Below are 126009 nucleotides of genomic sequence, written 5' to 3'. Positions count from 1 at the left end.
TTTTTTTTGCAAGGCAATGGGGTTAAGTGGCTTGCCCAAGGCCACACAGCTAGGTAATTATTAAGTGTCTGAGGTCAGATTTGAACTCAGGTACTCCTGACTCCAGGGCCAGTGCTCTATCCACTGCGCCACCTAGCTGCCTCCAGGCCATTTTTAAAGGGAGAAATTCAAGCTATTACCAACCATATAAAAATATTAAAAATTACTTATAATTAGAGAAGTCCCAATTGATGTTATGGATGCCTTTGTATTTCACACCCTGGGAATAGCACCAGTCACCTTTTTTAAGTGATGGTTAACCTTCTTAATTCTCAATGCCTTCATCTATAAATGAGGGGATTGAGTTACCTTCCATCTCTAAATCTATGATCCTAAGATCCATATTCACAAGATTGGGTGAGAATAATAACTGCAAATCTCTGGGATAAATAACAGCTCAAGTCTACACTCTGACACTTCTTCCTTGGCCCCTGAAATGCCTTCCTTTCAGCAGCAGCAGCAGCAGCAGCAGAGAAGTATGCCCTAAGGAAGAGCTCCTCTGGCTTTTCATTAGCTAAACATGTAAACAAGATTTCCGCTCCCCTCAGTCTGCTATTTGCATGAATAAATTGCCTCCTTCTAAGCATATTTAAAAGAATTGCTCCCCTCTCATTTCTGAATGAACCAAACTGTGATGAAAAGTACTTTTTCCTGCTGGAGTTCAGAATTTCTCTTGGGGGGGGAAAATGAAAGAACGCCTCTGCACATTAGAGTAGTCCATTTCAACTCAAAAACAACTTTTTAAGCACTTAATATATGCTAAGCACTATTCTACATGCTGAGAGTAGACACCAAAAATCCACTGACCTCAGAACTCACTTCCCTCTAAGATAAGACCTAAGGACCACTAAGGAAGGGTTGACTTTCAAAACCAAGCAGGGTCTTCTATGGTGAGAGTGACAAGGTTTTTTAACTTATGGTCCATGAATATCTTCAAATATATTTTGATAACTGTATTTTTATATGATTGATTTCTATTGCAATCTCATTTATTTTAGTTTATGCATTTAAAAAATATTCTGAGACAAAGTCTTTAGACTTCACCAAATTACCAAAGATTGACCCACAAATAAAGGTTAAGGACCTATGGATTAGACTAGAAATGCTTAACAATTTAATAACTACTTTGTAAAAGAACAGGGTATATGGAAGGATAACTGAAATCCATGAAAGCAGTTCAACTGTGCCATTTTGGCCACTAGCCTTAGCTTCATTCTTTTAATGCGCTATTAACTCATAGAAGTACAAAGCATTCAGCACTATGGATATATGTATATATATATATATATATATATATATACACATATACATATACATATATACATACATATATATTTTATAAATAAATTAAAGCATCAAGAAAAAATACATTTCATAACAATGAGTAGAAGAGTGTGAAGAAATAAAGTATACAGAAGAGCACATAAGATTCAATGATAATTTTGATAAAATTTTAAATAACTTTACACAAATAATTCTGGTATGCCAGAATTGACCATATATGAAATACTGAAGTATGCAAAGTCTACCTCCCTGGTCTATGATATAATTAAGTAATCACATATTCCCAGGAACCCAGGAGTCCTGTAACCCACAAAGGAATAAATTAAGGAAGACTGTTGTTTCAAGAAGATTGCCTACTCCTGTGTGAAACGGCATTAGGACTGACTTATTTGCAATTCACCCCTTCATTTTCCTTTCTCTCCTGCTTTGAAAAACACAAAACAAAAGTCATCAAAAGCTGCCCAGATGGGCAGCTAGGTGATGTATTAATCAGCAATCAGTCCTGAGAAATCCAATCTTGGGGGGGGGGGATTGGGAAGGGCAAGAGACATGACAGAATCATGGAAAGTTAAAACTTGGAAGGGTCTTAAAGATCAATTATTCCAGTTCCTACATTTTATAGATATGGAAACAGAGGGTCAGACCATTTCTCATAAGATCATAGACTTAACAGAACAACTCTAGGGAAAAATCTAGCCCAAACCAAACCTCTTATTATAACAGGTAAAGAAACAAACTAAGCCCAAGATCTCACAAATAGAAAGTAAGCATTAGAGGTAGAATTTGAACTCAGGTGCTCTAACTCCTGAGACAGCTTTATCCAAGGTACACAGCTCTGGTATGATAAAAAGATTAGAACATTTAAAGTCAGGGGCCCTTAGTTCTACTCTTGTTTTGACTATGGTCCATATATGCAATTTCAGGCACAGTTTCCACATATGAAAAATAAAGAGATTAGAATAATCTCTAAATCCTGATTTTCCCTAATTTTTAAGGCCTAATATTCCATGACCTCTAAAAGTAATATGCATCTGTTTGGCCAATATTTGACCGAATCATTGATGAATGTATCAAAGACTCCCATATGATCCTGTTTACAAGCAGATTTTGACAATATTCTGAAATGTTTATTAAGACTGAATTATCCATTCATTTCAGACTGATGGGAGAAAAGCCCCACTGTGACCTGGCTTTTGTCCAATACCACCAGCACAGAGGAATGGTTCAAAAGGAAATTTCCATTTTTGCTTAGTAGCTCCCCTCTGAAGTTTGAAAAATGAATTCTAATATCTGAAGGCATGCTTTGTTGGTTTTTCAATATTGTGTGTCTTATAAACTGTGATCTTGAGAAGCATATGAAAAAATTTCTATAGTAGATTCTCCATATAATTACTTTAAGATCCATATGCTTGCTCTGGCCCACCAGTTTTATGAATTTTTCTCCCTGTGATCCCAGATGAAGAGGATCAGAGCTATCAAATATTATTTCAATGCCATTAAGATCATGTGCTCTTGATGCTGTTTGTGGTTTATGCAGGTTTGTTTCCCTTCTAAGATGTATAAATAGCCCATATATCAGAAACATTCATGATAAGAAGAATCTGAGAACATGGTGCGGGGGGAGATGTTTCTCATCCTTTTAACTCCTGGCCCCCATCCAGCAAATGAGGGACAGTGTTTGCCTAGTAATATTCCCCTCTCTCTAAGCATGCCAAGACAAACTCCCCGTCAACAGCATGAAGTTCAGAATTTCTGTTTTTGTACAAGATTGGTGATTTTTAATTAGTGTAGAGAATTGCCAATGAGGAAAAAAATCCTGAGTAAATTGGCACTTGCTCTAAAGCTTACATTCTTAAAGAGAATTGCTTTGGGAAACTGAGAAATTAACTGACTTAACCAGAATCATATGGTTCCAGTAAACTGGGAAGACGATAATTAAACTCAGTTCTTCCATGCTGTGTGACTTGCTCTCCTTCCATTATACAATGTTTTCTTGACAAAAAAAAAAATCAAATCAATCAATATTTGTGATGCACCATATACATTGCGCTAAGTGCTGGGATACAAAGACAAAAGTGGGACAAAAGTGCCTTCAAAGAATCTATAATCTAGCAAGGAAAATCAACATATAAGTATGTGCAGTTACTGTATTTTCCCAAAACTAAGACCAGATTTTATATTCAATTTTGTTCCAAAAGAGGAATCAGGGTTTATTTTCAGGGATATCTAGAGACAGGCAGTCATTCCTGAGGGAATTATTATTTGAGCTATTTTCTCTCTTTGTGTCTTTAGCACAGTGAGTGCCAGCTGAATCCCAGACTAGTGACCTCTATGGTCACCTCACAAAACAAGTGGTAGCTTTAAAAAGACCCTCTTTCTTATAACAGCCTGTGCACATTAGACTTTTTAGGTTTCAAGAACATAAATACCTGAAACACATGTCTTTCTTGCTCTTGGGATAATTAGAGGTGAAGCTTTCTTTCCATTCAGAAGTTAACAAATGCCTACATGTTTCCTGCATTGTGTCTATACTTTGGTTATTTGGCAATGTTTCAAATTCATCTATTTATATGGGCATTTGCCTCTCATCCAAATGCCCATGTGGGTATGTACAAGTACTTGTTATTAATTTGCTACCATCTATTTTAAATATTAATGTAATAATATGATTTATTTATATTTGATTATATATTAATAATATTATTTATAATTCACTATGTTCATAGTATGTTGCAACAGAGGTGCTAAATGCATCCATCTGACTGAAGATCTTAACCAGGGTTTTTTATGGGGGTAGGGCTTAGATTAGGGGTATACTGAAAAAAATCATGCTAGGTCTTTTTTGGGGGGCAAACACAATAGGTAGTACAGTGAATAGAATGCTGGGCACCAAAGTCAGGAAGATTCATTTTTGTGATTTCAAATCTGGCCCCAGACATTTACTAGGTATGTGACATGGGCAAGTCACTTAACTCTGCCTCAGTTTCCTCATCTGTACAACTAGAAGAATATGGTAAACTCCAGTATCTATGCTAAGAAAACAGCAAATGGGATCTTGAAGAGTTAAATAGGACTGAAACAAATGCATTAATATACAAAATAGATGGGTGAAGTATCTTATTAAAAGAGAAATGAATATGCATGTAAAACTCAAAGAATTCACCATCCATACCAAAGTTTCCATATTTATAACTAAGAAAGTAGGTGAAAACACAAATCTCCAACTAAAGAGGTGAGGAATGGAAGGGGAAAGAAATAACAGTAGCAAAAGGACAAAACCCCATCCAAAGGGGAGGAGTAAGGCAAAGGCAAAAGTCACATTCTTTTGCCTTGAAAACTGCCAGATCATGAAGCTTTGATGGTCTCCTAATCTACAAGAGTCCAGCTACACAATTACACATTCTACAGATTGTTTGGCACCTGTCTTAACTCCCAAGGACATAAAGGGAGATCAGTTTGGGATAAAAACAATCGATTATTTCAGTTGTAAAGGGGAGGGGAGCAATATCCTTGATATATCCTTGAATGCTCTGGGTACAGTGTTTCTGGAAAATATGGCAGCTCAAAAAGACAAGTTCAGAGGAACTCTAAATAGTCCTTGACATACCCCCACCCTGTTGGTCAAAGGTGACCCTGGGTATGCTGATAATCTCAGAAAACATACTGGGTGACACAGTACCATGGATACTACCTGTGACAGCCCCAATTATGAAGTGGGATCAGAACCATTAACTAAGCACAATATAAGCCATATCCTTAATATTGCAAGTCCTATTGATGGGGGGGCACCTATGGGATGGTGGGGCAAAGCATATCAATTTTTTAAATCATGTAGAAAATAGTGCTTGAAGTGAGGTTTTAAGAAAGTTTAGGCATGGGGAGATAGGGGGAGTATACATTTACCTTTATACAGGTTGGTGCCCTATAGTTGCCAGGTTTTCCTATCAGGTGTTGCCATACAAAGCTCTCCATGAAGACCCTCCATTTTCTGGCAACTCTCAGCAGGGATCATTAGACTTATAATAATTTTCCTAGGAAATGCCAATCCTCTAACTGGCAAGAGGCCATGTAAAATCCTAGCTTAGGTAGCAGAGTCCTTGCCATTCCATCTTCAGAACTCATCCCTTTAGTCCAAGTTTACATGAGATGACTAAAAACATTGTTAATGTTTTTCTTCCTTATTTCAGAAAGGGTGCCATTTATCCAAGGCAACACTCCCCACTTGTTGAGAAGCTGACCATGTGTCCCTCAATGAGCAATCTCAGCTAATTATGCCATCTCTCACTCCCAAGGAGGAGAAAAAAAAAGGGGGAAATTTAAGGGAAGCTATGGCTCTTAAAGTCTTCAGGCAAAATTTCCTCAGGGAAAGCCATTCACTAGAGAGAGTGGGGAGGTACTAACACCCACAATATTTGCAATTCATATGTGTCAGTTGACCTGTTTCCTAAAATGACAGACAAAGAGTACAGAATAAATGCATTTTAACTCTACACCTTGGAGTTGTTCCAAGTCCTGCTCTCCAGGGAACCTATTCTCATGGGTCCATTTGTAAATTTGAGGCCTCAGAAATAAGCATTTTTCCATGTACTTAAATGCATTATTAATAATAATCATTTTCATTTACATATAGATTTTAAGGTTTACATTGACAACAAAAGGCAACATTTACAAATGAAAAAAGCCTAGTGGCATCCAGCATGTTCTGTGCCCAAAGAAACAAACCCCTGACCTAATAATTCACAATTTAGGGTCAGTCTTATTTATCTTAGTGCCTGAGCTGTCAATTACATTGACTCCTCTTGGATCCTCCATTGCCCTCGATTTTAGGAACAAGGCCAGAAACTTGAGAATTTATTGTGAATTAACTTTAGGTTTCAGGTAGGAAAGAACCCAAGGTCCCTTTCATACCCAGAGGATATTCATCCTCCTTGATCACTATCAGAGAAGGAAAAGCGATGAGTTGTTCTCTATAGGCTTTTATATTTATTCCAGAAAAATAATTTTGCCACCATCAGAAACAAAATACCCATGCACACTCCAAAGCCCAAGTGGGTATTGCCTTAAGCTTAGTATACTGATATTTATTCAACATTTTAAAGTTTGTTCTATACAGAGGGATAGATAGACCAGTGATTTCATTGGTCTAGGAAATTTCCAGTGAAGAAAACTCATTCTTTATGGAGCAGCTAGGTGGTGCTGTGGATAGAACACCAGCCCTGGAGTCAGGAGTACTTGAATTCAAAATCCAGCCTCAGACACTTAATAATTACCTAGCTGTGTGGCCTTGGGCAAGCCACTTAACCCCATTTGCCTTGCAAAATCCTAAAAAAAAAAAAAAAAAAAAACCTCATTCTACCACTAGAGGTCTATACCCTCACTGAAGCATAAGGTCCTTTTATAGTCATTTCTATTGTCTTAGTTACCTAGATGGACAAAAAAGTCAAGTGACTTGTCCAGGACCAGTCAGTATGTGATAGAAGTAGTATTTTAAACTTTGACACCAAAGCCAGCTCACTATCCACTATGGCAGCTGCCTCTCCTTCGCATATATTATTCAAACCTTACAATAATGCTTTAAAAGAGATAGTGTGGTACTATTCCCATTTTACAGACAATAATAATAATAATAATAATAATAATAATAATAATAATAAAGCATTTGATTTTTTAACTTTAAAATTTTTTTCCAATTACTAATATAGTTTTCAACATTCAATTTTTGCAAGATTTTGAGTTCCACATTTTTCTCCCTCTTTTCCTTCCATACCCCCTCCCCTTGACAGTAAGTAATATGATAATAGTTTTTACATGCACAACTGTGTTGATCATATTTCCATATTAGTCATGTTGTAAAAGAAGAATCAGAACAAAAGGGGAAAACCTATGAGAGGGAAAAAACATAAAACAAATTTTAAAAATTGAAATTAGTATGTTTTGATCTACATTCAGACTATAGTTCTTCCTCTGGATGTGATTGGTATTTTCCATCACAAATCTTTTAGAATTGTCTTTGATCATTGTATTGCTGAGAAGAGCTAAGTCAATCTATCATAGGTAATCATCACACAAAGTTGCTGTTAATGTGTACAATCTTCTGGTTCTGCTCACTTCACTCAGTATCAGCTCATGCATGTCTTTCCATATTTTTCTGAAGTCCACCAGCTCATGATTTCTTCCAGAACAATAGTACTCCATCACATTCAGATAGCACAATTTATTCAGTCATTCCCCAATTGATGGGCATTCCTTCAATTCCTAATACTTTGCCACTACAAAAAGTTGCTATAAATACTTTTGCACATGTGAGTCTTTTTCCCATAATAAACATTTATATATCACTTTAAGATTTACAAAGTTCTTTACACACATTATTTCATCTGATTATCACAACACTGAGAGGTAGTTTTGTTACTATTCCCATTTTACCAAATGGAAACTGAAACTAAAAAAGGTTCTCTGATTTGCCCAAAATGACACAGTATATGAAGAATTTGAACTCAGGTGTTTCTGATTCCAAGTCCAGGTTTCTACTCATTATGCTGTTCATGATCTCTGAGCAAACTTCTATGAAGGTTGTTCAAGGGAGAAACTCCAGTACAGAAGTCAATGAATCAATGAATGGTCCTGGGTTGGCAAAAGAACTGCTATTTGAAAAACTAAGGAAGCTCTAGAGTATTTATTCCACTCCTTTGCGAAAGGAGAAAGAACACAAAAAAGAATCCCTGGAGGAATTGTCATCAAGAACTCAGCACAGATGTTCCAAAAGACAGGTAAGGTGAACATACTTTCTTCAAATACTTGAATGATTATGTTGAATGAAGATATCAGAAGGGGTTACCTGACTTTGAGCTCAACTGACTCATGATTGGAGCAGCTTCAAACCAGTTTCCACATTACTATACCTAGAATCTGAACTTGTTGTTGTAACCAGATGTCACCCCTAGCCTCCTCCAGGATCCCCAAGTCTTCTCTATGGACTTTTGGTTGCTATGCAAAACACCTTATGTCAGAGCATCTTGAGGCCGTGCCTCCCATGAGACTCCCTCCTTCTCGAAAGGTATTGAACCCTGCTTCCTTCTGCTCCCCTTAGGCACTCAAGGACCTTGGTACTACTTGGTAACTCAAACTGCAATTCATTTGTTTCTGTTAAAGATTCTAGTCTTTGCTACTTTGGTATGTCTTCTGTTTTTCAGGTTGATAAGCTGTCATAAGTAAGAAAAAATAAGACTTGTTGTGAATGATCCCAAGATGCACAGCAATGAATAGAAGTTTCAGAGAGGTGGATTTTAAGTTTGAAATAAGAAATTGCTTCTTATTGATAATATTCATATGGTGATTTCAGATTCACAAATAACATTACATTTATTATCTCATTTGGTCCTGATTAGTCCTGAGAGATAGGTGCTATTTTCATCTTCATTTTACAGATGAGACTGAGAAAAGTTAAATGACTTGCCCAGAATCATACAACTAGTAAATATCTTAGGCAAGATTCAAACTCAGTGTCCCTGTCTCATAATGCAGTGTTCTAAATCCATTGTGCCATGAAAATGCCTTAATTTCCATCTAAAAATAAAATGGGTTGTCCTAGGGAAAATGTTTTTCACTACTGGAGACCTTCAAAGTAGAAGTTGAGACCAATATGGTGCTGTGAAAAAAGCACTGACTCTGGAATTGAGACTTGAGTTCAAATCCTACTTCTGGTGCTAAGTGTCTGACTGATTGCTCCCATTGTTTAACCCTAATTTTCTTAGGTAGAAATGAAATAACAAAGTTAGTTTTATGAATGAAATTTTATTCTCTAGGATCTCACGAAAAATCCATGGGTGGGTGGGATCTTTATGAATGCCAACCCTGATACAAACTTCCTTGGGCATTTCATATGAAAGGACAAAGAATAATAAAAACTGAGTTAAGTAACCAAAGAGATTTCACATAGATGACATGGTTTTTCCATATGATCCTCTCATATCTTATAATATTTGCTTCAATTTTCTATTGACAAAAATTCCACTTAGATTGGAAAGTAAATGTTTACAAATAACAATAGGATTGCTTTCTCCTCATCCAAGACGTCTCTTCTCTTGAGGTTTGTTGTTCAGGTGATGTAATTTATTGGTGCTATCATTGAGTTTTCAAGGCAGTATTGACACTGACCGAGTCAACATTTGGGATATGAGAAACAGGCCTCACAAACTGAAGTGTTTTTTTTAACAAACTGAAATTTTTATAACTATTAATTAAAGGTTAAGAAACTAGATTTTTGATCAGAAATATTCATTCCAAATTGAAGAATATCAGATTAGACACCATAAAATAAGAGATGAACTAGATAACTTTTGCAGTCCCTTTCAGTGCTAACTCGATGCTTTCATAACAATTCCTGGACAGGAGTTCTGTAAAAATAAATTTTTGTTCAAATATGAATTTGACTAGAAAACTCCTAATATCCCTTCCAATCTTCCAACATTATCATACTTGAAGGTTTGCTCACCTATTATCATAGTGATAATTTAAGCAAATAGTCTATTCAAAAGCTCTCCAAGATACAGAGAAAGCTCACCTGAACCAAGCACAACTCCAATAGCTTTGTCTAATTGCATCCAGAAGCCTCAGGTAATGCAAAAGTAGAAAAATGTGAGCATCTACCCATAAGGGAGCTGTGAGTACCTGCTTGGGCTTCTCTTAGCTAGCTTAAGGACCCAAGAATAAACTGTATATGCTAGAAATCTAGCACCAGGGACAGGACTGGAAGCAGTGGTCCTTTCAAATCAGGACCTGGATACTCTCAAGCAATTCCTAGTAGAAGTAATCCTATAGACAGAAGGGTGTCAGGGTCCCTTTTATTCTTTCTCCTTATTCCTGCCCTTTCTTTTATTTTCATAAGGGTAACAGCAAAAAAGTAGTCAGATAAACAAATAGGAAATAAATGACCTTTTCAGCAGAATAAGCTCCTGGTAAGAAGAGCAAATAGGCTTCCTCAGGGATTTCACCAACAACATGCTCACTGCTTCACCTGTCTGGCTCCCAGCAGTCTTCAGCCAGTCCAATTCACCTTCCCTTACTAGCAACTGATCATCACCTTGGCTTATCACTCCTCTCTCTTTGCCTGAAGTCCTCTGCTAATAACTCTCTACTATATAATGGCAACCTGCCATCACTCCACTTCCTAGTTGAACAGACAAGATAGTCAAGAGTTCACTGGCTTTGCCAGCTTTTCTTTTGAAGTTGATAGGAAATAGAAAAGACCTGTAGATACCAGAGTGACCTAAGCTTACTTCCCTTTAATCCTCCCAACTCTCTCTGACACATCTTTAAGAGAAAAGAAGGCTCAAGAAAACAGAACTAACTAATTTTAAAATTCTATTAGTATATCCATATGCCAGGAAGAGGAAAACAGATGGTTTACTCATGTGGTTTGGGAAAATGTTCTTTGTTGAAAAGAGAAAGCAGAATGTTGATAGTTCAGACATGATACCATCCTATACCAATGTTCCTTCAGCTCCTCTGATCACTCCTCTTTTGCCTTTGCTTCCTCCCTCCTTTTGTTCCCTAACGTGGGCATTCCTGTTCTAGTGCTCTTCTCTTCCCTCTATCAACTTCCTCCATGATCTCTTTCATTCCTGTTAAATTGCCTATCACTTCTAGGTAGAACACTCCCAAATATATTTCTCTATTGCCAACCATTCAGGAATGCTAGGTCTGCATTTCTGCTTGTATAACTGACAACTTAAATTCAACATATCTAAAACTGAACTTATCACTCATACTTTTCTCCCAATATAGTTCCTCCTCATGACTTCCTTGTTTTTATTAATTGCATGTCTATTTTTTCAATAGATTATTATTTTTTTCTAAAGCTGAAATTTCATTTCTGTAGGGAAGCTCCCACAGAAGCAGATCAGCAAACCATCTTCATTTTATAATCTTAAGAAAGTTGTCTGATAGTATTGAGAGGTTAAGTTTTACCTGTAGTCACAGAGCTCATAAACACCTGTGTCAGGAATTTTCATTTGAAATCCAATGTATAGGAGTCATCTCCTCAGAGCCCAATTCAAAATTCCTTATATTGCACTACTGTGCCCATAAAGTGCCCAGAAAGGGATTAAACTCTGCATATATATACATTATATGTGTGTGTGTTTACATATATATTGCCTTGAAACCTATTTTCTCACTTCCTAAAGTCTGTCAATGATGCTCTCTTCCTGTTGATCTTTCCCCCTTCTCTCTCCTTGTATACATTATATCTTAGGTCCTTTGCCAACTACCCCTTCCTTCCCATTCCCATTGCCACTATTCTATCTCTCACATTATTTCTTGTCTGGATCACTGCAATAACCTGGAGGTAAGCTAATGGATAGTGACATCTTAAAGTTATTTAGTATGAATGCTACTTCAGACATTATTTTTTTCATACTTAATCATTTATTAGAAACACTTCTTTATTGGAGAGATCATCTTAAGAGATCTACTGTCAGTATTTCCAAAGAAACTATGGTATAGAGGATGCTTGCCCTTGTTCCCTGCTCTACTGTTTTCCAAATTCCTCTTCCAATGTGGGCTAAGAGGGATAGGAGCTGCTATTTCTCATTGCTGAAATTCATACTATACTCTCATCTCTTATGCTTGCTTGTGCAGTTCTCTGTATCTTCCCATCTCCCCATCTCTGTCTTTTAATATCCTCCTTTTCCTCTTCTTCTTCTTCTTCTTCTATGCAACTCACAAGTCACCTTCTATGAAACCTTCTCTAGTTCTTCCTGATATCAAAACATTCTCTCCTTCTCTTGAATACATTATATTTTTATTATACCAATTTGCCTCTGACATACCAAATCATAAACATAAGGGCAGAGACATCATCTCATTTATCTTTGTAGCTCCCTTAGAACAATACATTTGATAATCAATTGATAAATATTTGATGAATAAATATAATCAGCTTGGAGAAGCATTAAAGGAGAGTCAGATTTCACTTACCCACAGCCTTTAATTGTTTGGCTGCATCTAACTTCTTTCAAGTCCCAGTCCATATGCCTAAACCTTTATAGTCTGAAATCTCTTCCCCAGCTGTGTGACATTCCCTTCATGGTTCATGAGCAGTCATATCACTTCCTCAAACACCCAGCTGGATTCTCAGAACCCTATAATCACTGGAAATAAGAAAATTAAAACAGCTCTGGGGGAAGAGGTAAATGGCAGAATAAAATAAGCAGAGTTGCTCAGTTCCTGTGTTCCTGGAATAGCTGTCCTGTTCTTCCCGAGGGGAACAAATTGTCTGAGGGAAGCACTATTCTCTTTTTGCAGGTGTGAGGAAAGAAATTTTCAATTTAAAAAAATAGGTCAAATTATAAATCCCACAGAACACAGTTAGAGTAAAAAGAAATATGCTAACTACAAGGGGCAACATGGTATAGTAAATGAAGAGCTGATCTCATAGTCAGAGGATGTAGGGTCAAAACTCACCTCTAACATAAGCTGGCTGTGTGATCCTGGCAACTCACTTACTTATCCTCTCAGTAATAGGCACTGACCTGTAATGGTTGATGAAATTTTCTTTACTGGAAATTCTTAATACCAATGAAATCATAGATCTGAAAAAAAAGTCAAGTATATATTGTGAGAAGAGGTGAGAAGGAAGAGTCAGTGAAGGGTAGAGGGGGAAAAGGAACTGAAGTTCTATCATGCAGTAATGACATAGTGAAGGAAATTGTTGTCACTATATAGAAGTGGCACCATGGCACAGTGGGGAGAAAAACACTGGCTCTGGAAACAGAAGACCTGGGTTCAAATCCCTCTTTCTGACCTTAGGTGCTCAGTAATCTTGGTAGTCATCAACTTCTCTAGGTACAAATTACTCTCATCTATAAAAGGAAGAAATTGGACTGTATATGGTCTCAGAGATCCCTTCCAGATCTGAATTTGAAATCAAAGCCTACCTTAATTCTCTGGGGATATTTGAAAATAGTTCTGATGTAGATTTCCAATTAATTTAACCATAATGAATGACACTCTACTTTGGGTGATTATGATGCATAATGCAAAAGTTAGAGGTTGACCACTGAGTGTCTTTAACTGCTCAATAGCCTAATCCATCAGAAAATTCTTTCTGAAGTAGAAATTCAGAAATAAAATAGATAATCAGAGTCATGCATCCCTGGGAATAATTGGATCTCAACATGGACAGAGAATTTAAGACTTCCATTCATGTCCAGATGAAAATTCATTTCTCAGAAAAGGTCAGAGAAGAAAAACAAATATTGCTTGAATTTAATTACCAAACTAGCTGTCAGTCACTGGAAGGAACAGTGCCAAGAAGATAATTCAAGGCTGAAACCAGCATGTCGCAAACCTTGTACTTTTGAATCCTGACTTCTTTCAGAAACATTTGAAGTTATCACTTGAAGGATGAGGCCAAGCCAACTTCCTTTGTATTTCATTGCTGATGTATCTCATTCTTTGAAATGGCAAAGCTAGCAAACAAGACCTCATTTCACTAAGATGATGGATTTCTACCTCACTAAGAAAATGGTTAGAGTAGCTTTAATTACTTACAGTCCAAATGAAAAATCTGGGACAAAAATGAAAACTAGATATTAAGTCCTACTAATCACTGCCCACCACATAATCTCAGCTCATTTTATTCTACCTCTAGATTATGCTGTGACAGTTTCCCCATAAGGTAGGGCTTGGAAGCCCAAGTTTCAGGTAGAATCAATAGTCAGTTAACAATTTAATAAGCACCTCTGCTTTAAGGTGCTATGCTAAGCAATGACGATAACAGATAACAACAAAAAAGGCAAAAACAGTTCTTGCCCTCAAAGAATTCACATTCAAGTGGGGGGAGACAATATGTAACAAACTGAGTAAATAAAGACAGGTGGAAGGTATGCTGAAATACATGGGGGGAAAAAGAGAGAGGGAGGGAGGAAAGGGAATATCCAGGACAGTGTAAGATTTGACTTCAGTCTTAAAGGAAGCAAAAGAAGTAAAGAAATTGAAGCGAGGAGAAGGAGCATTCTAGGCATGATGGACAGTCAAAGGAAAGGCCTGGAATTGAGAAAATAGAATGTTGTGTGTGAAAAATAGCAAGTAAACCAGTGTGACTAGATTGTAGGGTATGTGGAGGGGAATAAAGTATGAAAATGGAAATGTAGGAAGGGATTTGGTTCAAAAGAATTTTAAATGTCAAGGAAAGGACTTTATATTTGACACTGAATGTAAAAGGGTCCCAATGCAATTTATTGAGTCAAAGTCTGGGGAAGGGATGAAAGGAAGGAAAGGATTTATATGGTTAGAGCTACACTTTAGAAAAATCACTCTGGCATTTCAAAGGAGAATGTACTGGGGGAGAGATCAGTATGAAGACCATTACAATAGTCCAGGTGACAAGTGCTAGGGGTCGGAACTAGGGTGATAGTTTGATGAGGACAGAGAAATGGAAATACGTAAAAGACTTGCCAATGGATCAGATATATGGGGAATAAAGGTCAATCAATCCATAAGTAAATATTCATTCAGCACACTCTGTCAGGTATTTTGATAAGTACTGAGGTTACAAAGAAAGATAAAAGATAGTCCCTCCTCTGTAGTTCTCAATGTATTAGGGGAAACAGCAAATAAATGAAGACAAATTGGAAATAATCTTAGGAGAGCACTAACATTAAGGGAGATCTGGAAAAGCTTTTTTGTAGAAAAATGGTCCAGCCCTGAAGTCAGGAGGACTTCAGTTCAAATCCATTGGGTAAGTCACTTCACCCTGATTGCCTCACATCCAGGGTCACCTCCAGTCTTCTTGATCCATACCTGACCACTGGACCCAGATGACTTTGGAGGAGAAAGTGGGGCTGGAGACTTGGCACAACACCCCCTCACTCAAATTCAATTCATATGCTTATCAAAGCATCACTTCCCTGATGTCATGGTCTTCTTCAAGAATGAAGGACAAATATCATCATCATCATGAAGAAAGTTGAATCATAAGGAGGGAGAGAATTCTAGACATGAGGGGAAAACCAGTGAAAATAGCACCAGGGAACAAGGAAATGGGATGTCCTGTGAGGACACTGCTGAGATGGGGAACCTGAATGACTGGAAACATGGGGAGTACCTTTGATTTTAATAGAGAACTTGGGAAGAAAGGGGAGTTTGTAGGGAATGATAACAAGGATTGCATGGGATATGCTGAGTGAGATGCCTTCAGATGTCTTGAAGGCATTTGTTGGTGAGGGTCTTGAGAAATAAAAGGAATTGTAGAGGTTATTTAGTCTAATAATCTTAAGCAAGGGTTCACAAGCTCTGGCAGGACTTTTAAAAGTACTGTAAGGGTAAGGATCAATCTTGATGATTACTTCACCCCCAATGAAAATAACTGCTAAGAAACTAAGCTTAACAAGGTTAAGAAACAGGAGAGTGGAAAGGATTAAATATACTAGATACAGAGGGAAACATGCTCAGCAGCTTATGTTTTCTAAAGATTTCAGGAATTGTGGCAAGAACTTACTATTCAACAAAAATTGTTTGGAAAACTGGAAAGCAGCCTGGCAGAAATGAGAAACATACCCTATGCATACAGATAAGATCTAAAGAGTCAAATGACTAAAATCATAAACAAATAAGAGGAACAATAGAAAAATTACTTGTCAGATCCATGAATAGAAGAATTTGTGATCAAATAAGAGTTAAAAAGGTTAACAGAAAGCTAGTTTTGATTACATAAAATTCAAAATTAATGAAGCCATTCTCATTTTTTAACATTTGATTAACCATCTTCCAGGTGACCATCTTCCAGGTGAAGGATCAATCTATTGAGAAGGATGCTGATGAGGATCTTACCAGCAATGACTAAGAGAGAAACACCCCATGATTGTTACCTTTATAGAGATGGACAATGGAGACATCCTTAAATTCTGAGGGGATAACTTCTTCATGCCACATAATCTGGAAAATTTCAGTCAACTTTTGACACCCATCAGATTGGCCAATATGACTAAAAAGGAAAATGATCAATATTGGAGAGGATGTGGGGAAACTGGGACATTAATATACTGTAAGTGGAGTTGAAAACCTAACCAGCCATTTTGGAGAGTAAACTGGAGCTATGCCCAAAGAGCAAAAAAAACTGATCATATCCTTTGATCCAGCAATGCTTGGTCTTAAGATAGAATAAAAAATATATATAGCAGTTCTTTTTGTAGAGACAAAGAAATGGAAATTGGCGGAATGCTTATTAATTGGGGAATAGCTAAGCAAGTTATAGAATATAGATGTTATGGAATACTATTGTTCTGGAAGAAATCATGACTGATTGGCCTTTAGAGAAGTATGGAAAGGTTTGCATGAACTGTTGCTGAGTGAAGACAGCAGAACCAAAAGATCATTGTACATATTAACCACAACAATTAACAACAATAATAAAAGTGAGATGATAACTATGATGGATACAGCTCCTCTCAGAAGTTCAGAGATCCAGGACAACTCTGAAAGACCTGCTATGGACAAGATCATTCAAATCCAGAGGAAAAAACTAAGATTCTGAATGCAGAGCAAAGAATACGATGTTCACTTTTTTAATTTTTCATTTATGTTTTTCCTTTCTTTCTCATGATTTCTTTCTCTTCCTTTAGTTCTAATTCCTCTTTCATACCATGACTAATATGTTACACGTGAATATATAAGTACAACTCTTATCAGACTGTTCTTCATCATGGGGAGGGGGGAAGGAAGAGAGGTTGGTTAAAAATGTAGAACTCATAAATTTGCAAATGAATGAATGTTGAAAAACTAGCATTGCAGGTAATTGGAAAAACAAAATAAAATTTCAATGAAAATCAAAAGTTCCTTGGAGCAGCTTGTTGTAGAATCTCCCAAAGACCCTTTGGTAGATGAGAGTTATTCACCATTTTAGATCTCAAAGATAAAAGATGGGGAGAGATACACAATCTAGTTCACATGATCTCCTTCTATTGCTAGATGACCCTCAACTCCAACTTATCTTGCTATTACCACAAAGACTGCAGCCCAATCCTAGTGGCTAGCAGGAAAATACAATGATTTCCAACCTAGGAAGCTGGCCTCAGGCAATCCAGGTTATCAATTCCATTCATCCCTATCTATATATCTCTTCTTGATAGAAAACAAGTGAGCCCTGGGAGTTGAAGATTGCCACTAAAGTAGTTTTGAGAGGAAAAAAAACAAAAGCAAAAGTTTTCACTTGAAAAATCATAATTTTCAGGCTCAAATATATGTGTGTGTATATATGTCTTTTTGCGTATGTTTGTCTGTATATGTTTTGCTTTATATTCAGTATCTCCAAAAAAGTCCTTGCAAGGTTTTGTTTGTTTTTAATGTTGATGAATAATAATTTTGTCACTGCTCTTTTCTGTTCATTAGAGGCCATGGTTTTCATATGACAGCTCTTCTTAATTTTCCACAGGATCTGAAATATGAATCAACAGTACAATTTCATAATGTAATTATACTCAACTCCAATTAATTTTTCTTCCCTGATATTATTTTTGTGACCATGAATTTAACTTTTCTTTATGAGTTCAAATCAGACTTTTATTAGCTATGTCACACTGGGCAAGTAACCTAAGTCTATTTGCCTCAGTTTAGCTGGAGAAACAATTGACAAATCACTCCAATATCTTTATCAAGAAGGCCCCAACTGAAGGCAGAAAGAGTTGTAAATGACTAAAACAACTGAACAACAACAAAAATGCTTTGCCAATTTTAAAGTGTTAGGCAGTGCTGTGGATAGAGTGGTGGGTCTAGAGTCAGGACAACTTGAGTCCAAACCTAGATACATACATACTAGCTGTGGTGACCCTGGGCTAGTCACCTAATTTCTGTTTATTTGAACTTAGTTTCTATGCCTATTTTGTTGTTTTATAAAAGTCCTGATGCTCACTAATTTCTTTAAAATGCCATTCTTAGAAAGGAAACTGACACCTTTGATTCAGTAGGACCTAAAATGCCTCCAGTCTCCCAAGATTTACATCCCAATGAACCTAAGTCCATTGAATTAGAGGAGAGTCACCTGAAACAAAAGGAGCCATCCATCTTCTGGTCAGAATTCACATTCTGGAACCGAAGACTACCTTCCATATTAACAGAGTCAAAGACAAAACACGTAGTCTTTTTAATTTATTATACAATTCTTTAATAATTTTGCTAGAATTTTTCCTTATTTATTAAAATATACCCCAAATGTTAAAAATTCTTGGATATATGTATAAAATTGTGTTTGAGGATCCATAGTCATCCATCTCACATATATATATATATATATATATATATATATATATATATATATATATACACATACATACATATATATATATATATATATATATATATATATATATATATATTTTAAATTGGGAAGAGGCAGCGTAGTTGGATTTGGCATCAGGAAGAACAGGATTTTAATCCTGCTTTTCACACTTGGGTAAATCATTTGATCTTTGGAGTCTTAGACAACAGGACAGAACTTATCTATGAAATCTTAAATAAATTGCATTCAGTGGAAAAAAATACCCCATGCTGATGAAACCCTGGATCCTTCCTGAACCCATTTGGTTGCCACTTAACTGTAAATTCCAAAGATAAATTTGTCTTTTTTTTAAGCTGTGGATAAGGAACAGAAGGCTCTATTTTTTTCTTACAAAAGTGACAACTATAAGAACAAGTTTTTTTTTCTAATGAAAGCAGTAACTGTCACATAAGTGTAAAAACAACAGGAAAAGAGAGATCTTAAAAACCAATTAATTGCTTCCCCAATTTTATGAAAAAATTGAGGCATACCTCAGCCACATCAAAAAACTGTGACCAGCAGTGCCTTCCCAGCATCAAGACATCTCAGAGTGGGAAGGGACCTCTGAGTCCACATAATCTAACTTCTCCAAAAATAAAAATAAATTCCCACCTACGATGTCCCTGACTCATGGTCATGTAGGTTCTACTGGAAGCAGTCCAGTCAGTGGGACCCTTTTCACTGATGAGTAGCCCTTTTAGAGAGTTTCCTTATTTCAAACCTGATTACCTTTCTGCAATTTCTGCCCACTGATCCTGATTTTGAATGCTTCCATAAAGGAGGGTAAATCTAATTCTTCATTTCCATAAGAGATTGTCAGATTTTTGAAGGCAGCTATAATGTCCTTCCTAATTTTCTTTTCTCCTGTGCTAGTCATTCCCAGTTCCTTCCTCCTAGGGCCTTAGCTCCTTTAGTGCTCTCCTCTGGACTTTCTCCAATTTATCAATGTCTTTCCTAAAATATCAGTCCAAGCAGACACAAAACTATAAACAGATAGATGGATGAATGGACAGATAGAAGGATAGATGGATATGGACGAACAGATAGGTAGCTAGAACATTTATTTATTAAGTGGTTTAAGATACTGCTTTAAAAAAACAAGAGTATAGTCTCTACTATCAAGGAGTTTCCTTTGTAGTAATACCTATGCTGACAGAGGAAGATAAAATATTAAGGTACTATGAGATGGGAAGGGGTGGGAAGAGGATATTCACTTTAGAGCAGGCTGCCTGGTGTAGGAGGAGAAAGTGAAAGAGTAAGTTAGAAGTGGTGATGATTTCAAACTAATCACGGAGTTACCTCAACATGGAGTAATATATGGGTAAGGGGAAGATGGACCCTAGGGGATGATTGACAAAAACAAAGCACAGAAGAACTATCCTCCCAGGGTGGCTAAGTGGCACAGTGGATAGAGCAACAACCCTGGAGTCAGGAGAACCTGAGTTCAAATCCAGCCTCAGACACCTAATAATTACCTAGCTGTGTGGCTTTAGGCAAGCCACTTAACTCCATTTGCCTTGCAAAAACTTAAAAAAAAAAAAAAAAAAGAACTATCCTCTCCCTATTTTTTGAAACTATTTCTAAGTCTAAGATCACAATCACTTTCTTGGCTGCCACATATCACATCTTAAAATGAGTCTCCAGTCCCCTAAAATCTCTAGATCTTTTTTCAAATGAATTATCCCATACTATATATGCGAAGTTGACTATTTTTACCCCTTATGTAATACTTTACATTTATCTATATAAAATTTCATTTTATTTAATTTGAAACAACTAATCTATTAAGAGCATTTAAAATTCTGATTGCCACCCAGAATATTTATCTCAACTTTTTCATCTTAAATTTGATAAGATGCCATCAATGCTTGTATGCAAGTTATTGATACAGATATTAAACAGTACAAGACCAATCATATATCCCTAGGGTATTCTACTGAAAAGTTCTTATCAAAGGACCATTCCTGGAATCCAGTCATTAACCAGTTCTGAATCCATCTAACTGTACTATGATCCTGACATTCTATTCTGAGTTTGTCTCTGAGACCTTGTCAAATATTTTGATGATCTAGAAAAATAAACTTTAGCAATAGCATTTTCTTGATCTATCAGTTTAATCACAGTCAAAAAAGAAAATAAGGTTAGTTTCTTATTATTGCTACTGATGAAGTTGTACTGATTTCTTTGTTATCACTGTTACCTTTCCAAATATTCCTTATACATCCCTTTAATGTTATTTTCTAGAATTTTTTTCAGGAATGACTGGAAGAGAGAGGCTGACTGAGCAATTCTGCCTCACTTAAATCCAATTTGTGTGCAGGTCAACACATCACCCTGTAATGACATTGGTTCTCCTCAAGAATGAAGAATCAACATCATTCTTCATCCTTATTAGTTCTCTTCTTTTCCTCAATATAATTTTTTAGTCCCTTAGTGGTCCTTAGTTTTCCTCATCAGCCTCACTTCATTCTGTCTTTTGTTCAGGAAAACTAGTTACTAATATATCTTTATGAAATAACAACATTACAGAGTTTAATCATAAGCAACTGAATAACTTTAATAAATGAAGCAGCGAGCTTTACTGAATTATGAGAAATTATGCTGCCAGTGATATTAATGGTACTGTAGTGGTTTCAAAGTTGTAAGAGAGTGCTGTTGGTTAGGTTTTAACAGATCATTATTAGAACTGCATATCACAAAGGTGATATGAGTGACTGAGGAGACTCAAATGACACAAACATACATGCAGACATGTAAAAGCAAAATAAGAGTAAGGGAATAAAATGATCCTGGTGAATAAAAATTAGTGAAATTCCTCAAGCCCATCTTGAAGGCACCCATGCTTAAACCAGTTTAAATTGGATGAGGGTCAAGAGAAGGTTGTTTACCTTTCACGAGCATGCAGGCTTAATAAACTTCATGTATATTAACTTACACACCCTCTGTGACAATTGAGGTTCATTAACATAATGTGCATTGTATATCGAGGGAGGGGGAACATATCAAGAAGTGGGCATATCAGGTAGACTATAATTCTGATGGGCTTGGGCCGATCGGGGTCCTGATGGGAGAAGTAGGGATTTTCTAGTCATATAAATAAGATTGGATCTTGTTTCTGTTCAGTGTACTCCTCACCAGAAGGTACACCCATTTCTTCCAAGAAAGATAATAAATGATACTTCTTTCACTACAGGCTTAGTTTCATCCTTAGGAGCCAGACACTCCTTACAGCATTACAGCTGGGAAAAGTGGTGGATAGTATCAGTTTGTCTGGACCAATTTCCCAGTTCTGCTGAAAAGGTGTTTTAGGGAATCATTTCTAACAAAAGTCAAATCCCTTACAATTATGAAATCAATTTTTAATATTTAAAATAATACTGAGCAAATATTGAGGTTCTCAATATTATTCTACTTTAGATAGAAGTCTAGATCTTTATTTCCTATATTTACTAAATACTAGGATACCTATAATTACCAAAAGTTGAATAGTTACTGATGACTTCTCTCAGATGGCATTGATAATTCTCTTCCTTTTAATTTAATTAAATTAATTAATCATTTATCAATTATAAAGCATCCACTATATGTGGAGCACAAAGATACAAAGTAAATAAAATAAAACACCCTGCCCTCAAGCCAGTTCCATTCTCCTGGAAATATGTGTACTATGAAGAAATAAAATCTCTCCCTTTTTCTTGTCCCTTCTCTCAATTTTGGGGTCTAAAATTCAGCTAAATTAGTATTTTGCATCTTTTCATTTCCCCCTATCTTTTATCTAATTTGGAAAGTGGAAAATGATATGGGTTAGAAAATTACGTAACTCTGAATTCAAGGGCTGTCTTATAATTAATTCCTGGAAAAAATAATCATTTTATTGATTAGTGATTCTTTGATCTATCCTGCCCTATCCTCTCTCCTGACTTCCATTATCACATTTAAAAACAACATTTAGACATCTCAAAACTAAAGGTCTCATACACATCTTTTTTTTAAGGTTTTTGCAAGGCAAATGGGGTTAAGTGGCTTGCCCAAGGCCACACAGGTAATTATTAAGTGTCTGAAACTGGATTTGAACGCAGGTACTCCTGACTCCAGGGCCAGTGCTTTATCCACTGTGCCACCTAGCCACCCCTCTCATACACATCTTAATCTCAACATGTCCAGAACCAAAATCATTACCTTTCCACCCAAGCCTTTCCATTTTCCTAATTTTGCTTTTACTAAAACAAAGTATGATCCTGAACGTAACTCCTTGCTCCTTTTCAACCTCCTTCATGTCCAATTTGTTACCAAGTGCAAGCTATTCTGCCTTCATCATATCTCCTGCATATAGCTCCTTTTCTCCTCTGACACTGCCATCACTCTGGGGCAGGTGCTTATCACCATTTCTAAAAAAATCTGTGGCAGAAAAAAGTATGTGTTTAAAGCAAGCAGTACTTTTTTTTTTCTTTTAAGGAAGAAATAACCAAGGATTTCAAGCTGAGCCAGAACTGGAGGCAGTGGAACAGCATCAGGGAGAGACTGTAAGTTCTTCTCTGTGACCCTGTTGCACTTGTTCTCTTTGTATAGCCATTGACCACATTAATTCCATGCACATTTGCATCATGGTGAAATATATTCCCTGAGTGCTGACCCTACATATATATGCCCTTATATATATATATATGTTCATTCTTCCCCCAAGGCTGGGTGATTTGCCAGATGAACCCCCAGGTTTATGGGGAAGAAAAGGTTTTACTGTTACTTTTCTTAGTAATCAATTTCATTTTATTTTGAACTGTGTCTTCTTTCTATTGAGGACTTTTAAATTGTAGTTTTAGGGGATATGGATGGTCAGAGTACCTTAAACCTGGGGTAGCTGCTTTCTGAATTGAAGGGACACAGACTTTGAATTGGGGAGGCAGGGAATAAAACTTTATTCTACATATGGAATACAAAAAGACCTCAACTTCAGGGAGCTGATGTCATAACAGGCATATTAATTGATTTGAGTGAGGGGATGCTGTGCAAAGTCACCAGTCTCACTTTCTCCTCCAGAGTCATCTGGGTCCAGTGGCAATATATGGATCAGGACAACTGGAGATGGCCCTGAATGTAATGGGACACTTTGGTCTTTTAACAGTTCTCAGTTTGACAGAGGCAAGGGCCATTCAGGGATTAAGGCTAGGGAAGAAAGAGATGAGTAAATTGGGTGGGTGGGGGAGTATTAAAGGAAAGTTTGAGTTAAGAATGAGCTAGGACATGGATATTATAGGAAAAGCAAGTGAAACAATCTGTCTGGAATGAAGGGTGAAGAAAATAAAGTGGAATCAGGAGACTGAGTAGGGTTTTACACAAAGTTCTAGTGACTAGGGTCTAAGCAATGACAAGCATGGACAAGAAGATGACTGTGACTGTGGAGCTCCAAAGAACTGGACCTCACATAATCAACTCTTCAGCCCCTATCATGACCAGCAAAATGGGCTGGAAAGGTCACATCCTCTTCAAAATGCTTCATCTTTCTTTAAGCATTAAGATGCTTAGTAATCATAAAAATAATAAATAATAATGATACAATAATGACCAAAAGAGCTAAAGATTATAACATTCCTGGCACATAAAAGGATGGTGCATGATGATGATGATGATGATGATGATGATGATGATGATGATGATGATGATGATGATAATGATGATGCTTTAAATATTATCTCATTTTATCCTCACAATAATCCTGGAGTGCTATTATACAAATAAAGAAACTGAGACATGCAGAAGTTGTGACTTGCCCAGGATCACACAATAAATGTCTGTGATTAGATATGAATTCAGTTTTTCCTGTCTTCAGGGCCAGCACTCTATCATTACTCCAGAGTATGCTTGATACTTTAATCTGATTTCAACTACACCAAAAAGGTAATGGGAAAGCAGGAGCACACAATATAATTGACCCCAAATCTCTACACCCCCCGGGGGGGGGGTCCCAACCTCGAAAGGGGATGGGAGTCCCTCTGCCTCAATCTTCTTATTCCTTTGTTACAAAAAATGATGGAAAAGACACGGTAAATGGAAGGGTAGTCTTTAAAAGAAGACAATTTTCTTAAACTATAACCCAAATCTGCCTTAGTCAGGTCAGCTAGGTCATTTTTCACTTTCTCTCTCTCCTCTTTTCTGTTACTTCTCCAGGAAGTCATTCCCTGAAACCTCACTTGCCATTACTGACTGCGTGCTGGGTTCTGAGGAGCTACTTATCGCAGAGTTACCATGAGCAGACAGTAGCACTTACAGCTTAATGAAGATAAATTCTGAGAAAATTGTTACTTGGAAAAAATACTAGAGCAAGTGTTTATAATAATACAGAGAATCAAAAAAAAACTTGAAATATCCATTTTACAATGATAAAAATTGGGTTTTTTACATTTCCACTTTTCCCTCTTGAAAAACTGACTTGGGGAAGAGAGGAGTGGGAACTACAGGAAAAGAATTATCCTAATAATTAATGAAGACAGAATCTAAATTGAAAAACTGTTCATTTATTTAATGAAAAGAACACTGCAGTGATGATTACATAGTCTAATCACAATTTATGATTTAGCAATAAAAGCAGTGATAATAGGCATTTTTTGGAGGAAATCATCCAGAGATATATCCATGTGTGCAGAGCTATCATTTGAACCTGATTTGTAGGAAAGCTAGATGAAAAAAGGAAAAAGCACTGGAACAAACATTCTATTGTACAAAATTTCATTATCAGAAGGAAGAAGAACAAAGGAGGCCAGGCCCTAAACTACTCTGGAGAAGCCTATAACAGAGGCAGTACTGTTTTCTCCTGTACCCAAACGGCCTGTTCTTTTTGTCTTCAACAACCACCAGCATCTCTTGAGCCTCCATCATCAGCCCAACTTCTTCACTTGTTGCCACCTTCATTTTACCACTTCCACCACAGTCACAGAACCAGCACTGAGAAGATCACATCAACAATTGCAATAAACATTTATTTAAACATTTACTATGAGTAAAGCATTGTCAGCTGCTGAGGATACAAATGACAAAAAAGAGTCTCAAACCTCAAAGGGCTTATAGTGTACTGGGGGTAGAAGATGGGGTGTGGAGATGCAACAGAGAAATGCAATTCATGGGGCTGACCCAAATAATGCAATAATAGGCCACATGTAAACATTACCAAACACTTTGTAGACATTTCATTTGCTCTTCACCACCACCCTTCAAGTACATACATAGTAATGCCATTTTACTGATGAGAGTTGTGTAAGTGACTTGCCCGGGATATCTTCCTAACTCCAGATCTATCTTAAGAAAAAGAATTATTAAATTTACTATGTAAAACAGTAATTAAACTCATGGATAGCTAGAAATTTGGTCTAATGTCTGCAAATGTGTAATAAGTGAAATAATTTATCCAGGTCATGACTTCACTTTCATTTTTCTTGTAATCATTTGTTGATTTGAACAGCTAATTAGATATTTCTCACTCACTTGGAAAGAAGCCCTGGACTATATAAAGATGCAGAAACATTTTCATTTAAAACTCGAATTTCATGGCAGAAATCCATTCTTATGTCACTATTTTAACAAAGTCGTTTTCCAGCAAGACACAGTGTCACAAAGGACAGATGGATAAATCAGATTTTGATGAATTAATCTGGCACGGCCATTTCCTTTTCACAGACATTAGCCTGTTACTTCCATGACCTTTTAATATATTACCTAGATCACATTCTTCATACCTCTATGATATTCCTTCATATTAATTGAAATCAAGGACAAATCAGTATGAGTTTCCTGATCTATCCTCTTGTACATTCAAACTATTTTTTGACCCATTTCCCCCACTTCAAAGCAAGAGTTGTCTTTCCTGTTTCAAGGAAAATTCTTACTCTTCTTCTTGATTTATAAATCTTCTCATATCCACACTGGGACTATACTCCATCAATTAGTCCTCTTTGGAATATCTTCAATCTCTTCCTCTTCACAGGCTCCCTCTCCTGACTTCAAAGAAGCTCAGGTTTTCTTTCTGTCTTTCTATCAGGGTTCTCCAAAAAGTAAGTTAAAATACTGCATTTGGGGAGGTATGGAAGACTAGGAAACTAATTGGACATAGAATAGGAAAGATGAATCAAGGATCACTGGGATGATGGTGGTGCCCTCAACAAAAACAAGCAAGCTATAGGATGCTATGTGATGGTCTCTATTGTGTTCTTTGACTGCTCTTATTAAAAGAATTATGCATGGGAGACAACTTTTTGGAGGAAAGTCTTTAAAATAGTATTTTGTATTATTTTTATACAACTTGTATTCTCTACACCTCCCACTAAATAACATGGTTTTGTAGATGTAGTCTATTTTGTAGGAAAAATGTCTTTGCAATTTTCATATTTTTAATGTTTTCAGCAATAATTCATCAATACATGTATGAAATACTTATAAAAGATTTTATAAACCTGAAAAGACAAGGCATTTGGCTCTCTTTAAAGTAACATGAAAACTTCTCCCTGAATGCTTTCAAAAACTGTTGCTTCCAATGCTTGTTTATATTTGCTCAAGTGCATCTACACTTTTACCTTCCACATTCTCTGACATAGCAATTTGATGACAGGTGTTTCTTCATCTATAAAATGAGGGGTTTGAACTATCTGACTCCTTGAGTCCTTTAACAATCCTATATCTATCAGTCTTAGATCATCAATTCTCATTCTTTCTTGAATAACTTTCAAGATTAACTTGGTTATGGACAAGTATCTCACATTCAGAGCATGGAAAATTAATGATTTTACTAGATCTAAAACTTTGTTCATGGTACCCTTTGCTTCCTCTTCTTTACTCAGTGCATTTACTTGTGCATTTTGGTTTCTTGGTTTGTCATAATCAAAAAGTCATTACCCAGCAATGGTATGTCTATCTTCCACCTTTGTTTATATTGCTCTCCTTCTCCCAATACCGCTCTGTCTCCAAAGCCCTTCTTCACCTACCACATATATCACTTTCCCTCTGTGAAGTTTTAATTTCTCTCTGATTCCATTTAGAATTTTTTTAAGAACAAAACACCCTTCACATGCCACCACTTTTCTTTGGTAGGGGATGAGCAGACAAAGTAATAAATTGATAGATTAACAAGCATCACACAGGCTGGGTAAGAATGGATGAATCACAATCTGCACTGTAGTTTTGTTTTTTAGGGTTTTTTGCAAGGAAATGGGGGGCATTAAGTGACTTGCCCAAGGCCACATAGCAAGGCAATTATTAAGTGTTTGAGGCCAGATTGGAACTCAGGTCCTCCTGACTCCAGGGCCAGTGTTCTATTCAATGCACCACGTAGCTGCCCCACAATCTGCATTGAAGGGAATATTCATATCAATAAAATCATCCATTTGAATATTGAGAAAAGTTTTCCTACAACTTTCACCTTACTTCCTAATATCCTCCCCCTTCCCCCAATTTTATCACTTTCTAATTACTTCATAGATATCTCCATATCAAGGCTAACAGCTCCATCTGAATTCTTAGTTCTATCCCTTCTTGGACCTCTCTCCAACAATTATCCCCCATCTATATGGTATCATCAATCCAGTTTCTTAGAGGTTGTAAAGAGCCACTTAATTTGTAATCAGAAAGTTTAAATAATGGATTTGTTACTATAAAGTCACTTAACTACTTTGGGTCTCAGTTTTCCTATCAACAAAATTAAAGAGTTAAATGATTTCTTAGATTCCTTCCAGCTCAAATACCCTATAATCTTTCTCTCTAATGGTTCCTACCCTTTTGCCTATGAACCTATTCAAATCATTCTTATCCCAAAGCTTTATTCCTTGCCCTGTTACTATGCCTACTCTAGTTTCTTCATTGGAACAGCTTCCATAAAGTGGTGCCAACATTAGATCTCCTATGATCTGACCCTACTCCGGTGGTGCCATAAGGCACAACCCAACTTCATGGACCCTGGTCATACAGCTGCCATGAGAATTCCCTACCGTGGAATGGCTTCCTCAGCTGGTGAGAACAGCAATAGTACAGATGGGTTATCTTCACTGAGGGTTGTCCTTTCTCTATATCTGTAACCTCCATTTGTGGAGCTTATCTAGTGTACTAGCACAGTCTGGACTATACTTGGAAGAGCACTGATCGGTAACTCTAGGAGACAAAAGACATCACACCTTTAGATGCAGGTGAGCCACCACACTCCCTCCACTTATTGTGTGAGATTCATGTATCTTGCCCAAGGTTTGAAATCTTTGGGTCATTTGTTAGGAAGAACACTGGCTCTTCTGTCTTCTTTGGACAGTTATAACATGAAATACAGGATAAGAAGTAGGTCAATACAAAAATATGTTGAAACATGAACTTTTAATTCTTAAGTAGGTCATACTAGTGAGATCACAGGAAAGTGAAAAGAGGCACTGGGGCTACTAAAGGCATAAATAAGAGGACTGGATTTGGTCACCAAAGCTCTGAGCTCCTGCTGGCTCATATCCCCAGTAAGTCACACTCTAGGATTCTCAGAGACCAAGGAGTTACCTCTCTGCATCTGTGGGGACCAGCTCACATTTTTTTTTGTTATAAATAACAGGTGTGGGCCAAAAAGCCTATCAAAAATAAGAATAGTCAAGTTCTTATGCCTAGGGAAAGTCAGCTCATTTCTCATAAACATAAGTTTTAAATATTACACATTTACCTGGAGAGAATTTTTTAAAATATTAGTCCAATGCCTGACTATGGAATTTTAGCAAAAAGCTTTTTAAAAATGAATTATTATGAGTATAATAGTATTATGGCTTAGCTTTACAAAGATATCTGTTGGCTTAGAGAGACATGATTTTCATGCTGCACCCCCTGTCTCTCTGACATATACAAACTTGATTGTAACAGAGATATAAATAAAAGGAGACACTTTCCTTCTTATGTGTATCCTATTTCCCTAAAAGCTATTTTTGATACAATCATCATAGTTTTTAAAAGTAAATTTTTATTTAATTTGATGGGTGTCCCCATTATGTCAGTGAGATTTAACTATTTCACCAGTTTAAAAGGTATCAACCCATAAGTTGCAATTTTCATCTATAACCAATTAGAATACAAGTAATTGTCCCAATTATTTCTATATTCATACTGAAAAGAAAGCTTCTTCAGAGTAAATTATTTTTTGCTTTGTAAATGTCAGTTTTATTATATATATTCACAGATGAGGAAATTTAGACATATACAGGTCATACCTGTAGTAAGCAGAATCATCAGAAGAATTAGGATTCAAACCTGGATCTTCCTGATGCAAAGTCTGGCTCTCTGACTATCACATCTGCTGTCTTTTTTTTTAACTTTCACTTTATTTTAATTTTTTTACAATTTTTCCCCTAATCTTGCTTCCCTCCCCCTACCCCCACAAAAGGCAGTCTGTTAGTCTTTACATTGTTTCCATGGGATACATTGATCTAAGTTGAAAGTGATGAGAGAAAAATCATATCCCTAAGGAAGAAAAATAAAGTAATTGTGCCTGATTGCTGCACTAATGGAATGAGCATGTCCATCAAGGTTGGTCATCACCCCCCATGTTGCTGCTAGAGTGTACAATGTTCCTCTGGTTCTGTTCATCTCACTCAGCAACAGTCCATGCAAATCTTTCCAGGATTCCCTGAATTCCCATCCCTCCTGGCTTCTAATAGAACAATAGTGTTCCATCACATACATATACTACATTTTGTTAAGCCATTCCCCAATTGAAGGACATTTACTTAATTTCCAATTCTTTGCCACCACAAACAGAGCTGCCATTAATATTTTTGTACAAGTGATGTCTTTTTTATACATTACTAAAATATTGTTTAAGAGTAAACATAGGGTGGCTAGGTGGCATAGTGGATAAAGCACTGGCCCTGGAATCAGGAGTACCTGGGTTCAAATCCGGTCTCAGACCCTAAAAAAAAATATATCTATATATATATATATATATATATATATATATATATATATATTTGGGGGTGGCTAGGTGGCGCAGTGAATAGAGTACCAGCCTTGGAGTCAGGAGTACCTGGGTTCAAATCCGACCTCAGACACTTAATAATTACCTAGCCATGTGGCCTTGGGCAAGCCACTTAACCCCATTGCCTTGAAAAATCTAAAACAAAAACAAAAAAACAAAACCAAAAAAAAAAAAGAGTAAACATAATACCCCCTCCCCCACAAAAAGTTAAAACCTCATGAGAAATAAAGTAAAGAGGAATAAAACGTGTTTCAGTCTGTGTTCTGATACCATCCACTCTGTCTTGGGTGGATCACATTCTTTTTAAGTCCATCATAAAAGTTACTTCCATATTTTTCCACTGTTGCTGTTGCCAACTGTAATTCCCTCCATCCATTCCTCCCCACTACTATATATTTTCTCTCTCCTTTCACTCTGTCCCTCTTCTAAAATGTTCTGTAGGGTAGCTGAGTGGCACAGCAGACTGATCACCAACCCTGGAGCCAAGAGGCCCCAAGCCCACATACCAGCCTTGAGACCCAGCAACTACCTGGCCCCATGGTCCCAAACAGGTCACTTGCAAGAAGTAAAAAAGAAAATGTAGGGGTAGCTAGGTGGGGCAGCTAGGTGGTGCAGTGGATAGAGCCCCAGCCCTGGAGTCAGGAGTACCTGAGTTCAAATCCAGCCTCAGACACTTAATAATTACCCAGCTGTGTGGCCTTGGGCAAGCCACTTAATCTAATTGCCTTGCAAAAATCCTAAAAAAAAAGATGTGTTATATCTAACTATTCTTTCCTATGATCTACCCTCTCCTATCACCCACATCCCCCTCCCCTTCCCCTTCTCTCCTTTTTACTCTAAATGTCTATATCCTATTGAGTGTGTATGCTGTTTCCTCTCTGAACCATTTCTGATGAGAGTGAAGGTTCCCTCATACCCCTCACCTTCCCCCCTTCCATATCATTGCAAAAGCTCATTATAAATATATATATATATATATATATGTATGTATGTATTATATGAAATATCTTAGCCTATTCCACTTCTCCATTCTCTTAGTCCCAGTGCATTTCCCTTTTGGCTATTGACTTCATTTTTACAATATATTTTATCTTCAAATTCAGCTCTCTCCTGTGCTTCATCTATAAAAGCTCCTACCTGCTCTATTAAATGAGAAGTTTCACATGTATATTATCAGTATCATTTTTCTATGCAGGAATACATGCAGTTCATCATCATTAAGTCGCTCATAATTTACCCTTTTCCTCTGCTCTCTATGCTTCACCTGAGCCTTGTATTTAAAGGTCAAACTTTCTGTTCAGCTCCAGTCGTTTCAACAGGAACATTTGAAATTCCCCTGTTCATAGGAAGTCCATCTTTTCCCCTAGAAGAGGATGTTCAGTTTTGCTGGGTAGTTGATTCTCAGTTGCATTCCAAGCTCTTTTGCCTCTCAGAATATTGGATTCCAACCCCCACAGGTCCTTAACATAGTTGCTGCTAAATCCTGTGTGATCCTGACTGCAGCTCCACAATATTTGAATTGTGTCCTTCTGGCTGCTTGTAATATTTTCTCTTTGACTTGGGACTTCTAGAATTTGGCTATAACATTCCTGGGGGTTGGGTATTTTTGGATCTCTTTTGGGGGAAATTGGTGAATTCTCTCAATTTCAATTTTGCCCTCTGCTTCTAGGATATCAGGGCAATTTTCCTGTAGGATTTCTTTAAAAATGAGGTCAAGGCTCTTTTCCTGATCATGATTTTCAAGTAACCCAATAATTTTTAAATTATCTTTCCTGAATGTTTTCCAGATCAGTTGTTTTTTTTCAATGAGATGTTTCACATTTTCTTCTAATTTTTCATTCTTTTGGTGTTGAAGTATTGTCCTGACTTCTCATAAAGTCATCAGCTTCCTTTAGCTCCATTCTACATCTGAAGGATTTGTTTTCCTCAGAGTTTTCTTATCTTTTATTATTATTTTATTATTATTATTTATTATCTCTCTTATTTCTTATTTTCTTATCTTTTCCATCTGGTCAGTTCTGCTTTTTAAAGCATTCTTCCCCTCAATAACTTTTTGAACTGTTTTATCCATTTGATCTATGCTGGTTTTTAACATGTTATTTTCTTCAGCATTTTTTTGGATCTCCTTGACTAAACTACTGACTTCTTTTTCATGTGTTTCCTGCATCCCTCTCATTTCTTTTCCCAATTTTTGTTCTATCTCCCTTACTTGATTTTCAAAATCTTTTTTTGAACTCTATCATAGCCTGAGTCTAACTTCCGTTTTTCTTGGAGTCTTTAGCTGCAGGAGTTTGTACTTCCTCATCTTCAGATTGAGTATTTTTTTTGCAAGGCAATGGGGTTAAGTGGCTTGCCCAAGGCCACACAGCTAGGTAATTACAAAGTGTCTGAGGCCAAATTTGAACTCAGGCATTCCTGACTCCAGGACCAATGCTCTATCCACTGCATCACCTAGCCACTCCAGATTGAGTATTTTGATCCTTCTTGGGATCATAGACAAAGAATTTCTCAATGGTGTTCCTCTTTTTTCCTCTTACTCATTTCTCCAGTCTGTGCCTGGTTTGGGGGTACTGTGGAACACTCACTTTGGGATTTTTTTGGGGACACCCTACTGGAATCTTTATTCCTCCAAAGTATTGTGTTCCCTTGCCTGTGTTTTGATACATAGATGACCACAGGCACTCCCCTCTACCCCGGAGCTGTGAGGAGAGTGCCTGCCATCTTAATATGGAAGGCCAAACTGCAACCTGGATCTGAGTGTGGGAAAACAGCAGATTCCTGACCCAGGGAGAGCAGAGAGATTTCTGCAGTCTCCACCGACCCCCTTACAGTCTGTGGTTGTGCTCTGGAGGTGCAGGCTGGTTCCTCCAGATTCCTGCTGTAGGTTCTCGCTGGAGGGCTGTTCTGAGGCCAGTGCCCCTCACTCCACACTCATTCTGGTGCAGCAGAGTTCTCTCACCTCCCTTCAAGCTGTTCCTAATGATCCCTGGGCTGGGCTGAACTGGGCTGTGTTGTGGCCAGGGCTTTTTTCCCAACCCCCAGTCCCATGGAACTTCTAAGTTATCTTGGACTAGGACTTGGTTAGAGTCATAATTTGATGGCTTTTGGAGTTCTGGTGGGGAAGGAGTTCCTGGAAAATGCTGACTTCATGCTGCCATCCTGGCTCTGCCCCCCAAAAATTATTTCCTGAGACTACAATTTCTCATCAAATTTTTCCCACACTCAAACTAATAAAAGCCCAAAATTACAGTGACATGGTAGGAGACATAAGACAACATCCCCTGCAGAGTCAACACTGATGCTCATCATTATCAGAATCCATTTCGACCAATTTTTTCTCCAAAATTCCTAAGAAAAAAAGTCATCTAAAATTAGTGGTCACTCTGAATTATGAAAAAGCTATCATTTTTAAAAATCTGGTTCAGTTTAGAAGAACTAAGTTAACCAAGAAAAAGTTCAACTTCCTTACTAATGAAAGAATTTTTTTAAATGTACTTGTGTAGCATATTTTTTTCTCTTTTAAAAACAAACCTGGTGGTCAATGAAAAACCAGTCTATACAAAAAAGCAGATTCTCTAAATCTATTATTTTTCACTTTTTATTACCAGAGGAAAAGTACATGAGAAAAAAAATTAGAAACAAAATTTAAAAAACAAGACAAATTAAATTTATTTTTATAATAAAAAACATGATCACTCAGTAATTACTCCATGATCCTGAAAGCTTAAACTTTTATATATTCAAAAGGATAAGACTAAAAATTAAAAGTATTAAAGGTATGAAAACAATTATTACTACCCAATAACTCAATAGTTGATGCCTTTTTTAAGAGAAAATCAACTTAATATGTAATATTGCAAATTAATTAAAGAGTCATTTTTTTCTTTTCATGAACTTTTTTGCTTCTTTCAAAAGTTCATCAACATCTTCACCTTCTTGATCTTCATTTGTTGGCACCCAGTCAGAATCCTCATCTGTTGGTTCATACTCTTCTTCCTCATCATCTAAAAAGCTGTCATTCAAATCATATTCATTCGGTTGGCCATCATTATCACTATCTTCATCCAAAACACTTGCACCTACATAAACAGAAGATTTGAATACTCAATAGTTTCTAAATCATTATATTATCTTAGAAATAGTTCAAAATTGTTACTATGTCTTTGTTGAAAGCTAATTTCAGAAGCTTTCATCACAAGAGAGAGAAAGAAGAACCAAAAGTAAGATGATCAACATTCACAAAGTTCTGAGTACACTAAATGATCATTTGAATATTATTTTTCCACATGAAGGGACAGCATTTCATAATGAAAAAGCACTAGTTTTGGAGTCAGGAAGCCCGAGTTTGAATACTGACTCTGATATTAATGTTGTAAATTCACTTATCTTCAATTAATCTCCAAATCTCAGTTTTTCTCATCTGCCCTATGGAGGAAAGACTTGTATTATTTACCTCCAAGAGTTATTGAAAGAAAGCACTTTGTATACCTAAACAGTCCTATACAAGTGGAAGCTATTGTTATAACATTTTAAACAACAGCCATTAAGACACAAACTAGTAGATATGAAATTAATAATAATCAGTAATAATACTATCTTCTATAATGTGCTATTGAGAGAATTAAGTCAGATAATATATGTAAAGGGTTTTGAAAAGTTTTTTTTAAGTAAAAGAAAACAAAGAGCTTTATTCTTAGCTTCTGCAAGTTCAAATCAAATATTTTCTTGACATCTGAGCATTCTCAATGACCACAGGGTTACAGCAGGAGGGGAACTCTGAGATCCCTGATTCAAAGACTTGATTTTACAGATAAAGTAACTGAAGTTCAGTGAAGGTAAAAGACTTCCCAACAATCACAGGGAAGAGCTGGGATTCAAACTCAGCTCCCATGACTCAAAATCGGATGAGCCCTCCATCACGCAGGCTGCCTCTCAGAGAGCCAGACCACCTAAAAAAGAACTTCCAGGGAGCTGGGGAAAAAATTAGCTTTCTCCCAATTGCTTTATACAATAATGTACCCAAGAGGCAGTGGGTCATTTTTAGCTGACATTATGCTAGAAATGACCTGAGATGCTCTGTGAACTAAGCACTTATCAGACCTTACATACATCAACTACCATCTAGTTGGGAGCTTGCTTTTCATAGCTTGCTAGCAGTCTAGATGTGGTAGTGGAATGTCAACTCTCTTCTTCAATAAAACCTTGCCAAATAGTATTCAGTAAAGGTTAATGGATGATATCTGCTTGGTAAACTGCTTTGAAAAGGTGGCACTTGTTGATCCTAACTATGACAAGTTTTCTTATACTTTGGCAACAAGTTCAGAAATCAGGACTCTATTTCTAAAATAAATATTGTTAACCTCATTTAAGTTGCTTGAAAAATAAGTTTTGCTGTGTACATCTAAGGAATAAAGTGACTATATCTTCATAAAATAAATAATTTACTTTTATGTAAAAATTAAATACTGGGAACACTTAAATGAAGAAGAAAAAGCATAAATTTTCTCTGATTTGGAAGATGTAGCATAGGAGATCTAACTCAAAAGAGATAAAATCTGTAAAGCTCAATGGGATTATTTAGTTATTGCAGAGACAATCCAGAAGAAATGAACACCATCCAAGAGAATTTAGATCCTAGGGTTCCAAAGAAACTGTTAAAAAGCAGTTTTATCTCTAAGGTAACTGGCCACAAGGCAACAGTCCCTAGAAGAACCTTATCCTGAAATTTCTGCTTACTTTCATATAAACAGATCAGAAAAGAGCCAAGTCAGTTTAAATCTAAAGAGACATTATTTTTCAGTTCTTCTCTCCCAATAACAATAATTTCATAGAACCAAATCTAAGTTGGCTTTATTTTGTTTATATAAATACAAAAGCATTTTAAAACATTTACCCATGGGTTAAGAGCAGCAAGAGAGCACAGAGATGTGAGCATCAGGCCTGGAATCAGGAAAACCCCAGTTCATATCTGACCTCATAACTTTCTAGATCTGTGACTTTTTGTGGTCTATTAGTATTCATCAGAGGTAGTATTTGAACACTTCCTGATTCCAAGGCCACCTTTTGATTCACTATCCCATTCTGACTTTCACCACCATCTTTGCCTCAATATCCTCATCTCTCTCCTGATTTACAAATTCAGACCTTTGGCAACTATTACAAAAGTCTCCTTATTAATTTTCACTCTGATGTCTCCTTCCAACCTTTATCTTCACACTGCTATCAGAGAATCCTAGAAGCTTAGAATTGGAATTGACCTTAAAGAGCATCTAGTCTCACCTGTACTAAAACAAGAATCTCCACTAGAACACACAGACAATAAGCAGTTAGTTGCCAGTTCTCTACTTAGAAATCTCTATGGAAGCCCCTCCCATAACTTCTCAAGGCACCTTGCTGATCTTTGGGATGCTTCTCATTGTGAGAATTAAACCTGCTATTCTGCACTTTCACTCCTTGGTCCTAGCTCAGTCCTTCCAATAACATTCCTGAAAATAGTTATGGAAATGTAAGACTTCTCTTCTATATGATAAAAATCCTCAATTCACCCATCTGATTCTCATATGACATTATTTTGATATTCTTCATCATAATGGTCATCCTACTCTGGATTTTTATCAATAGTGTTCTTAAAATAAGACACCTGAGCTAAGGCAAAGTATGTCAGAATTATCCCTTCACTGATCCCTGAGATCATACCATCTGACACCATCCCACATTCTCCATTCACGCCATGGTCTAGACAACTGGTTTTGCCATTCCTCACAAAGTCAATTTGCCATTTCAGGATCTTTGCTCTCTTCATCTCTTCCTCTTGGAATCTGACTCAGCTCAAATACCCTCTGAGATGCTATAATCAGGACCCTTTTGGGAAGGCAGTGATTCTGTGGTTTCTGAGCCTACATCTCTCCATTCTGACAATAAATAGATGCTATCAAGTACTTTAGAAAAACTAAATCTTGAACTAACTTTAAAAAATAGTTAATTGGGCTTAGTCTATTCTTAATGAAGTCATGGTGGCTTTTTGCAATCAATGTCTCCTTTTCTAGAAAATCACTAGCCATCATTGTAATACTATATTCTAGAATTTTATCACTCCTCTTTTAAAAAATAAAATCAGAACCTCTATCTTCTTTTCTCTAAGCACCTCTTTTGTTCTCCACAATCTATCAAATATCATCAGCCCAGCAATCTAACAGTTCTTTCCATAACCTGTACACACAGTTTGGCAGAACCTAGTGATCAAAACATATCAAAGGCAGCAAGGCAATCAAACATATATTAAATGTCTCCTATGTGCAAGGAGCAATACTAAAAAAATAATCTTCTACCTTGAGCAGCTTACAATCTAGCAAGGAGAGACACATACATATATGGATATATAAAAAAGATGATGGGAGGGAAGGAAGGAAGGACATAGAAGCTAAGGGAATCAGGAAAGACTTCATGTGGAAAATAGCACTTCAGGAACAAAACCAAAGCAATTACTTTTTTTCCCCATCTCCTAACATACCCCTCTGAACCACTTTTAAAAAACACATCAGGGGCGGCTAGGTGGCACAGTGGATAGAGCACCAGCCCTGGAGTCAGGAGTCCCTGAGTTCAAATCCAGCCTCAGACACTTAATAATTACCTAGCTGTGTGGTCTTGGGCAAGCCACTTAACCCCATTTGCCTTGCAAAAATCTAAAAAAAAATAACTTCACAAAAACACATCAAAACCAAGATAACCGATAAAAAGCCAGTGAGCCCTTTTTCTAACCCAAGGCACCTAAGGAAGGAAGAGATGTTTGCAGACTCTGGCATGGGAGCTGGCCAGGAGATGTAGGAGTGGCACTAGCTGGAGGTAGATGCAGGGGCAGTGGCAGCACCCAAGGACACTAGAAGGGACCTCCATGCTAGCAGGGACTCTACCTAGAAAAGGACCAAAGCACAGACCAGGAATGCAGAGACCAGATCTCTCCCCACACAACCCCCTTACCCAGTACTGAAAATTTACAGGTCCCCAAACCTGACTGAGAAAGCATCGGGACATAAAAATCAAAAGATTATTCCACCACCCCAGAGTGAACAAAATTTAACTCTAATATGAAGCCCAAAATCAAACAAAAGTTATCAAAATGTAAACTCGCAGAAAAAACAACTGATCTAGAAAATAGATCAAGGATAGGCAGCTAGGTGGCACAGGGGATAGTGCACCAGCCTTGGAGGTGGCACAGGGGATAGTGCACCAGCCTTGGAGTCAGGAGCACCTGAGTTCAAATATGGCCTCAGACACTTAATGATTACCTAGCTGCATGGCCTTGGGCAAGTCACTTAACCCCATTGCCTTGCAAAAACTTTTAAAAAAAGATAAAAAAAATAGATGAAGGAGAAATAATTTAAGTATTAGTATTCCTAAAAACTATGATCAAAAAAAAGAGCCTAGACATCATATTTCATGAAATTATAAAGGGAAACTTCCCAGACTATCAGAACCAGAAAGCAAAAGAATCCACGAACCAACTCCCTAAAAGACATCCCAACAGGAAAATTCCCAGAAATATTACTGCTAAATTCCAGAGTTTTCAGGTCAAGGAGCCAGAAAGTAAGAATTCAAATACTGCTAAGTCACAGTCTGGTTCATTTAAGAGTTAGCAGCTACCTTTAAAAAAAGTCTTAGAATAATATTCTAAAAGGCAAAATAGCTGGGATTATATCCAACAATCTACAAAATGAGGAACTTATACTAAGTGCTCTCTAAGGTTTCCTTATGCTTCTAAGTTCTATGAATTTGAAAAAAAATTCAACAACTTCATTTACTAAAAAAAAAATATGGTGGCATGAAATGTTAACAAGTTGTCAATGAGGAAACTCTATAAGCAGTGAAGCAGAATTAAAGTTGTTAAATACATTTTAAAAATTATAGATTACAACAAGCAAATAAAAACACCATAGATGAAATAGTCATTCCCTTACCCTCACCCATACCTCACTCCTACCACCCAAAACCCCCTGGAAAAAAAATCTGCTTTTAGAACAAAGAAAAAAGACAGGCTTTTAAAATATTTTTAAGTAGCAGTACTGCACATAATATAGTGCCAACAAAAACCATTTCCCTCTTTTTTGTTTATATATTCTCAAAGTTCTAAATGAAGATAGTTTAGATTTTGAATCTACATTTTCTTTACAACTCTACTGTAACTGTCCACGTTTATCAGATATTATATTTTCATAATCACTTAAGAAATGTTTGTCAGATATATTTAAATCAGATCAGCATTTTACAAATTAATTATATGGGCAGAGACTTTCTGAAACTATTAAATTTCCATACATTTTTTCTGTATTGGGATTTAAAATAGCAGTTTTTTCAATAAACATCAACAGCTGATAGCTTATACTTTAATATTTTCTCCTCTTTTAAGCAAGCAACTTCATCAAAAAAAAACCTCTTTTTAGGGGCAAAACCTTTCATATTATAGTTTCTTTTTTTCTTTTAAAAGAATAAAAGATGTATTGGATATGATAAAAAATGCATTATAGCAGAGGAGTAGTGTTTTCAATTTCACTGAAAAAAGAATATATATATATATATATATGACATTAAAGAATTTCTTTTAAAAATATTCAATTTTACTTTAGAAATGCCATTTCCTCTCATGTTCCAATGTTCCAAATTTAATATTCAAATGCAATGAAAACTTCCATTTTGGCCCTTCTCATCGTTTGTATACATGTTAATTATGTGAAAAAATGCCCATCTTTATTTTTGCCTGTTGAATCCTATCCCTCTTTTTAAAGTCCAGTCAAAAGCCAAGTCTTTCATGAAATTTCCTCTTATTTTTTTAAATTCTCCTCCCCCATCAGATTCCCCTCAAATCAGAAAGTATTTTTTTCTGGACCTCACTAACAATTTATCATCAATTATTCTGACTTAGAGCTATTTTGTGCTGCTTACTGATACTTCCCAATTCCCATCCCCCCCAAAAAAAGAGAAACAAAAAAATCCAATTCAAACAAAAAACTTCCATTTAAGACAAAAATTATTCAAGTGATGCTGCATACTATGAATCCTCTAATACCACACTTTATGAAGAATTAAAGTTATGGGTGATCTAAAGGGAAATAAAGAGATGCACAGTGTGCATAATAAACGTGTAGTCTATTACTAACAATGATGTGCACAAGTAGAGTAAGAGGTATTATTGAGGAAACAATCAGAAATGGAGGTAGGCTATTACATCTATAGTATCTTTATTTTCTTGTGTTTTTGATAAGAAATAGGGAAGAATAGAAAGACAATCTGAAGAGTGCACTAATAATCCAAGAAATATGAAAGAGGAAGCCTTCCAGGTCATTAGAGAGAGTCCCTGCAGAGGATCTGTGAAATGATACCAAAATAAAAACAAATCCCAAAAGAGTGGTTACTTGAATCCTTGGAGAAAGTTCTTGGTCTTTCTCCCCACAAAGGGCAGGGAATATCTAATCTAACCCTTTAGATTGTCTAGGCCCTAATACAATGCAATGCCCAGAGAAGAAATTGATGTTTCTTAAACTGAATTATTTTTATAATAACTAAGAGGATTTTGCCAGAATTTTATCTTGTAGGGTTTTTCCCCCTCAGTCTTTCCCACATAGAATGGCACCTTTTAAAACTTCATTTTTAAACCCACATGACTCACCTTCCTTTGTAACTTTGCATCTGGATCTCTTGGTTTTCATCTCTTTAGAAATACAAGCAGATTGTATTATAGTAGGAGAGAGAGTTACTTAATTAGAATTGAATAAAAAAATTCAAGTTTCAAAGAATAATTTCATCAAATTACACACTTAATAAATTCCAAATGAAATATGACATTTTATCAAGGGATCAAAATAATAGATGAATACAATATGGGGATTTCTTTAAACTCATTTTTGCCAAGGCAAAACAAAATAGGAATAAACTCACAAAATTCTCTGTCAAAAGAGACAACATAACCTAGGAGATAAAATGCTAGCATCAAGAAGAATTAAATCTAAATCTCACAGGCAAGTCCCTTAACTTCAAGAAGGGCCAGTAATTCTCCAAGACTTAGCTACTAAGTGCTAACACTCAGAAAATTATAGATGCTTGACTTTTCTAATAGTTTCTTCTAATACTCAAAGACTCCTTTTAATTTAATTTGTTAAAATACCTTAAGTCAAACCAAATTAACAGATGTTTAACAAACATTTATCTTAAAATAAATTTTTATTGCTATCTTTTGTTTTGACATCACCCAAATTTCCCCTAGTATCCTACCTTTTTCCTCTCAAAGGGAGCCACACTATAAAAATAAAGAATTTTAAGAAAAAAACAACAACAGCAAAACCGATTAACATATCAATAAAAACCTGTCATTATACTTAAGGTTGTGCACCCTCTGCAGAGGAATGAGGGCAGATATCTTCTCATATTATATACTTATTTCCTCTGAATACTTTTGCATTTTCCTTTTGTCCCTATATTTGTGCATAAAGTTTTCTTTCACATAGTATGTTCTTTTTACAATCAATCAACAAACAATTTTTAAGCAATCATATGTGACTGGCACTGTGCAAGGTGCTGAGGATACATAGAAGAAATTCAACAGTTCCTGGCCACCAATAGCTTATAATCTACCAGAGGCCACAAAGAAACTACACAGCCATTCCAGAACAACATTGTGTTTATTTTTTCTAGTCCTATTGCAGTGAGGCCATGAGAAGCCAGTGGGCCAACTTGTCATCCCGAGGCCTTTGTTGCTGTTGTTGTTATTAAGGTTGTCCATATCAGGCCCCACCAGGCTAGCCTCTTCAGGTTGGTCCACCTGCACATGGAGGTGTGGCTTCCTCTGATGAGATATGCCTCTTCACAGACCCAGGCCACTGTGACACTGTGTGGGATTTAATAAAGGCTTGGGGCATTGCTATCTTGTGCCTAAGGAGGCTCAGGTCTAGGGTAAGAAGGGAATGCATTCTCAGCATGAGAGAGAGCTTGTCCAGAAGCACAGGGATCAAAGATCAAGGATCATGTTTGAGGATGAAGCAAGCCAGTCTGCCGGATTTCAGATTGTGAAGTACTGTAAAGTTCAAATGAAGCAGTCTATGGTGCATCCTAGAGACCTTTAATTTAGCTATATCACTTTTGCAGCTGTGTGGAGAATGGACGGTAACAGGAGAAACTTGAGACAAGGAGATTAATTAGATGAAGCTACAATATCCTGGATGAGAAGTGGAAAGGACCTGAACCATGGTGGTGTTGCATAAGGGAGAAAGGTACATCTTAAGGAGACAAAACCTATGATACTTGCCAAATGATTAACTATGTGAGATATGCGTAAGTGAAAGACTATGATTCTGATGTTTGGAGGTGCCTTCAACAAAGAATAAAGAGAGGAGGGGAGGTGAAGGAAAGAAATATCCTGGGCTCGAGATGTCTTGGACCATCTGATGAGTGGTGCTATGAGATTAAGGGAGAAAGACTGGGACTGGATGTCTAGTCTACAAAATTATTGACATAGAAGTCATAACTATTATTTACCCTCCTCCTGCAAATTATTCTTTATTTACTAATCTGGGTAAATGGTGTATCCTTTATCGCTTTCCCTCCAACCAATCCATTCAATAAATAGTAAGCTTCTCAAGAGTAAAAATCAATTTTTTTTGTTTAGTTTTATATTCTCAGTGCCTCACAAAGTAATCAAGGTTCACTTCTGCCTCTTGGAATCCCTTCTTGGCTTCAAGAGATACTTTCACCAGAAACCTGTCTGGCCTGCCCAGCTGCCAAGTCCACAAACATTACAACTGGATACACTTATTTATATGTATGCTGTTTCCCCCACTAGAATGTGAGTTCTCTGAGGGCAGAAATGGTTTCATTGTTGCCTTTGACAGTGCCTGCACATAGAAGATTTTAATAAATGTCTGTCAATTAACTGATAAATAAGTGCTCACTGAATTATACTAAAAAACTTGCTATATAGTTCTGTTCTCCCTTAATTGTGCTTTATCTACCCTTGAATTTTGTCAAGAGACTTGTCTTATTATTTGCCATATTAAAAATTCAAGACTTTCTAAATGTTGATTAATATGCTAAACATTAAAATCGTAACAAAATCACAGATTCACAAAATCTCAACATAAGTTATATCATTTTCATGATTCTGGATTTTATGAAATAAAGATTTACCTGATGGTTTAGTATGCTTGAATTCTATCTTGTGTTGAGGATTCTTTCTATAAAGAAAAAAAGAACATGATAAAATCAGCTTTGCCAATTAATAATTGCTCAGAAACTAGTTAATGACATAGAAATACAAAACATCAGAATTGATAGGGACCTCAGAAGTTATGCAGTTCAACCCATACCTGAACAAGAATACTCTCTATAATATGACCTAAAATTATTCAACTACTGCTTAATGAAGTCCAATGAAGAAGAACCTTCCACATTTCAAGGCATTCCATAGTATTTTGAGACAGCTCTGTGGGGAAATTTTTTCTTTATACAAAGTCTAAATAAGTTTCTTTACAACACATAGCAATACTCATAAATTAGAGACCATTGACCATTCCGGTAGCCATCTAATATTCTATATGTAATCTAATCAGGGTATTTTGGGGAGTATCAATTAGACGCCAGACTTCTCTAAATGCAGCCATATCTCTCTTATCTCATTCTTGTGAAATTGATTCTCAGAACTCAAGTAAAAAACATTTCAGTAATATCTATTAAATTAAAGTGTCACTAGATGACTCAGTGGATAGAGCAAAGGGCCTAGAATCAGAAAGACCTGAGTTCAAATCTAGTCTCAGCACTTACTAGCTGTGTGACCCAGGGAAAGGCCCTTAAAAGAGAAGGCAGCACCCCCCCCCAAAAAAAGGCAAGAAAGTAAAATGGCGTCTGATGAGGTTTTATAAATAACTGAACAAAGAAGGGAAAGGAGAAAGGGGAAGATATGCCCAAGAATAAGAGAATTACAGAGAATTACAAGGACAGATAAGATTTTCTTAAATGAGAAATGCAAAGAAACAGAAGAAAATAATAGAATGGAAATGACAGATCTCTTCAGGAAAATTAGAGCTATCAACTGAATGCTTCATGCAAAAATGAACATGATAAAAAACATAAATAGTAGGAGCTTAATAGAAGTAGGAGAGATTACAAGATTAAAAAGAATATATAAGAAAGATCTGAACATTACTGATAACCACCATGGTATTGTTATTGATCTAAAGCCAGACACCTTGGAGAATGGAGTCAAGTGGGTCTTAGGAAGCACTGCTAGCTAACAAGAAGGCTAGTGGAAGTAATGGAAGTAGCTAACTATTAAAATTCTTAAGTGCTATACTCAATATGCCAGCAATTTGGAAACTCAGCAGTGGCCAGTGGATTGGAAAAACTACACTCATTTCATATGCTAGCAAGATTATGCCTAATAGTCTGCAAATTAGACTTCACCAATATGTGAACTGAAAATTAACTGCCAGAAGAGCAGGTTCTTTTTATTTTATTTTTAATTCAAGGTAATGGGGTTGAGTGACTTGCCCAAGATCACACAGCTAGGTAATTATTAAACATCTGAAGCCAGATTTGAACTCAAGTATTCCTGACTCCAGGGCCAGTGCTCTATCCACTGCGCCACCTCGCTGTTCCCAGCAAGTTCCTTTTAAAAGGGTCAGAGGAATGAGAAACCAAATAGTCAATATTCAATGGATTATGGAAAATGCAAAGGAATTGAGAAAAACATCTACTTCTGCTTCATCGACTACACTAAAGTCTTTAGTTGTATGGATCATCAAAAAATGTAGCAAGTTCTCAAAGAGATGGGAACATCAGATCATCTTATTTGGCCCTATGACAGCCAAGAAGCAACAGTTAGACTCAATCATGGAACAACTGATTGGAAAAGGCTGTCATCACCTTATTTAACTTATACACAGAGTGCTTCATGAAAAATGCCAGACTGAATCAAAAGCTGGAATAAAGATTGCTGGGAGGGGAAGCAAGGTGGCGCAGTGGATAGAGCACCGGCCCTGCAGTCAGGAATAGCTGAGTTCAAATCTGGCCTCAGATACTTAATAATAATTACCTAGCTGTGTGGCCTTGGGCAAGCCACTTAACCCCATTGCTTTGCAAAAAACCTAAAACTAAAAATTGCTGGGAAAAATAACAACAATCTCAAATATGGAGATGATACTACTCTGTTGGCAGAAAGTATGAGAAATTAAGAAGCCTCACGATAAGGACATAAGAGGAGAGTGGCTTGAAAATTAACATCAAAAAAACTAAGATCTTGGCAAATGATATCTTTACATTTCTTCACTGTAATAGTCTAATCATGCTATCAAAGACAAAAACAACAAAAGATGTTAGACCAGCATAAACTCTTATTATATTTTATTTTGGTTTTTTGCAAGGCAATGGGGTTAAGCATCTTCTTGATGAAGCTATGTTGGTTCCCTTTGATCATCATTTTCATTTCTAGATATTCACTTACATCTTTAATAATATATTCTAGTATTTTGCCAGGAATCAAAATCAAGATTACCAGCCAATAGTTTTTAGGCCTATTTTCTTCCCTTCACTGAAAGTCAGGATATTGTGCCTCTCAAAGAAGCAACAATCTCTAAAAACAGTTAATATAGGCATGGAATGAACTCATAAAGGGCAGCAAGACATCTCTTTCTATATCCCTACTCATCTTGGTTATCAACTTCCTATTGGTCAATTTGGTTGTCCTTTTCAATGGAAAGATTATTCTTCTTGAGAGAGAAAACAATGTAGCTTAGTGGATATATTTTGGCAATTTCCTCACTAACTGTTCACTTTAAAGATTTTTTAATTAGATTTCCAAGAATAAACAGCCTGTTTTACTTTCTCAGTAGCTTTTTAACCCTGGCTTGCCAACCATCTTTCCTTCTTTCTCTTCCATCTTTCTTCTCTTTATTATCTTTTCTGCTTTCTCCTTTGTTCCTCCTAAGTTCCATTCTTGGTTAACAGAGTATCATTTCTATTTTAAGCCATGAGATCCAGAAATTTAAATTCAACTCTCAAGGGTTTGGCACTACCTTCATTACCAAGCTGTTCATTTCTCAAATATGTCTACTTTTTGAAGCCCTTGCCTTCAAAAGGAAACATGATGAAAATACCTGTTTTGTCAAGCCCAAGGTAACTTCTCTACCATCTCCTAGATATACACACCCTGGGAAGGAATGCTAAGTCCTAAGTATTAGGGATTCAAATACAAAAGATAGTTATTGCCCTCAAGGAGTTGATACCTAGTAGAAGGAGACCCATCTCTAAATGCCATGCCCTTTCCAGAAGCAATGGAAGTTCTGACTTGGTTATTGTTCTCAAACAAGAAGTAGTGACTTGGTAGGGAAGAATCAAAAGGGTTGACAGCAAGGACATAACAGACAACTGGACCGGAAGTGAGGTATGGTCTGGAGGCAGGCTAGATAAAGTGAGCCACTACCAATCAGGACAGTAGATTCTAACTAATGCTTCCAAAGCAGAGGGAGTTAAGTCCCGGGGACTCCAAAGGTCTATATACTGGTGGGCTGGGCTAGGATTTATGCTTCCTTGACTTGTAGAGTTTGCTAATTCCACAACAGACTGAAATACAGTCTAGTGGAAGCAAGTTGAGTTGAGTTGGAGATTTTCCATATTTCACTTCAGCATTTAAAAATGAAAATACCAATTATATTTTTGACACTGATGTTTCACTGATAATGAAAAATGTTTTTTACATTCTACTTTTGAAAATATTAATGATATTTTATTCTTCCTTGTTTATGACAAAAAACTCACAAAGTAGCTGCATTTTAATAAGACAATTTACATCCTTGAAATATTTTGTAAAAGTCATCAAATAGCTCAATGAATTAAAAGCAAATTATATCAAAGATTTTAGAAATGTTTATTTGACATTCTTTGTTTAAAAGTCTGACTCCAGTACCTAAATAGTGTGGAGAGAAGTTGTTAAAAACTATTCCAGTGAAGTGCCAATATGGCACTACCAATATGAAAAGATTTCTACCAATATGAAAAGGTTTCAGGTAAAGACTAGATGATAGACTGACTATATGTCTATCCTCCAAAGATCTAATCTAAATTCAAAGTGATCAACTACTGATGGTTTAGCCACTAGGTGATGATTTTAGCAAACATGTGTATAATCCTAGATATGCTCAGAATGTCAGTACTAAGAATTATGGAATTTAAACAAAGACCAAAGTCCATTATCTTCAATTTTTTTCTTTAAAAAGTGTCTTATTGGGGGGGGGGGGGCAGAGCCAAGATGGCAACATGAAGGGATCGAGTCTTAGGAGCTCTCTGATAAAAACTCATAAACTAAGGACTCTAACTAAACTTTCGAGAGACAACCCACAAAGGAACCCAGTGAGGCAGTTCTCCTACTCAAGGTAACCTGGAAAAGAGCAGAAAGGCTCTGCTCCCTGGGGTCGGAGGGGCAGCCCGCCAGAGGGGTGGCCTGCCAGAGCAAAAGAACTTCAGCCTCCCGGAGGCAGCCCCAGGGCGCTGGGGGCCTCAGCTCACAGCAGCGGGGGAGTCTCCTGAACTGCACCCTGGGGGAGCACCTGCACAAAGTGGGGGAACAGCGGGGGACCTCTGCCAGAGTGAGCACGTGGGCACACAGACAGCAGCTTGGTCTTTCTGCAGCCCAGACCTGAAACAGAAGCAGGTGGAGCTGGTAAGCAGGAGCCCCCAGGGTATGAGCCCATTGAGCTGAGGGAGGGGAGTGAAGAGAGACTGCCAAGCCCAGGAAAAGGACTCTGGGGCTCTGACCACATTCAGATCCTAATCACAGTCTAGGCCCCCCCATAGAACAACAGGGTCCCCCCCCACCTTGGCCCCAAGGCAGAGGGGGGCGCTTATGGTCATTCACAGACCAGAAGGGAGGACAGAGCCTCACACACTGAGACCCCTGTGGGAGTGTCCCAAAAGCTCAGGAAGCACCCTAAAAAACAGGCTTAGGCTGGGAAAATGAACAAGCAAAGAAGCAAGAGGAAGACCATTGAGAAATATTTTGCAAATGAGCCCAAGAAGGATCAAAATACTCAGTCTGAAGATGAGGAAGCACAAGCTCCTGCATCTAAAGACTCCAAGAAAAACAGAAATTGGGCTCAGGCTATGATAGAGCTCAAAAAAGACTTTGAAAATCAAATGAGGGAGTTGGAAGAAAAACTGGGAAAAGAAAGGAGAGAGATGCAGGAAAAAGATGAAAATGAAGTCAGCAGCTTAGTCAAGGTAATCCAAAAAAATGCTGAAGAAAATAGCATGCTAAAAACCAGCTTAGGTCAAATGGATAAAATAGTTCAAAAAGTTACTGAGGAGAAGAATGCTTTAAAAAGCAAAATTGGCCAGATGGAAAAAGAGATAAGAAAACTCTCTGAGGAGAACAAATCCTTCAGACAAAGAATAGAATTCAGGGAGATTGATGAATTTACCAGAAACCAGGAATCAATACTTCAAAATCAAAAAAATGAAAAATTAGAAGAAAATGTGAAATATCTCATTGAAAAAACAACTGATATGGAAAACAGACTTAGGAAAGATAATTTGAAAATTATTGGAACCTGAAAGTCATGATCAGGAAAAGAGCCTGGACAGCATTTTCAAAGAATTACTACAGGAAAATTGCCCTGATATTCTAGAAGCAGAGGGCAAAATAGAAATGGAGAGAATCCACCAATCCCCCTGAGAAAAAGATCCCAAAAAACCAACCCCCAGGAATATTATAGCCAAGTTCCAGAACTCCCAAGTCAAAGAGAAAATATTACAAGCAGCCAGAAGGACACAGTTCAAATATCGTGGAGCTGCAGTCAGGATCACACAGGACTTAGCAGCAACTACATTGGAAGCTCGTAGGGCTTGGAATACAATATACCGGAAGGCAAAAGAGCTTAGAATGCAGCCAAGAATGAACTACCCAGCAAGGCTGAATGTCCTCTTCCAGGGAAAAAGATGGACTTTCAATGAACCAGGGGAATTTCAAAGGTTCCTTTTGGAATGGCCAGAGCTGAACAGTAGGTTTGATCTTCAGATACAAGACTCAGGTGAAGCATGGAGACTGGAGGAGAGGGGGGAAATATGAGGGACTTAATGAGGATGAATTGCATGTATAGAATGATGATACTGATAATATTCATATGAACCATCTCAGTTAATAGAGCAGGTAGAGGGAGCTTTTATAGTTGAAGCACAGGAGAAAGCTGAATTCAAAGAAAAAATATGGTGTAAAAATGGAGTCAATAGGAAAAAAAGGGAAATGGAATGGGAGAAAGAAAAAGGAGAGGGGGAATAGTCCAAGATATTTCACATAAGATTTTTTTTATTGCAATGTGCTATTGCAATGATATGGAAGGGGAGAGGCAAGGGGGAATGAGGGAACCTTTGCTCTCATCAGAGATGGCTAGGAGAGGAAACAGCAAATATACTCAATGGGGTATAGACAACTGGAGTAAGAAGGAGGGGGAGCAGGGGGGAAGGGGAGGGGATGTGAATAAAGGAGGAGAGGATGGACCATGGGGGGACAGTGGTCAGATATAACACATTTTCTTTTTTACTTCTTGCAAGGGGCTGGGATTTGATGGCCTGCCCAGGACCATAGGGCCAGGTGGATTCTGGGCCTAAGAGGTGGTATGGGGGCTCAGGGCTTCTTGGCCCCAGGACCAGGGATCTGTCTGCTGCGCCACTCAGTGACCCTACAGCAGAGTCAGAGTGAAGGGAGAGAGAAAATATAGTACATGGTAATGGAGAAATAAGAAAGGAGGGAGTTGCTATCAGCAATGGCAACCTTGGAAAAATATGGAATTAAGTTTTGTGATGGACTTATCATAAAGAATGTAATCCACCCAGGACAGAGTTGATGGTGTTGGAACAAAGACTGAAGCACATCTTTTGTTATTATTATTATTTGGGGGAGGGTGCAGGGCAAGTGGGGCTGAGTGGCCTGCCTGGGGCCACATAGCAGGGTGATCTTTGGGTGTCTGGGGTCAGATTCGAACCCAGGTGCTCCTGGCACAAGGGCCAATGCTCTTTCTGCCACCCAGCCACCCCTACTATTATTACTATTTTATTTTATTTTGGGTTGGTTTTTTTGGTTTTTTGGTTTTCTTCTTTTTGGTTTTTGCAGGGCAGTGGGGATCGGGTGGCTTGCATGTCACATGGCTGGGTGATTGTTGGGTTTACGAGGCTGCATATGGACTCGGGTGCTCGTGGCTCCAGGGCTGGTGCTTTGTCCATTGCACCACCTGGCCATACCTACAATTATTACTACTATTTTTTTTAATTTTAATTTTTTTTCTCTCCCCTTTACTTTTTCGTCCAAGCAAGTCTATCTATATTGATGGGAGGAGGGGTAATTTGTTTACTTGTAAACAAGTATATTTTATTAATGTAAAAAAAAACATTTGTACAAAATGAGAATAAAAAATAAATTAATAAAAAAAATAAAAAGTGTCTTATGTACTCCATAATTTTGCTATCTTTAATATTTTATTTTTCTCCTCAAGGATATGATTTCTCTCTCTCAACCATTCAATTTCAATCAACTATGTAAAGATTATCAGACTGCCTTCTGTGGGGGTAAGGGGGAGAAACTGTAAAATTTAAAACCTTACCAAAAAACCTTACAAAAAAACTACTATTTGTATATAATTGGAAAACAAATAAAATATTAATAAAAAAGAAATACCTATTTGCCTTAAGAATATGCACTGAGATCTATAAAACTTTAATTCCCCCAAAAAACTCCTCTTTCCACCTTAACTTTACAAACCTAGGACTTGAGTAAAAGTAGAATTTTTTTCTGGCATTAACAATGCTTACAGCTTCTCTGAAAACATAAACATCTGACAATTAGGTTTATTCCCCAAAATAGAAATAAGGATTTCTAAAATATGATTAAAAGCATCTTAAACTCCTTATTTACCTTCATTCTTTTCAGGTCATCACAAAGTTACTTGCAAGTGGAGGGTCATCACCAGTCTCTTCCTGAGTCATTGAAGTCCAAGTGGCAGGACAAAAGTCAAGATGACTGGCAATGGCCCAAGATGCAGTGAAATGACCTTGGCATTTCTGATGTCTAACCAAGCTCTAAGAACTTCATGATCTCTGCTTTAATTTTGATGGTCACTGGAACCAACTGTTCTCATTCACCCATTCCAATGAGTCTTCACATGTTTGAGGTAGACATCCCCCAACTCACTGCCAGACTTGAGCACTGTGGGATTGCCCTCAACCTAATTCAGCCCATCTGTTGAGATGGTTTACTAAGTTGTGGCTGCTGGGCAGGTGACAACTTCTTGGAACCGGGTGAAGATATATGCAAAAGGTGAATGAGCACCCCCATCAGAAGTGCTAGCCCTCCCTGAACACCCCACACATTAGAATATAAGGTCCTTAAGAATAAGGGCTGCCTTTTTTTCTCCATGTATTAGTATTCCCAGCACACTGTTAGCCTTATTACTAATGGACTTGATTTGTTGACTTAAAAAAACTTCCAGCTGTGCTTGACTATCTGACCTCAAACAAGACACTTAAATTATCAGGGATTTAGGTTTTCATAGTTAAAATGGGAAGGATCAGTTGAAGTCTATGTTTCTTTTCATCTCTAATCCTACAATGTATCTACTATTAGTAGTAACAGTACCTACTATTTTGTGGATAACAATCTATCTAACATAGCTGTTACCAATCAAAATTAAACTCATTCTCAAAAATAATAAATAAAAGAAGACAGTATGAATGTTACATTATCCCCACAGAATATTAAAAGACCTCAAAGAAGTTCTCAAGGACATTTGAGAGATGCTCTGTGGAAGTTTACTAAGAAGACATGGAAAAGAATCTCATAGGGTAAGAAGTATCACAGACAAGGTAAGAAGTATCACAGACAAGTGGAAGTCTACACCAAATTAGACCATATACCCATTAAAGTATAAATAATGACATCAATATTTATGATATCTGACTCAGATCATTTCAAATGAGAATCTTAAAAACAAAAGTTGAACCATTAGTATAAAAGTATAAGCAAGAGACAGCCATTTAATTTAGTGACCAGATTTCAGATAAGCCAAAGAAGAACAGAAAGAGGAGAAAGAATTATAAACCAAGTAATGAGATAACCATGAAAATACATGGGTAGAAGAAAAGAAGTAGATACAGAGAGATTTACCAATTGTGGAAACCAGATTTCAGAAAAGTGAAAGAGGAACAGAGAGTAAAAAGTAGCCAACATAGATAGTGAGATGATGTTAAATGTACATGGAGGGAAGAGGGGAATACCAAAAGTTGTCATATATGACAACATGGAGTTGGCTGATATAATCAGATACACATATAACCTACTTTTGGATTCTATCACTTCTGACAAGTTTTTATAGCTCAACTATGGTTGAGAATTACAGTGAACTCCCTACTTTGACCAAGATAAGAAAAGTAAATGATTCACTCACACATCCAAAAACTAGTAGAATTATCCTAAAAAATCAAGGAAAGAAAAAGGTTTTTTTTCATTTACTAACCAATAGCAAAAACAAGGCAAAATGGTATAATCTAGATTTATATACTGTTGCTGTTTTGAAAAATAAGTGACTTATTAACTAAAATGCCATTATTTACCCTTTCCTTTTTCTGTTTTGCTTAAAAACATACCTATTTTTTAAAAAACTTAATCATTGATCCATAAGTTAGAAACTCAAGAAATAATAATGCATGCCATTAGTGGTTAGAGATAGCCGTAACTTTAATTAGTAGAAAGAAAAGAAACTAATGCTTATGCTTCCATCTGCTTTAAGTAGGAAGACCCTGCAACCTCACCAGTTGGACAGTAAATTGTTTTTCATTGGCACACATAGCCTTCTGCAGTCCTATTTGGTTTATAGTAACTATGCATAAGTATTTGTATGCATGATGTTATACAAAGAATTATGGTTTTGTTAGACCTAACTTGATAGGAAGTTTTAAAAGTCATTCATCAAGTTTTCTGTATTGCTTTTTAAAGAAAGAAAAACTGGGATGGCTAGGTGGTGTAGTGGATAAAACACCGGCCTTGGAGTCAGGAGTACCTGGGTTCAAATCCGGTCTCAGACACTTAATAATTACCTAGTTGTGTGGCCTTGGGCAAGCCACTTAACCCCATTTGCCTTGCAAAAACTTAAAAAAAAAGAAAGAAAAACTAATTACTATTGTTTAATAAGTTATATAAATTATAAAAGCTAGAGAAAGGAGGGCAGGAAAATTATCCCAAAGTAACTTGGAATTAATATCTTGAAATCCTTTATACATCTATTCATCCCCTCTCTTTTAGGGACATTATCTACCTATAATTTTTTCCATAAATAAAATATTTGAAATATTTTTAAAAACAAAGATGTAGAGACTCTTCAAAAAAATCCATTAAGTTGGCATTTTGTCAACCCTGGCCATTAACAACATGGGATAGTGTGGTTATTCCATAACCATAAAATTCCATAGTCACAGAAAAGATCAAGAGTGGAATGACAAGCAGTATCAAAACCTCATTTGGGCACTGTCCTGGAGATCAACTCATTTGGAGGAGCGATACATGCAAAGGGGATTGTATTGAGAAAAGTTAGTATGGAAGTCAAGAAACCCAATTCTGCCACCAGGAAGTATATATAAAAGAGCAAGGAATTAAGAACTGAATTTAAAAAAAACCTCTGACTTTGTTCTCAATAAAGGCTGCTTGAACTTTATTGAGAAAAACAATAAAGTTTTGTATGCTGGAATTGGTCTGAAAGCTCATACTGTTGATGAGTCCACTTTAAAGTTATCAAAGTAGCAAACACTTCTCCTCTGGGCTTGTACAAAGCTAAGACAGAAATACTAAGATCACAAAAATTTTATGATGCCTGTGTTATAGTAAAAAACTTTCATGTAGCAAAACAAACAAAAATACCCACTTCATTTGTAAGCTCTCTGATTCTCTGTGTACAAACATTATTCTCAAAACAGCACTTGGTGAGATGAATGAAAATCCCAAGAGGCAAAGTTTCTGAGAAATTAATAATCAATTTTTTCATTAGGTTAGCCAGTAAACAATAAATTGGGGTAGTTAGGTGATGCAGTGGACAGACTACTGGCCTTGAGGTCAGAAGGAGGGGAGTTCAAATCCAGCCTCAGACCCTTGACTCTTACTAGCTGTGTAACCTAGGGCAAGTCACTTAATCCTGATTGCCTGGCAACCAGTGCCATCTATAGTCTCCTGATTAAAATCTAGCCACTGAACCCAGATGGCTCTGGAGGAGCAAGTGAGGTTGATAACTTAGCACAGTACCCCCTCACTTATATCCAATTCATGTGCTTGTCATGGCATCACCACCCCACCCCCCATTATCATGATCTTTTTCAAGAACAAAGGACAAAAATCATCATCAATCAATAACTTAATGGTGAGTGATTTCTCTCAGTAACCAAACACACCAAAGGAGATTCTTAAAAAAACTTATTTTTTTTAGGTTTTTGCAAGGCAAATGGGGTTAAGTGGCTTGCCCAAGGCCACACAGCTAGGTAATTATTAAGTGTCTGAGACCGGATTTGAACCCAGGTACTCCTGACTCCAAGGCCGGTGCTTTATCCACTACACCACCCAGCCACCCCTAAAAACTTAACTTATTTTTGAAGGGAACTTCCCTGACAAGTGAAAATCAACTCTGACTGGCTGGACATTCAATGAGGAGGTGGGTTAAAAGTCTTTAGCTCCTCCAGCTGAGCAAATGGCTAGACCATTCAGTTGCTTCAAGCTATCCATCTAATGGAAGGCATCAAGGACAGGGACTAACTTTGGGAAAGGCTGGCCCAGTCTGGATTCTACTTATACTCTTTCTAGGTCTCCCCTGGGAAGACTGCCCTTGGTTGATTGGAGCTAATCTCATCAGTCCAGTCTACCCTACACAGGCTGACTGACCTTTTTCTGAGTTGAGGTTTAACAGAAATAAAAGAAAAAAGATGGATCACAAATGAATAATTATTGACATAACAGTATAACATTAATTTATTTCACAAATTTACTGGGGAATCTACTTGTGTTTGTGGTTGGAAAGTTAAGCCTGGAATCTGTTTTCCAAATACTGAGATGTCCATCTATGTGAATTCAAGAATTAGTCTGACAAAATGATTCCTTTTAAAAATTTAAGTTTTTAGGTGCACATTCAACTATATCTCATAAAGTTTCTGCATTACAAATAAAGTCCCGAGTACCACAAATATCTTTTAAGTGGAAAAGAAATCAATTTAAAATACATTTAGTAAAGTTAAAGCAGACATAGAAAATTCAGTCATTTCAAACTGAAAGAAAAGTGGCCAACACAGTTTAAGGTAATGTTAAGCTTTATTGATTAGTCATTTCAATCATGTTTGTCTCTTCAAGACCTCATTTGACAAAAATAATGGAGTGGTTTTTCATTCCCTTCTCCACTTCATTTTATAGATGAGGAAATTGAGGCAAACAAGGTTAAGTGACTTGGCCATGATCACACAGCTAGGAAGTGTTTGAGGCCACATGTGAACTCACTCAAGAAGTTGAGTCTTCCTGACTCCAGGTCCCATACTCTATCCACTATACCACCTAGATAGCTGCCCCTTCTTTAAGCTTACATTAAACTTATAAGGGTCAAAATTAAATTAAATTAAAGACACATGATTTGGGCAGTTAGGTAGCACAGTGGATAGAGCCCCTGGCCCTGGAGTCAGGAGGATCTGAGTTCACATCTGACCTCAGACACTTAATACTTACCTAGTTATGTGATCCTGGGCAAGTCACTTAACCCCACAGCCCCACCAAAAAAAAAACAAAACACATGACGAACAGCCAAGTAAGAGGAACACATTCTAGAAAGAGTAGACATTAACCTGCCAATTCTTCCCCCAAAATCTGAATATTACTTTCATCTTCCTATTTTAAAATTACAGTATTAGAATTAACGAGTACATCATGAGTTCATCCCCTTAATAATGAACCTAGATCATACTGATCATCTAAGATGATTGTGGAGGCAGCATAGCACAGCAGAAATGGGGGCTGAGGAGTATTGAACTTGGAATCAAGGGATCTGATGCAGTCCCCAGTACCACTACTTATGACCTGTGTGACTTTAAGCAAGACCCCCAACCTCTCTTGAAGTCAGTTTCTTTATCTGCAAAAGGAGGGAGCTGAATGACATGACCTCCAAGGTTTCTTTCAGCTCTATGATTCTATGCTATGTTGAAAGAGTTTTATGGATAGAGATTAAATATCCTTGCTTGACAACTATGAAATCACCTTAATAAGAAAGTCACAGGTTGTAATATTTTTTAGCCAAAAGACATGAATACAGATATTATATATGTTTATACTAAAAAAATTAATATATGTTATCTCTATCCAAAACTTTTAATGTCCTAACCATATGAACTAGGTGGCCCAATGGATTAGAGCATTGGACTTGCTATCAGGAACACTCACCCTCATGAGTTCAACTCTGGCCTCAGACACGTCCTAGCTGAGTGACCTTGGGCAAGTCATTTAACCCTGTATGCCTCAGTTTCCTCATCTGTAAGAGAGGAGGAGGAAATGGCAAAACACTCCAGTGTCTTTGCCAAGTAAACCCCAAATGGGATCACAGAAAGATGGATATGTATGAAAAACAACTGAACAACAACAAACTGAAACCATGAGTGCAGAAAGAAAAAAAAGGTAGAATCTATAAAGATCCCCTATTACTCTATAGATGTCTTTGCAAAAATGAATATTACTCTCAGCTATTTAAAGATACCTACCTATAACAAGAAGTTCCATAGGGGCATTCAGGTCTGTTGTCATCCTCATCTTGATTCATAATTTCTGTATCTCTATAATCCTCATCACCAGGGTGGCTGAATTGCTGAAAATGGATAGGGTTTTTCCTATGAATTCAATAAATACATTGTTATTAACATGAATTAGAATAACCTGTAACATTTTTAATTCAAATAATGAGTCTGGAAACCCCAACATCATGGACAACTCATTTTTAAAAGAAGGTTCCACTTTATGCCATTTAGTCAGTGCAGATCCATAGATCATTACATTCAGTGGCTCAAGAAATTATTGATATTTTTTAAACTGGTTTTTCTTTACAAATTTATATTCTTCATTAGATAGGTGGCCTTATGAAGATGAAATTTTCAAATGTAGCTAGTCTTTCTGAACTTTTAGACTTACTAATAAGATATCTTCCACTAAAATCCTACTCTGATGCCATATTATGTCAAGGAAGTTAACACTAGGTTCTCAAAGACTATGTCAACAGAGTTCAACCTCAATCAGGTTCAAAACTGAAAAGATTCAAGTTCACAATATATTTAGTTTAGGCATCTGTGATAGACTATGTCATGAGAGAGTCAGTGTAGCTAAGCAGCAATTTATCAGCATTTGGATGGATTTGTGATTTATAGCACTCAAATCACTAATGATTTCAACGTTCTACTACACAAGACTTTAAGATCCCACTTTTTTGTGTGCAGCTGTTATATATATGTCCCACAAATTTTTTTCAGTTTTAAGTTTAAATACCTTTAATAGCTTAAGCCAGAATTAAAACTTTTGGCACAGTTCATATTTTCTGTCTTTTCCCCAAGCTACCGCCCCCACATAAGCTCCTGTAGGGAAGAGACTTCATCAATTTTATCTCTTTATTTCCAGTGCTTGGCAGTTGTTAGCAATCTAATAAATGTTTGCTTAATTAAAAATGGAAGTCATCTATGACCATAAGAAATAATACAATAAAAACCAAGTTACTTTGGTTTGGTAAGTCTTCAGTAGAAATTCTGGCAGTTCAAATCAACAACAAAATTTATATTTTCATACCTTTTAAAAAATGAATTCCACTGAAAATTAGGCAATAAGTATACAAATGATAAATTTACTGGATGACAATTTTAAAAGACTTTTTTAAATAATCACTGAAAAAAGAAAACTATCAATAAAATCAAAAGCACAAAATCCAAAAATATTCTGGTATTAATTCAAGATTGCAAATTTGCTGATAAAACTTAAGCATACCAGAGAATACAATAACATTTTAAAATGGTTGATAATGTTTTATTTGTTGATAATATTAAGGATTTTTTTTTGGAAAAACTGAATACTCTATTCAAAAGGTAAAAAAAGGAAAATGGAACACATTTTTCCTGTTGTAAGGAGTAAAGCGTTTTTTGTTTGTTTTTTAATAAGTGAATTTATGACAACAATGTAAACTCAATATTTATTGAATAAAATAGAATTTTATTTCTTGAAAGTGAGAGTTTAGAAATAGAATAGTTGGATAATAATTATCAACTTGTAGTTAAAACTGAAAAGTTGAAGGTCAAGATAAAAAAATACAGGGTGTTTGTGGCTTCTATCTTGATTGATTTTATTCTAAAGAAAAGTTCACTATTGAAATAAGAACATGGATAAGACCAAATGAATGTATTTCTTTGTGTGTGAATTATTGAGAAAAAATTTTAAGTTGAAAATTTCAAAAAAAGTCAATTTAATCTCTTAGAATGAAGTATTTTGTGAAAAGAGAGTGTATATATATATATATATATATACATATTCTTAGGAGGGAGAAGGGAATAAGTATTTCTATAGCATCTACTCCATGCCAAATGGAGCTAAGCTTTTACAAATGGCATCTCATTTGATAGCATACATATATTTCATGGAACATTCTTATGCCTGAATCTAGCTATTTCCCCTCCAAGAGAATACAATGTATTCTAATAAGAATAGGCTCAGGTGATGAATTAGTATGCATGTGTTCAGTTCTGTGGCAGCAAATAGAAAAGTAAAGCAGGTTCTACTCTAAGGGGGAGGTTTCATAGGAAAGATTTCTGGTATAGTCAGATGGAAAGATTTCATGGTACTCAGGGTATAGCAACCGAGCAGATGATAACACTCTTTATGACATTTCCATTGATAAAACTGTAACAGTTTCTGATGCTGAGTCATATGAGCATGCCCAGGACTTGGTGGCAAGGACTTTCTCTTCTGCAGAAGCAGATACCCGGGGCAGTCTCCCAAGATGGTAGCTACCAGAGCTGGGCTGGAAGGGTTGCTATTCCCAGTGCTACTCAGTTCAAGGTCCAGGGCTGTCCCTTTCAGAGGATGAGGGGTGAGATGATGATCAAGGGAGTGATAGTGGTTTAATTTGGCAGAGGCAGTTGGTGAGAGAGTGGGTAGAGAGCTAGTCCTGGAAACACAAAGATCTAGTTCAAATCTGGTTTCAGATACCTGTGGGACCCTGAGCAAGTCACTTACCCTCTATTACCCTCAAATGCCTCAATATAAAATGGGAATAATAATGTTCCTATCTGGCATGGTTATTTTGAGAATCAAATGAAATAATATTTGCAAAAAGCATTTAATAAAGTATTTGTTACCTGGTAGATACAATATAAATGCTTATTTCCTTCTCCTCCTCTAGAGGAATAAAAGTTGACGTTTCATCTAATACAGAGTAATCCTGAATCCTTGAAAGCTATTATTAAGCACAAGTTCCAGCATCTTCTAGTCACTTCCTACAAGCTTTACCAGTAAGAATCTCCTTTTTTTCCCCCTCTCCCATTTCCTAGTCTCATACCTAGTGCTGCTGCTGACCCCTGCTGTAAAGAATGAAATGTACATGTGTAAGGGAATGACAAGTTCACTCATTTTTCTAAATGAGAAATTAGACTTCTTTTTAAAAATTGTTTGAGCTTTTAAAAATTTCCCTTTGTTAAAATGGAAGGAACGATTGGATTCAATTATCAAGATCTTTTCAACTCAGAGAAATTATGATTGATGACATCTGAGTTTGGCTTTAAAAAATAATTAAATTTAATGTGTTAACCTCCAGAGTTTGATCTCAAGAACAAAACAGAATAAGATTAACATACACATTTATTAATATTTCTCTAAATTCATTGAGGCATATGTAGGGTCCCAACTAAAAAACTAGAACCCCAAAAAATGGAGTTTGGGAGAGAGTGGCTTATTCCACTATTAGAAAGTGGAATCTGGAAAAGTTTCTGGCTTTATCCATCAAGGGAGCAGTGCTCGATTCAGGATAGAACAAGATATCAAACAGGAGGTATGTCTTGGAGGATATGCCAGGAGGAATGACTAATCTCAACCTGGGATCTTAGTACTTTTTTGGTTATGGTAAAACTTCCACAAAGTCTGTGAATCTTACCGCTCTAGGATGTCAGGACTACCCACTGACTGTTGATACTGTCAGTAGTCACATTTGTTTTTAGAGGTTAACATGACATACCATATATAGAGAGTCCTTTTATTTAGAAATAATGCTTATGGAGAAAAAGGAAGCTGGAGTTAATATGTCTTAGTGAAAAATGTAGTGAATGGTCAGTATGCAACAGTAGAAAAAATATTGTACCAATATTTCACACTGTACAAGATAAACTCCGAATACATGAATCAAACAAAAAGGATATTATCTTAAACAAAGAAAAAAAATAAGACACAAATTATTTTTCAGATCTATAGGTAGGGGAGAAGATCATGTAAAATGAGGGACAGAAAGGACCAAAGAAGAAAAAATTTGATAATTTTAATTATAAAATCTGAAGGATTTTTTGCATAATCAAAATCAGTATAATTAAAATTATAAGTCAACTAGGTTTCCTTGTTACGAGATTCACAATCAGACTATTTAAGTAATTAATTCAAATTAATAAGAACAAAAGTCATTCTTTTTGGGAGGGGGAATGGGGTTAAGTGACTTGCCCAATTAACATAGCTAATAAGTATCAAGTATCTGAGGCTACATTTGAATTCAGGTCCTCCCAACTCCAGGGCCAGTTCTCTATCCAATGTTGTTGTCGTTGTCATCCTTTATTCTCAAAGAAGACCATGACATCAGGGAGGTGATGCCATACAAGCACATGAATTAGATTTAAGAGAGGAAGTGCTGTGCCTCACTTTCTCCTCTGGAGTCATCTGGGTCCAGTGGCCAGATAGGAATCAGGAGACTGGAGATGACCCTGAACTTGAGTCAATCAGGATTAAGTGACTTGCCCAGAGTCCCACAGCTAGTGTCTGAGACTGAGTTAGAACTCAAGTCCTCCTGACTTCTGGGTCAGTTCTTTAACCACTGCTCCTTGAATGATATAAGGACACATAAACAACTAAACTAATAGTAGGGGACCTCAATTCCCTCTCTTAGAACTAGATAAATCTAACTACAAAATAAACAAGAAGGTAGTTAAGAAGGTGAATAAAATCTTAGAAAACTTAAATATGACAGACCTATGGAGAAAACTGAATGGGGATAGAAAAGAATATACATTTTTTTCTGCAATATAAGGCACCTATACCAAAACTGACCATGTACTAGGGCATTAAAAACTTTACAATCAAATGCAGAAAGGCAGAAATAATAACTGCATACTTTTCAAATCATGATGCAATAAACATTATATGTAATTAAAGGGCATGAAAAGATAAAACAAAAATTAATTGGGAACACAATAACTTAATTTTAAAGAACAAGTGAAACAAACAACAAATCATAGAAATAATCATTTCATCCAAGAAAATGATAACAATTAAACATCATACCAAAATTCATGGGAGGCAGTCAAAGCAGTTTTTAGGGGAAATTTTTATATATCTCTAAATGCTCATATGAATAAAATAGAGAAAGAGGAGAGCAGTGAATTGAGTATACAACTAAAAAAGTTAGAAAAAGAGCAAATTAAAGATCCCCAATTACATACCAAATTAGAAATTTGAAAATCAAAGTAGATTAATAAAATTGAGAGCAAGAAAACTACTTATCTAATAAATAAAACTAAAGAGTTAGTTTTTTAAAAAATAAAGTAAAATAAATAAACCTGAAATCTATCCAATGTGCCACCTAGCTGAAGCCATTCTTCAATATATAAATGATCAAAGGATTTGAATAGGTAATTTTCAAAAGAAGACATCCTTATCTAAATCATTTTATTAGAGAAATATAAATGGAATTCTGAGCTTTCATTCATAGAAAAGATTATCAATACTACCACTTCAGCTAACACTTCAAGGGTTGAGTTTTGTTAAACTGTTTCACTATCTATCAAGCCTGAATGCTCTGAAGGATCACTCAGTCTTAAATACCTGTCTGATATTGCCCAACACAGTTGTCCCTTCTCATCCGACCCCTATTTAGTACATATTATTGAAAAGACTGTTGAAAAGATTTTGGTCTACAAACTAGATACTGGTAAATATTTTTCAGGAAGAATATTTGAATAGCACACTTATGAAAATAAGTTTTAAAACTAGTTGCAAATTAGAATGTATTAAAGCTAAATCTGTTAACATCAAGCATGGGCAAATTATTTAAGCTCTTTGAAAGAACTGAAAAGAAGTATTTGCCTAGAGACTTCTTTTGATCATGTGGACTTTGAATTGAAAATGGAGAATGACAAAGCAGGAGATCTAACTACATTTGGCTACTGTAGAAGACACTGGAAATAACCCAGATAGGAATCCAAGAGCAAAGACAGCAAGTCATTTATAAAAGAAAAGCATAAGCAATGATGAATGCATTATCAAAGACAATAAATACAGGGAAATAGAAACTTTAAGTAGTCAAAGGACTCATGTCTGCACTATAGTGATGGAAGAAGAGTATACTAGCTTTTTCTTTTTTCACTTTAAACTCTGACTAGGTGACATTATCAGGTCTCAAGGGTTTAATTATCAACTTATGATCTTCAGTCCATTACCACCTACTGCCTTCTGGCCATTTTGAATTGAATGCTCCATAAGCATCTCAACTCAACATGTCTAAAACAACTCATTATTTCTCCCCCCAAACCCACCACTCTTCCAAACTTCCTATTAAAAGCACCACTGTCCTGCCCATCATTCAGGTTCCCAATGGCAGTGTTATCACCGGTTCTTCTGACATTCATTCACAAATCTTGTCAGGTGGATCTTCACATTTCTCCCACATGCCTCCTCTTCCTGCACACAGCACCATCTTAATTCAGACCCTCCTTACCCCTCACTCAGACTCCTACAAAGCCTTCTACTTGGTCTCATATCTCCCCATTTCAATCTATCCTCAAGCACACAGTGATTTTCCTAAAGTGCAGTTGTGACCATGTCATTCCTTATAATCCCCACTCAATGAATTCCACTGCTATCACCTTTAGGATCAAACAGAAACTCCTTTTTCCCCAAATCAACCCATCCTACATTTCCAGAATAAAACTTCCCTTCATTCCCTCTACAATCCAACCATATTGGCTATGATGAACAATATGCAACCCCTTTCTTCTTTCTTTCTTTCCTTCCCTCCCTCCCTCCTTCCTTTCTTCCTTCCTTCCTGAAACTCTGAGGGTCTTCCCTTCCCAGTTTGATTTTTTTTAACAAGGTAAAGGTGGCAATTCTTTTTCTCATCTTTTTCTTACCTAACCTTAAAGGTCACTGTCTCCCACTGTGGTCCTAATCCAATCTGACCTCTGGACTCAGTGAAGAGGAGGAGTGAGGCTGTGAGGCTGGTGATTCTGCACCCCACCCCCAACAGCATAGCCTCCCTTATGTCATGGCCCTCTCTTAGCCACCTCCTGAATTCTCTGGCTCCTAGCCTGCCTCTCTTAGAATCTTCCCCATCAGCTCAGGAGACACCTTCTATAAGAGGGGTTTTTTTGTCTTTGTATTCTCAACAACCAGGACAAGATGGCACATAGAAAGTGTAATAGCTGGTTTGAAGATTTATGAATGGAAATAGAAGCAGTTAACAAATTATAAAAAAAATGAACCACATTTCCTTTTTAATGTCATAGAGATCTGCAAAATATTGCTTTCTTATTTTTAACGTTAAAAAAGACACAAAAACCAAATAGACTGAACAGAAGACTAGAATCCAAATAAAAGCATCATCATCTTTTCAACTCTATTAGGTTTTAGCACCATAAAGTATACTACAGGTAGGTAGGAATGATAAAACAACATAAAGAAAAGCAGATCAGATTGTAGAAAACTACAAAGAATGACAAGCACTTATTAAGCACCTGCTGGGTTGTCAAGAACTGTGTTCTACAAATATGAATCTCTCAAAGTGCTAAGGATAAAATGTATATCAACAAGTCTATGCAGAATATCTACAAAATAAATACAACATAACTTTAGGAGTTGGTGAGAGAGAAGATGAGGAAAGACTTCACAGAGAAGGTAATAATGAGCTGAGGTATAAAGGAAATGGGGGATTCAAAAGGCTGAGGTGGGAGAGCCTAGGATCTGGGCAATGTGAAGAAAGGAGATGGACAGCTGTGCAGGAGGAAGAAGATCAGTTTGGCTGGACAAGCAAGTGATGTTTAATAAAGCTGAAAAGATGGGTTGAGCCAGGCTGTGTTTATTATAAATGCAACAGAGCCTATGGAGTTTACTGGGGAGGGAAGAAAAATTCCTTTGGCAGCTTGAGCATAGATTGGAGAATTGTAAAATGAGACAGAATATCATTTAAGAATCTACCGGGGCAGAGCCAAGATGGCGACAAGAGAGGAACATCTCTTAGGCATGCTCTCATAAAACTTATAAACTAAGGATTCTAACTAAATTTTTGAGAGACAGAATCTACAGAGGGACCCAGTGAGGCAGTTCTACTGAAGGTAACCTGGAAAAGAGCAGAAAGGCTCTGCTTCCTAGGGTTGGAGGGGCGGCCCACCAGAGCAAAAGAACTTCAGCCTCCTGGAGGCAGGCCCAGGGCGCTGGGAGCCGCAGCTTGGGGGGGGGGGGGGGGGTTCCTGACCTATGCCCCAGGGAGCAACGGGCACAACTTGGGGGAAGAGCAGGGGGACCTCTAACAGAGTGAGCACGTGAAGCCCAGCCCTCAGGGCACACAGCAAGTGGTCTTGCTGCAGCCCAGGAAACAGAAGCATGTGGAGCCGGTAAGCAGGAGCCCCCAGGGCATGAGCCCATTGAATCTAGGGAGGGGAGTTAAGAGAGAGACTGCAGTCCTCTGCCCCTGAACAAGACGCTAGGGTTCTGACCACATTCAGATCCTGATGGCAGTCTATGCCCCCCATAGAACACCAGGGCCCCCCCACCTCAGCCCTGTGGCAGAGGGGGGGCACATATGGTCATTCACAGACCAGGAGGGAGGACAGAGCTTCACACACTGAGACCCTTGTGGGAGTGTGCCAAAAGCTCAGGAAGAACCGCAAAAACAGGCTTAGGCTGGGAAAATGAGCAAGCAGAGAAAAAAGAGGAACACCATTGAGAAATATTTTGCCTGTGAGCCCAAGAAGGATCAAAACACTGAAAATGAGGAAGCACAAGCTCCTGTATCTAAAGACTCCAAGAAAAAAAACAGAAATTGGGCTCAGGCTATGACAGAGCTCAAAAAAGACTTTGAAAATCAAATGAGGGAGATAGAACAAAAACTGGGAAAAGAAATGAAAGAGATGCAGGAAAAACATGAAAATGAAGTCAGCAGCTTAGTCAAGGAAATCCAAAAAAATGCTTAAGAAATGCTAAAAACCAGCTTAGGTCAAATGGATAAAACAGTTCAAAAAGTTATTGAGGAGAAGAATAGTTTAAAAAGCAGAATTGTCCAGATGGAAAAAGAGATAAGAAAGCTCTCTGAGGAAAACAAATCCTTCAGACAAAGAATAGAACTCAGGGAGTTGATGAATTTACGAGAAATCAGAACTCAATACTTCAAAACCAAAAGAATGAAAAATTAGAAGAAATATCTCATTGAAAAAACAACTAATATGGAAAACAGACTTAGGAAAGATAATCTAAAAATTATTGGAATACCTGTAAGTCATGATCAGGAAAAGAGCCTTGACATCATTTTCAAAGAATTACTACAGAAAAATTGCCCTGATATCCTAGAAGCAGAGGGCAAAATAGAAATGGGGAGAATCCACAGATCTCCCTGAGAAAGAGATTCCAAAAAACCAACCCCCAAGAATATTATAGCCAAGTTCCAGAACTCCCAAGTCAAAGAGAAAATATTACAAGCAGCCAGAAGGACACCATTCAAATCCTGTGGAGCTGCAATCAGGATCTCACAGGACTTAGCAACAAGTACATTAAAAGCTCATAGGGCTTGGAATATAATATACCAGAAGGCAAAAGAGCTTAGAATGCAACCAAGAATCAACTACCCAGCAAAACTGAATGTCCTCTTCCAGGGAAAAAGATGGACTTTCAATGAACCAGGGGGATTTCAAATGTTCCTGTTGGAATGACCAGAGCTGAACAGAAGGTTTGATCTTCAAATACAGGACTCAGGTGAAGCACAGAGAGTAGAGAAGAAGGGGAAAATGTGAGGGACTTAATGATGATGAATTGCATGCATTCCTGTATAGAAAAAATGATACTGATAATACTCACATGAACCTTCTCAATTAACAGAGCAGGTAGAAGGAGCTTTTATAGATGAAACACAGGAGAAAACTGAACTTGAAGATATATTGTGGTGTAAAAATGAAGTCAATAGATAAAAGAGAAATGGAATGGGAGAAAGAAAAAGGAGAGGAGGAATAGACTAAGATATTTCATATAATAAGATTTTCCTTTATTACAATGAGCTATTGCAATTATATGGAAGAGGGGAAGGCAAGGGGGAATGAGGGAATCTTCTCTCTCATCAGAGGTGGCTAGGAGAGGAAACAGTATATATACTCAATGGGGTATAAACATCTGGAGTAAGAAGGAGAGAAGGGGGACAAGGGGAAGGGGTGGGGATGTGAATGAAGGAGGAGAGGATGGACCATGGTGGGAGAGTGGTCAGATATAACACACTTTCTTTTTTACTTCTTGCAAGGGGCTGGGATTGGATGGCCTGTCCGGGACCATAGGGCCAGGTGGATGCTGGGCCTAAGGGGTGGTATGGGGGCTCAGGGCCTCTTGGCCCCAGGGCCAGGGATCTGTCTGCTGCACCACTCAGCTACCCTACAGCAGAGTCAGAGTGAAAGGAGAGAGAAAATATAGTACATGGTAGTGGAGAAAAACGAATGGAGGGAGTTGTGATCAGCAATGGCAATGGTGGAAAAATATGGAAGTAACTTTTGTGATGAACTTATCATAAAAAAAATGTGATCCACCTGCGACAGAGTTGGTGGTGTTGGAACACAGACTGAAGCACATTTTTTGTTATTATTATTTGGGAGGGGGGTGCAGGGCAAATGGGGCTGGGTTGGCCTGCCTAGGGCCACACAGCAGGGTGACCATTGGGTGTCTGAGGCCATATTTGGACCCAGGTGCTCTGGGCTCAAGAGCCAGTGCTCTGTCCACCACCCAGACACCCCTAATACTATTTCTATTTTATTATATTTTGGATCTTTTTTTTTCTTTTTTTGGTTTTTGCAGGGCAGTGGGTTGGGGTGGCTTGCACATCACATGGCTGGGTGATTGTTGAGTGTACAGGGCCAGATGTGGGCTCGGGTGCTCCTGGCTCCAGGGCTGGTGCTCCGTCCATTGCACCACCTGGCCATACCTACAATTACTATTATTTTTTTCTTTTTCATTTCAATTTTTTTCTCTCCCCTTTATCGCTCAAGCAAGTCTATATTTTTGGGGGAAGGGGGTATTTTGTTTACTCTTAAACAAGAATATTTTATTAATGTATAAAAAATTATTTGTATAAAATGAGAATAAATAAATATTAAAGACAAAAAAGAATTTACGGCATCATCCATGCAAGAAATGATGAAGAACTAGGCTAAGTTGGTTGCCATGTGAGTAAAAATAGTTATTTTTTAAGAAGTCTCACTACTGTATAAAAAGGTCAAAGGTAACATATACCTAGGCTTATTCAAATTATTTTGTTAAATTTCATTGCTAGGCTATTTTCAGTATTTCCCTATGGGTTATATACTGTATCAACAAGTATCATTATTGCATTGTATTAATAAGTATGAATAAATATCCTGCCTACCCCCAAACTACAAAATCCTATAAGTTTTTTTTAACATCACTTACAATCTATCACTTACTTAATCTATTAAAGTGGAATAAAACCTTTACAAGATTTTGCTTTTTCAAAACTGAAGCACCACTTTATAACCCAGTGTGTCAAATCATGTCTTTTTCATATTTTAGGGCATATGTTTTGACCCCTAATACATATCCCTAAAGTAACAAGACTGGTAATATACAGAGTTTCTTTATATGCAATCCCTTTTTACCTGTAGCAACTTGCTCCATAAATGCAAGGTGTTCTCCTGGAATGATTTTCCTCAGAATCTTGTGGAATATCTATGCTTTTAGTTGAATTCAAAGTTTCAGGGTCAGAGTTCAGTTCTGGGTCAGGTCCTTGGTTCTTATTCTGGAGTAAGCTTTCATGGTGACTCTTGGGATTCCCAGAATATTCCACAGACACATCTTTTTCATATTCATCCATCTTATTTCCTTTGCTCCTAGGAGATGCTCTATATTCACAGTCCTCATCATAGAGATTTTCATCAATTTGCTTTCCTGGGATTTCAGATCTTTCAGATTTAGTCTTAGACATCTCTGTTTTACTTCCACCTATTACAACAGATGATCCACTAACTTCCTATAAAACAAACCAAAAATAAATTACAACATATCATTATTACTATCAGAACCTTAAAATTACAGGATCCATTTTGTTTACTCTCTATTGCACTTCCTTCCAATTGCATTTCCCAAAATTTAGAGAGATGCCTGGGAACACCAGACAGTTAAATGATTTGCCCAGGTCATATTGCTAGGATATGACTTCTAAATTGAAAAGATGAGACCTCAAAAGTTGAAATTTCAAATTTCTTTTCTTTGTGAATACAAAAATTGTTCATAATACAAAAGAACATTTTTTTATTGCAGCTATTCTCTACTTCAAAGAATTTATGATATCAATGCCTTGGATACAAATTCCCTCCAGATAAAAAACCACCCATGTTTTCTTATTCTATTTGTCTCTTATCAGTCAGTCAAAAAGCATTTATTAGACAATACTATGTGCCAGACCCTGTGCTAGGCTCTGGGAATACAAATAGAGGGAGAAAACAGCCCAGGAATCAAAGGATTCCAAAAACAGATGAAGAGGGATTCCTGATTGGGAATCTTCAGCGAAGCTACTCATCTGTGGTTACCTCTTTCCCTAATTATTCTATATGCTGCTTCTACTGCACAATTCTTCCTTGGCAACATGATCCACCTTATTCTAGTTATGCATATACATTGTTCTCCGGGTGTCCCACAAATTCATTTCATCAAAGACTGTGGTAGAACATGACTCTATGTCATAGAGCATCACTGGAGGAGTTCTGGTACTAAAAAAGACCTTTGTTCAAGAAGTTTTGGATCCTTAGAGATATTGATTAAGTTCCCAAAGGCAGTCTTTCTTGCTCTCTTTCTCATATTAAATTTTGAACCAGATTCACTGCCCAACTATATTGTCTGACAGGTGTCTATAGCTAATGACAGACTTGAGCTATCTGGTGCCCACTCAACTATACACCATAATTTAGACACCAGCATTCTTTATCCACTTGGCTGTTCCCAGGAGAGTAGTTAGTTTAGATTCTTGAGCAAGTCTAATTTAGTAGGCTCAGTTAGATGTTGGTTTTCAGTGCAATGGTCATAGAATCTCAAATGCAAATGGAAGCATCTGAAGGCCCTCTGAATCTAGAATTCCTCTTCCATTTGGACTCTGGGCTAGACTTCCTCAGTAGTGGAAACACTTTTGCTGAACATTATCTCCCTACTTTGTATCTCACTTAATATTAATAATCAATGAATAAAAACTTTTTTTGTTTCTTAAAGGAATCTTTTGTAATTTTTGACAAATGACTGAGGGATATCTTGTTGAAAGAAGGGTAGAATTTTGCTCTATACCAAGGATAATTTCAGGGTAGAATTTTTCTCTATACCAAACTGAATACTTCTTTTGTAGTCAAAAAACAAAAAGCAAAGTGGGAATTTATACTATCTAGAAATTTTAGCAAATACATGACTGAAACAATCAAACTATAAATACTTTTGTTTCATATTGACATGGCCATGCAATACTATATGCTTCCTAAATAGAACACCTATGGAAGAAAAGGAAAAATTAGATTTTCTTAAAAATTACCTTTGTTGAACTGGTAGAGTCTTCCTGGTCAGTAACCCTGAACTCTTCCCTTGGATCTTGTTCTACTTCAATATTTTCTGAATTTTCTGAGGAAACCAACCTTTTTTTTTCTTTTTGATGGTTTTGGATACTTGCAGATTCTTCCTTTCGTTATTCCATTATCTTAAAAAATAAATTATACACTATACACTTTACTAGGCATTGTGATCATACTAAGTTAATTTTCCATTTATATTAATGTCAATTGCCCAATAATCATTTACAAATCTACAGCGATTTTTATACCTGATTATTCTAATAGAAAATAAGTAAATCAGATCACAGCTTTAGAATGAAAAATGATTTCAACCATCAGTCCAACTCCTTCCTTTCACAGATATGGAAAAGGGAGCCCAGAGAAGTGAATTCAAACACAGAAGAACCTGCAACCCTAGACTCAGAGGGCAGGATCCTACACCATGTCTATATACTAACTTAAGATTCTTTCATGGGAGCTTTTAATCCAACAATGTTAATAAATTTTGTTTATGTGTAGGCACTAAGAAGGTAAATGTCATCTTATATGGATGATAGGTAGGTTAAATTCAAAATTTTATTAAATAAAGACACTATAGTTTAATATACTTGAAGTTGTATCACAGGCAACACAAAGTCAAATGTGAATACAACTGAAACAGTTTAAGGAATTGGCTCTCTCAAGAGTTAAAAATTCAATATTATTTAAACAGTCAAGTCAATAAGTCAATCACTGTGTGCCAAGCCAGTGCTAGGTGCTGGGGGAACAGTGTTGCTTTTATTGTTAACACACATAGTTTGCCAAGCTATGGTCAAAATGCAGACTGAGGCTGGTGGTTCTGCATTTAATACATGATCCAATACCCTTTTCTCATTTCAAGAAGCCCTGGTTCTGCTGAGAATCCTGCCCTACCAATATAGGCCCAAACTCTTGCATTCAAACATCTCCTTGCTATGACAATATTACCTAGGCAGTCAATTCTGGTATGAAACTCTCCTAAATTAAATGGACTGGTTTCAGATACTAGATAATAAATACAGTCTCATCAGCTGGCTTTCCTTGCCTTATAAGACCTGCCCAAGCTGAAGTCCCACTAATTTGGTCTCAAAACTAAAAACTCAAGAGTTACTTCCTTATCATAATGAAATGAAAGACAGGAAAATATCACTTCATTCTACACAACTATCTCCAAGAAGGATACTTGAAATAGGTCTAAAAATAAAAACAACTCCAATTTTAATGCATGACTCAAACTAGAAAACTTTAGTCATTTAAGTACTAGTTAGTCATTGACACTTCTACCTAGGCATATAAATTATTTTTTTTCTATGACACAGAGTCACAATGAAGAACACTCTAATGCATTCTCCATTAGCATCATTATCTGCAAATATAAATTTTGTTTTTTGGAAAATAGTGGTTTCCTTTTATTAACTTATATGTTCCTCAGTACAAAGCACAAAAGCTGTACCATAGTCAGTACTTAACTACTTGTTGACTGACTGATTGTTGCTCTTGAGAGCATTATAACTTAGGAATATAGTTGTCTGTAAACAGAGTATCATATAGCTTCCTTTATAGAAATTTAAGGCATAGAACTAACAGAAGCTGACATTAATATAACTGATTATACAAAGCAAAATATGTACGTATGTATGTATATATATATATATACTTATATATAAAATTTCATTTGAAATTCAAAGCAATATTGTAAGATTAGTAATAATATGATAGCTTTCCAGTTAGCCTTAGAGTCTCAAAGATATGAAGCTCTAACACATGGTATCATAGAAAAATCGCTAGTTCTTGAGAGTCAGAAGACTTGGGTTCAAATTCTAATGCTGATGCTTACTACAACTATTACTCTGTAACCTTGAGCCAGATACTTAATTTCTCTGGGTCTGTTTCCACATCTGTAAAAATGAAGAGATCAGAAGTCTGGTGGCCTCTGAGATCTCCTCAACTCTAGTTCAGTGATCCATTGTATACTAACCAGGTGACCTTGACTAAGTCCCTTAACCTCTCAGGAACCCCAGTAACTATGTAAAACTAAATTACTAAAGAGCTGCATTGGTGGGGACTAATTCTATACCACAAGTTCCCTTCATGGATGATACAGCAGACCTAGCACTTCACTTCCCAACTTAAAACTATACTTATTTTTAAAATGAGGAAACTGAATCTTGTATCTCCAACTGAATTGTCCATGATCTCACACTACTAAGTGCTAAAGCTGAGGTTGGACTAACTATTGTGAATATCATTTACATCTTTTAATGACTCAGAAATTCCTCAGGACTCCGTATTCATATGAATGTTATTAATATTGTAAAATACACTCAATACAAACTGTATAAGGTGTTTCTACAGTCTAAATTTGTACCAAATTAAAACAAACCCTGCAATTTAGATTGTAGAGAAAACTCTGCTTACTTAAAACTGTAGCTGATTTTTTATTCCTCAAAAAGGAATTCTATCTCCTATCTCCATGACTTTGCCACTCCCCTGTCTAGAACATACTCTCTTCTTATCTCCACCTCATAAAATCTCTCACTTCCTTAATGATTAAATCCAAATATTATCTCCTTGAAGCCTTTTCTAATACCCACCACCGCTAATTCCTTCCTCCTAAGCTACCTTGTACTTAACTAGTTTATATATATATATATATATATGTATATATATATATGTATGTATATATATATATCCGCTTCCTATTTATTCTACATATGTGTCTCCCATTTGTCTCTCATGATGAAATATAATCTCTTGAGAGTAGGAATTATTTCACTCTTTATATCTGTATCTGCAAAGAGGTAGGTACACAGCAGGAATATGATTGATTTTCCAGTTTTTAAAAAAAATTAACACAAGAATATATTAACTAGCCTAAAAGCACTGTCAGAAGAATCACAACCTAAGAGTACAAACTTCTAAAAGACAGGCCTGGGCACAAACCATTTTTTCCTTGCCATTCTGAAGGTTGTCTTTTTTCATTTCAGTACTTTGTGTTCTACATTAATATGTGTTGAGAACATTATCAAAATGATCTCATTATCCTCAGCACACAAAAAGGTGGTTCAAATTTAATCTGGCACCCTGTCAAGTAGAACATAATAGTAGCTAATGGTAATTTGGGGGAAACTGTTTCAATCAATTCAGAACAAAGTCATATGGGCAATACAAAATAGAATTTTGTTGAATAAATTCCATCAAAAATGCATTGTTGGAGGTGGGGCGGCTAGGTGGAGCAGTGGATAGAGCACCAGCCCTGGAGTCAGGAGCACCTGAGTTCAAATCCGACCTCAGACACTTAATAATTACCTAGCTGTGTGGCCTTGGGCAAACCACTTAACCCCATTGCCTTGCAAAAAAAAAAAAAAAAAGCATTATTGACAAAGAATAGTCCATTTCAGTATAATTGATTGTCAGGTTGTCTTAAATACTGACAAAGTTTCTATTCAAGATGCTTAGGTTCTCAAAGGCCATCCCAGCCAAACACTGAAAGGTCTTCAAGTAGGAGCCACGGATCAATGAACATTTATGAAGTACCTACCAGGTTCTACACTGTGCTGAACTCCAAGGACAAGTACAATGAAAGAACTCCCTGATCAAAATTAGTTCACTTCCTGATGTCGTAGATGAATGAGTACATGTATAAATGAACAAAAACTCAGAGATGCCTGTGATTTCATTATTATATAGGACCTGGTGAGGAACTTCCTCTACTAGAACAGATCAGCATCTTCTCTGTGACTTCAAGTGTCAGAGCTGCCTAAACCACTGTCAAGTTAAGTGACTTATCCAGGGTTGCATAGATGGCAGGTGTCAGTCACAACTTGAACCCAGGTCTTGCTAGTTCTGAGGCTGGCTCTCTAAGCATTGCAACAGTGATGTAAAATTTAAATAGCAATGGGAGAGTTTTGAGGCTACAAGGCCCATGGGTTCTTCACTATCTTATGCTAACTCTCTCAAATATAGGTAGTTAAAAATTTTTTTGTAAATATAAAGTTTTTAACACTAAAGTAGCTTTTGAGGGAAAGCACTAGCAGTTGAGTTATCAGGAAAGAGGGATTCAACCCACAGGGGCTTGCATTTAATGGATTTTCTATCTCCATGACATTTTCTATCTTGAAAGAATCCAGGATGTCCAGTGACAGAGGTGAAGAAGGAATGGCTTTTAAGAAATAGGGAACAGGAAAGCTACTAGAGAGGTGATACACATGTGAAGATCAGCATGTAGACCAGCACAATTGGCTGATAAATTACATGAAGGAAAGGAAAGCGAGAGAAAACAGGATACATAGGAAGGGGGCAGGTACTGAAGAGCTCAAAAAGTCAAATAAAGGTTTCTCCCAACTGTAATGTCCTTTTAAAGTCTGCATTATAAAACTACCTGATTTAAACAATCAAAGTTAAAGTTCATGAAAAAGAGTAATATTTTTCCCCAGTTAGTCAAGTGGAAAATAACAACTATCAAAAAAAAAAGTATTGCTCATTTTGGGTGTGAAAAAAATACTAGACCAAGAGTCTAGAAACCTAAGTTCTAGGCCAGTAATTGTGTAAAAATGATTGTAAATAACAAGCTTTTTAATTCCCCTGAGACTGCTTCTTCAACTGTAAAATAAGGCTTTGGACTAGATCATTTCTAAGGACCTTGAGAGCTCAAAAATTCACCAACTCTGTTATTATGGTAATAAAGCAATGGGATTGTTCAGACTGTTACTATAATGTTTCCATTTCTTACTACGCTGAAATCTGCAAGGTCAACCCTATAAAAAAATGAATCTTGGCATGCTACATCTTTAACTAAAGTAACTGTCAGCAAATGAAAAGTGAAAACTTAGCAGTATGGGTCATTTCCTTAGGTTTTTAATTTATATTAATATGACAAAAATTAGCATCATAGTTGTAATAGAAAGAAATGCCTTGTTTCAACAAAACACAAAACAATAACATGTTTTTAAACTAGTCTTTGTGTGAACTTCTAAAATTTTTTTAATATTAAAGGTTGAAAATTATGATTAACTAACATTAACAAATAGATTCTTACAGAAGAATTTAAGTGATGTTTAATTTAAAATGTCTATTAGTAGCAGAAAGATAAATTTACCTTCCTGGGAAAATGGTACCTCAAGGTTTTGAACATTTAGATCCCCTTGAACCATCCAAGCTGGGAGGATTCGTTTCCTCTGGACAGAGTATGGTTTCTCACTATATTTTGCAGGAAAAAGCTGAAAAAACATTTATTTCATAAAATTAGATGTTATGTGGATATGTGATGTCATCAAGATGAAGAATCCAGCCTGAATGGGAGTTCCCTTTGATTATAGGATCTGATGCAGGTCTTACTGATTCTGACTCCCAATATTCTAACTTCCACACTACATTCATACTGCCTCTCTTGGTAATACTACTTGTAAATAATTCACTGAAACAACTACATTTTTTTTAGGTTTTTGCAAGGCAAATGAGGTTAAGTGGCTTGCCCAAGGTCACACAGCTAGGTAATTATTAAGTGTCTGAGACTGGATTTGAACCCAGGCACTCCTGACTCCAAGGCTAGTGCTTTATCCACTACGCGACTAGCCGCCCCCAACAACTACATTTGTAAATTCAGAATAAGTGATTTCATATAGAACCATCATTAAATAAACCATTATTAACTATTCAGGAGTTGCTAAATGTTTTGTTTACCTTTGAAATATTAAAAGATAAGTTTGAAAAGCAGATCAAATACAGAACCCATATTGCCTCGCTGATCATAACTAATTCTACTTTTCTCCTGTCCAATCAAAAGAACTTCTAAAAATCAGATTAAATCTTAAAACTTGCTCACCAAATTATTCTGAGATATAGTGACTGGCATGGCTGCTTCTGCTGTTTCCTCTGGTTCTGAGCACTGGCTTGGATTATTAATATGTTTGGTACAATGTGACAGTGATACCTCTGGAGATTGAGCACATTCAGTAGTAACAGGAAAATTATTTACAAGGGATGTGGATGATTCATGGAATAGATTATTTCCATCAAGCACCTGACTATTTCTATAAAGTAAAATTTCATTTGTTAGTTAATTAAGAGCTAAGAAACTTATACCATTATAAAACAGGATTTTAACTACTATGCTATAAATAGAGTATTTTTAGAATCAACTGCCAAGCATTATGGATCATTCTCTCAAACAATGTTCAAAAGCCAATACTGTATGGTATTAATATAATAATATTTGGAAATATTTGCAAACTTTAAAGCACTATACAAATACTGTTGTTGCTACACACTAGGAACATACAGACAAAAACATGCCTGCCTTAAGGAGCTTATATTCTATTGAGAAAATAACATGTGGATAAAAAAAGTACATATAAATAGGTTCAAACCAAATACAAAATAATTCAAAGGGTATGACGCAGCACTTGCAGGAAGGGGTGGTTGTGAAGGATAGGCTTCCTGTAAGAGATGACCCATGAGCTAAGTCTTGAAGAAAGTGAAAAATTCTAAGAGGGAAAAGTACAGAAGTACAATGAAAGACAGTCTGTATTGTGGCAGAGAGACAGGAGATGGAATGCTACAAAGGGTACAAGTAGACCAGTTAACCTGTAACATAGAGTACATAAAAGAGCTATGTACAATAAGCCCAGAAAGATCAGCAGGAACTAGATTATGTAGATCTTTAAATAGTCTGAGGAATATATACTTTTAGAGACAGTCCAAAGGAACTCCTTAAGCAGTATACATAAAACATTCTTAATTATAACATAAAGCAATGGTAAACAAGAACTGATTTATGAAACTGTATTTTCATACAATTTTCAGGAACAGCTCTAAAGTTAATCTAGGAACAAGTAGGAGAAATCTAGAATGGTGAAATAGTATCAGAACAAAAACAATGCAATAAATTATATTTTGAAAGACAGTTAAAATAAAATTGAATAGTGAAATTAAAAATCAAAACAGGAAATATAACAGAAAAAAGGAGAAATTAAAATTTGTAGAAAAGACAAATGTGATAAAGTATACAAAATTAAGAAAAGAATTGATTTTAACATTTTAAAGGGATGGAAATTTGGTAGCCCATTTTTATTAACAATGTATAAATTCAATATTCCCACTAATTTTCTGAATAATATTTGCAATAATAGGACTCCCTACAGGGGCATAAATAGCTCATACTTGTTTAACAAGAATAAAAAAAAAATTTTCCCCAAAAGCAATCCAAGCAAAAACTAAAAAATTAATTTCAAATGCAACAAATAGAAAATTCTTCATGAAGTGGAACTATGAACATAAGAACACAAACATGTGAACATAAGACCGAAAACCTACTCTATCAGAAAATTTATTTTACTATTATCCTAAAATGAAAAGAACTAGAAAAAATAATAAATTCTCTGAATAAGGAAAATAAAATGGGTGACTTAAGTTTCTTTTAAATAGGCTTACAGATAAACATACAAAAATTACTGGTCTAATATGGTATTTGTAAAGTTCACCATTCCTTTCTACATTCTTTCTTTCACAAAATACTAGCTAATACTCCAATCTAAAAAAAAAATACAGCAGTAATGTTTTGAGTCTTATTTTCAGTTTTAATTAAAATATTTACTTTTCATAGATCCCAAGCCCCAATACTATTCTCCCTGACTCTGGACCTGTTTTAATTTGTATAGATACACTAAAGACTACCAAATGCAACATAATTTTAAAATTAAAGATTTTTAATAACTTCAGTTGGTTATATTGGGAGATTTCAATATCTTCTTGATCTCCTCAAGCACTTATTAGAACACGATTTTTGGAGTTCAGTTCATGTAGGGCAAAAAAGTGGTTTCTTAATGTTTCATGTCAGCAGATGATTCATTTATTTAGAAACAGTAACCCATTAGCAACTGAGCTATTTATTTAGAAATAGTAACCCATTTCAATTTGGTTATTAAAATATACTCAGCTTAAAAAACTGTAGGAAAGCTCATACTTTTTGAAAGGTAAGATGTACTGTCCCCAAGAGGAGATGAGTACCAATTTTAAAAATACACAAACTAAGTAAAGTTAATTCACTTAACTGAAATATTAAAAACATGCTTAATCCCTCAAAAGCAAAACTAAGAGGAACTGATAGAAGTTTGCAGACAGGTTTGAGGGGGGGAACTTCATAATTATTAAATCATTTTTAAAATAGTAAATTCTGCTTGGGGACGTAGAGGTTTCCTAACCAGCAATCTTGCAAGTGAAAGGCGGATGATCACTCACTGAAGATGATTTAGTCAGGAACAAGATGGTCATCAATGGTCCTTTAAAACCCAAATCACATGAATCTTTTCTGCTGTAGAGTTTTCTTCATTCCTTCATAAAGGCTCAGAATATGAATTTTAAACTACACTGAATATCTGATTTTTACTAGTTTCTTATTTCCTCAGTTTTTCTATTCTATTGTTTTTAGGGCAAGGGATGAAAGACAAAGTGTGCCCAGGTTATACAAAGAAAGAGAAGAGTTTTGACATTTAAAAGGCAAAATACAAAGGAGGGAAATATTTGTTCCAATGAAGTCAATTTAGCTTTTGATTCTTGGTTTCAGACTTGGCTGTTTACCTAAAAATAAATCTATTCTTAAGACGATGGTAAACACAAATCACAGATAAACTTCATAACTTTTTTAGGCAGTACAACTGTTCAAAAAGTCAAAGGTTTTCTAGGGAAAAAAATCTCCGAAAAGCACTTGATTTCTAGTGCAGGTTAATCTTAGATCTTAATCATTAAGTATTTATGGGTTTAACATCTATAAATGAGAATGTATAGCAGAGCATTCTTTACTCTCATCAAATCATAAGATCTTACCGTAAAGTGCATTCCATTTCAAAATGTGTAGAAAAAACGTGGAAAATATATTTATCAACTAATAAGGAAAAACTATCTCCAGGATTCAACCAATGCCATTTATTTATCTCCAATGGCAATAGCTGGTTCTTTTCAGAAGATTGATAAAAACAAGGATTTATATGAATCTGTCAAACAGAAAAATAACAATAAAGAATATGCTATAATTTCCTTAGAATCAATTGTCACTTCTTAATAGTATGCCAAAATAAAACTATATATAGAAAAAGATATAGCATTCAAACAGATTATAATTTAGCTATAAAGTTGACCTTAAATATTGTCAAATATAACAAACTGATCATATCATCATATATAACTATATATATATATATATATGTGTATATGTATGTGTATATGTATATGTATATGTATGTATATGTATACGTATACGTATACGTATATGTATATGTATATGTATATGTATATTTCAGTCAAATCTGACTCTTAGTGACCCTATTAGAGGTTTTCTTGGCAAAAATACTGGAGTGGTTTGACATTATATACTTGCCCATAAAAAAAATTTAAATAAAAAGAATTTCTACTTTTATCCTACTGCTTCCCTCTCTTAATATGCATGAGAGTCAGTCAGATAGCTTTCAGACTTATTAAAAGTCATTTCACATGTCAACATATTAAAGACTTAAAACTGGTTATTATCTTTTTTCAATTTTTTTTATTGTGAGCTTAACAAACAGCAAATATTTCCATAAACAATGTAGAACATAAAAGAACATTGTACATAAAGGTATGAATTTCTGTTACATTCAACTGTTGAACTTTTCAAGTATATGTAAATTCAATACATTTAGTATATATTAAATTTAATATATTATAATAAATTAAATTCTTAGTGATTAGTTTTTTCCTCTCTACAATGTGACCAGCATTTTTTAAATTGTTCTCTAGCTTTAGCTTACTTCACCATGCATCAGCTTATGCAAGTCTTACCAAATTTTTCTAAAAACAATTACTTTTGTCATTTCTTAAAATAAAATACTATTCTAGTCCATTTATATATCATAATTTGTCCAACCATTCCTCAACTGACAGGGAACCATTCTTTGTTATAATAAAAAGAATCACTATAAGTATCTTGTATATGAGTCTTTTTATAATTTGGTTTCTTTGAGGTAAAATAGTAAGTAGTTGGTTAAAGATTATGCTCAGAGTAGTAACTTTTAAGTACAGATTCTAATTACTTTCCAAAATGGTTGAACAAGTTCACAATTCCAATAGAGAATAAATGTACCTGTTTTTACTAAAACACCACCAGCAATTACCATTTTCCTTTTTGGTTATCTTTAGTAACCTAATCAGTGTGAAACTCAAGAGTTTTTTTAATTTGTATCTCTCTTTTAAAGATTTAGAGCAAGTTTTCATGTCTAACGATACTTTGGATATACTTAAGAAATGTCTGTGTTAAAGAGAATAATAGAAGGTTTAAAAATCGATTTAATAAAAAATAAGTTTTTGAACAATGGGACAACTCACTTAACCCCACTGCCTTACATAAATAAAATTAAAACAAGTTAGGTAACTGAGGGGAGAAAACGGTAACTACTTTCTCTGATAAAAGTCTAATAATATCCAAGATATATAAGGAGCTGATTCAAAGATATTAAAAATAAGAGCCATTGCCAATAAATAAATGGTCAAAGGATATAAACAGGCAGTTCCCAAAGGAAGAAATAAAAGTTGTTAAAAATTGTATGAAAAAAAAAAGCTAAGAGGAAATTCCTGGTAAACAGTCTCAATCTTTTTTGACAAGTCTAAGATGAAGCTTTCAGCATCAAGGGTGGGGAAAAATATGAAAACAACAACAACAGAAAACAATTTTTTTAACGTAAAAAGCTATTATAGTGGCAGGAAAGAACCAAGACTCAGAAGAAAAGAATAGTAAGAAAACAGCTACCTAAAAAATGCTTTTAGAAAAATGCTAATTGGACTAAACCTAACAAGAAAGTTAAAGAGAAGTTAAAGAAAGCAATAAGAATGATGCAGGAAAAACTGGACAAAGAAATAAAAGTGATGCAAGAACGTTGTGTGCCAGCCAGCTAACTTATACTTTACTCATAGCCTATTATTATTTCACTCAGTCCAACTGTAGTCAAGGTCTCAAGCGAATATTAAAGATGGGGACAAACATGGCAAGTTCTTCTTTAATTACCCAAATGCAAGGGCTTAAATACCCTTTAATCCCTGGTTTACTCCCAATTCAAGTGGCATTCTTTAAGTGGCCAATGAAACAAGGCCCCTGTACTCATGGACAGCAGGTGATAAAAGTTTACTTCCTCAGGCTAGCACTCCCATACAATGCTGCTATCACAGACCTAGTGTTTACACACAATGTTCCAGGAAGTGACAAAACATAAAGAAAGGATGAGAAGATCTGGAAAGCCTACCCAGGTGAGTAGGCCACAGTATACTGGGCAAGAGGACCTTTAGGTCATTCCCAGTCACACAATGACCATCCTGTGACCTTCAACAATCTCTTACACAAGAAACTGATGAATAAAGAATTAACAGCTTGGTAAAAGAGGAACAAAAAATATTGAAGAAAATAATTTAAAAATTAGAATTAGGCAAATGGAAGAATAAAAGTTCAAAGAATGAAAAAACATAAGAAAATGTAAAATATCAAAATATCTCAGAAAAACAACTAACCTAGAAAGGAGATCAAGGAGAGATAATTTAAGAATGATTAAGTAACTGAAAGCTATGATCAAAGAAAGAGCCTAGACATCATCTTTCAAAAAATTATTGAAGAAAACTACCTTGATATCTTAGATTCAAAGTCTAAATAGAAACTGAAAGAATCCTTAATCGTTACCCTGAAAGAGATCCTGAAAGGAAAACTCTCAGGAATACTATAGCCAAATTTCAGAGCTCCCAAGTCATAGGGAAAATATTTTAAGCAGTCAGAAAAAAAAACATTCAAATATCATGAGGCCACAGTCAAGATATATAAAATTTATTCAAATGAAAAATGTGGAAGACTTAGAATATGATATTCTAGAAGGGAAGAAACTATAATTACAACTATAATAACTTGCCCAACAAAACAGAATGTAAACCTTCAGGAGAAAAATGGATATTTAATAAAGTAAAGAACTTTCAAGTACTCTTGATGAAAAGACCAAATTGACTTGAAAATTTAACATTCAAATAGAAGTTTTAAAAAATACAAAAAAATAAACATGAAAGAGTAATCATAACAGAATTAATAAAGTTAAAATATCTACATTTCTATATGGGAAGATGATACATGTAACTCTGAAGGATTTTATCATTATTAGGGCAATTAAAAGCAGTGTACATAAAGGGCATCGGTGTGAAAATATTTTGTTGAAATGATCTCTCAAAAATTGAAGGGGTGAAAAAAAAAGGATGCACTGGAAGAAAGGGTAAAGGAAAAGCAGAATAGGGAAAATTTTCTCACATAAAAGAGATATATAAAGAGGACTATGGAGGGAGAATTGGAGGTGGGGAAATGAGCAATGCTTGAACCTCATTCTCATAGGAATTGGTTCAAAGAAAGAGGATTGTATACATATACTCAACTTGTGTATTGAATTGTAAATTACCCAATAAGGACATAGGAGGGAAAGGGGACAAGAGAAAGAAAAAGGATACTTAAAAGGGAGAACAGATTAAGAAACACAGTGTTAGAAGCAAAACTGTCCTTCATTCTTGAAGAAGACCATGACAAAAAGGGAGATGATGCCAAACATATGATTTGGATTTGTCTGAGGAGGGAGCTGTGCTAAGTACAAGCCTCACTTTCACCCCAAGAGCCATCTGGGTCCAGTGGCCAGATATGACTCAGGATGACTGGAGATGGCCTTGGATGTGAGGCAATCAGGGTTAAGTGACTTGCCCAAGTCAGCTAGTAAGTATCAAGGTTTTGAGGCTGGAGCTTTTCAAGAGGAACAGTATAAAAAAGAGAGAGAGAGAGGGAGACACAGAAGAAATTTGAATTGAGGGAAATACAGTTGGTGATCATAATGTAATTGGGATGAGTTCACCCACAAAATGGAAGCAAGGAGTAAAATAGATTAGAAACCAAAATCCAACAATTTGATTTTACAAGAAGCACATTTGAAAACAGAAATTGGTATACAATGTTAAAATAAAGGGCTGGAGCAGAATTGAATATATTTCAGCTGAAGTAAAAAAGGTGGGAGGTAGTAATCATGATCTCAGAAAGAGCATTAACAAAAATTTTTGTTGTTCAGTCATATTCAACTCTTCATGACTCCATGGACCACAGCACACCTTTCTATCTTCCACTATCTTTACAAGTCTGTCAAAGTTCACCTTCATGTTTCCATGACACCTTCTCTCCATCTCATCCTCTTCCATCCCTTTTTGCTTTGGTTTTCTATCTTTCTTTTTTTGTTTGTTTGTTTTTTATTTTTATTAAAGATATTTTTTGAGTTTTACAATTTTCCCCCAATCTTGCTTCCCTCCCCCACCCCCACCCCACAGATAGCACTCCATCAGTCTTTACTTTGTTTCCATGTTTTATCTTGATCCAATTTGGGTGTGATGAGAGAGAAATCATATCCTTAAAGAGAACAGAATTCTCAGAGGTAACAAGATCAGACAATAAGATATCTGGTTTTTTTTTCCCCAAGTTAAAGGGAATAGTACTTGTACTTTGTTCAAACTCCACAGCTCCTTATCTGGATACAGATGGTACTCTCCTTTGCAGACAGCCCAAAATTGTTCCCAATTGTTGCACTGATGGAATGAGCGAGTCCTTCAAGGTTGAACATCACTCCCATGTTGCTGTTAGGGTGTACAGTGTTTTTCTGGTTCTGCTCATCTCACTCACCATCATCAGTTCATGCAAATCCCTCCAGGTTTCCCTGAAATCCCATCCCTCCTGATTTCTAATAGAACAGTAGTGTTCCATGACATACATATACCACAGTTTGCTAAGCCATTCCCCAATTGAAGGACATTTACTGGATTTCCAATTCTTTGCCACCACAAACAGGGCTGCTATAAATATGTTTGTACAAGTAATGTTTTTACCCTTTTTCCTCATCTCTTCAGGGTATAGACCCAGTAGTGGTATTGCTGGGTCAAAAGGTATGCACATTTTTGTTGCCCTTTGGGCATAGTTCCAAATAGCTCTCCAGAAGGGTTGGATGAGTTCACAGCTCCACCAACAGTGTAAGAGTGTCCCAGATTTCCCACATCCCTTCCAACAATGATCATTATCCTTCCTGGTCATACTGGCCAATCTGAAAGGTGTGAGGTGGTACCTCAGAGAAGCTTTAATTTGCATTTCTCTAATAATTAATGATTTAGAGCATTTTTTCATATGGCTATGGATTACTTTGATCTCCTCATCTGTAAATTGCCTTTGCATATCCTTTGACCATTTGTCAATTGGGGAATGGTTTTTTGTTTTAAAAATATGACTCAGTTCTCTATATATTTTAGAAATGAGTCCTTTGTCAGAATCATTAGTTGTAAAGATTGTTTCCCAATTTACTACTTTTCTTTTGATCTTGATTACATTGGTTTTATCTGTGCAAAAGCTTTTTAATTTAATGTAACTGAAATCATCTAATTGGTTTTTAGTGATGTTCTCCAACTCTTCCCTAGTCATAAACTGTTCCCCTTTCCATAGACCTGACAGGTAGACTAGTCCTTGATCTTCTAATTTGCTTATAGTATTGTTTTTTATGTCTATGTCCTGTAACCATTTGGATCTTATCTTGGTAAAGGGTGTGAGGTGTTGGTCTAATCTACTTTTCTTACATACTAACTTCCAATTATCCCAGCAGTTTTTATCAAAGAGGGAGTTTTTATCCCAATGGCTGGACTCTTTGGGTTTATCAAACAGCAGATTACTATAATCCTCTCCTGCTTTTACACCTAGTCTATTCCACTGGTCCACCACTCTATTTCTTAGCCAAAACCAAACAGTTTTGATGACTGATGCTTTATAATATAATTTTAGATCGGGTAGTGCTAAGCCACCTTCGTTTGCATTTTTTTTCATTAAGCTCCTGGCAATTCTTGACTTTTTATTTCTCCAATATGAATTTACTTACAATTTTTTCTAACTCATTAAAGTAATTTTTTGGAATTTTGATTGGTAGGGCACTAAACAGATAGCTTAGTTTTGGTAGAATTGTCATTTTTATTATATATTAGCTCTACCTATCCATGAGCAGTTGATATTTGCCCAGTTATTTAAATCTGATTTAATTTGTGCGAGAAGTGTTTTATAATTGTTTTCAAAAAGATTCTGAGTCTGTCTTAGCAAATAGACTCCCAAATATTTTACACTGTCTGAGGTTACTTTGAATGGGATTTCTCTTTCTAGCTCTTCCTGCTGTTTCTTGCTAGACATATATAGAAAAGTTGAGGAATTATGAGGGTTTATTTTATAACCTGCAACTTTGCTAAAATTGCTAATTGTTTCCAGTAGTTTTTTAGATGATTTCTTGGGATTCTCTAGGTAGACCATCATGTCATCTGCGAAGAGTGAGAGTTTTGTCTCTTCCTTCCCAATTCTAATTCCTTCAAGTTCTTTTTCTTCTCTAATTGCTGATGCTAACATTTCTAATACAATATTGAATAGTAGTGGTGATAATGGGCACCCTTGTTTGACCCCTGATCTTATTGGGAATGGCTCTAGCCTCTCCCCATTGAATATAATGCTTGTTGGTGGTTTCAAATAGATACTGCTAATTATTTTAAGGAATAGTCCATTTATTCCTACACTCTCTAGTGTTTTTAATAGGAATGGATGCTGTATTTTGTCAAAAGTTTTTTCAGCATCTATTGATATGATCATATGATTTCTGATAGGTTTGCTGTTGATATAATTGAGTATACTAACAGTTTTCCTAACATTGAACCATCCCTGCATTCCTGGAATAAATCCTACTTGATCATAATGCATTATCCTTGTGATGACTTGTTGTAGTCGTTTTGCTAAGATTTTATTTAGGATTTTTGTATCTATATTCATCAGGGAAATAGGTCTATAATTTTCTTTCTCTGTTTTAACTCTTCCTGGTTTAGGTAACAATACCATGTTGGTCTCATAGAAAGAGTTAGGCAGAGTTCCATCTTTCCTTATTTTTCCAAAGAGTTTATATAGGATTGGAACCAATTGTTCCTTAAATGTTTGGTAGAATTCACTTGTGAATCCATCTGGCCCTGGAGATTTTTTTTTAGGGAGTTCAATAATGGCTTGTTGAATTTCTTCTTCTGAGATAAGGTTGTTTAGGTATTTAATCTCTTCTTCATTTAACCTGGGCAACTTATATTTTTGTAAATATTCATCCATTTCACTTAGATTATCAAATTTATTGGCATAGAGTTGGGCAAAATAATTTTGAATTATTACTTTAATTTCCTGGTTTTCTATCTTTCAAATGAGTCCCATATTCTTATTATGTGTTAAAGTATTTAAGCTTCAGCGTAAGTATTTGGCCTTCCAATGAAGCCTTCCAGCCCGACCCAATTTTTTAAGTATTGTCTAATATGATCTCCTTGCTGTCCAAAAGATTCTTAAAAGTCTTCTCCAGCACCCTAATTCAAAGGTGTAGATTCTGTGATCTAAGCTTTTCTTATAGTCCAATTCTCACAGCCATAGGTTGATAGTGGGAAAAAACCATATGAACATTGGTCAGCATGGTGATGTCTTTGCTTTTGAGTATGTTGTCCAGATTTGCCATAGCTTTGCTTTAAAGGAGCATCTTTTAATATCGTGATTGCAGTCACCATCTGCAGTGATCTTTGAGTCCAAGAATATAAAATCTTACATTGCTTGCTTTTTCCTCCAGTTGCCAGAAATTAATGAGACCAGTTGTCAAGATCTTAGTTTTTGATGTTAAACTTCAAGCCAGCTTTTATACTCTCTTCCTGCACCCTTAAGAAGCTTCTCAATTATTCTTCATTTTCTGCTAGCAGAATGGTATCAACTATAAATCTAATATTTTTCCCAGCAAGTTTAATTCTGGTTTTTGATTCAGCCATCCTCACATTTCGCATGATATACTCTGCATAGAAGCTAAATAAAGTGACAATACACAGCCTTATTGTATTCCTTTACCAATCTTAAATCAAACAGTTGTTCTATGTTAGATTCTAACTGTTGCTTCTTTGCCCTCATACAAGTTTCTAAAGATCTGGTACTCTCATCTCTTTGAGGATTTGCCTGTGATCCACACAGTCAAAGGCATAAGAGTAGAGCAGAAGTAGATGTTTTTCTGGAATTCCCTTGCTCTCTGCAAAATCCAGCAAATGTTGGCAACTTGGTCTCTAGATCCTCTGTCAATTTGAAAACCAGCCTGCTCTTCTGATAAATCTCAGTTTACATATTGGGGAAATTTAACTTGCAGAATCTTAAGCATAATCTTGCTAGTGTTTGAAATGAACATAATTGTCCAATATTATCAGCCATGAAGCATTTCAATATTTTTTATAAGAAATTTCTCTGAAAATAGTCTCATTTCTCAAATATATATACTAAGTATGGAACCAGATGAAACTTATAAAAAAGAGCCATTCTTCAATTGAAAATGGTCAAAAGACACAAACAGAAAGTTTTCAGAAGAATTCAAAGCTACCAATAGCCCTACTGAAAAAACATCAAAATCTCTCTACATCATTAGTGATTAGAAAACTGTAAATTAAAACAATTCTGAGATATCTCCTCACTTCTATTAGAACTGACAAATGCAGGGGCGGCTAGGTGGTGTAGTGGATAAAGTACCAGCCTTGGAGTCAGGCGTACCTGGGTTCAAATCCAGTCTCAGGCACTTAATAATTACCTAGCTGTGTGGCCTTGGGCAGGCCACTTAACCCCATTTGCCTTGAAAAAAACCTAAAAAAAAAAAAAAAGAACTGACAAATGCTGAAGGGGACAGGGGACAAATAGGTACACTAATGAACTGCTAGTGGAGTAGTGAAATGATCCAACTATTTTAGAGAACAACTGGGAACTATGCCTAAAGGTCTAGAACTGCATAACTTTTGACTCAGTACTACAAAGAAAAAAAGACCTATATGTACAAAATATTTATAGCAGTTCATTTTGTATTGGCAAAGAATTGGAAACCAAGGGGACATTCATAAATTGGAAATTGTCAAAAAAGTTGAGACATATGATATGATGGAGAACTCCTGGGTTATGGGAAATGATAAGGGGAAGAGATTTCAGAAAAAAAAAGGGTAAACTTATATAAACTGATACAAAGTGAAATGAGAAGAATTGTGTGATCATTATGCAACAGCAATGTTGTAATAATGATTAACTATAAAAGACTTGGTTACTATGACCAATAAAATTGACTTCATCTCTACTTCATGAACATTTATTATGTGTCTACTATATATAAAGTATTGTATAAAAATGTTGGGGATAATAAACCTTTCTGGAGAGCAATTTGGAATTACACCCAAAGGTCAACAAAAATGTACATACCCTTTGATCCAGCAATACTACTACTGGGTCTATACCCTGAAGAGATTATGAAAAAGGATAAAAACATCACTTATACAAAAATATTCACAGCAGTCTTCTTTGTGGTGACAAAGAATTGGAAATTAAGTAAATGGCCTTCAATTGGGGAATGGCTTAACAAACTATGGTATATGTATGTCATGGAACACTACTGATCTATTAGAATCCAGGAGGGATGGGAATTCAGGTAAGCATGGAAGAATTTGCATGAACTGATGCTGAGAGAGATGAGCAGATCCAGAAAAACATTGTATACCCTAACAGCAACATGGGGGTGATGATCAACCTTGATGGACTTGCTCATTCCATCATTGCAACAATCAGGGACAATTTGGGATTATCTGTGATGTAGAATACTATCTGTATCCAGAGAAAGAATTGTGGAGTTTAAACAAAGATCAAAGACTATTACCTTTAATTTAGGGAAAAAACTGTTATCTTATTACGTAATTTTCTATCTCTTATACTTTATTTTTCTTCCTTAATGATATGATTTCTCTCTCATCACATTCAGCTTAAATCAATGTATATACCATGGAAACAATATAAAGACTAACAGACTACCTTCTGTGGGGGTGGGGGGAGGAAAGCAAGATTAGGGGAAAAATTGTAAAACTCAGAATAAATAAAATCTTTAAAAAAAAGTTGGGGATAACAAAGATGAAAAATGACACTAACAAGAAAATACTAACCAAGGTAGTATTACAAAATAGATATTTTTGGCTATTAGACATTAAACTCTAACAGGAGAGGTATTTAAGAGATTCAATAAAGCAATCTAGAAATCCTGACTAAAACCAAAAGAGAACAAAAAGAACAAAATGATTCAGAAATAAAAAAAATGAAAGTCTATAAACAAAATTCCACTAAGCTTTATATTGTCATACCATGCTGCCAATCAAGAAGAAACATGGATTTTTACATGTATTTCTTTCATTCATGTAATTCACTTGGAATACTAAAAATGATAACATCATAGTCTCTGAAATGGCAGTTTGAGAAATCTGTATCAATCAGAAACACTATTAAGCAAAAGTATTTTTAAGTCCAAGTACTGAGCAGTTAAGCTGAGTAGTGACTAAATGTCAGTTTTTTGAACCTTAACTAGGATATGGTCAGATTTTTGTTTTCTTTTGTTTTTTAAAGAACAATTACAGCATATAGTAGCTACATTATATCCCCAAAGACTATTACGTACTATTATATTTTTCCTTACAAGATTTCATTTAAAATAGTTAAGCCAGGTAATAATATAAATTAATATTAGTATCAACCAGTTTTTCCCAAACTTATGTATGATAGCACTACTTGGGAAAGAAATAGCTCTGTTTCTAGCTTTACTTCTGTATTTTCCTAGTATGCAAAATATGCTTTCCAGACTGAGAAGGTAATAAAAATATAAGCCATTAAAAGAAGAGGACTCAATAATAAACAGACTTACTGGTTTGATTCTAAGTTGATCACCCTCCACCTCCAGGATAGCATGTCTTCTTGATACTCTTTTGTCTGTTATCTATAAAAATAAATTTAAACAATATGGTCATTTCAGCATGTGTTCAAATAAAGCAAGAAATAAAGTGTGCATCAAATTAAAGCTATAAAGGGATAGCCAGTTTATATTTAAGCCAACTGAAAATTTGTGAGTCATAACATAACAGTTAAATGAATTCAAATAGCCTTAAGAATTGAAACAAAAATTCAAAATGCATTTTATAAGACTAGAACTGTACTTCACACAACTTGTGTCCATTCTTCTCAAATGTACCATCATCAGAACATAATAAATGTGAACAATAGAAATTTAGCATATTTTGAGGCATTATTTAAAAGCCTAATCTAAGCAGTGGTCTATTTTTAAAAATACAGTCATTTTGAGAATAATTTTTTTCCTCCCATCCCTATCAGCAGAAGACCTTGTCTCCTCCTTTACTGAAAACAAAGGCCTTGAGTTTTCCCTTACTGTTTACTCCAAAACTCAAAATCCCTTATTCATCATGGCTCATAATCTCTCCTCAGTGCTCCAGGTTCTGATGCAGGGATAGGCCTTCTCCTCACCAATGGCAACTCTTTCAATTACACTACTAATCCCATATCTTCTATGAGTCTACTCCCTCAATCTCTCTATTTCTTCTTATCTTCAGTTTCTCCTCCATTGGCTCCTTCCCTCCTACCTCACATCCAAGTCTTCTCCATCCTTAAATCTTCATCATTCACCTGATTTGGGGATTTCCTCTATTTATCACAATTGCTTCTCTTAACTAAAACCTTGCCTCACTCCATTTTCCTTCAACACTCTTCAGTAGAAATTATTTCTAGTCCCTAAATCCTACAAACTTCCCTTTGTTAAAAAAAATTATGATGTTTATATTAATCGATATGATATTTGTAATGAATTTACAATAATCTAGTTTCCAGAGATCCTTTTTTACAGGCTGCCTGAAAATCAGAGAAAACAATACAGGAGTAATTTGTTAATCCTGACAATCCTGCATTCTTTCCCTAACCTCTACTTGCATATACTTAAGTAAAGTGAATCAGAAAACTGCATAACCTGGTTCAGTGCACAAGCAAAATGATAACAAGCAACTTAACTGTTCCCCTGGTATTCAAGGACATTGGCAATGTCCTACATTAGGTTTATACCACATAACCCTCAAAATCTCTTGTTTTGTGATCCTCCTTCCCCCTTCCTTTCCCCTTATGATCATGTATGTCATTTCTGCTTCCTTTACAGCAAAATGAAGAAATCCTGATTTGCAAATCAGTTCTTGCTTTCCAGGATCTTACAATATGATAAGGAAAGACAACACCCAAAAAGCATCAGAACAGGGAGGAGGAGGTTCAGGCCAGACTGGGAAGATAGAAGAGGAAGCTGGAGAAGTCCTGAGGAAAGCAGAAGGACTGGGGCAAAAAAAAGAATTTTTTTTAAAAAAAAGGTCCCTTCTCTAACTAAGGAAGCAACTTACTAACAACTATTTTGAACATGATACATACACAGGAGGGGTGCAGGGTGTGTTCAAGGAAGACTAGTACCTCTGGTATGAGAGTTGCTAAGACCTTTCCTCAAATGCCTAGCATTCCAACATTACTACAGAGAGTACAACTATGATGGGCTGACCATGTTATTAGAATGCAAGATATATGCTTGCCAAAAAGACTATTTTATGGAGAACTCACACAGGGCAAGAACTCACAAGGGGGTCAGAAGAAGCGATACTGGGACACCCTGAAGGCCTCTCTTAAGAATTATAGAATTGATCGTACACCATGGAAAACACTGGCACAGGACCACCCAGCATGGTGTGCCCTCGTCAGCAAGGGGGCTTCATTCTATAAGGCAGGGAGAATTGAAGTATCTCAAAGGAAACATGACAAAGCCCAGGTGTTAACATGGACTATTTGTATCTGATCTGTGGTAGAGCATTCCAAACTCATGTTGGTCTGATCAGCCACAGTTGGACACACTGTAATTTGTCTCAAATACAGTGATGTCATTTTGGTCTTCTTTGATAACAAAGGACAAGAATCAACTAACCAATACAGGACGGGTTAGCTAATCAAGAAAGGATGGGCACTAACATTAATGGGGATCAGGGAAAAAGTTTTGTATAGAAAATGGAATTTTAGCTCATTGAAAGTCAGCAAATGCAGGAGATGCCTTCTCCATTCTTCCAAATCTGGATTCCTCCCACTCCTTCATACCACATATAAAAATCAGTTGCCATATCTTGCCATCTCTACCTTTACATATCTTGTAACTGGTCCCTTCTTTCCTTCTATTCACAAAGTCACTGCTTTAGTTCTAGTCCTCATCATGTCTAGACTAGATTATTACAACTATCTGCCTGCCTCAATCTCTCCCCATTCCAGTGCATCTACACACTGAGGCCAAAGAAACTCTTCTTCAGCAGTGATCTGATCATGGCAATTCCTACTAAATCATTTCAGTGGCTTTTTGGTGCCTCTAAACTGAACAAAACATAAACTCCTGTTTAGCCTTTAAAATCCTATACCAAACTTGCCCTAATCTAGCCTTGAGGAACAGTACTTTTCTTCTCAAACTCTATAATTCATCCATAACATTCCATCTTCCATCATGGTCCTTTGCACTAGCCATTACAAGTGGCAGAAACTCCCTCCTTACTTCTGCCTCAGCTTTGCACAAAGCCCTTCACAATCCTGTCAAATGCTAGTGCCTTCTCACTATAAAGTTACTCTATATTTAGCAACTTTGTATATATTTGTGCTTATTCACTTTTTATTTATACTATGCATTTATATCTATTGTCTTCTCCAAAAGAATGTAAGCTCCTTATGCAATGGGATTATTTGATTCTTTGTATTTGTTTTCCCAGTACCCAGAGAGTTAGTAGTTGCTTAATTCATTGATAGATTTACATTCAAGCCAGCTACAACAGTTACAAAAAGTAGTCCTTGAAAAAGGTAGTCCCCCAAATGTCATGAGGGCTGTGATTTGATTTTGAAGAAATAAATGTTTCTTATAAAACACATAACCAATTTGTTTAAGTTGATAGCCAAGATTCATTAAGTCAAAATACAGTATCTATCTAGATGTCTTATCTACTTGTCTCACAGAAGTTCATCATTCAAAGGACCTCTTGTTCATATGTAAACGAGAATTTCTTCTACAACAGCGCCAATAAGAAATGATTACTTCAAATTTCTCTGCAACTTCCACCAATTGTCATAGTTCTGGATCCTGGGAGCAATTAAGAGTCTTTCTGTATGATAGCCCTTCAGGTACATTTTCCCCCTAAGGCTTTTTTTTCCCTCCAGCTAAAAATGCCAAATTCCTTTTATCTATCCTTACACATCATTAAACTCAAAGCCTTTCACAATTTCAATTTATCTACTATGGAGGATAATTTTTACTTTTCTCAATGTGCTTTTTAAACTGTGAAACCCAAAACTGAACACAATGCTCCAATAATGATCTGACCATGTAGAATACAGAAACAGAAGGGAATTATAACCTCTTTATTATAAGCTATACCTCTAAAGCAGTCCAAAGTTAGAGATTTCTTATTTGCCAAATCTCATTGCTGGTTCATAATTGAAACAAAAACTACTAAATGCACTATATGATAAATTTCTATATATTCCACTGTATTTAAACCAATCTTTGAATCAAAAAGTAAAACTTAATTTCTACATTGTTCTACTTTTACAAGTTCAGTTCAACATTCCAGGCTTTCAAGATAATTTTGAATCCTGACATTCTCATTCATCACATTAACTACCCTTTCTAGTTTTGTTTCATATAAAAATTTAATAAGCTATGTGTGCCATTTTGAAGTCAGTGAAAAATATTTCAAATGCACAGCATTTGAAGTATTGGAGTATTCCTTACATTAAAGACTTCTCTTGAAGCTGGCATGGAACCAACACTAACAACAACGTTTTGAGCTCTGGCAATTCAACTACTATATTTTCAAATTCAGTTAATTACAGGATAACCTAGTCTTCCCCCAAGGGATGACATGAGGTAAGCTATCAACAATGCTTTGCTAAAATCTGGGGAAATTCTATGGAATTTACCTAACTTATAATCCTACTAATCCCATCAAAAGAGCTAATAATATTAATTTCAAATCCTTGTCAAAGTCATACTGGATCACTTTGACCATTTCCTTGCCTACATGTTCATTATCTCTTTAATAATTAGATCTGGAATTTTTCCATTAATGGAATTTAGTTCATTACCCAATTTTTAGACTATTCTCTTCATTTTTGTGAAAATGAGGAAAATATTCACCCTTTTCCAGTCTTGCAGCACCTCTTCCATTGTTCTCCACAATCTTTAGAAAATGAATGTCAGTGGTTGTAGTAACCACATCTCCCAGTTGCTTCTGTAATTGATAAATAAACATGCCTGAAACAGAAGTCGGTACCTTCAAACTGCCTGTTGTTTTGGGGGAAGCCAACACTATCCTCCCAGTGACCCAGATTCAGAACTTCAATCTTGACTATTTCCTTGCTCTCATGACCATTTAGTTTCATTTCTACCTCTGAAATATTAGTCATGCATATGTTCTTCTTTCTACTTACATGGCCACTAGACTATTTAAGGTCTTCATCATATAACATCTGCATGCAATAGCCTACCCACTTCCAATCTGACCTTTCATTCTATCCAATACATCTTTCAAAATAATATTTCCTACAGTACATATTTTAACAGGTTACTCCTCTGCTCAAAAAATCTTCAGGATAAAATACAAACTTTCTCACCTTAGCATTTATGACCCTGTGCAGATTGACTCCTATCTAGTTTTTCTTCTTTAATAATAAATCCCCTTTACAAACTCTAGCCAAAAGCTATTTCCCCAAGCTTATTACCTGTTTCTAGTTCATTTGTACAAGTTATTCCAGGTACCTGGTATCCACTTCCTTTTCATTACTACCTCTCTGGTTCCATTTGCTCTGTGAAGACTTTCCTTATAGTCCCAAGCTGTACTCTTGTCACTCTTGTCAAATTAGCTTGTATTATGCTTTGTGTACAATAATGGCAGAAATTATTTTTGTCCTTGTATCCTAACTACCTGGAACAGTGTCTTGTACATAGCAAAAACTTAATAAATGTTTCTTTTTTTGCAAGTGCAAACCAAGTCTCTTCTATTTTCTTTAGTATAAACACTCACAATTTGTTCAAATAACTGAATATTGTTAGGGTAACTATGCTGGGAAATTGTTCAAATTCTCGAATGCTGATAAAATTCTTGGCTACTAATAAAATGGGAAAAACAATACAGGACTTGGGAATCCTACTCCAGTGACAGTTCCAACTTGGCCACTTGCATTACTAGCTGTAGTTTTGGAAATACATAATCTCTCTAGTCCTCAATTACCTTATCTGGAAAATAAGGATGTGGGGGTAAGATTATCTCTAATGATTGTTCTTCCAGCTCTATTATCCCATGATAATTGACTTTTTTTTTTCAGTTTTTGCAAGGTAATGGGGTTAAGTGGCTTGCCCAAGGCTTCCCAGCTAGGTAATTATTAAGTATCTGAGGCCGGATTTGAAGTCTGGTACTCCTGACTCCAGGCCGGTGCTCTATCCACTGCACCACCTAGCCGCCTCGACAATTGATTTCTTAAAAGCACCCTCTATCTTTGCTTTTTGAACACGAAGCTTTATGAGCAAAGAATAAAGTCTCAGGAATCGGGAAAACCAGAGTTCAAACCTGCCTTACAACATTTCCTTGTTATGTAATCCTGGGTAAGGCACTAAATCTCTCAGCCTACCTTTCTTCATCTGTAAAACAGCAATAATAATAACCTACCTCACAGGATTGAGCACAAAATGAGATAAAAAAAGTTAAGAATTTTGCAAACTTAAAGCATAGATAATATCTATCATTATAAACAGCCTTCACATCCATCTTTGCCAATATTCATTCACTATCACTTTCTCTACATCTGTTTTCTCATCTACAAAATAAGACTAGGTATCTTTTGGCACTAACCAAAATAATGCTCTAAACATTTAGTTTTGAAAGAGGCTGTTTTCAACAAATCAAATGGAAGATAGAGAGTATAACTGACATATCTAGATCCTGAACCTCTTTCACAGTGTGCGTTTGCTATGTTCCAAAAGCTAGCATTTACAAATCACTTTAAATTTTGCTAAGTGCTTTGTACACATCATCTCATTTTGATCCTCACGACAGCTCCGTGAGTTTATTATACCTACTTTGCATGTAGAAGAGGAAGTGGTCAAAAAAGGTCTCGTGCGACTAACAGGACTGTGACAAGACTGAAAGTAACCTTGCCAACTCTTTTGATGTTGTTATTAGAAGGGGAGGTTGGAGTGACTTGTAAGTTCCCCAGAAATCAGAGCCTGGCTCGCGTAATCAAGAGTGGAAAGAAAGGAGAGAGACGGACTGGGCCCTGGGTCACCCAGCTAGGAAGCACCTGCACAGGATTCCAAGCCCGGTCTTGGCACTCCGGCATTCCATAGAGTGACACTTGGGCTCTGGAAAGGCCCCTCCAAAATGAAGACAAAGTTACCATCAAGAGTGAACGCGGATTAGTTAGATTTGGGTAATACTGAGATTGAAATTAAAAGTGCATCTACAATTATTATTGTTATTGTTCATTTTAATTTTTTCTCTCCCCTTTATCGCTCATGCGGGTCTATATTTTTGGGGGGAGGGGGTATTATGTTTACTCTTAAACTAGATTATTTTAGTAATGTATAAAAAACATCTGTACAAAATAAGAATAAATAAATGATAAAAAAAAGTGCATCGTGCCTTTGGGGAGCCCAGTAAGAGAAAAATAACCGGCGCAGCAGGATACAAGTAGCAACGCCTTGGTTAAAAAAGAGGAAAACTAGCGGAGCACACTTGGGACTTTGTCCGGGCTCAGGTAAAAGGCCATTTCTGGGCAGTTTGCAGGGTCCGCTGGGCCGGCAAGGGCTGCACCCGGGTGGGGGGTCGCTCGCACACTTACGCCCAGAAGCGGCCCCCGTCCGATCACCGTCTCCCCGGGCGACAAGGCCACTCGCGGGCCGCCATCGGCCGGCGCCAGCTCGAATCCCCCGGCCATGACGCGAGCAGCTTCGGAGCCCGGCCTCACCCCGCGACACACCTTCACCGGCCTGGGCCGGGGGGACCGGGGGTCGTGGGGAAAAGCGCTTCCGCCTTCCCGGGCCCCGAACGCCCAGAGTCAGGAATCCCCCTCCCCTGCTGACCACGCCCCGCGGCGAGCGGGGATTCCCCTCATAAATCCGTCCAATCCGCCCCCCCCCCACGCGCCCCGCCCCATCGCGGCTTCCCCGAGACTCTGGTTCTTGTAGTCTTTTAGATGAAAATGCGTAGAGAGATGCGAGCACTCCTCGGAGCGCATAAACTACTCTTCCCAGCAGGCACCGGGCTCGCCTGGTACGCTTGCGCGAAAAGGAGGAGTCCGGTACGGCGAAGGGGCGGGGCGTGGAGCAAGTTGGAACCATGGGGGTCGGCTCGAGTTCTGGAGGATTTAAACGGCGGTTCAGAGCGTAGCGGGGGGCGGCGCCCCGGCCGCCCGAGCCCCCGCAGGTAGGGGACCCCTGAAGCTCCCGGCATCCCAGGCGCCCCCGCGGCCCGCCGGGCGCGCCGCCCCGACTTTGGGGACAGTTGTTGTCACGATCCAAGTCGGGACTCGGAGGGGGCCGGGGGGAGGGGAGGCGAGTGGCCCCGACTCCTGCCGACCCGCGGCTGGGGCTCCCCCCGGCGCCCCGGCCTGGCCCCCGCGGCTGGTTGCTGAGGGGAGGACTTCTCCGCGTCCTTGGTCGCCTCCGTGCCGGCGGCGGCGGCTCTGGTGACGGGCTTCCCGGTGAGGAGCTCCCGGAGCCCGGGCCAGGGCCGGAGCCCGGGACGGAGCCAGGGCCAGGGCCAGGGACGGAGCCAGGGACGGAGCCCGGGCCAGGGCGGGAGCCAGGGACGGAGCCCGGGCCAGGGCAGCCCGGGCCAGGGCCGGAGCCAGAGACGGAGCCCGGGCCAGGGCGGGAGCCAGGGACGGAGCCCAGGGAGGCTCGGCGGGCCTGGAAGGGAAAAGCAAAGCCCCGGGTGTGGCTGGAGATCCTGGTCGAGGGTCCACCGATGATGCGCCCAGGTGCGGGGCCGGGAAACAGGCCCAGCCCCGGGGAGGGAGGCCGTGCAAGTGAGACCCCGGCCAGCAAGAGGGGCGCAGGGCCAGTGGGGGCTGCCCTGGGGGGGAGGCCTCACCTGCCGCCTGCTCATAGAGGTCGGAAATAGCCCCGACTGGAGATCCATAATCAGGGGTGGAAAAGCAAAAGGTTGAAATCAAGGCTTAAAATGTGAGCAAATGCCTCAAAACTCCAAGGAAGGTGTCAGTGATGGATTTTGGAATCTGAAAGGTTTCCATAGGGAAGAGGTACTAAAAAATAAACCTTCACTCTGGTTCTACCTGGGGACAATCAGATAGAAGATCAGGAGTGCTCCTGTGATGCGTTCACCATCATACCCTTAAGCTCGAGATTGACTCAGAAGAAGGAAATGAAACAGAGCACAAAAATGTACAAATAGAATGGTAGTAACTGTAGTTTAAGGGAAACCCAACACAGAAACCAAGTTCCAAAGAGCAACATTTTGGAAGAAGAAAGTAATTTCTTCTTTTTTTTTTAAATTTTATCCAGGTCCATCTCCGGTAGTCTTGATTGTTATTTGCCCACTGGACCCAAATGGCTCTGAAGGAGAAAGTTAGGCTGGTGACTTAGCACAGCACCCCCTCAAATCCAATTTACCTACTTGTCATGGTATCACCTCCTTGATTTGTGATCTTTGAAAGATGAAAGACAAACCCCTCATTTATTTTTTCTTTTGGTTTTTGAAAGGCAATGGGGTTAAATGACTTGCACAAGATCACATAGTGAGGTAATTATTCAGTGTCTTGAGGTCGGATTTGAACTGAGGTCTGCCTGACTCCAGGGTCATTGCTCTATCCACTGCCCCACCTAACTGCCCCAGAAGGAAGTAATTTCTAACCAATTAAAGAACTGAATAAGCTTTTAAAAGAGATCATTTATAGGATCATGTATTTTAATGTTTATGTTATCGAGTCTCAAATGGAGCTAAGCTCTTTATCAATTTGCAAGTTCCTTCAGTAATGTCTATCACCAACTATTCAGGCTTGGCCTTTCTGAGAAGCTTTTTTTTTTAAGTTCTCCCATAATTTCAACCTTAGAGGGTCCACACAATGTAATAGAGGTCACTTTGATTTCTCCTAACATTTTATACCAAGAGACACTGGGTTTCTACCTGTCAGAAAATAGATACATTAACAAAATAACAAAAAGTCTATTTGTTTTTCTGTCATTTTCTGGTCTCTTGGGTGTTCTCCAGATTTTGTTACTATTAGTTTCATTATTTAAATATTTAAATCAAGGAAGAGATGTCAAATCCAGCTTTTTTAAAATATTTATCCTAATATTGATCATTTTTATTTATTTGGGGGAAGGGGGTTGTGAGGCAATGGAGCTAAACGATTTGCCCAAGGACATAATGTCTAGTAAGTGTCAAGTGTCTGAAGTCAAATTTGATAATTTTTTTTAAAGAACATGGAGATCTTTATATTACAGATGTAAAACTAAATATATGAAACATAGTTTTAAACATGTTTATGTATAAAAATAAGGTATTTCAAACTGGTCTCTGTCTTTGTTTTAGTTTTTATAGAATTGAGGGATGAAGAGGTTGGATTTATTCTTGCCTTGTCCCACTAGTGATCACAGTCAAGATTTCAGATAAATATAGATATGCTACAATGAAAATGATAAGCACATATGGAAATTAATTCTTGACACCATAAGGTCAATTCTCCTACAAAGCAACAGTACACAGTTATTTGTGGGGGAAGGAGGGAGTAAATAGTTGTATAACCTTACATTTTTTCCTATCTTCTTAACTCATAGTACTGCTGGATAGTTCCAGAAATTATGTCCAAAGCACAAATTACACTAAGCTGTGTAATTTAGACTTTGAACTTCATAACCTTATTCTTAACTCCTTAGCAATTTCAGATGGTTTTAGGAAGCTAGACTGCTGGGCCTAGAGTCAGGAAGACCTCACTTCAAATCCAATCTCAGATATTTATAAGCTGTGTGACTCTTACTTTACTAATGTCAGGCTATTTCCTCAACTATAGAATGGGGATAATGGATAATAATGGTACCTATTTTCCAGATTTGTTGTAAGGATCACTGAAGTAATATTTAATGCCTGGAACATAGTAATAAGTGCTGTGTATAAAATTTTATATTTTAATATATTTTTATCATTTGTAATATTACTCTAGTGCTAGAATAAACTAATAGTTAATATTTTGAGTTTTTCTTCAAACAGTCCTATAAATTAATATGAGAATTATTATATCCTTTTTATAGGTGAGAAAATTAAAGTTCACAATTTGTGAATAAAAACACAAATCACAAAAACAGTAAGTAGAAGAGTGACTCCAAATCCAGTATCCTCTCTACTACTGTAAATGCTTTTAAAAGCTATTTGGATTAAAAAAAAAAATTAGGCTTTTAAAGAAACCAACTTTTTTTTTACATATACTATCTAGTAGGCCTATTCCCAAATCATCAACTAACAAGCTTCATGGCATACTATTTTCAGTCATTGTCAATTCTGCTAGACATAGAGCATCCTAATTTTATAAGAGTTTAAGGAATTGAATTTCACATACTAATTCATGAGTAACAAGCTGGGATTAAAACTTTCCAAACTAAAACATAGATTATGCCATTTGGAAGAAATTTCTACAATATTTAAGATTAGTGTAATATATTAGAAAAAAAGTACTGAGCTTAAAATATTGGATTTAAGGACAGTTCCACTATTTATTAGCTATGTAACTTTGAACAAGTCTTTTAATATTTCTGAACTCTTGCCTCCTTATCTGTAAAATGGTGATAATTTTTACCCGATTTTGAAAGGTCCCCATGAGTCTGAAATACTTAATATTTACTATTCCTATACTTTTATTATAGGTTCTAGGGGAGGGCTTCATTTAAGAAAAGTGATTCTTGAATAGAATAAAATGATAAAATGTGAGTGTTCTGAAGAAAAATGAATGTGTTATACTGTGTTTTAGGTCACCTATGAAACAGATTTACCAAAACATCAAATTATGCAGAAAATCTCCAAAAGAAATAGTAATTCACCTATTCCTGGTAAAGAACCAAACTCTCTTTGTCCTGATAAGAAAAAGAAAGAAAATAAGGACAATTTTGTTGAAACATTACCTCCAGAAGTCACTTTTAAAATTTTTATTCAACTTGACATTCAAAGTTTATGCCGGGCTGCAACAACATGTAAAAGCTGGAATCAAACAATCAAAAATTGTGACTACTTATGGAAACACCACTGTTTGACTGTTAGAGCTCTATGTCAAAAAGAGATAGATGGTGATCGAGGAAATGGATATTCATGGAGGGTAAGTTTAAACACCGAAAATTGCAATATTATAAGCAATGCCTAGAACATCAGCCACAAAAAATGTAAAACTCATCCTAAAACTTCCTAAATCACATATTTTTACTTTATAAAACTCAAAACGATTTCCTGTAACTTATACATATGTATACATTTGCCAGTATTATCAATACAAAGAGTTTGAAGGAAGCCTTAATTCTCAAAATTATAAAGTTGGAAGAAGCCTTGGCAGGCACATAGATGTGAAAAAAAATCCCTTCTACATTCGAGCCAACCAAATAAATTTCCTGACCATTGCTGAAAGGCCTCTAGTGAGGAAGAACACACTGCTTTCTCCAGAAGCATCTCATTCTACTTGTAATATGGCCTTGGTGTCATTTCCAGCTATAAAACATGATCCTATGAAGTTTTTAAGCTGTTCTTTACATTAAACCTGAATTTTCCTCTCTACTTTGACCCTAATTCTGCCTTTTGGTACCATCCAGAATTCCATCTTCCATGCAACAGTCCATCAAGTGCTTGAAGAGAGCTAATATGTTCCTTTTCACGTGTCTCTAAAGTGAACAGCCTTATTTCCCCATCCGGCATGAGTCTGAGGCCATTCACTTTCATGGTTACTCTGAGATGGACACTTAAATTTCTCAGACTGTAGTACCCCAAATTGCACACAATGCTTCAAAGGTGATCTTACAAGAGAAGTGTATAAATGGGACTCATATCTCCTTATTCCTGCCTGACTTGATATGTGAAGGAGCACATTATTGTTTAATGCTATATGTCAAAAAAAAGATAGATGATGGTCAAGGAAATGGATATTCCTGAAGTTAACATTGAATAAAATAGTTTCCATATGTATATACATATATAAGAATAGAATAAAAGGCTTTAACTTGAAATTGCAAATCTCCATTAACTGCAACTTGCTTGTCTTTGTTTCTTCCTGTTCTTCCTTCTATTCTCTGCATTTAAAAAAAAAAAGATGTCTCATTGACTCTCTTCTTTTTTTGCTGCTATCCAATCCCTATTACATCTCATGATCCCTACCCTTCTTGGTTAAAAAGGAGAGAGAGAGAGAGAGAGAGAGAGAGAGAGAGAGAGAGAGAGAGAGAGAGAGAGAGAAGTCCTTGTAACAATTAGCAGAGTCAAGCAAAACAAATCCATACATTGTGTCTGCAAAATGTATGTCCTGATATTATACCTACTACAGTTTTGCTGGAAATCAAAAGTCATGTACACTGACCTAGTTTACAGACCTATTCTCTTCAAATGCCCTTTTAAAAACTTTGGTATGTTTCTGTTTTCCAGCTAATCTGCCATTTTTAACGACCCCCAACTTCTTTGTGAAAACCTGTTCTGCTCTTCAGAATGGAGATGACTACTTCTTTTAACCATACCCTGCCCAAACAGCCCTTCTCTGCCCCACGAATGCACTTTGTAAAATATGAAGTTATTCCTATATTTTACATTTAATATTCTGTTGAATGTATTCATGTATTTTATTGTATTAATATTTTATTGTATGTGTTCATCCCTTATTGTTACTCTCTTATCTCTTGAATACACAGAAAACAAAAGATCAACCTGTTTTTAAATGATAATGGCTTACTTTTTTCAGGTAACACTACTGAGGAACTACTGGAAGAGTAAGGTAAAGCATGAATGGCTGAGTGGCAGATACAGCAACATTTGCTCTCCTATTAGCCTACCAGAAAAAAACATGTACCCTATGGATGCAGATACCTGGGGAGAAATTCTAGAAGCAGAACTTGAAAGATAAATTGAAAAATCCAGAAAAAGACTCATCTTTCAAGAGTGGAAAGCAAGCATTGTTATGGTGCACGTATTTTGTACCTTTATTTGCTCTTTGTTCATTTGTTTTATTTGAGAAGTTTTAAAAAGAACATTATATGAAATATAAATTTCTATTTTGCACTTTATCCCTTCCCCAAAAAATTTTTATTTGATATTTTTTATTGTAAGAATGAAAATTCCAGTGATGCTATTTTTAAAAGACATGCTAAACTGCTGGGTTGGTTTCAAGATTTGTGTGATATTGGTTATATAAAATACTATATATTATAAAGTAATAGGAATAAGAAAAATAGTAGAGTTTGAATAAATTGTTATTTCTAGTATTTTAAAAGTTCAGTATCTTCAAAAAGAGAATTTGTTCAAAATATAGTACTTTTAAATTGTGTTCTATGACATGGCAAAAAAAAAAAAGATTTAAAGAACAAACAGCTATTTGTCCCCAGCCATAAGCAAACTTCCTTGTTTAGGTGTTATAACAACAAAAAGATCTTACCAAAGGATATTAAAGTACTTGGAAGTATTATACAGCCATAAGGTATTTTTATTATTACTTATTTGTACCTTGAATGTATTTGTGCCTAAAGGTGAAATTATTTTTTTCCAGTTTCTTTAATTTTTTATTCATATATTAGCACACTGGTTTACATTGTATTCTTTATTATTTACATTGTTTCTTTGTTTTCCATTCCGTCTATTTCAATATTGTTTCTAGTGCAACTGTCGCATTTTACACATGAGCAAACTGAGGTCCAGAGAAGTGAGTGACTTGATCAGGGTTTGACAGGTAATTAAAGTCAAGATTGTGATACCAAAGGAAAGGCAAAAGGGCAGAGAGTATCTTAAGAAGATGATTCTTCTCCCCGGCTCCACTTCTGACTCTGGATTTTTCTGCTTTCCCTCCTTTTCTCCATGAACCCCCATTTTCTTCTCCGTTAGAATCAAAGCTCCTATGGAATAAGAACTACCATTTTCCCCTTGATGCCGGTTTAATAAATAAGACATCTATGAATCATTAGTAGGCAGCCTAAGTGGCACAATATATGGAACTGAAAATTGCTTACTGTGGGACCCAAAAGATAAGTCTCTTAACCTCTGTCTGCCTCAGTTTCCTCAGTTATAAAATGTGGATAATAGCACCAACCTCCCAGAGTTGTTGTGAGGATCAAATGAGAAAATATTTGTAAAATAAAATGTTCAGCATAACTGATTTATAGTGAGTATGATAAAAATTCTTGTTATAGCAGCAAGATAATTGGCAAGAAAAATTAAACACTGCCAGAGTCCAATATGCCCTATATTGAACATCAACCAGGTAATTCAATCACCATCTGTCAGACATAAAAAGCACTTTACAGTTTGCAATATTTTCATTCCTTCATGTTATCCTTATAAGACTCACATGTCTATACAGGCAAATTGTTCAGATAAGAGAACACATCGCAAGGTGAAGAAACTTGTCCAAGGTCAATGTATTGAAGTTGGATTTTGAAATGCAGCCTTCTCCTTGCTCTATGACTAGTATCAAACTCAAAGGCAGTCACTAATGAAAGATCCCCAAATGCCACATATCTATTTTATTGCAGTTTATTTTGTTAAAAATCCCCCAGTCATCATTTAATCAGGATGAGGCAGCTCTCTGGTATGTTGGTGACACCCAATTTCTTCTCTGTCTTTTCAATCACCAGCAGGATCATAGACTCAGAAAAATAAAAGAGTAGTAAGGGACCTTAGCAGTCATCTAGACTAACTTAAAACAACCAACAGGATCTCTGATATAAAATATATGACATTTAATTGTTCAGCTTCTGTTTGCAAACCTCCAAGAAGGAAGAACCTACCCATCCTAAGTTAAGTCTGTTATATCTTTGAATAGCACTGTTTAGAAGTTTTTCTTGCTATCAAGTATATCTTTTATTGCCTTACAATTGCATTCATTGCTCCTGGTTCTATTTCCTTGATGCAATCTTATTAGAAGGTAGCTAGTTGTTGCAGTGATAGAGCCTTGGATTTAGGGTTAGGAAGTACTGAGTTCAAATCCTACCCAAGAAACTTGCTGTTACCTGGGCAAATCTCTTAATATCTCTGTGTCTCAATTTCCTCATCTATAAAATTAGGATGAAATCATCACTTACCTTCCAGGGTTATAGTGAAGATAAAATGAGATCATATTCATATAGCACTTTGTAAACCTTAATGCCCTCTATAAATACTACTGGTTGTTTTATTAATAGTTCCTATTTGGCATGACAATTGAACACAGCATTTTATCTCACCTCATTCTTCTCCAGACTAAACATCCACAGTTTCTCCAAGCAGACCTCATGTGACATTTACTGAAAGCCCTTCACCATTCTGGTTACTACTCACTGAATATTTTATAACAGGGACAGATGCAGAGGCAGAAGGGAAGGATGTTCACTTGAATCAATGCTATATTCTTAAGGAATTTCCTTTTGGCTATTAGGTAAATTTTTCATATGATTCACAATGCATCCAATCCTAAACCAGATCCAACTGGATTAACCTGATTTAGAGAACCAGCTCAGACCATTTTTAAAAACCAAGTTTTTGCTATAAAATGTTTTCACCCCCTTATCCGGTAAACCTTAAAAAGTTTGAATGAAAACAGTCATTTTCTTTTGATTTAGTACATGGCCTTTGAACCCCTATTCTGTGTAAGATCTATCATCACTGGGAGCTTACAATTTATACTTATCCCATCCTCTGGAGGACATCTTGTATTAAACTGTCTGCTTCCTATGATTGAAAATCTTAATTGTAATTTTTAATAAAATATTTCTCTGTAGGATTATCATCACCATACATGTGTAATTAGTTAGAACACTGGCCTTGGAGTCAGGAGGATGGGATTTCGAAATCTGGCCTCAGACACTTGACACTAGCTGGTGACCCTAGGCAAGTCACTTAACCTGCACTGCCTCACATCTAGAGCTGTCTCCAGTCATCCTAATCCATATCTGACCACTGGATCCAGATGATTCAAGAGGAGAAAGTAAGGCTGGTAACTTAGTATACAGCATCCCTCACTCAAATCCAATTCACATGCTTTTCGTGGTAGCACTAACCTGATGTCATGGTCTTATTTGACGGTGAAGGACAAATTGTGTTTGTGTGTGTGTGTGTGTGTGTGTAAATACAGAAAAACCTAACGTAGAGTTTCATGGTTTTTTTAATTTTTGTTTTCAATCTTTCTGGGCTAATTAGTTTCTATTATTTTCAGCATTTCATAAAGAACTATCTTATATGTAAAATTTTCCTTTACTAATCTGAAAGGGAATAACTGCCACTTTTAATTATTTTTATCCAGGTGTTTAAAAAAACTCCAAGCTAACCAACTGTTGATTTCCCCTTACAATGTACTTAATAGTAGAATTAGTATGTACTTTTAAAATTTCTAAAGCATTTCATAAATATCACTTTATCCTCACAATAATACTATGAGATAGGTACTAGTATTATCCCCATTTTTGCAGATGAAGAAATTGAGACTGAGAGAAGTTAAGTGACCTGTCCAGGATCATACAACTATTAAATGTCTGAAGTAGAATTTGAACTCAAGTCTTCCTGACTCCAGTCTTATACTCCATCCACTGGGCCACCCTTCCACCATTTATTGCAAAATATATGTTTACATATTTGAGTATTTTGTACATAAGATGGAAGTAATAATGCATATATAGTTTATATATATATATATATATGTGTGTGTATATATATATATATATATATATATATATATATATATATATAGTTTAATGTTTCACATTCAGGCTTCTGTATATTTGCTATTTGCTTATTCTGAGCAATTGAGGTCTATTTTCTAAATAGCCTAAAAACAAAATGTTGACAAATTTTTTTTATCATAAATGATTACTACTGATTACCTATTGGAAAAATCAAGTGAATAGTGAGTTAATGAGTGACATTTTTTCCTCCTGTTAGAATGCCAGGAAAAAATGTATGTAAATAAATAGAAATTCTAGAAAACAAACTTAAAAAACTGCCTTTGAAATATGAACTAAAATTAATAACTCAAAAGTTAACAAAGAAAACTGGCTTCTGTGTTGCAACAATCACAAGTATATATACCATGCTTGTGATTCAGCTATTTGTAAGCATATAAAGGAAGATTTTAAAACATCTAAAGTTTCACTTTTATTATGTACTTGAATTCCTCCCCACCCTACATTTAGAAGATTTTGTTGCAGAAAGAAAATTCCAATAATAATGCTCTTTAAAATCTTATAATGATAGAATGGTTTCAAGATTTATGTTACATTGGTTTTATTGATTTGTCTATTGATTTGTTCATTTTTTTATTAAAAGATTAGGCAAACTCAGATCTCACCTATGCAGACATGTAATAACCACTCATGGGTCCAATCCTACTTAGCCTGAAAGTTTGACTTGATATCTTTCCTAGATGTGCTGATTTTCCCCTCCTTAGGCAGCCTGATGCCCTCCCATCCTCTATGCTGTTGCCATATTTATTGTGGAAAGGGTCATGAAATGGTTTCTAGCCCTACTGAAGTTCAGAATTCCTAAGAGCTAGAAATCCACTAACCTCAACTTTCCTCAGTATCAGGGATTTCAAGGACATAACTGTCAGGCCTGGTTTTTTTCTTTAATATCATGCATTACTGTGAATCAAAAGGAGAAAATAAGAGTTTGAATATACTGACATTTAAAGCATTTTAAAATTAAAATTCAATGAAACTGTTCAATGAATCAACATTTTTGTGTTTTTCAAAATTGTTTTTGAGAAACAAACCTCTTGATTTAAAAAAATTCACACTGTAAGACAGAAACTTGTCAAAATAATATTTACAGTACATTGGACTCTGCCTCAACAGCTTAAAATAAACCTGGAGAGTTTCAAGAACCTTGCTTTACAATCATAAATATAGAGCACCATCTAGTGGATTAATGTCAAATGACAAAGTAATTTTAGAGAAGTCGAATATTTTCACCACCTATTCTGTACCTCATCCAGCCTGTGATCTCATTAATAGTCACTCCCTTCACTATTGGAATTGGTGATGTATTAGTGATTCCTGGCTACATCTGCCTGCAAACCCACCTCATGGATTGATACAAGTGCATGTGATCGGGGATGCAGATTAGGCAGAGCTTTTACCCTCGACATCACAAAAAGTAAAATGATAAATAATACTGATAAATGTGTTAGATTTGTAATTTACATATGATTCCACTCATTTTATCAGCTTATTTGCTTAGTTTAGCCTCAAATACAGGGAAGCATGCAAGGTGAGGCAGTGACAAGCTGGGCTTCACAACAGGCACGGTCCAGGCCATTTCTTTGTATATCACAAGTGTAATATTTCTAGTCCCTTTTATCATATATGCTCATTTTACATAGTACATGTACTTCACATATATTTAGTATTATAGAGGCAGCCCATCTGCCTGTCTAGGAGGTCCCTACAATGCAAATCGTGCCTCTGCTACTGTCTGAACCTCCCAGTCATGGATCCCACCTCACATCACTGATCTATCCCCTGGGTCATCTTCTGAAATGGATCCTTCAGTCAACTCTGTTATTGTAAAGATATAATTTGCTAGCAAATATCATTTATGAAAACCTCTGCTGTGAGAATATGGTAACCTTCCTGTTCTCAATCCTTCATCAAAGCTCAATCAATACTTTCATAAAATTTTGGTAAAGGAAATAACCATATGAAAGAATAATAATATTTACTTATTTGCCTTGGGAGGGTAGAGAATTAGTTCTGCAATTTTCCCCATGCTATTGGTGGTATTCCCTCTTTCACATAGCTTGAAAAACTTGAAATTGTATTTCTTCTAGCACCACTTTGTCTGATAAGATTAGTCCATTTGCTCTATGTTGATTTTTTAATGACATTTCTACTTTCTCAGGAAACTGAGTCATTTGACTTTAAGAATACAAATGTGGTGGCTCTCCCATTTCAAAAAATACAACTCCTCTTACTTGCCCACAGAATTTGAATACTTTTAAGGTGTATTCAAGATATTTTAATTTAGTAGTCATAATCTAGCTCTTTAAAGCAATTTACAACTGGCCACCATTCATTGGAGTACAAGGTATATATGTGTGTGTGTGTGTGTGTATATACATATATATATATATATATATATGATCAATAAGCATCTATTAAGTGCCTACTATGTGCTAGGCACCATGCTAAGAACTAGGGAAAAACAGGTTAAACAATGCCTATCCTCAAAGAGCATTCAATCTAATGGAGGAGACAACACATAAATACATACAAAGCAAGCTCTATTTAGGATAAATAGGAAATTATAAGACACTAAAAATAGGAGTTAGGAATCCTATACTTCCTATAGAAGATGGGACTTCAGTTGAGACTTAAAGGAAGCCAGAGAAATGGTAGTTTCAGAGAAAATTTGGGAAATCTGAACAGATGCATAGTGAAATGAGAATCAGAAAAGTAACTTGGACAATGACAACAATATGAAGAAAAATAAGGAAAGATTTTGAAACTTTGATGAAGACAATGATAAGTCATAAGTCTAGAGGACTAAAGACAAATCATGATAACCTTCTGCCAGGGAAGTGATTTTAAATTATGGAACATTTCTGTACATGCCAAGTGTGTACATTTGCTTGCTAGACCATGTGTGTTTGATAAAGTTTGGTGTATTTTTTTTTACTGTTCATTTGGGATAGTAGTCGAAAGGAGATATATAAGTGCTTGAAAAAATATAGTTTTTAAAAGTTATTTTTAGTATTTCTTTTTGTCACCTATTTTCTCAATTTCTCTTCCTCTTCCTCTTACTTTCTTGGGTTATGCTTCCTTTCTCTTTCACACAAGTAATATAATTAAAACACTGAAATTTAAAATGTTATTTGTCTGGGTTTAGCACTTTACAAAAATTTAATTATATCATAGGATGTTAGCCCCAAAATGAGACAACTTGCACCAGGTAAGAACTTTTAACTTAAATCTTATGATTTCCAAATCCCTACTATTTTCACTGTACCCTATTAGCTCTGCTTCTTTAGATAAACTTTTTCTGGGTCTCAAAAATTATCACTGAGTATTGTACAGTTTCTCATTTTCTTCAGGATTTCCATGTCACAAGAGCATGGGAGTATTACCTCAAATCCAGTCCATTTTCCTCAGCTAAGAATTCCTTCAATGATATATTAATCTGACTCAGTGGAGCAACAGAGAGCCCCATAATGGTTAACAAGATACAAGGTCTGAGGGTATTGATTCAAAAATGATGAAAATCAGTAATCAAATTTTGCAACTTTGACAACAAAGAACCCTTTCACTCCATTTAAAAAAACTTTGACCAAACAATAAAGTCCCAATCACATATTTGCTAGAATATCCTGTCATACAATTATCCAGTTTTTAAAGTTATATTTTAATTTTAATCCTAACTTGGAATGTCTGTAGGCAGATAAGATCCAGGAACCTTAGAGAATAAAATCATGCCATCAAAAATCAAATACTAGATATTTTACTGGAAAGCCAACATAGCAAAACAGAAAAGGATTCGGTCAAACTCTCCCAACATTCCTAGCCAAATTGCTTTAAAATATTGCCTCAAATTGACACCAGAATGGCAGTTGATAAAAAGTCATGATAAGACATTTTTTCAGCCCAAAATAACATGAGGACAGAAAGAGATATTTGTGACATGGAGGAAGAGGCTGGCCCTGAGTCCATGTGGATGAAACACCAGTGGTGGGACTAAGTAGTGGTGACTTACAACAAGGCCTTTAGGATCTTTCAAGTCAGAAATAGTGGGGGGACCTGGAAACTGGTCAAAGATTATAGGGTACCCCTGTGCTAGCACTGGATGCAGGACCAGATATTTGGCGAGCATTTATTGGCACAGTAAATAGAGCACAGGCCCTAGAGTCAGGAGGATTTAAGTTTAAGTCTGACCTCAGACACTTGATACTTACTAGTTGTATGACTTACTAGGCAAGTCACCTAGCCCCACTGCCCCCCCCCACACACACACAGAACAAAACAAAACAAAAAAAAAAACATAACTGGCAACTTAATTGTCTATACCTAATTCTGGGTTGTATGAATTGGCGAATGACTGAAGATATTGTGTTATGTGTATAAATATTATTTTGATATAATAAATGAGGAGTAAAATTCTTTCAGAATAACCTGTGAAGGCATGAATTCATGCAAAGTGAACAGATTCAGAAGGACACCATACACTATAACACCAATATTGTAAGAATGATCACCTGTAAAAGCCTTACCTACTCTGATCAAAATATCAAGCCAATACAATTCTAAAGGAACTATTGTTGAAAAATGATATCCCTTCCAGAAAAAGAACTGATGAACTCTGAATGCAGATTGAAGCATATTTTTAATTTTATTTTTCTTGAGATTTTTGGTTTTCTTTTGCAATGTGACTAATATGGAAACATGTAAAACATGTAAACATGACTAATATGGAAATCATTATCAAATTGCCTGCTTTCTCAAGGCAAGGGGGGGACACAAGAGGAAAGGAGAGAATTTAGAACTCAAAAGTTTTTAAAGTGATAAAATTTTTACATGTAATTGTAAATAATGAAATAAAAAATATTTTATAAAATAGAAATAAAATTTGCAAAGCACTTCTAAAAAATAATACAAGTTTTTAGATTCTAGGTTAAGAATACATACCCTAAGAAGACAGAGATACTAAATGTTAGGCCCAACATAAAAATTCTCGTGATACCCAGTCCACAGAGGCACAGAAACAATTGAATGAAGAAGTGGTTTGGCTAGTATGCTGCCATCCTAAAGGGAGGCTATTTTAGGCAGAGATTTTACATAACACATGCAATTTACACCCATCTTTTGTTGTTCATTCCAGATGAAATCATAATATTTCTTGTCCTAGTCCATAAAGGAAACACCTCACCTTGTTTGGTCTACTGTTCCAGTCTCCATTTCATAATTCCTATCTCACACTCTGGACTTGTTAATCCTGATAAGGCTTTTGATTGATCAAGGATGTCATTGTACTTATCCTTTTGAGTCATGGCAGGGTCTTCTCATTTCCCTTCACCCTCATGCTCATTTATTATCTACATCAACATAATATCATAGAGAAATGAGTATCCAATATTTAGACACAAAAAAGGGGAAGGACAGGTATGGAGATATGAAAAGCATGAATAAATAGGGCAGGGGAAGAGTAGAAATAGATGCCTCAGTCTGTGATTCAAAATACTAAACAGAATGACATGCCAGGGTCAAGTAAAAATTCATTGCAGTAAACAAATCCAAAGGATTAGACAGGAGTTATTCGAAGGAATCCAGAATAGCAGTCCAAAGCTGGGAGAAAGTCAGATGTTATTAGATTAGAAATACTATGGAGTCTTTAGAAATTAACATGCTATCAAGCTTCTAAACCTACTGCTCAACAAATATTATTCCAAAGATACAAATTTACAATCTCTTTATAAATAAATCATTTCTCACTTTTCTTGACATTTCTAAAAGTTTTGGTACCCTTGTCCACAATCTTCTTCTGAATATATATTTTCCCTTGTTAAGCTTTTGATACTGCTTTCCCATGGATTTCTTATCAAAGGAGTCTGACCTTAATTCTCTTCTCTTACTGTTCCCTCTCTGGGTGAATTAAGTAACTTTCATAGATTTAAATATATGTGACTACTAATTATATATGACTACTCTTATTTTACCCCTGAGCTGCAGCCTTTATTAATCTCATAGATATCCAAATATAACATGTTTAGGTTTTCTTGGAGGGGGGGGTTGTTTTTTTTTGCAAGGCAGTGGGATTAAGTGACTTGTCCAAGGCCACATAGCTAGGTAATTATTAAGTGTCTGAGGTCGGATTTGAACCCAGGTACTCCTGACTCCAGGGCCTGTGCTCTATCCACTGTGCCATCTAGCCGCCCTGAAAATTCTTTATTTCTTAAGAGAACAGCAACTTTACTGTCAATTCAATTCAAGATTTGCCAATAATACCTCCACAACATCCATCCTTTTCTCTCTAATCACATTTTAGCTTCAACCTAACTTTTCAAATCTATTTTTTCACATAAAAATCTATTTTCTTACTTTCCATTTCTTCTATTCCATTTGAAAAAAATGCTTATAAAATATTCAGTCAAGTAAGACAAATTCTTTCCAAGTTCATTTTTTTCATTTAAAAACCTATTTTTTTACTTTCCATTTCTCCCAGGCCATTTGAAAAAAAATTCTTATTAAAAAAATTGGCAAAATCAAGCAAAATAAATTCCTGCATTGGCCTTACTGAAAAAAATACCTACACTCTGAGTCCATTATTTCTCTCCATCAGGAGGTACCTGGCATGCTTCTGATTATGGTTAGTATTGATCAGAGTTCTTAAGTCTTAAAAAAATTTGTCTTTATAATATCATTGTGGGGTGGCTAGGTGGCGCAGTGGATAGAGCACTGGCCCTGGAGTCAGGAGTACCTGGGTTCAAATCCGACCTCAGACACTTAATTATTACCTAGCTGTGTGGCCTTGGGCAAGCCATTTAACCTCGTTTGCCTTGCAAAAAAAAAAAAAAACCTTAAAAAAATTGTTTTTGCAGATGATGGTGTCTAGTCCTCTCATAAGTTCACACAAGTCTACCCAAGTTTCTCTACTACTCAAGTTTCTTTGAAACCATGTCTTTCATCATTTCCTATAGCATTCTACAACAACCATTGACCCTAAAACTTGTTCAACCTTGCTACTCTGCTTTAGAGTTACATTTGGACTCTAACCTCACAAGTACTACATGAGGAAATGTACATGGCAGTGAAAGAAAAAAAAAACTTTAAAAAAAACTCGATGGATTAGATCAAATATACACAGCAAGAACCTGTGCTGGGAAGAACATGTTGAGAATAATGAGGAATCAATTCTGAAGGTATCTAAAAGAGAGTAAGATTCCAAAATTGTGATCAAAAACAGCAATTGGAGGAATATGAATAATTTCTGATCCATATGATTATTTTTCTCAATTGCCCATATTTCTTTGAAAATAAAATAGGGACTATTTTTTTTCTTTCAGATTTTGCAAGGCAATGGGTTTAAGTGGCTTGCCCAAGGCCACACAGCTAGGTAATTATTAAGTGTCTGAGGTCGGATTTGAACCCAGGTACTCCTGACTCCAGGGCCAGTGCTCTATCCCACTGCGCCACCTAGCCACCCCGGGACTGTTTTTTGCCTTGATTTGTATCACTAACATTTAACATAAAGTCAAATAGAGAGTAGTTGCTTAAGAAATGCTTGTGACTAACAACAGAGATAATTTTGGTGGATGCCTCTCTGGTTATTAATATGCTAAAAGTGTGCAACAGGCAGATAATACCTAGTAGAGCTGTTAGCTCTTAATGCAGAGTATGTCCAACCTTGAATACAAATGGAGAAGGTATTTCTCATAAGAATGGTCAGATATGCTAGATACTCCTTTTTGCACATGACATTATATTGAACAAGTCCAAGAACTCATTGGAAAGTCTCCTGGATGAGATTTATTGTCACTAAAAGACTCTGACCTAATGATATAAAGGTGAAAAGCCAAGTGTATGAAGCATTATTAAAGCAGCTAGAAATCATAATGGATAAAGGGCTGAGGTTTGGAGTTCAAATCTTGCCTCAGACACTTACTAGCTGTGTAAACCTGAATAAATTATTTAATCTCTGTCTGAAATAGCCTCCTTGACTGCAAAAAGTAGATAATAATAATAGCACCTACCTTCCAATGTTTTTGTAAGGATCAAATGAGATAATAAAGCACTTTGTAAGCCCTAAAGTTCTCTATAAATGTTAGCTATTATTTTCATATGAAGTTTGAACAGAAATATTTAGTTTTTCATCAGTACCTTTATTTTGAACAATTACTGCAAGTGATTGTGCTAGGTAGAGACAAGGTTGCTCAGTTATCTTTGGAAAACTGAATAGCTCTTATTTTAAAGTCAATGAGGGTTAAGTAACTTGCTCGGTATCACACAGCTAGTAAGTGTCTGAGGCCAGATAAAGGTCAGTTTTTTAACAATGATATTTTCTCAGTGGTTTTGTGTAACTGTGAATCATGAAATACTGAAGTTTCCAAAGAATTGAAGTTGAAGTTTACCTAAGAGGGCAATGGAGAGCTACAGGGTGGGCATGAGTAGGATGAAAAATATCACAAATACACTATTCAGGTATAGCCTGCCATAGCTCTGGTGTGGGTCTGGACATGAACTTCCAAAAGTCAGGTCGAGTAGAAAAACATGCCCAAACACACAAGGTTGGGAAGTGAAAATCTACCAACTTTATTTTTGGAAACTCAGACTTTTATAGCAAAAACTTATCTCAGGAATGACCAGTTAAAGGAGACCCAGTTTCACAGTTTCCTGGGTAAATTTACAATATTTGTTCTTAAAAATCTGCATACTTCTCTATTAGAAAAACCTTTTACAACCACCTCTGGAGCCACACATTATCCCAGGTCAGGGTTCACTGGTGAGCCAATGGATCCATACAATGATCCATAAACCATACCTATCTTTGATGGAAAAAGTCACCAAGTGTATGTGTAAATTACTCCCAGGGGCTGGCCCTCTACATTCAGGGAAAGCTATATGAAATATATCATTAGGGTGGCTAGGTAGCACAATAGATAGAGCACAGGCCTTGGAGTCAGGAGTACCTGAGTTCAAATCTGACCTTAATAATTACCTAGCTGTGTGACCTTGGGCAAGTCATTCAACCCCATTGCCTTGAAAAAAAAATAAAATAAAATGACATCTTTTCATGTTAGTATTCTAGTGAAGAGCCTCCCTTACCTCAGCAGATATACTCAGTTCCATATCCCACTGATATGGGATATGTGACCCCAGGCAAGTCACTTAATTTCAGTGAACCTTTTTCCTCTATGTGCAAAATAGAAGCACTATCTGCTACATGATATTATTCACCCTAATACAATGCCTACACAACTAGTGTCTAATAAATGCTTGCTGCTTGATTGATTACTAGGATATATATTATATAAATTTGAAGGTACAATGTGCACGTGGCTTCTCATTATCACATACTTCTCATCTTTTTTTTTTCAAATTGTGACATAGTAGAGAGAATGCTAGATTTGAACTCAGAAAGCTCCATATTCGAATCCTATCTCAAACATCTCCGTGTGGTATGATGCTAGACAAATCACTTAACCACTTTTAATCATTTAAATTCAGTCTTATTTTCCTCATTTGTAAAATGGTGATAATTATGGCATCTATAAAGATTGTCATGAGTTAGGCAACTAGGTGGTGTAGTAGATAGATCACTGGCCATAGAGTCAGGAGGACCTGAGTTCAAATCCAGCCTCAGACACTTGATAATTGCCTAGCTATGTGACCTTGGGCAAATCACTTAACCCCACTGACTTAAATAAAATTTAAAAAATTTTTAAAGATTGTTTTGAGGGTCAAACAAGATAAGCATTTTAAAAACCTTAAATTCCTGTACTTTTATGAGAGCTTTATCTTTATGAGATCCTTATTATTTGATTCTAATTTTTTATAAAAATTTGTGATCACCATCATTGTTACTGTTATGATTACTATTTTTTTTGCAAGTCAAACAGGGTTAAGTGGCTTGCCCAAGGCCACACAGCTAGGTAATTATTAAGTGTCTGAGGCTGGATTTGAACCCAGGTCCTCCTGACTCCAGGGTCGGTGCTTTATGCACTACACCACCTAGCAGCCCCATGATTACTATTTTTACTTCTCCTTTTAAATCTTACTCTAATCTCTTATTCTAGGGTTCTTGAAAGACAGTGATATGGAATCTTTGACAGGTCCTATGAAACAGGAAAGAATTCACGTGTGTGTGTGTGTGTGTGTGTGTGTGTGTGTGTGTGTGTCTAATACTGGACTCTCTACTGTAATTGAAGGTCCAATCTCACTAAATAGGAAGTAGTTCATCAGTGGAAAGTTAACAACCAACTGGCATATTTTTCTAACCATAGAGATTCCTAATTAATCCACCAATAAGAATTTATCAAGTTCCTACTATGTGACAAACGCTGTGATTGGTGCTGGGAATTCAAAGCAAAAATCACATAGTCCCTTATCCTCAAGGAACTTTTTACCTCCAACCAAAAGAGGCAACAGAACCATGTAGAACTATACAAAAATATGCATAAGGGGAAGGGGAATAAATATTTTTGAAGCACTTGATATATCCTAGTAATTGTTCTAAGGAATTTACAAAGATTTTAGTCAACACAGAAACCCTGGAAAGTGGGTTTTCTTAAAAGAACATAAGACAATTTAGGGACGAAGGTACTGGTAACTAAAGGAATCATTGAAGGCCTCCTGTAGGAATTAGCATTGGAGCTGAATTTTGAAGGAATCTAGAGATTCTTAAGGTACCTATTAAAGAAAAGTTCTAATGAAAGAGAATCTACACAGATAGAATCCTGAATCTTTTTGAAATATTGAAGGAATATTTTTTAATATGAACAAGGTCACAATGATTCTTTCTAGTTATGAAAATCATTCACCCTCATGAAAGAAAAAGAAAGAAAGGAAACCACAAATGCATTTGCAATGAAACAATTTGGCTCCTGCAACAGCTAGTGAAGAATTTAGATATGCCTGCATTTCAGACTCCATAGTTGCCCCATCGTTGGTGCTCACACATCCTATGCCTGACCAACAATGTCACAATCAGATTAAGAAACCATGCTTTCAGTATGAGAGATCTCTTAAACTAAAGACAACCCTCTTTTTTTAGGAAAAACAAAGACAAAACATTGCTTAAATCTCATATGAAAATGAACTTTCCACCTGTGAAATCTTGGGTAGGTGGTGGAGAGAAATCAGCACTCTCAGCACTAATTTTAAATAGTGTTTCATGACACGATGAGTTTTGGGTTGGTGTTTCATCCATGGCATCTCTTTTCAGGGTATACTTGACCTGTGACCCAGATAGCTTTACTCAGTCTCTAAATCTTAATTTAAAAATGATTGTTCTTTATCTGGGGATTACCCCTGAAATCTGATGGATTTTACTTGAATTCTACATGGGAGCAAAGATCTCAGAGAAGACAATCCTTTTAGTTGGTTTTATAAACCTACATCTTAGTTACTTAATCTATTTTATGGTATCAGTATGCCTAACCCTGGGATTCCTGTTTTCCTATTCTAGCCTGATTATTAAGTAGGTCCTGTTTTAACATTTAATTTCTCCAAAATAATGATGAAATCATATAATATTAAGTGACACAATATTCAATAAACATTTATTCAATGGGAATTCTTGGGGTCCTATGAGAATTATTTGATGCTAAATTCAAAGATACAAACATAATTTATTACTTATCCTAATTAAGTGATATTCATTTTGATGCAAATTATCACTTATTTATGCCCTTAAGTTTTCCAAAAAACAGACTGAACTTTTTAGTTTCTAGATATGCATTCTCTTTCAAGATAACACTAAGATGTATTTAATCATTAGGTATTGTAATGGATGCTGAGAATGCAAATATAAAGAGTGGAAAAAATAACTTATTCATTGGAATTTTTACTTTAAAGGAGAAGTCAATAAGTTCATGTGAACAGAATAAATATAAAATGAATGAGCACCCAGTAATTAAATACCAGGTAGTTTTGAGCACAGGTCATCAGCCGTTGAGAAGATCAGGAAAGGCGGAATACACTCGATCTATATCTTAAAGAAAGACAGGAACTCCATGAAGGAAAAGTGAAAAGGATAAAAATCAGCCCAGAGGCACAAATAACTTGGAATATTACAAGTATTGTTTCTTACTTGTAAAAAATGCAGCAAAGACAAAAAAAGCCACTACATTAAAAAAACAAAAAAACCACTAACCTTAAAGAATTGATTCCAGGAAGGAAAAGTGTGACAAGTCAATCATTGATTAGTTTTGAAAAAATTTTCCTGCTACCGTTATGACATAATTATAGGGATGCTGAGGGATAAATTCACAAGACATATCAAAGAGGACAATATATGTTGGAAAATTTTTCAGACTTTATTAATATGGAAAAAGAAGATCATGAGAATACCAACTTTATATACAGATATGTATATATTAGATTACTATATAAAATGTGTATATATCACAAGTATGTTAATGTATAATAGTATAGTTTACATATAGTACTATATATGTGTATATAATTATAGTTTTAGTTACTATAAAGGGCTCAAGCAGGTAATCCATTGATTTAAAAGTTGTAAAAATATGATTATGTCAATGAAATTCAGGCAGCACAAGAAGTGGAATAATAAAATAATGGAATTTTTAGAGTCATTTAGTCCACTCATACCTTAAAGCATACCATTAAGTTGTCATCTAGCTTCTACTTGACTGCTTCCAATGATGGAGATCCTATCACATCCCAAGTCAGTCCAATACACTTTGAAGCTCTGATTGATAGGAAGTTTTCTTCTCTTAAACCTAAATGTTCTAACCTGCATCTTTTACCCACTGCTGCTAGTTCTGTATTTTGGGGCCAAACAGAACTAACTTGATTTTTCTTCCTAAGGAAGTCCTTCAGGAGCGTTCAGTCACCTTCTCTAAGCTAAACATCCGATTTTTTTCAAACATTCTTCACATGGTATGGACTTGACATCTTCCATCATCTTATCTATGGTCTCTCTAAACTCCAGATAAAGTCTGACCAGGAAGGACCTAGCAATCACCTCCCTATTGCATTGTCACTCACCAGTCCCTATTGGTATTCTCCCCAATAGCAATTGGTCAGCCTTAAAAGGTATGAACAAAACATTCTCTCCCTCCCAAACCTAGGGCTCAGTTATATTTGAAATGTTTCAAAGACATTTGAAACAAACAAAAAAAGTTAACATTGTTAATAAAAATAAATTTTCAATTAGCCATACCACCAAAAATCCAAACATTCTGTTAGTCAAGGTTATTTTTTTGAAGCACTACTTGTTCCAATTAGAAAGGAGACTTAAAAGATTCTTTAAATTTTTCTTAGCTTATCCTAACTTGTTTTTTTAGATTACAGTGACTCCTGGAACTTAACTAAGTGATACAAAGTCAGTTGGAAAGAGACAGATGCTTCAAATAGTAGCTTCAATCAACCATTTCAAAAAATGGGTTCTACATGGATATGATTTGGAAAGAGCCACATGTATTCATACACAGAAAATAGTTGACAGTAATGTCACTTTTCAAAATATTAGCTTTGTATATGTACACATTCAAAGAGAAAAACATTTGAAGTTGCATGATAGTAGAATTTTTAAAAAACCAAAAGAACCCAGCATTGGTGTAGTATAGTTATTTATATAGTAATATCTGGCCTCACAGGCTTCTCTTTCAGCAAGATAGGCCAGATCACAGGAACATAGCCAGAACTGACAAGTTACAGGAAGTACTGTGGTAATACTGATTAGCCATGACCCTATCAAGAAAAACAACCACATATCTGCCCACATTTTCTATGGCAGCAAAATTGATCCCTGTATGGCCAGTAACAATCAAAATAGCAAAATATATTAATGCAACCACTAACCTGGAGAAACAACCTTGTTCAGGTCACAGAAAATGGATCAATGAAACAGAATGCTAAATCCAAGTTCAAAGTAGTGTGAAAGGGGTAATTTCTAGTTTTCATTCCTAGTGGTACTGATGTTATTGATGACCCTGATCAGACAACTGGTTTCTGGGTTCAGTCTTGGGTGCCATCTTTGAGGAAGATCATTGATAAATAAACGTCTGTCCAGAGGAAGTCTGACTAGGACCAATAAGGAGATTTGAAATTCTGCCATGAAGAAATGAAGATGCTGAGTCTGTTAAGCATAACAAAGACCAAGGAGACCATGATATTTGTCTTCAAATCCTTGAAGGATCTTCATTTGGAAGGATTAGATTTATTACCAATAACAGCCAACATTTCTATAGTTTGTAAAATGCTTTTTAACAAATATTATTCCATTTTATTTTCTCAGCAAATCTAGGAGGTAAGGGCTTTTATTATTTCCATTTTCAGATGATGAGACTGAGGAAGACAGAAATTGAGTGACTTGCCCAAAATTACACAGTTAGCAAGTGTCTGATTTGAACTTGTCTTCCAAACTCCTGACTCCATGCTCTGTCTGCTGTGTCCCTTGTCTTGCTTGGCTACAGACTACAAAACTAGGAACAAGAGGTAAAACTTGTAGAAGAGGATGTGAATTCAATATAAAGGAAAATCTCCTAATAATTAGTTATTCAAAGTGGAATGAACTGCCTTCATGAGATAATGCGTTTAACATTGGTTGTTGTATTTAGTCATTCAGTCATATTCTATCTATGTGACCTCATGGATGTTGTCCATGGGATTTTCTTGGGTAAAGATACTGGAGTGGTTTATTATTTCCTTCTCCAGTGTGTCCTCATTTTGCAGATGAGGAACTGAGGCAAATAGGGGTTATCTGATGTTCCCAGAACCACACAACTAATAAGTTTCTGAGGCTGCATTCAAACTCAGATCTTTCTGACTCCAGGCCCATTGTACCACCTGGCTGACATAACCTGAATAGAAGTCTTCCAATGAAGGCTGGATATACCTATTGCCATGGGGATATTATTCTGTTAAAGTTTGATCTAGATGACCTCTGAAGTCTCTTCCAACTCACACATTCTGAATTCTGTTTTTTTTTCTGTAGGAGAACTAATCAGCCATTTTTTTTTCTTTTCCACCTGTTATGCACAAAACAACAAGCAGTAGGGCACAATGGAGAGGAAGTCAGAAACACAAGAACCTATGTTCAAAACTAGACTCAGACACTTGTCAGCCTGGGCATGTCACTGAGCTCTGGGTGCCCCAGGGGAAACTCTCTAAGACTACAGGATATATGGCATAGTTACAACTCTGAATTGATATATAGTATTTCCTCAACAAAAGATCCTTATAACCAAATGAAATTTCAAGTCTGAACACTCCAGCCTACTCTTTCTATCACCAAAAGGACAAATCACTGTGAAAGGTCTGGGAAATCAGCTATTGAGTACAAATACAAGTCATATCATGTAAGGACCCTGCTCTCAGAAATTATAGCCTCATTGGGAACCATAAACCATTCATTAAAAATTATCAATATGAAAATATTTTAAAAATAATTAGCAGAGGCAGCTAGGTGGCACAGTGGATAGAACACTGATCCTGGAGTCAGGAGTACCTGAGTTCAAATCTGGTCTCAGACACTTAATAATTATCTAGCTGTGTGGCCTTGGGCAAGCCACTTAACCCCATTGCCTTGCAAAAACCTTTAAAAAAATAGCGATATGAGTGTTATAGACTACATGTCATATACAAAACTGGAAAAGAAAGAATTATTCATAGAATAGTGATAGGAGGGCATTTAATATAGGGGAAATGACATGTATGCAAGGTGAGTTCAGGAAACACAATGGCTAGTTAGGGTTTAGAGTTCCTGCAGTGAGCTAATGGGAAATGTAGATGGAAAGGGATTATTGTAGAAATTTTCAATTGTCATGCTAAAGTATGAACTGCAAGGAATAAGCAGACTATAGGATGAAAGCAATGGGGAGTCCTTTATATTTCCTAGGAGACTAAGTGGCACAGTGTTAGACACATCAGGAAACAGCCCATTCAAATCTTGAGGGAGATAACTCATTAGATATTTGATCCTGGACAAATCATTTAACATCTTTCTACTTCACTTTCCTCATCTATAGCATGGGGATAGGGTAGCTAGGTGGTAAGAAAACCCTGGATAGGCCTGGGATAAGGATGACATGAGCTCAAATCCAGCCTCAGACATTTACTGATTGTGGGATCCTAAGAAAATGGCTTAATCCTGTTTGCCAGTTTCCTCTTCTATAAAATGAACTAGAGAAGGAAATGACTCCCAGTGTCTTTGCCAAGAAAACTTCAAATGGGGTCACAAAGGGTCTGACATGACTGAATAAGAACCTACCTCACAGGCTTTTCATCAGAACCATTTCATATATATATATGGCTATACAAACCATAAAATATCATAGAAATGCTCTCTAAACCTATGTAGAGTACCACAAATCTTTCAGTAGAATGGGAAGTTCATAGGCATATGAACTTTCCTTATAAAATTATACAGGAATAGTGACTACAAAGTTTCTTTGTGCCTGTTTCCTTATCAATAAATGGGGATAGAATATTCAGAATGCCAATCTCAACTGGGAGTTAATGAGGTTTAAGTGAGAAAATGTATATGAAACATTGTGTAAACTTTTAAGGACTGCATAAATATAATTTATTGTTATTATTGTTAAAAAATAAATAGAAAAAATACTGAATTTGGAAAACTGTCCCTTCCCACTTCCCTCTGCTAGTTGACATCATTTTTTAACCCAAACTTCCTTTTAGCCTGAAATTAAGTCGAACCTGACACTGATAATATTTTTAAAGTTAGGTTATTTTGAGCTGTAATCTTTCCCATGACTGCCTTCCTTTCCTAATGCTCTTAACCACACTCCTTGAACTTCCTTATTTAGGAAGGAGTCAGAAATACTCAAATAATTCCACAATGTTCATACAGTCAGAAGTGCCCTTTAAAAGTCATTGGGGGGGGTGGCTAGGTGGTGCAGTGGAGATAAAGCACCAGTCCTGGAGTCAGAAGTACCTGAGTTCAAATCCGGCCTCAGACAATTAATAATTACCTAACTATGTGGCCCCATTGCCTTGCAAAAAAAAACTAAAAAAAAAAAGTCATTAGGACTAGCCTGCTGCCCTTACATTTAAACTTTACCTATAGAGATTATTTTCTACCCTTCTTTTTAACACCATCAAGGACTTTTTTCCTTTCTTTTTTTTAAACCAATCTCCAGAAAGAGGGGAAAACATATGTTAACATTTAATGGCCAACTTGGTGAAAAAAAAATGTTCCTTAAACCTCCCCAAAGTTTCTTATGCTTCAGTATAAACCTGTCTCTTCTTGTTTTCTTTTCAGCAGAAACAGGGAGCAGCTAGTTACTTTTCTCCATCTTTTGTATATCTGCAGTCTATTATCAAAGGAAACCTTTGTCTTCCTCTTCGGTAGACTAAAAGATCACAGTTCCTTTAACAATTCCCTATATGTTTTGTTTTGCAGGTCTTAAATCATTTTTTCTAGAATTCACATGAACCCTCCCCAAATTCTTTATGTCATTCTTTAATTGTATGACCTAGACTGTTACCCAGAATCTTAACAAAAGTCTTCCCATTACTTGCTATTCTGGAATATTGAAATGTGATGTAAAAAGAGAATTATCTTGAATTTAAGACTCAGCTGAACCACCATCCTATCATTTACAGTACTAGATAAAGCCATAAAATGCAGCAATAAAATCTAAAATCATAGATGTTCTCTAGACCATTCATGAAAAAAATACCAGCATCATCATCACCAATCATGTATATCATATCTAGTTCCTAATTATCTTTACAAATATTATCTTAGGTTGATACTGAGATGTTTGCAGAGTCAAGACAATATCTAAGGAATCAAGACAAGTGGAAAACTGGCTACTGAAGCAGAGATTTAGAGCCAAGAATAAGGTTAGGAATCAAAAATTTGGGGAGTGCTAGGGTCTTTATCATTTGCATAACTCAACGTGAGTCCCCAAGCTTTTAATTTCAGTTTCTTGTATACCCCATGTCCGGAAAATGAAAACATGTTATCATGTCACAGGTAGGATCTGCTAAGCTTTCTCCTAGCTCAGATACTACCATAGAGTCATGATCTGAATAGTAAAGACAATGGAGTACCCATAAATACCAATACTACCCACTTCAACTGGCAATACAATGGTTTATCTATTAGGAGTCTGTTCTCACTGGAATTAGGATCTTGCTAACTATTCTCCCTCTTCTTATTTGACACTGTCTACAAATAATATAAAAGGCTCATAGTCATTAAGAAGCAATGGTGGTAGACTAAGCACCCAACTTGGAGTCAGCAAGATCTGAAACCTTAGAATCCTGACTTAAACATTTAGTAGTGTGTGATCCTATCAATGGGTCCTCTAACCTTTCTGAATCTGCAAAATGAAGATATAGATAGAACCTATCTCACAGACATATTGTGATGGTATCAATAATGAGATAGTATCTATAAAGTACTTTGAACAAGTTAAGAT

The 126009-nt window shown here is 36.2% G+C and overlaps 2 protein-coding genes across 4 annotated transcripts; one reads left to right on the top strand and one right to left on the bottom strand.

Annotated features, from left to right (window-relative positions):
* Positions 1-34270: 34270 nt before the first annotated feature.
* Positions 34271-97822, bottom strand: APLF (aprataxin and PNKP like factor). Its single transcript, XM_074207610.1, is given in 11 exon segments — positions 34271-34690; positions 43782-43828; positions 57402-57527; positions 68784-69154; positions 70697-70810; positions 70812-70858; positions 75829-75949; positions 76555-76762; positions 79554-79720; positions 90536-90607; positions 97570-97822. Coding segments are annotated over 11 exon segments (1575 nt in total). The 5' UTR covers positions 97666-97822; the 3' UTR covers positions 34271-34484.
* Positions 97823-98027: 205 nt separating this feature from the next.
* Positions 98028-105072, top strand: FBXO48 (F-box protein 48). 3 transcript variants are annotated; one of them, XM_074207585.1, is made up of 3 exons: positions 98028-98153; positions 101713-102054; positions 103669-105072. In XM_074207585.1, exons 2-3 carry the CDS (start codon positions 101749-101751, stop codon positions 103828-103830), a joined length of 468 nt encoding a protein of 155 aa, XP_074063686.1. In that variant the 5' UTR covers positions 98028-98153; positions 101713-101748; the 3' UTR covers positions 103831-105072. The 3 variants fall into 3 exon arrangements, with proteins under 3 accessions (XP_074063686.1, XP_074063698.1, XP_074063689.1); XM_074207597.1 differs by lacking the exon at positions 98028-98153 and adding an exon at positions 98213-98430; XM_074207588.1 differs by lacking the exon at positions 98028-98153 and adding an exon at positions 98439-98709.
* Positions 105073-126009: the final 20937 nt, after the last annotated feature.

Source organism: Macrotis lagotis, chromosome 1 (genome assembly GCF_037893015.1).
Source record: "Macrotis lagotis isolate mMagLag1 chromosome 1, bilby.v1.9.chrom.fasta, whole genome shotgun sequence".
Taxonomy (NCBI): domain Eukaryota; kingdom Metazoa; phylum Chordata; class Mammalia; order Peramelemorphia; family Peramelidae; genus Macrotis; species Macrotis lagotis.
The sequence above is the reverse complement of the archived record's forward strand: the minus strand, read 5'-3'. Positions and strand labels throughout refer to the sequence as shown.

What these genes read in the sequence shown, in the direction of transcription:
- FBXO48 (XM_074207585.1), top strand. Translation starts at nt 101,749, where the DNA reads ATGCAGAAAATCTCCAAAAGAAATAGTAATTCACCTATTCCTGGTAAA. An exon ending in GAAATGGATATTCATGGAGG is followed by an intron (nt 102,055 to 103,668) that starts GTAAGTTTAAAC and finishes TACTTTTTTCAG; the next exon opens with GTAACACTACTGAGGAACTA.